We start from the raw sequence: 144,179 nt of genomic DNA on the forward strand, positions 1-144,179 counted from the left end.
AACTATTTTGTACATGAATTTTTGATAAAGAATAACAAAAAAAAATTACTTCAAAACTTTTAAGTGAAATATGCCACTGAAGAAAGAAGCCAAAACATGGGGAAAATCATTTAAAAAACAAGAAATAATGAAGAAAAAAGAAAGAAAAGAAAAACAAAATATCAATTAGCTAAACTATTCTACTAATCTTCGAATAATCAAGTAATCTAGGCTCTAGGATGTTCTTGTGGTTTGATTGAAAAAGCGAGTAACTTTAGCTGACAACATATATAAATATCTTAATAAATTTCAAATATAATTACCAAAAAACTTGTTAGAAGGATAATAACATCAAATTTTAGTTTTAATGTAGATAATGAATTTAACATTCATATTAAATAATAAGGCATTAGAATTAGGACAAATAAATTATTTGATGTGTTTCCTATATGGAGTGACTGCTTTAAGTCTATATGGAACGTAATAATAATTTGTAAAAATTGCACGGGGCGCCCTATTTGGACGTCCCGTTTTAACCTGTAGCCGCTTTGTCTTTCTCTTTGCACCCGTACCCGTTTTTTTGTTAAAAGCCATTTGAAAAGACTATTTTGCCCTTCTTTATTAAAAGATTACTTTCTCTCCAAGTATACGGTAGTCCTCTACTGTCTCTGTCTCTCACTCCTGTTATTCGCGTTTTTTGATTTGTTCTTCTCTGAAATCAAATGGTTTTCGTTGTTGTTTTGATTTTTCAACTGCTAGTCGTTGTTGTTCCCACATTACGATTTAATCACAGGTACATTGAATTAACTTCCTGGGTTTTATTTTACGATTTAATTTCTGGTGTTGGTTTTGATAGTCATGCATTAGTTTTACTTTTACGATTGTGTTTTTAGGTTTTTTGAACGAGTGTTTATGTTGTTGATGAAAATTCTATATTTATGTTTTTTGAACGAGTATTTAAAAATTTTGAGAGTTAAATATATGATACTATTTAAGAGCTGAAGTATTATTTGTTTTATAATAGTTCAATGATACCTTAGATAAATAGAATTTGTGTTTTGTTTTTTGTCAAAACTACAACATGTTTTTTTGCTGAATGTTTTGTGTTTGTAACTGGTGAAGTCTAGCTTAAGGAGCTGAAGTTTTTGTGTTTGTTACTGGTGAACTTCAGCTCTAGAGCTGAAGTTTTTGTTCTATAACTGTCGAACTTCAGCTCTAGAGCTGAAGTTTTTGTTTTATAATTGTCGAACTTCAGCCTTCTTAGGTATTGAAGTTTTAACTGATCTTTTTGATAATGTCCTGATGTTATTTTTTGTAACTTTTACTTTTTTTGAACAGATGGCTCCCAAAGCACCTAAAGATCCTAATGCAGCTAAAGTAGGCAAAGCACCTAAAGCACCTAGACAACCTATAATACCCCCAGGTCCTTATGTTCCTGCTCCTCCACCTACAAACCAGGGCAAAGATATTTTGAGTTTGGAGATTGGTTTAACTGTAAGGGTTACTGGAAGGGGAACCATGATTTGAAGAAATTAATTGCAACTTTCTTGACTCCTACACAACGGGATAAGCTTACTAATGGTACATTTAAATACATTATGGCTATGGAGAATTTCCAATGCAGCATGAAGTTGATTCATTGTCTGTGTCTTTCTCGAATATTCACCAATGATCGAGACTCCATTAGTTTCAAGATTTTTGGTCATGATGTTTCCTTCACCCTTGAAGACTTTCACATTATGTGTGGTTTGCGGATCACATCACATAATGTTGAAAAACCAATTAATCGAGAGAGCAATATTCTGAAGCGGTATTTTGGTAAGTCCAAGGGTGTGACTTTGAAGGATATTCGAAGTTTTATGACTCACAATGAAATTCCAAAGAATGCTATGAATCACGTACATGTATGCGAGAGTGATGATAATGCTGTTAAGCTTATGGAAATTCATGTTGTAGAGTCTATTTTGTTTGGGAAAAATACCGAGTCATGTGTGATGGAGGAGTATGCATCTATTGTTGAAGATGATAAGGTTTGTGCTGAATATCCTTGGGGTAATGTGGCTTATGAGAAGCTCATTTATTCACTGAAACATGCATTGGACAAGCAGAACAAATTACATACAACTGAGTATAAACTTGGTGGATTTCCATATCCATTATGTGCTTGGTTCTATGAGCGCTTCCCAGATGTTCGGGAGAGGTATATAAGAGAGGATGAGCACCTTGATACTCCTCAGGTTCCCAGGATGTTACGTTATGTATGTGTGGGAGAGCCTAAATTTGCCGAACTTTATTATATGTTCAGTACTCATGAAGTAAGTTACTTTTTTTTTTGTCTTTGTGTTAATATGTTGATGTATTAGTTTTTTTCTCCTCATAATATGCTTTTTTGTATTAAACAGAGATATCGCGACTTTAGGGTATTGGATATAATTCCTACAGAAGAGGAATTGAATTCAATGCCTTTAATTCGTTCAAAGGTAGTTAATGCAGTTCCTTCAAATGGTGAATTACCATGTACTTTGAGTCGATCAAAAGAAGCGAATCGAATTCCTGTCATTGGTGAATCACCACGTAGTCAGAGTCGATCAAAAGAACCAAATCGAATTCCTTTTATTGGCGAATCATCTCGTACGCAGAATCGTTCTACCCGTTCTACATCTGACTTTGATGACAATGAATTATTTGAGACAATATATTCTGTAAGTTTTGATCTTAAGTTTTTTTGGTTTTGTTTTTGTAAAAGTACAAAATGTTTTTGAGCTGAAGTTTTCTTCTATATATGAATTTTTGTTGTTTATATATTCTAGAGGTTAACGACAGAGGTTCAAAGGCATGCAGAAAAAGAAAGAAGCAAGATCGTGAACGAAGTTTTCGATAAGTTTAAAAAGGATGAGCGATCTGCTATTGTTGATGTTGTTTTTGTAAAAGTGAAGGTAAGCTAATTTATAGAGAAGTATTTTATTTCTGCTGATGTTATTCAGATTAATCATTGTTAGTAATTGTTTTTTCTAGGAATATTTCGATGAGAAGTTTGAACGGTTGTTTAAGATTGTCAACAAATCAAATGAAATGGACGATGGCAATTTTGATTTGAGTAACCATCGAGAATATGATAGGGTGATTGACTGTTACGAACCTCCATCGGATATTAATGCATCAGATAAAGTCGCAGATGTAAATACTACATGTGAGGAAGCGCTTTTTGAAGGAGATCAACATGTTCAGAAACAAGTTGAAGAGGAACGTTCCAGTGCTGATATATTGAGCAGAGATGTAAATGATGAAGAATAGTTAGCAACTGAGAATGTTGGAAGCAAGCAATGTGCAGATAATCAAGTTGAAGAACACGCTGCTCATGATCCATCGCATAAAGTCGCAGATGATAATGCTACACGTAAGGAAGCGGCTGGTGAATGCGATGAACATGTTCAACAACAAGGTGCAGATGATCAAGTTGTTGGTACTGAAAAACATGCATCTAGTTGTTCTTTGGAAAGCGATATTGGACAGGTCAATTTGTTTGATGGAGCACTAGCTATTTGCAAGGAAATTTTAGGTGGTGATACGCAGGAAATTGTTACTACAGGTATAAAGTGTGAAGTTTATAATAGTTCATAAAAATATATAACAAAAAAACACAAAACATGAAACAAAACTTCAGCTGAAGATTTTTTTTGTAGCTGTCGAACTTCAGCTCTAGAGCTGAAGTTTTTGTTTTTGTAACTGTCAAACTTCAGCCTTCTTAGAGATTGAAGTTTTAACTGATCTTTTTGATAATGTCCTGTAGTGAAATATTCAGTACAGGTATAAATTTTTACTATGTTATATATATAGAAAAACTAGTTGATCTATTCCCCCTCTTTATGAATATGCAGTGGAAGTTGAAACTAGTTGTGCTTCAATTTAACACAACTCAAAAAGTCTCTGATGCTGCTAAATTAAATGAAGGTAGAGTTGAGAAAAACCTTCCAGATAATACTCCAATGTTCCTCGACGTTGGTGCACAATTGAATGAAGCTGCAATTGCTGATATCGAGAAAGGCATGCAGCCTAGGGAAACCACAGCGCAAGACAAACATCAAGGTATTCTATAGATTATGAATTTATTACATTTGATCGAAGTATATTTTTTACAGTTTGAATCTTTACATATTTTATTTTCTTTGTTGTGTTTTTGAATGATTTTTCAGAAAGACTCGAGGCAGCTCAAAAAGAATTTGGTGAGCTTATGCAGCTATATCAAAAAGATAAATACATTTATTCACACCTGTTGGCTCACAGACAGGTGTGAAGTGTGTTGGTATTATTTTACAAAATTTAGTCAGTATTATTTATATTTTTTTTATTTTTTTCGCATGAAGATACAGGCATATCTGAAGGTAAAGGAAATGGATCTGTTGGAATGCAAACACCATCTGTGTCTCAACACTTAGACCAGGTAGTTATTTTCTGCAATTCGATTACAAGTTGTTTTTTTGCCTAATGTGTGTTTTGTATCAGTTTTATTTATGTTTTTATTTTCCTTGCTTTTGCAGATATCATCTGATGCATCGCAACTTCTTCCAAATCCTAAGAGAAGGAAGATTTCCAGTTCTCCTATGTATGACACCAGTGATATCCCCAACTTCAATTTATGTTCATTTTCACTTGGTAGTACACAAGGGACTGATTCAGAAGGTAATTCTGATGTTGTTGTTGTTCGTGAAGAGAGACAAGAACGTCGTGAACAGCAGGGAGTTGGTCAAGTATCTGCCACTATGGCTGTGGTTTCTCCCCCTACTGGTGAACAACAACAGTTAGTTGTGATGGAGCAGCAGGAAGAGCAAGCAAAAGGAAAACCAGAAAAAAGGGAAAAGGATTCGTATGGAGAGTATTTGGTTGAGATCTCCTTACGTAGTTCATAAACTAAAGGAAAGGGGGCAAGATTGGAAAGTAGGAAAGAATATACGAAGGTGTCCCTTCCATTATGTTAATCAAGACAGTGGATTGATGCAAAGATTTACAGAGTGGTTGGAGATGGATGCCAGTGAATATGATTCCAATCCATTCAGATTAGCTGGAATTGATATTCAAAAATCATTCTTTACCGAGCTTATGGATCCTAACTCTGATCTTGCGGATGAAGTAAGTTATTAAGTTTGTTTTTTGAATTGGTTTTCAAATGTATTTCCCAAAACTTTAGCTTATTTTTTATAGTGAAGTTTTTGTACTGTAATTTGGAAAACTTTAGCTTTATTGATACTAAAACGCTGAAGATTTTAGCTTATTTGCTAACACTTAAGCCTAATCGTGCTGACGTTTTTGACATGCATTCTCGAGTTTTTTTCAAAACTTTTAAATCAAACATGCTGAAGTTTTTTAGATTATTTTCTAACACTTCAAACTGAATATGCTTAAGTTTTTGTCAAGCTGTTTGTAATTTTTTGACATGTTATCATTTGTTGTTGTTCATTTGCAGCATATGGATGTGGGCATATATTACTTGCGCAAAAAATATTGCTATCACCTTCCAGCTTATCCAAAATCAATATTTGCAGTAACTGATTTAATTTTTGATCAGTATATGACTAAGCTGGCTGGTATTCATCCTTCAAAAGAACAGATGGATAAAATTAGAAAAAGGAAGCAAAAGAGAATGGAGGATCAAAAAGAGAGCAAATCAAAGAGAAAGAGGATATCCAAACAACAGGCTCAAGAAGAAGAAGAAGAAGAAGAAGAAGAAGAAGAAGAAGAAGAAGAAGAAGAAGCGGTTATTCGGCCACTTACGGACTTTAGTTGGTTTGAGAAAGAATCAACGAATGAAAAGGTGGCCAACTACGTAAAAGGCCTCGACCTTTCCTGTGGTATCTCATGGGCATCTGCCAGAAAAGTATTCTTTCCATTTCGACTTAAGCCAATGACGGGGCAGAGATCCACGCACTACTTTTTTGGAATTCTGGACTTTAAAGATAAATTTATATATGTGTATGATTCCATGGGCAGTGTAACATATGAGCGTGTTGTTGAACATGTCAGAAATTATAACCGATTGATCCCACACTGTCTCAAATGCTTGGAATTTGGGGCACACAATAAATTTTATGGGGATAGTCCTGTGAAAAAATTTCAAATTAAGTGGATGAGCTCACCACAGCAGACTAACAAGTACGTATTTTGCATATGTTTTACCATGCATCTTATGTTTATTATATTTTGCCCATGTGTTAAATATTTTTCATGTTCTTTTTATAGTGTTGATTGTGGTGTATTTGCTCTTAAGTTAATTGATATGCAGTTGAATAAAGAAAATGTCTTCAATTTCAATCAAAGTCAGTCATTGACCTTCAGGAGAGAATTGGCTGCCAATCTTTGGGCTCATGGAAAGTGAAAAAAAAAGCGGCTATGAAACTCCAGAAGAACAACAAGGACATGATTATGGAGATTTCGAAGAGACAGTGTGTGAATTTTTTGATTAGAGGATTGGTTGCACATAATTTGTATTTTGTGAATATACATTAAGTATTTTTTTTATTTCACTTTTGTTCATACAAATATGTTTCTCTCTTTTATTATGAATTTTAAGTACATTTTTGTTGAAAAAACTTAAGCATGAAGTAAATGACTTATGCTTTTTAAGCTGAAGTTTTTTTGAAAAAGCTGTACGAAAAAAATATAGGATCCAACAAAAAAACTTCAGCTTATCAAGAGCTGAAGTTTTTAGAAATACACTAAATAACTTCAGCAGAATGTGCTGAAGTGTTTTGAAAAAGCTGTACGACAAAAACTATTGAATCCAATACAAAAACTTCAGCTTTATCAAGGGCTGAAGTTTATAGAAATACACTAAAAACTTCCAACATTTTTTGCATTTTCTAGCTACTTTTTGTCATTTATCACCTACTTTTTGTGGCCTTATTTTTTACTATTTTTTTATTGCATTTACCTCTTACTTGTTTTGCCAACTACTTATCTTGTTACATTCAATTTCTCTGAACAAAAAACAGTTAACAATATCTTCAGCATTTATAGATATTAAATTGATTAGGTGCACTCTTTCGACTATATTAATGATCTCTTCACTTGAAAATTTTCATTCTCATCCATAGACTACTATCATATTTCTTTAAATTTATATTCAAAGAAAAACAAGAAATTTTTTGCAGAGACATGCTTATTGGGTGTAGCAGGGAGTTCACGGGAAGCAAAGATAATGAAGGAAAAGTCTAAATACTTCATATGTGAAGAAGAGTGGCCAGATCAAGCACTCGAGGTTCTGGACAATTTTCTCTTTTTACTAGTTGATAAATCTAACTTTTAGTAAAATTGTCCTGGGGCTCGAGTATTTGATGTGGCCACTCTCCGTCACATATGATATTTTTTGGACTTCTCCTTCATTATCTTTGCTTCCCACGAATTCCCAGCTGCACACCAGATTTAGAATGTTAGAATTCATCGTCAGTTAGAATGTTAGAATGTCAGCATCTGCATCATTGAATGTAATATTGTCTTCTTCTAGAACCTGTCGCACCCGTTTCCCTTGGGTAATAGTCACTTTGGAAACTTTGTTGGCTGTAGTATAGGATACACCATTGATGTCTTCTCCCCCACTTATAACGTTAACAGTTCTTTTGGGAGAAGGGGGTTTTGGAGGTTCCTATTTGTTCTTCATATAAGTTTGCTTGCCTTTCTCACTGAATAACTCGGTGAGATATCCTTGTTTTAATAAATAATCAACTTCACTTTGTAAAAATCTGCAGTCTGCAGTTTTATGCCCGTGGTCATTATGGAACTCGCACTAATGGTCGGAGTTGCGCCTGTTTGGATTCGATCTCATTTCCTTTGGACATTGAACCTTATCTCCCATACTTCTCAAAACGGCTACGAGCTCAGAAGTGCTGACGTTAAAGTTGTAACATCCAAATCTCGCTTTTAAACTTCTATCATCATCCCGTGACTCATAATGGTTTCGCTCGTTCCTAAATCTCGATGAAGAACCTGCTTCTCTGTTCCTTGGTCTGTGATCGTGCCTTTGGTGGTACTGTTTTGATCGTGAGTCTATTCCCGCAGGTCCCATATAAGGCTCGTACCTGTTTTTACCGGACCTTTTGTCGGTCTCGGCCCGTCTCGGACGTATATTTTCTTCTTTTTGAGATCGTGGCAGTATCTTCCTCAATCCTCAACTTCGTGATATACCTATTGTAAACATCATTCCACATTGTAGCTGGGAATTCACGAAGGCTTTCCTTGAGCCTCCTCGTAGCTTCCGAACTTTTTTCATTCAAATTGCTTATAAAGGCTATAACTGCCCAGTTGTCAGGTACACGCGGCAATGTCATTCTTTCACGTTGAAATCTGTCCACGAATTTTCTAAGCAATTCTGAATCTCCCTGCTTGATTTTGAAAATATCCTCCATTCTTTTGTCCACTTTTTGAGCTCCCGAGTGTGCTTTGATTAAGGAATCTGCAAGCTCAGCAAAAGAATATATAGAATTTTCAGGTAGAAGAGAATACCATGTTAGTGCTCCTTTGGTGAGTGTTTCACCAAATTTCTTGACTAGTACCGATTCAATCTCCTGCTTAGTCAAATCGTTGCCCTTTACACCCGTTGTGAAGGCAGTCACGTGGTCTCGTAGGTCTGTTGTTCCATCATACTTTGGAATATCAGGCATTTTGAACTTTTTTGGAATTGGGAGTGGAGCAGCACTTGGCTTCCAGGGTTGTTGTGAATATCTATCCATATCTACCGCCTTGATTATAGGTGGCACCCCAGGTATCTGCTTTATGCGTTCACTTTGCTCCTTGAGTTGTTTCTGCAAGGTTAGTACTAAAGTTTGCAAATCAGAATTAATTGTGTCACACCTCCTTTTTCCGCACCCGGGGGGCGCAAGGGAGTTTTTTTCCAATTAAAGGACAATCGAAACGGGATTCGTTTAATTATTTCAGAGTCGCCACTTGGGAGATTTAGGGTGTCCCAAGTCACCAATTTTAATCCCGAATCGAGGAAAATAATGACTCTATATTACAGTCTGCGTACCAGAAATCTAGATAAGGAATTCTGTTAACCCGGGAGAAGGTGTTAGGCATTCCCGAGTTCCGTGGTTCTAGCACGGTCGCTCAACTGTTATATTTGGCTTATTTATCTGATTTTTAATACAATATGAACTTATGTGCAAATTTATCTTTTAACCGCTTTACTATTATTGTTTTTAGGAGAATGTGAACATCGCTTAAAACACGTCTTTGGACTGCGTCACATGAAATGCACCCACAATCCGGAACGCATTTTATTTGATGTTTTGAGATTTGGATTTGGGTCGCATGAAATGCACACCCGAGCTTAAGAAAGTAAATTATTAAACACGCGCCTAAAGAGACTATCGCGTTATTATTTTGCGGAGGCCGTGAAATTCGCTAAACGACCCTCCTGAATTCTAAGTAATTTTAAACAAGTATTTACTGAGGGCCCCGCAATTTGTATTTTTATTCGGCGAGGCTCATCTCATTCTTATTTTTTAAAGAATTTGCAACGTCATGGAAATGCATCTCGGGCCACGCCACAATCAATGCGCCCGTGACTAGAGACATATTTCGACTCCGTTGAGATTTGGATTTGGGTCACATAAATGTGCACCCGAGTTTAGGGAGATAACATTATTAAAGACGCGCCTAAAGCAACTAGCGCATTATTATTTTTTGGGTAAGGCCGTGAAATTTGCTAAACGGCCCGTCCCAGAATCTAAGTATTTAATACATATATTTTGTGAGGGCTCCGCAATCTGTACATTTTTCCCGGCGAGGCTCGTCTCATTTTATTTATTTTATTATTATTTTTTATTCATTTTTTTTATAATTAATTATTTATTTTTAAAGGATGCCATTTCTACACCTTTAACAATACTAAAACTTACGGCCTCTGTACAACTAAAATCTCATAACTTGTCAAGATTTAATAAAAGCAGTTAGGCGAATGAGTGTTTCGGGCGCAGTAACAACAGGTACTAATATTAATTTTGTCCAAATAAACAAGTAAACAATAATAACATAACCCAAAAATGAACTAAAATGCATACGGTGAAACATGGGCAGAAAATTATCATATCAATCGATATATTGCAACTTCGAACATTGAACGCAAAATTTCTTTATCTAATACAGTGAAGCTTACTAACCTGAACAGACAGAAACGAATAGAACCAGGGACCAAACCTCTACATCGACCTCAACGGACGGAACTCGACGCGCCGGACCTCGACGAACAAAGACGACCTCAACGGACTGCACGACAACAGTGAAAGAATAACGATAACATCAGCTGAAGCAGTGGTGGTCGCGTCTGGACGGTGGGGTTGCGGGCAGTGGTTGACGGGCCTGTTTGGTGGTGGTTTTTGTTGGTTCCACAGGTGGTTTTTTTGGCGATGGGGGAGGTGATAGACTGGTGGTTTTCGGACGCGAGGCTGGTAAAGCTGGGACGGGCAGCGTTGGTGGTCGACGACCGGACTGGGACGACGAACAGCTGAGGTCGTCGGTATGCAGCGATGGGGGAGTTTAGTGGTCGTCCATGGTGGTTTTGAGGCAGCAGGTCGACGGGGATGGTACGTGGGGATGCCGGAAGGTGGTGACTGGTTGGTCGCGATGGCTGGAGCTTGGACGCGAGAGAGTGGAGGCTATGGCGTTGTGGGTGTTCGTGGTTTTGGGGAGTTTGACGTTGGTTTAGGGTGGTTTTCCTGCATTGATGGAGGTGGTGGTGCGACTGAGTTTTAGCTACGACGGGAGGGGTGCTGCTGGCGGGTGGTCGATGGGATGGAGATGGAGTTTGGGCAGGAGGTGAGGAGTTGGGGGGGTTCAGACGGTGGAAGCCTTGTCTCCGTTTTTGGACAGTAGGGTTTTTATTCAGTTTTTCAAAGGAGGAGGAAGGTGAACAGTAATCCTCCTCCAAAATTTTTAAATCCCTCCTTTTTTTTAAAATTCCCCCCGTCCTTTTATGCTTTTGTCCGTGTTTCAATGCCCATGAAAATGAGCCCCACGCGTGGTGGGGTTCGAGGCATATGTCCCCCATGCGTGGTGGGGTTCCCCACGTGTCCTGGACACGGTTTATTATGGGCTAGGTCCGAAAATTAGGCCTAAAACCGGGTAGTTTTAACCCGAATATTATTCTTTTGCCCGGACCCGAGAAATAGGAACACGTTGCTTAACTAGTCCTATGTAAGCAAAATAACTACCAAAAATAAGACTAGTATTTAAACAAAACTATATTTATTTTTTTTAATATTTTTCAAGATTTAAAATAGCTACAAAATATTAATGAAACTATTTTTTTGTAATTTTCGTTTTAAATATTAAGATAAAATATGAGGTAATATTTTTGTATTTTTTCAAAGTTAAAATGACTATAAAACCTTAATAGAACTATATTTTACTTATATTTTGTAATTTTCGAAATTATAAAGTACAAAAATAAAGTACAATTTTTTTGTATTTTTCAAGTTTATGAGATACATAAACTAAAATTTATATATATATATTTTTTTGAAATTTCTTTTTGCAACGAAATAAAGTAAAAATAGTTAAAATGGCTATACTAGTCCTAAATTAGATATTTACGCTAAAAATGTAAAAATTCCCGGGGAGGGTCAAAAATCACGTGCTTACAGCTGCCCCTCTTTGACTGGAAACACGAAGAGTTTTCCGACAAAGAACGACTAGCCGTGTTTTTGACCCGACCATTACTTGGACGGACTACACTTAAGGAAAGGAAGGGAATGTGACCGAGCCCTAGTATCTGAGCTGCCTACATATCCTTGGTTATACAGGAATCAGGCCACGTGTAGTTCGGGAATGAGAGAGATAGTGAAGTTGTACCGAGGTGAAGAGCCGATCGAGGTGCCGTTCGGTCGAGGTTCCGGTCCGCGGTCCTGTCGTTACAACAAAAATGAAAACTGGAAAAGACTAACTAAGCCTATCAACTACTAGTTACAAGGATTCCTATCTTCAAGTCTTCTGAAACTTGGTCTTGAGTCTTGAATGGTGCTTCATACAGACTTTGGATTTGAACCTTGATACTTGCTAGTTGTAGGCGCTAGTTCTTGAGCAGATCACATCCGTTCTCCACTTCCGTGCTTCGGATTCATTCATTTTTTCTTTTTCTTTTTCTTTTTCTCATTTTTTTTTGTGACTAGCTTTTGTTGACCCTCTCAGACTGTTGACTCGCATTCTTGGGGCGAGCTTCTTGTTGCTTCTATCTTGGATTGAGTGCTGGGGATTTTTGTTGTGGCTTTCTGCCTTCCAATGGGTTACGGCCTGACTTTGAATTATCCCGCTGTTCTACAGGCGGACCCCTAACTTCTTCAATCTTTGACATATAACAATCTTCTGCTCTACAGGCAGGCCCCTGACAATCAAAACAAACAAAACAAACAAAATTTCCTAACCCAGTTTGCACTGGGAAGGTTTGTGAGTCGTTAGCAAAATCGTAGCCCACTGATACTACTGATGCAGTGCTGAGAGTGAACTAAACACTAGATTAGGATGTATTCCCTTGTTATACAGGTGGGCGCCTAACTTCAATGCTTGAAATGTAAGGACTGAAATGTATTCCTCTGTTCTATGGGCGGGCTCCCAACTTCAACACTTGTAATGAAAAAGACTGAAATGTATTCCTCTCATTATACAGGTGGGCGCCTGGCTTTAGGAAAATGACTCCTTTTTTTTTCAAACGTTTTTCTTTTCTTTTTTTTTCTGTTCATCAGACTAGGTCATTTTTTTTTGGCATCTTAGGAGAAAGATTCATCAGACTAAGATTTTGATCCTAGGAGAAGGTTCGTCAGACTAGGTCTCTATCTTAGGAGAAAAATTCGTCAGACTAAGATTTTGATCCTAGGAGAAGGTTCATCAGACTAGGTCATTTTTTTGGTTATCTTAGGAGAAGGATTCGTCAGACTAAGATTTTGATCCTAGGAGAAGGTTCATCAGACTAGGTCATTTTTTGGTTATCTTAGGAGAAAGATTCATCAGACTAAGATTTTGATCCTAGGAGAAGGTTCGTCAGACTAGGTCTCTATCTTAGGAGAAAAATTCGTCAGACTAAGATTTTGATCCTAGGAGAAAGTTCATCGGACTAGGTCATTTTTTGTTTTTGGTATCTTAGGAGAAAGATTCATCAGACTAAGATTTTGATCCTAGGAGAAGGTTCGTCAGACTAGGTCTCTATCTTAGGAGAAAAATTCGTCAGACTAAGATTTTGATCTTAGGAGAAAGTTCATCGGACTAGGTCATTTTTTGTTTTTGGTATCTTAGGAGAAAGATTCATCAGACTAAGATTTTGATCCTAGGAGAAGGTTCGTCAGACTAGGTCTCTATCTTAGGAGAAAAATTCGTCAGACTAAGATTTTGATCCTAGGAGAAAGTTCATCGGACTAGGTCATTTTTTGTTTTTGGTATCTTAGGAGAAAGATTCATCAGACTAAGATTTTGATCCTAGGAGAAGGTTCGTCAGACTAGGTCTCTATCTTAGGAGAAAAATTCGTCAGACTAAGATTTTGATCCTAGGAGAAAGTTCATCGGACTAGGTCATTTTTTGTTTTTGGTATCTTAGGAGAAAGATTCATCAGACTAAGATTTTGATCCTAGGAGAAGGTTCGTCAGACTAGGTCTCTATCTTAGGAGAAAAATTCGTCAGACTAAGATTTTGATCCTAGGAGAAGGTTCGTCAGACTAGGTCTCTATCTTAGGAGAAAAATTCGTCAGACTAAGATTTTGATCCTAGGAGAAAGTTCATCAGACTAGGTCATTTTTTTTTAATTTTTAACAACCACTTAGGAAGAAATGCATCTCCTACGGGTGAAACTGAAACTAAAACTTAGAAGGAAATGCGTCTCCTAGGGGGTAAAACTTAAATTAGGAGGAAATGCGTCTCCTATGGGTAAAACATAAACTTAGGAGGAAATGCGTCTCCTATGGGTAACACTAACTTAGGAGGAAATTCATCTCCTATGGGTAAAAACTAAACTTAGGAGGAAATGCATCTCCTATGGGTAAGACTCAAACAAACTTAGGAGGAAATGCATCTCCTATGGGGTGAACCTAAAACAATCTTAGGAGGAAATGCATCTCCTATGGGTGAAACTAAAACAATCCTAGGAGGAAATGCATCTCCTATGGATGAAACTAAAACAAACTTAGGAGGAAATGCATCTCCTATGGATGAAACTAAAACAAACTTAGGAGGAAATGCATCTCCTATGGGTAAAGACGTGGAATGTATTCCCTTGTTATACAGGTGGGCGCCTAATGGTAAAGACACAAAATGTATTCCCTTGTTATACAGGTGGGTGCCTAGAATATGAAATGCACAGACAAAAGTATTCCTCCCGTTATTCAGGTGGGCGCCTGTTTAAACTAAGACATAAAAGTATTCCTCTCGTTATACAGGTGGGCGCCTGGTTTTAAAACTTGAAATAAAAAGATGCCCGCATTATACTGGTGGATGACCTTGAACAGAAATGAAAAGACAGAAAATGTATTCCTCTCGTTATTCAGGTGGGCGCCTGGTCAAGAAATGTAAAGACTGAAACCAACATATCCTATTTGAGGGCGGATGAACCCAACATATCCTGTTTGAGGGCGGATGAACCCAACATATCCTATTTGAGGGCGGATGAACCCGACAGATCCTATTTGAGGGCGGATGAACCCAACATATCCTATTTGAGGGCGGATGAACCCGACATATCCTATTTGAGGGCGGATGAACCCGACAGATCCTATTTGAGGGCGGATGAACCCAACAGATCCTATTTGAGGGCGGATGAACCCAACATATCCTATTTGAGGGCGGATGAACCCGACAGATCCTATTTAAGGGCGGATGAACCCAACAGATCCTATTTGAGGGCGGATGAACCCAAAATATCTTTAAGACTTGAAAATGTCTTACCTCGAATACTTGCTGGGGATTGGGATGAACTTTTCCTTTTCTACCTTTCCCATTTATTATTATTATTATTATTATTATTATTATTTATTCCTTTTTTTTTGTTTTTGTTTTGTTTTTGCATAGCTTCTTCCTTCAAAGACTACCTCCCTTGATTTACTTACCTGTTGGGGGGTAAAATGTTATCAGCTGGGGGTATCTGACTTCCAGAAAACTTTCTAAATGGAAGGAAAATTTTCTGCCCCGGTTTGATAATATCCCTTGTGGCATGCAGTTCTGGCATCAATGCCATTTCCTTTACCTGTTTCAAATCAAACAAAATTGTTAGTTTAAAACGCGGTGGTTGGTTGTGATACTCCTGCTGGGATGGTTTTCCCTTTCTCCATCCTTGCTCTGTGTTCCGCAACTTGTTGGGGATGATATTATTTGTTGGGGATAATCCCTTCCTACTGGGGATATCCTTCTTCTTTTGGGGCATAGCTCGGAAACCGGCATTTCCCTGACCTTTTAGTCTAGTATGAATTTCCCACACCATGCTCATTGCTCCCCTTGCTTTGTTCGCGGGCCTTGGCCTTGAGGTTTATAACCTTGGTTTTGGCAAGGATATCCCTCTTGACGCTTGTCAATCCTTTTGTTAATTCCCTTTGTTGGGGATATCTTTTGACACTGGCCTCGCGTTTGTTCCCTGCTGACTATACCACTTGGATGTACTAGTCAGATCTCATTTTGGAAAGCTAATGGCCTATTTTGAAGTCAATTCACACTTGTTCTGACTCTACTAGGGAATTTTCTATGAAAAGAGATAGATAAAAAGGGGACAAAATAAAAGACAAAGGAAACGAATGACTCTTTTACAAAAGAAACTATAAATAAAATCTATCAAACGCAGATACCGACTCTAATGGCCATGACATGCGTATGTGGCCTATCCTCTGCCGTCAATCATCTTTTAAGATCTTCAATTGGCGATTCCCCCTCTGATTCTCAATCCTATTCGACTTGTAGTGCCCAAAGGGTTTTCACTAGCAAGCCTCTCTCATTTCTGGTTTTTCTCTCAGCTTTCCTCGCCTTATGGTGCTTGTGAAGGTTTTCACCGATAAGACTCTCTCATTTGTATAACTTTCAAGCTGGGGGTTTGGAGTGTCGCCGGTATGACTCTTTCTGCTGGAGGTTAGAGTCATTTCTGCTGTGGAACAGAATGTTATGTTCGTCGGTAAGACTCTCATTTGTCTGACTTGGCATCTTTCGAAGACTGATCAGAAGGTCTTTCTTTGGACCGTAATGTGGGTTTTGGATAGGCTAGAAAGAAAGGGTATAAAATCTCAAAAGTGCATCGATTCTGGGTTATTAATTACAACTTTCGGAACCAGATTTATTTACAACGAACGCAACCTCTGCCCCAGTTTCTTGCTTGGGGATATCTTAATTGAATTTTTTTTATTTTTCAAAACTATGACCGAGCCGTGAAGCGCCTACGTATCCTCTTTGAGGAATCAGGTCAAACGTAGTTCCCAATTCCTCTTTTTCTTGTGACTTTCTTTTCACTCATCCATATCTTTGTTTTCTTTTTCTTTTGCCTTTTCTTTTCTCATTTCTCCTTTCTTTTGTCGTTTTTTTTTCTTTTTCTTTTTTCCTTTTATTCTTCTTTTTCCATTTTGTTGTTTTCTTTTCTTTCTTTTCTCTTACCTGCCATGCTTGCGTATTTTATTCGTTGCTACTAATTCCGAACGAGGGGTATGAAAGAAAATAAATAAGGCTCAAAGGGCTAACGAAGGATAAAGTGTTTGGGTAGCAGAACAAAATGCCTTCGTCATTCCAGTCTTCAACACATGCCAAGTGCAAACAACACAATTAAACAATAGATTTATAGTCTCTTCCGATGGTGCCGGACTTGACAATTATATTCAACATCTGTTTGTTCGTTTGTCACTTCTAAAACACCGTTGGGCGACACTCTCATTCTCATTATTATGAACGACCCTCATGCCAATTTAGGCGAATCTTTCTTTAACGGTTTTCTTTGTGTTTAACTTGCCCCAGTTCCACATGACTCGGGCTTCAAATAATCCCAAACCGTTCTTATTTCCTTTGAATGCTTTGATCACCTTCCTATGGTTTTATGATTAACTTTAAAGACTAAGCCCAAAGTGTGTGCGCATGTCATGTCACTAGAATCGGCACTGAACAAAATGAAAAAAAAAGTACTAAACAAAAAGATGACTGGATATAATATAAGACCGGATTTTGCATTAGACCGGTGAAATGGTTTGAAAAAAAATAAAAACAAACCGGAATAAAAATCCTAAACAACCTGGACAAAACTTAAACAAACTGATATGACAAAAGGAAAAGATGAGAAGGTTTGACACAGGACAAAATCCAAATTACAACCTTAATAATCCGGACAGTAGAAATGACAACAAAATAAGTCACCACAAGCTTCTCTCTTGCTAACCAAGGAACGGAGCGTCCTCCTATTTTTCAAACTCGGCATCGTAGCCACTGAGCTTTGCATTAGTATTGCAATGACCATTGCCAACTTCAATATCATTACCCTTAGTCAACAAGTTCCCAATAGGACTCGAATGCTTCTGTCATCAGGCCTGATCCCCGCAGAGTATGCATCATGAGGTGCAAGTAAAGGATTCCGGGTGTCATTGTCCGGCTTACCACAAACCAACCACCTTAACTTATTTGCAAAACAAACAGGTTAGAATGGACTCAGTCGGTCCTCGTTATTAACAACATCTTTTTTTCTTTTCCCTTTTCCGATGTTTTTCTTTTTTTTTTCTTTTTTCATTTCTTTTTCTTTTTTTCGATTTTTCTTTTTTTTTCATTGCTTTTTCATTTTGCTTTTTCTATTTTTTTCTTTTCATTCTCTTTTTTCCTTTTTTTTTGTTGTGGTCGAATCTTATGGAGATTGCCTACGTATCATGACCCCGCATGAATCAGACCTTGCGTAGTTCGGACCAATAAAAGATAAACAATACTAATAATTTTTTCAATTTACATATTAAAATAAACTGAAAAAATCAAACAAACCACATATTCTAATTAAAGATTTATCAACTCAAAAACAAAAGGCTAGCTCCCTTTCTCTGTTCGACAAATGCAACCAAATGGTTATTTTTTGCAAATGTGGCCCCTTCCAAATTCCACATGAATTTTGAGGCCGGGGAGGATTATTTTATGACACTTTACAAGTTTGTCCATTCTTTTACGAAAATAACCTTTCGACAACTGAAGATACTCTAAGGCTATTTCGGCAAGAACGGTTTAAGACACGGCCGAAGCTGGCTCGGCTTATTACGACAAAATTTGAACGGTATTCACCTGACCGTTGACTGGTTGTTTGTTTTTTCCAAATTATAATGAAAACTTAGTGTTGCAAACACGGCCCTTCAGCGCCTCGGGGACGAAGATTTTTGAGGCTGTGTGGGTCCATATCTCAAAATGACCCAAAGGTGGCTGTTTATGTCAAGTCAGCCTTCCGGCGTCCCTTTCGGGAACATTCGGCCCTTTTTATGACAAAACAGCATCACCTGACTTATTTATAACTCTTTTTTATCGTTTTTCAAATTAGAAAAGTCAATATTGCAAACACGGCCTTTCAACGTCTCGGGGACGAAGATTTTTAGGCCGTGGGGGTCAACTGGACCAAGTCTTAAAAATGACCCAAAAGTGGTTGTTTATGCAAAGTCAGCCTTCCGGCGTCCCTTTCGGGAACATTCGGCTATGTCTTGATAAAACAGCGGCACCCGACTTCTTTATGACAATTAAAATTTGACAGATTTGTTTTTGCTATATTTTTTGTAAAAGGGGGAAATTACATCACTAGACTTATTTACCACAAAATTAAAAATCTTTGACATGTTTTCTTTTGTTTTTCATTATTATTTGTTTTTGGCTTTTTAGCAAAAGGTGGGGTTGGACCCGATGAGGGTTGCCTACGTATCTCACATCCGGTGAGAATCAAACCCGCGTAGTTCGGTCAATTAAAAATTTTTTGAAGAAGACCCTTTTCCATTTTCTATATATTTTATTTTTTTATTTTTATTATTATTTTCACAACAAACAAATAGACTATTATTCTATTATTTTTTCATTTATAACAAACAAACGAATTAACGAAAAACATAAAACATTCCTTCTTTTTGAGAAGGTGGGGTTGGACCCGATGAGGGTTGCCTACGTATCTCACATCCGGTGAGAATCAAACCCGCGTAGTTCGGTCAAATAAGAATAAGTAGGCAAATAATAATAAGCAGATGAATTAACTTTTTTTTTTGAATTTGCGAAAGATCTACTTTAAAAGAAACAAGGAAGTATTTTTTTTTTTAAAGAAGAAGAAGAAAATATTTTTCGGAATTTTGCTTTTAATAAAAGGAATGCTTCTCAAAAATGTTTTTTTTTTGGATTTTGAATTTTCTTTTCAATTTTGAAAAAGAATCAAAATATTTTCGGATTTTTTTTTAATTATATATACATGTTTTTTTTTTAAACAATTAGAAAGAATTTCTAAAGAAATCAATAATGGAAAGTATTTTTGGATTATTGTAATTTCAGCATTTTCATAAACAAGTAAATAAACATATTTGTTTTAAAAAAAACATGACCCTTTTTTTTGTTTTTACTTTTATTTTTTTTATGGCAAGACAAACTATTTTTTTTGAAAAACAAAACCAAACAATGATGATTTTTTCTACTTTTCCTTTGTTGTTAATAAAACTAACTAATAAGACATATATTTTCCTTATTTTCTCAAAAATTCGGCAGAGTTCCGACACTACTTGGACATTTGTTTTTTTCCACATTTATAAACTGTTATTTTTTCCTCTTTTCTACTATTTCTAACTTGTGGATGATGATGAAAACATACACAATCTTTCTTTTTTTTGAATCTTCAATGTTTTTATTTTATTTTATATATATACATATATATTTTATTTTTTATATTTATTATATTTTCAAAATGTGGCATGGGGGACATAGGGCATTCCAAGACATCTTGGATTTCACAAATGTTCCCCATTTGCTCTTCCCAAAATATGAAGCGTGGGGGACATAGGGAATTCCAAGACTTCTTGGATTCCACAAATGTTCCCCATGTGCTTTTCCCCGTAATGAAGCATGGGGGACATGTGGAATAACAAGGCTTCTTGAATTCCACAATGCTCCCCATGTGCTTATTTAACATGCTTATCAAAAATAGTGCAACTTTCTTATTTAAAGTGATCAACATGATAAGGAGTGTCATTTGTCCGCAAATATCATTGGTCTGCCAAATGACTCATTCACCCTTGAATAAATACAACATGTAGCACATAGGATGCCAAAGATGGTCTATTATTTTTCAGGTTGCTTGTCCTAGACGGACTCAACCCCTGTGTTGAGTCCCCTAAGTCAAATGCACATGATGCAAATAAACGTTCCTACTAGGGATCCGGCATGAAGCTGAGTTATTCTAAGTTGATAACCTGGGTATTTGTTCTAGACCTGGCTTACCCGAGCGGACAACTCGAGCCAAGGATGGGAGCTGTGTACCGGTAACCAAAAGGCCATCCGATTTTGCAACTCCTCCGAATCCTCGTTCTATTTTGGCATATGACACTAACAGAAAGAAGCCACGACCAGCGTGCACTCCTCAAGAGAGAGAAGAGAGGGGTTTCGTCACAGTTTTATATTTACAGTTCAAATAATATCAAAGCGGTAAAAGCAGCATTTAGCACATTAGGCTCAAAACATGTAATAATCAGATAATAAATAAAGCCAAATAATAACAATTATTCTAAGCTCGAATTCTTAACCCTGAACCAGTGGTTCTGGGTCTAATCCCCAGCAGAGTCGCCAGAGCTGTCACACCTCCTTTTTCCGCACCCGGGGGGCGCAGGGGAGTTTTTTTCCAATTAAAGGACAATCGAAACGGGATTCGTTTAATTATTTCAGAGTCGCCACTTGGGAGATTTAGGGTGTCCCAAGTCACCAATTTTAATCCCGAATCGAGGAAAATAATGACTCTATATTACAGTCTGCGTACCAGAAATCTAGATAAGGAATTCTGTTAACCCGGGAGAAGGTGTTAGGCATTCCCGAGTTCCGTGGTTCTAGCACGGTCGCTCAACTGTTATATTTGGCTTATTTATCTGATTTTTAATACAATATGAACTTATGTGCAAATTTATCTTTTAACCGCTTTACTATTATTGTTTTTAGGAGAATGTGAACATCGCTTAAAACACGTCTTTGGACTGCGTCACATGAAATGCACCCACAATCCGGAACGCATTTTATTTGATGTTTTGAGATTTGGATTTGGGTCGCATGAAATGCACACCCGAGCTTAAGAAAGTAAATTATTAAACACGCGCCTAAAGAGACTATCGCGTTATTATTTTGCGGAGGCCGCGAAATTCGCTAAACGACCCTCCTGAATTCTAAGTAATTTTAAACACGTATTTACTGAGGGCCCCGCAATTTGTATTTTTATTCGGCGAGGCTCATCTCATTCTTATTTTTTAAAGAATTTGCAACGTCATGGAAATGCATCTCGGGCCACGCCACAATCAATGCGCCCGTGACTAGAGACATATTTCGACTCCGTTGAGATTTGGATTTGGGTCACATAAATGTGCACCCGAGTTTAGGGAGATAACATTATTAAAGGCGCGCCTAAAGCAACTAGCGCATTATTATTTTTTGGGTAAGGCCGTGAAATTTGCTAAACGGCCCGTCCCAGAATCTAAGTATTTAATACATATATTTTGTGAGGGCTCCGCAATCTGTACATTTTTCCCGGCGAGGCTCGTCTCATTTTATTTATTTTATTATTATTTTTTATTCATTTTTTTTTATAATTATTTATTTATTTTTAAAGGATGCCATTTCTACACCTTTAACAATACTAAAACTTACGGCCTCTGTACAACTAAAATCTCATAACTTGTCAAGATTTAATAAAAGAAGTTAGGCGAATGAGTGTTTCGGGCGTAGTAACAACAGGTACTAATATTAATTTTGTCCAAATAAACTAAGACAATGAAGGGACGAGCGAATCAACGTCAAGCTGTGTCTTAGGACTACTAATACAACTAAATCAAACGACATCAAGTAAACAATAATAACATAACCCAAAAATGAACTAAAATGCATACGGTGAAACATGGGCAGAAAATTATCATATCAATCGATATATTGCAACTTCGAACATTGAACGCAAAATTTCTTTATCTAATACAGTGAAGCTTACTAACCTGAACAGACAGAAACGAATAGAACCAGGGACCAAACCTCTACATCGACCTCAACGGACGGAACTCGACGCGCCGGACCTCGACGAACAAAGACGACCTCAACGGACTGCACGACAACAGTGAAAGAATAACGATAACATCAGCTGAAACAGTGGTGGTCGCGTCTGGACGGTGGGGTTGCGGGCAGTGGTTGACGGGCCTGTTTGGTGGTGGTTTTTGTTGGTTCCACAGGTGGTTTTTTTGGCGATGGGGGAGGTGATAGACTGGTGGTTTTCGGACGCGAGGCTGGTGAAGCTGGGATGGGCAGCGTTGGTGGTCGACGACCGGACTGGGACGACGAACAGCTGAGGTCGTCGGGATGCAGCGATGGGGGAGTTTAGTGGTCGTCCATGGTGGTTTTGAGGCAGCAGGTCGACGGGGATGGTACCTGGGGGTGCCGGAAGGTGGTGACTGGTTGGTCGCGATGGCTGGAGCTTGGACGCGAGAGAGTGGAGGCTATGGCGTTGTGGGTGTTCGTGGTTTTGGGGAGTTTGACATTGGTTTAGGGTGGTTTTCCGGCGTTGATGGAGGTGGTGGTGCGACTGAGTTTTAGCTACGACGGGAGGGGTGCTGCTGGCGGGTGGTCGATGGGATGGAGATGGAGTTTGGGCAGGAGGTGAGGAGCTGGGGGGGGTTCAGACGGTGGAAGCCTTGTCTCCGTTTTTGGACAGTAGGGTTTTTATTCGGTTTTTCAAAGGAGGAGGAAGGTGAACAGTAATCCTCCTCCAAAATTTTTAAATCCCTCCTTTTTTTTTAAATTCCCCCCGTCCTTTTATGCTTTTGTCCGTGTTTCAATGCCCATGAAAATGAGCCCCACGCGTGGTGGGGTTCGAGGCATATGTCCCCCACACGTGGTGGGGTTCCCCACGTGTCCTGGACACGGTTTATTATGGGCTAGGTCCGAAAATTAGGCCTAAAACCGGGTAGTTTAAACCCGAATATTATTCTTTTGCCCGGACCCGAGAAATAGGAACACGTTGCTTAACTAGTCCTATGTAAGCAAAATAACTACCAAAAATAAGACTAGTATTTAAACAAAACTATATCTTTTTAAATATTTTTCAAGGTTTAAAATAGCTACAAAATATTAATGAAACTATTTTTTTGTAATTTTCGTTTTAAATATTAAGATAAAATATGAGGTAATATTTTTGTATTTTTTCAAAGTTAAAATGACTATAAAACCTTAATAGAACTATATTTTACTTATATTTTGTAATTTTCGAAATTATAAAGTACAAAAATAAAGTACAATTTTTTTGTATTTTTCAAGTTTATGAGATACATAAACTAAAATTTATATATATATATTTTTGAAATTTCTTTTTGCAACGAAATAAAGTAAAAATAGTTAAAATGGCTATACTAGTCCTAAATTAGATATTTACGCTAAAAATGTAAAAATTCCCGGGGAGGGTCAAAAATCACGTGCTTACAAATTGCATTACCTGGTTCTCCCTCTTGTGAGTTATTGGGGGTTCCACCGCTGCCTGAGTTAACGAGCCCGGAACGAGGGTTTTCTATAGTGTGATTATTTGGAGTAGGCGCGGGTGTTGCAACAGGTAACTGGTTAATAAGTGCCGCAACAGCTCTGTTGACTTGAGCAGTAATTAATTTCTGCAAAGCTTCATCAGCGGCTTCCATGTTTTGAAATTGAGCATTCTCGTTCGTTTGAGATTCATCAGGAGAACCCTCGCGAGATTGCAGTGGAGAGTTTTGCGGAGTAGGAACTTGAATGTTGATATTTTGTGGATCTCCACTTTGTTGGTTCTCTTTGTTTCCTTGAGTATTGTCATCATTATTCGACATAGTTGATGCAACAAAGGAAGGTTAGGTGAAAAGAAAATAGATTATCAGATTCCCGGTAACGGAACCAATTTATTTAACCAAAATATAGAATTTTAGTCAAAGCTAGAATTTTAGAAGAACACGGGTTACTGATAATCAAAAGAATGTATAAAAGAAATTGACTTTCAATAATAACAAGATGAGCAGAAGAAAGCAAAGTAAATTAGTATATTCCAATAGTCTTTTTTTTTTTTTGTCTCCTTACAAATGTTCAGTATTCTCTCTTTTATAATGTTTTTTCTGGAGATATGTTTATTGCCTTTGTCTTAATAAGGCAATTATGAATAATAAATGACAATAAAAGAAACGTTACTCAATCATTTGTATTAAATACAAATTCTCTAACGTACTAGGTATTTAATATATGTTGAATATTGAATTTGGACTCTCATGCGTTGTCAAATTCATTTCCTTGATTCTTCTTGATCTTTGAGCTTTAAATGACTTAAATAGGTACGGGCCGCCAAACTATTTGAATAACTGCCCGTGCCTATTTTATCACCTTCTCTCGTATCTGTTGTTGCTCGTGCCTCTTGGCTAATTATAACTCTTTGACCATTTGACTAATCCACGTGTCATGACACGTCACGTTCAATATGCAAACTCAATTTTACCCAATACAATCTTGTCAAACTCAGCAAGATGTGGAACTCTGTAAAGAAGAAAGACAACATGGAAATAAAAAACAGAAGTGTAAATTAACCTAAATTCATTTGAAAAACGAAAACTAACATAACTCACTTACCTCTGTTGGAATAAAATAAGACAAGCAGCACATCATCCTAAGCAATTGGTATGAAATTAGACAGCTTTTGTTAAGCAACAGAATTTACCTTGTGAAAGAGCCACATGAATGTTTAATGAAGACCCAAAAAGATGCCAAATATTCATATGCAAACGAACTTTATTTGAAATCTTAAATATCACATACCTAGAAGCTAGTGCATTACTGGAATGATGAGAAAGCCACTGGCTTTTTAACTCAGCTCTTTTAGGTTGCAGTTGCAATAAAAATAATTGTATTATCTCCGACGATCTCCAATGACATTTGTGCATATCTAATACGACGTTTCATAATTTTATCAGCGAGTTACTGCTCCTCAGTATACTGTGATCTATGTAATCCACTGTCTTTGCTTGTTGACATTCCAGTTCCAAGCAATTTTTTTTTTAATTTTGTTAAAGTATTTTTTACAAATTGATTTAATTCTAAGAAACTTTACATTAGCTAAATACACATCTTTATTTGTAGAAACTACTGGAGTTGGAGAATTTCTTCATTACATCTACCTGGTGTTGATCCTGGCAATGGAATAATAAATGTATAGACAAGTATAACCAAAATGAGTAATCCAATTAGTATATCGGAATTTTGAAGTTTTTGTGGACTCGCCTACTTCAAAGATAAAAAAGAAATCATTTCTATTTATGCTGTAGAACCTATTAAATAAAAGTAAAAGTAACTTAAAGGCAGAATACATAACTGGGCCCTTAAACTTGGCCTTTTTTGTCGCCTGGACACCTAAATATAAAATTGTTCCTATTAGGCCCTTCAACTAAACCACATCTGTGTCAATTAGACACTTTGCAGTGACATGATTGAGTGCGTGAGGAAGGGCGCGTGAACATGAGAAAAAGGTTGTTGATTATTATTATATTATTATTATATTCTTATATATTATTCCAATTAAAGCTAATTTTTACCCTACATTCTATTACTCTTCTTCCTCCCATGAACCCATCATTTTTCTTCTTAATTTTGTTTTTTAAAAGAAAGTTTAATGTACATGGATTTGACTATTCTCATTTGGCATGCTTGTTCTCTTTACACGGCACTTGTAAGCTACACCAACTTAGACGAGGAATAGAGAGAATAACGTGATATTTCAGTGAAATCGAAACAAGAAGAAATGAGATGAAGTTGAACGGAGGAAATTTTCAGTGAGCTTTTTAGGGCACTATACCAGAGCCGATGGTCAGGTTTTTCATTTTCTGAAAATGAGTTTCAATTTGTTTTGGGGGTTAATTCTATAAGTTGGAATATTTTAAGGTGTTAGAGGCAACTGTAATACATGCGTTTAATTTTTATAATAGTTTTTCTCATATGGTCTACAAAGTGTCTAATTGGCGCAAATGTGGTTTAGTTGAAGGGCCTGATAGGAACAACTCTATGTTTAAGTGTTGAAGTGACAAAAAAGGTCAAGTTTAAGGGTCAAGTTATGTATTCCGCCTAACGTAAATGATAGTAGATCAATATATGCATCAAAGCACACCGATATATACACATACGACATAATGCGCATATGTATGTTTAACCAAAAATCTGAGTCTTTGGTCAAAGCTTAGAAATATAGAGAAATTCGGGTTACTGATAATCTGGAGACGAAAATAATAAAAGACTTTTGAGAATAATAAAGTAATAAGTAATTTTGTATTTCGGTGTAATCACAATAATATTTCTTGTCCTTACAGATGTTGTGCCTTTATCTTAATGAGGCAATTATGAGCAATAAATGACATTAAAAGAAACGTTACACAATCATTTCTATTTAATTCAAAATCTCTAACGTATTTGATATTTAATGATGTATTTAGACTCTTTTACGTCATCAGATTCGTATCTTCAACTTCTTCCGATCTTCGGTCTTTAAATGACTCGAATAGGTACGAGACTCGTACCTATTTGAGTAACGGTCCACACCTATGTTGTTTTCTTCTCCTCATATCTGTTGTCTCCCGTGCCTCTTGGCTATTTATTGCGTTTTGACCTTTTGATCAGTTCATGTGTCATGACACGTCATCTTCAATATTTAGATTCAGTTTTTTTTCCAATACAATGTAGTAGTAATGTCTTTGAGAAGGATGAAAAGATTATACTTTCCTAACCTTCCCCGGAAGCTAATGGAGGATTAGTAATTGTAAAGAGTTTGATGGTTAATTTGTGTTTGCTTTTTCTTCCTTATTGGATGGTGGGAGTGAAAAAGGTTGACTTTTTTCATATGGTGTTGGTTTTTGTTTTTTTTGTTTAAATTTCTATATTTCTCGTAAGCTTGCTTCATGTAGGATTTTGGTTTTGTATTTGTTTGATGGTTAATATTTGTTGGGAATAAACCCCGTAAAAATAATATTCACGGTATTAGTGATAAACGCAGAATACTAAGTTATGGTTAAATCAGCAAGAATAGAAATGCAACAATAATGACACCAAGATTTTACGTGGAAATCCTTCTGAATAAGGGAAAAAACACGGTCAAGAAGAGCAACTGATATCACTATAGCGACGAATTTTACACTATGTAGTAACGAGTAAAAATACTCCTAAGACCACTACACCCTCAAAAGAAATAAACACTCTTTTGCTTTTTCCACCTCACTACAATATCTCTCGCACTCTATTTTTCTTCACAAACTATTTTCTTATAGTTTATGGAATACCTTGCTCTCTATCTTTCACTCTTTGTTGGTGTGTTGAAATGAGAGTTAAAGCTCTCCTTTTATAGCCAAAACCTCACTCTCTAAAGCCTACAATATTTGATAATTTGCACACCCTTTTCACAATTTTAATAAGGTTGGCTACCAAACCAAACCAAGTCAACAAAATTGGCTACCAAATCATACCTAGTCAATAAGGTTGGCTACCAAACCAAATCAAGTCAACAAAATTGGCTACCAAATCATTTGAATGAGATGGACACCATATCAATATTGTGTTTGTGTTTTGAAGTTAATGAAAAAATGGTACTTTGCATTTCTGAATTATGATTATCTGAAGTACTCATGGGTTTGCATTTTAGTATATCTATTTTGTGTTGGTTTCTTTTAAGTCAGTGGAAAAAAAGGTTCTTTTCATCTTGTTATTTCCTTTCTGACGTAGGATTGCATGTTAGTATATCTATTGATGGGTAATTCTGATTTATGAGAATTTGAAGTATTGTTTGGGCTTTATACAGCCAAGGACTGAACTATATGTTAGTGAATTTATACAGTATTCTTATTTGCCCTGTCGTAGTTTTTGATAGTTAGAGAACATGAATGAAGAAAGTCAAACTTTTTTCTTCATACTTTTTAGGTTCCAATATTTCTTGAATTATCCAGCTTAACATGTGTGTACCCAAGAATTTATAAGGGGAGCATTTTCTTAATTGTTTCTTATTCTTTTTTTAGATTTTTACGGGGTCTTGAATTACTATCTAAGAAGGGTGAATTATCCTGTCTTTAAGAAAGTCTTAAACTAGTTGGGATCGTCTATATGAATCGTCTACATTGGAATCGTCTGTACCCATTTTTATTAGTACTAAAATATATTGCTTCTTCAAGGAAAATAGAAATTCTCAATAATTAGTTATTTGAACATCAAGTCTCTAACCAGTATTAAAGAATTCTGACAATTATCATCCTTGTTTCAGTTTCTGTCCAGTTCTCTGACTGAAATAATGCTCGGTTGCATTTAGTTTGTGTATATGAGTTCTAAATAAGAGTAGTAGCGTGACTGCTTCTTAGTTTCAAAAGTTTTTCATGTGTATAAAAAATTTATTGAAATTATTTGAGGGTAAAATTTAGTACATATTGTTTTGTGTTTTTGTAATATAGTGGTTGTACATTTCAGATCTTTGGCTCTATTCTGTATTCCATCTTGATATTTGTAGTCAATAGTTGCATTTTAGTTCTTAGGCAGAAAGCAAGATGTGAAGACAATAAACATTTCTGTTTTCTAAAAGGTGATGATCTTGTCTCAACACAAGAGAAATCTTAAGCTAAACTCAAACAACGGTAAAAAAAGACTTCAGTAAAGATGCAGAACTAAAACCAATGAAAGTTGTGTCCATATATAGATATATATAGGGTCAAATATTTGCAGATATCACTCTCTTATTAAAAAGAAACAAAGATGTACTTATATTTTTATACAAGATCTTGAGAATCACAAATTTTCCCTTGTTAGCATTGTTGCGGAAGCCAAATGTATATAGTGTGAATAAGTCACAACTACTATACCAAAAATTATGACAGCCACCAAATAATAAATAAGACAATAAAGCAACAATAAAGGGAATACCAGAATTTACGAGGTTCGGCTAATTTTGTCTACTCCTCGAACACAACCAATATTTTATTCCACTCCAAAAATGCAAGTGAAATAATACTAAAGAGAGAAGATACAAATGCATTAAGAAGATAAGAAGGCAAATGAGAGGTGTGTTTAAATCCTAAACATTAAGCCTTCTTTTATAGGGGGAAAAATCCCCCCAACTCTTCTCCCAACCGATGTGGGACTTTAGCATTTTGCCAAACTTCAACAAATCTCCACCTTGGCAAAATTCCACATCTTCAATTCTCTCTCAATAACAAATTTTGGTTGTGTCTTCATCTTCAATATTCAGTGTTCAACAATGTTGATCAAATCCAAACAATGTTGAAACTTGATCGTAGTCACCACTTTTGTCAGCATATCAGCAGGATTCTCTGTAGTATGAATTTTCTTTATCGTGACTCCACCTTCTTCTATGATTTCTCGTACAAAATGATACCGAACATCAATGTGTTTCGTCCTTGCATGATAAACTTGGTTCTTCGCTAATTGAATAGCACTTTGACTATCACAAAAAATTGTGATACCTTTTTGTTCAACACCAAGCTCCTTTAGCAATCCTTGAAGCCAAATTGCCTCTTTCACAGCCTCTGTAATAGTCATGTACTCTGCCTCTGTTGTAGACAAAGCAACTGTTGACTGCAAAGTAGACTTCCAACTAACTGGTGCCTTTGCAAAAGTAAACACATAACCAGTAGTTGATCGTCGTTTGTCCAGATCACCCGCAAAATCTGAGTCACAATATCCAACTACAGACTGATTGTCTTCCTGCTCAAAAACTAACCCGACATCTACAGTATTATGAATATACCGTAGAATCCACTTCACAGCTTGCCAATGCTCCTTCCCTGGATTGTGCATATATCTGCTAATAACTCCAACAGCTTGTGAAATGTCAGGCCTTGTGCAAACCATTGCATACATCAAGCTACCAACAACATTTGCGTATGGTACCTTTGACATATACTCTCGTTCAGCTTCATCCATTGGCGACATATTAGTACTTAGCTTAAAATGGGGAGCAAGTGGAGTACTAACTGGCTTAGTCTTGTCATCTATGCCAAAACGTTGTAGTACTCTTTTCAAATATTCTTTCTGAGATAAACAGAGTTTCTTTGAACGTCTATCTCTTATTATCTCCATGCCAAGAATTTTCTTTGCCTCACCCAAATCCTTCATCTCGAACTCCTTCTTCAGTTGAATTTTCAACTTATCAATTTCTTCCGAATTCTTGGAAGCTATTAACATATAGGAGAAGATATACAGAGGAACCATCTTTAAGCTTGTGCAAATACACACAATGATCGTATTTGCTTCTCTTGTACCCTTGTCGCAACATAAACTCATCAAATCGCTTGTACCATTGTCTAGAAGATTGTTTCAATTCCGTACAACGATTTTTCAAGTTTGCACACCATATTTTCTTTTCCAGCAACTTTGAATCCTTCTGGCTGAGTCATGTAGATTTCCTCCTCCAAGTTTCCATGTAAAAACGCAGTTTTTACATCCATCTGAACTAGTTCCAAATCCAATTGTGCTACCAAAGCCAACATAATTCTAATGGAGGAATGTTTTACAACTGGAGAAAACACTTCATTGTAATCAATTCCCTCCTTTTGAGCATATCCTTTGGCCACCAATCTTGCTTTGTAGCGAACATCTACTTGGTTAGGAAATCCTTCCTTCTTTGCAAATACCCATTTGCACCCAATTGCTTTCTTTCCCTTCGGGAGATTGGCCAATCTCCATGTATGATTCTGATGAAGGGACTGTATTTCATCATTCATGGCAATCCTCCACTTATCTTCTTCTGAACTTTGGACAGCATCTTTATAAGTGGTAGGAACATCATCAGCTACAATTGAGGTTGCACAAGCAACTGTCTCTATGAGACGAACAGGTTTCGTTATTGTTCTTTTTGGCCTGCTGGTTGCTATTGATTCAAGTTGTTGTTGAGGTTCCTGAGTTGGAATCTCCTCTACTAGCTCTCCTTCCAGAGGGTAATCTTCATTTGTTTCCTCCTCTGCTTCTTGTGTAGGAAAAATAAATTTTCCCTCAAACTCCACCTGCTTAGAAACACCTTCATTTTGTTTGGTATCTTCTGTTACCTTATTTACCATAGCAGATTCATCAAAGGTAACATCCCAGCTGAATATTACTTTCTTTGTCATAGGACACCATAAGAGATATCATTTGACTCCAGAAGTAATTCCCATAAAAATAGTCTTCTTTGCCCTTGGATCCAATTTTGACTATGTCACATGATAATATACAGTTGAGCCAAATACGTGCAAAGAGTCATAATCTACAGCAGACTTTCCATACCATTTTTCAAATGGTGTCTTGCCATCAATAGCAGCAGATGGTAGACGATTAATGAGGTGGCATGCATATGTAATTGCCTCAGCCCAAAATTCTTTGCCCAAGCCAGCATTGGACAACATACACCGTACCTTCTCCAGCAAGGTCCGGTTCATACGTTCTGCCACTCCATTCTGTTGTGGTGTATGTCTAACAGTGAAGTGTCGGACGATGCCATCATTTTCACAGACCTTATTGAAATGATCATTTTTGTATTCACCTCCATTGTCTGTGCGAATACACTTGATCCTCTTGCCTGTTTGATTCTCCACCATCGTCTTCCATTTGAGAAAAATTCCCAACACTTCATCTTTGCTCTTCATTGTATACACCCATACTCTTCGGGAAAAATCATCAACAAAGGTTACAAAATAGTGCTTCCCACCCAATGAAGGTGTTTTGGAAGGACCCCAAACATCAGAGTGTACATAATCCAAAATGCCTTTAGTATTATGGATCGCTGTACCAAATTTAACCCTTGTCTGTTTCCCTTTAACACAATGCTCACAAAACTCCAAGTTGCAAGCCTTTACTCCTTTTAACAATCCTTGATCTGATAGAGTTTTCAAGGATTTTCCTCCAGCATGTCCCAAGCGCATGTGCCATAGCTTGGTTGCTTCTGCCTTCTTTGTCATCACTGGATGTCACTGTCGTTGTCCCAATAACTGTACTGCCACGATAGCGGTACATATTATTATTCTTCCGATTAGCCTTCATTACCACTAGTGCACCGGAGCATACTCTCATCACTCCATTTTCTGCAATGATTTTGAACCCTTTTGATTCTAGGGCTCCTACAGAGATGAGATTCTTCTTCAAATCCGGTACAAATCGAACATCTGTTAATGTTCTGATCATTCCATCATGGTTCCTTAATCGTATTGAACCAATGCCATATGAGGTAAGAGGGCTGTTATCCGCTGTGTGGATGACTCCATATTCTCCTTCTTGAAATTCCACAAACCAGTCCCTGTTGGGACACATATGATAGCTACAAGCCGAGTCCATCAACCATATGTCTGATGATGTTGATGACTCTGTTGTAACTAATGAGAAGTCTGAATCATCACAATCAGCTACATTTGAATCCATAATGGCCTTTCCATTGTTATGTTTGGCCTTATTCTTCAACTTCGGACAGTCTTTCTTCCAGTGCCCTTTTTCTCGACAAAAGGCACATTCATCTTTGCTGGGTCTGGATCTTGACTTGGATCTTCCCTTCTTTGTCCTCGTTTGATTTTGAGGACGACCCCTCACAAACAGTGCTTCTCCTTCTCCGCCCTTCTGTTTTTCTCGCTTTCTTTGTTCATAGCTGTACAAAGCCGAACAAACTTCTCTGAGAGAAACCTCGTCATTTCCATGGAGTAGAGTAGTTTCAAGGTGCTCGTACTCATCAGGAAGTGACGCCAACAACATCAAGGCCAAGTCACCATCATCATAAGTTGTATCCATATTTTGCAAATCTGTGACCAACTTATTGAAACTGGTGATATGTTCATTCATCGTGGTACCAGGAACATAGGTGAAGTGAAACAGTCTCTTCTTCATGTACAATTTATTTTGACTGTTTTTCTTCAAAAATTTATCCTCCAGTGCTTTCCATAATTTACTTGCAGAAGTTTCCTTTGTGTATGGATATTTCTGCTCTCTAGCAAGGTAGGATCGAATGGTACCGCAAGCAACACGGTTGATAATTCTCCAATCTTCTTCTCCAATAACATCTGGTCTTTTTTCTTCAATGGCAAGATCTAGCCCTTGTTGAAAAAGGACATCTAGAACCTCGCCTTGCCACATCCCAAAATGTCCAGACCCGTCAAAAATTTCTACCGCAAATTTCGCATTTGACACAATTCTTGTCATAAGCGAAGATGCCAATGATGACGTATTGTTGACACTTGATGTAGATTCTTCTTGTTTATTGTCTCCCATATTTGACACAAATATTATTTAATAGCTGACGACACAAATCAAGATTATTTCCTTTCTGATGTAGAAGATCAGACTAAGCTGCAACCACAGAGCATACTCAGACAGAACCTTGACTCAGTTACCAAGATAAATCTTTTCTGATGTGGAAGATCAGACTATGCTGCAACCACAGAGCATACTTAGACAGTACCTTGGCTCTGATACCAATTGTTGCGGAAGCCAAATGTATATAGTGTGAATAAGTCACAACTACTATACCAAAAATTATGACAGCCACCAAATAATAAATAAGACAATAAAGCAACAATAAAGGGAACACCAGAATTTACAAGGTTCGGCTAATTTTGCCTACTCCTCGGACACAACTAATATTTTATTCCACTCCAAAAATACAAGTGAAATAATACTAAAGAGAGAAGATACAAATGCCTTAAGAAGATAAGAAGGCAAATGAGAGGTGTATTTAAATCCTAAACATTAAGCCTTCTTTTATAGGGGGGGAAATCTCCCCCAACTCTTCTCTCAACCGATGTGGGACTTTGGCATTTTGCCAAACTTCAACAAACATGACCAGTTATTAAAATAATGTATTCCTAAGGAGTTTATTATTTTCTTATTGTTTATTAATTATATTTGAAGTTCGTTGGAGCCCCTACATCAATTTTCAAATCTGTATAAACTATTTAAGATGCTAAAGTTGGAATCGAGCAGAAACTTGTATTTTTTTTCCAAATGAAGACTTAGGATATCACAAAAGATGCCTCTTTAATCTAGAAATTTAGTTTTTTATTTTGCAGATCTACCTTAACAAGCTTAAGAAATACTAGAAATACCTATATATCTTATTCCTCTTTTTCCTTTTTCTTTGGGAAAAAGGTATACAAGAATCATCTTTCACAAGTTACAACAATAGATCAATAAGAAGCAATAAAAGATTATCCTGTTTGTTAGAGTGATTTTCTGTTAATTGATAGAGGGCATTTTGGAATGCTATTTAGTCTAAATAGAGGTACATGTATTGTATTGTTGCATTCTGATTTTAGTTCACGCTTTAGTGTAACATGGATAAGGTAGTTAGTGTTAAGATTTTTTATGAAGCTAAATATTTGAAAATTAGTTCAGTTTTTTTTTAAAGTTTTGATCATCAAAAGTGTTCTGGAAATGTTTTTTTTTTTTCCAATCAAACACCAAGGAAAAATGTGTTCGAGATGGTTGAGACTCTTCTTTAAAATTATGAATCATTCAGCACCTTAAAGTTTCGTAACTACTGCATATTAATTGATTTTCTAATATAATCACCAAATACTTGTGTATAATGTACTTATTTGGTGAAGTAATGTGATCCCAAATATGTTAGCATTACGTCTTGTATTTTTTGCTGAACAATCAGTCTCTCGTTTTTCTTCTGAACTGATTGGGAAGTGGAGAAAGTGACATATGTCTCTCTCGATTTTCTTCTACTGGTTCTGTGACTTTTTACACAATGATTGACAGCATTATTGAAACTGTTTGGTATTAGATTAGCTTTTTAAAATCTCAAAATGTTCAGAGAAGACTATCTCTGTAGAAACCTCTGCTATATAGAGTTGGAGACCAAGATTTCAAGAAGATTCTGACCTTTTGAATCATTTAAAAGCTATAGCAAAGGAAAAAGGAATCAACTAATTACTTGTACTACCTCTGTTTTAGCGAGAGCTATCACGTAACAGTTTGAAGTTTTGTTTGTATATGCAGAAAGGATGGTGCTAAGGTAGGATAGAATGAATTAACTGATCTCTCTAATGGATTAGACTTTCATACGCAAACTGAAGTATACCTACCATATTGCTGTAGTCTGTGTCGTCTCGAGATGATCAATATAGAAAACTAAATGTACCATTTGGAATGATAGTACTGCTTTGGGACAAGTAGCTGATGAGTTCAGTTAAAGCTATTTGTGGCAATGCACCTATGCTTTATTTGTTAGAATCCATACTGTGGCATGTTGAGCCAAAAAAAATTTGCAAGGTTAAGGATGAGTAATTCAGAATAAGAGAGTTTATTTTATAAATAACTAATGTTTTAATTAACCAAAGTTTTGTTCAATATATATGCTAAATTTATAATACTGGTTCTTTTATTCTAATCCATATTTTGTAAGAAATTGGGAACCTTCCTCCATCTTTGCAAGTCTTTAAACTATTGAGTATGTTCTCAAAAATGATGAGCAGGTCAACATTATTTGTTTATGGGGGCAGGGGGGGAGGGTGTGAAGATACTGCAGAATGCTCCCACTATGGTATTTGAATCAAGATCATGTACTTGTTCAAATTGGCCTGGACAGTGCCTCCTAAACATGTGCTTCTCTGTAGAAATCCTTGTCTGGGCATGGCATTTTCTGGTTTAAGTTGCTCCATGAGTGGTGTTCTTTTTGGCAGAAAATCTATGTAGTTTAGATTAGGAATATGTATGGAACATTTAGGACAGGGCTGCTGAGTTTTTATGGCTATGCCATCAAGGAGGAATGTTTAGCTAACTAGAAACCAATGAGTTAAGTGAGACTTTTTCTGAAAAAATTAAGCTACTAGATACACTAAATTGGTAAGTTGAATTGATACTACTTTGTTTGAAGCGTCTAAATTTTCAATGCCTCCTAACTGAAATACCAACTTTGTTACATCTATCTGCAATTTGCAGGAAAAATATCTGTGATTTAGCCCATGGGATCAGTAAAAACAGAAGCAAATCTAGGGACTAGTTGGATTACTTGAATATATTTGAAATTTTAAGGTTTTATAAAAAGTTCATTAAGCGTGCCTCCTATGTGCACAAAGCTCCTGGATATATTAGCTAAATCCAAGTAATGCACGTCATAACTATATTCTGAATTGAGAGTAGAAATAGAAGATACAAAACACTACATATTGAATATTTGATTGAAAAAGGAGGGATGAGCCCTCATAAGCTCCATCTTTCATCCTTGAGTGAATATGACTGATATCAAAATTTTTGTCAACCTTTATTAGTCATATTTTTCAGATAGCACATATGATCGGAACATCCATTAGACACAGCTTTTGTTCCATTTTGAGATACAAATTATGATGGCAGAGAACAGTTGTTCCCATTTTCACAACACTTTCTATATTCCTAAAGAAACAAGCAACTAGCTATCAAAATAATTTTTCTTCAATTGCTTTTAGTGGTTCTGGCTGAATGCGACCATTTAGAAGTTTGGTTTATTTGATTTTGATTTTCTATTTACTTTGGCTTCTTCATCTGCTCCTTATAATGGTGTCAATGCTAACTTAACAAGCGCTTAAAAGGTAATGATTTTCTTAATCTTTTTTTTTTTTGTAGGTGGAAAAAATGAAGAAAAGGAAGATGAAAGCAGTGAAGAATTAGACCTCACTTGAAAAGATTTTCAGATTTATACTGAAACTCTTGATTTAGTAGGAATCTTTTGGTATTAGACATTTTGAAATTTATGCCAACTATTGAATTGTAATATCTATGCACTTGAGCAAAAACACCTTTTGTTTTTATGGATATTAATTACTAGCTTTCTGGATGATTTGGATTATTAATGTTATGAATAGTTTTATTTTGTGATTTATATAAATTGTAATGTATTGCTATTTATTATATACCTAAATATTAATTTACAATCAGGGCTATACAATTGTTTTAATAGCATACCGTTGCAATAGCTGTCGCAAACCGGCGCGATAGATTATGTATACTGTCACAATAGGTATTGTAAACCGTTGCAATGGTTATCACTACTCCATAAGAAGCTGTAGCAATAGTAATAAAACCGTTACAATAGCGTTAAAAAACCGTTGTATAAAAAATCGTTGCAATAGCTTATATAACCGTTGCATAATATCATATGGTAACAGTTTTGAACCGTTGCAGTTGATTGAAATACTCGTTGCTTCAGAAAGGGGAATAACCGTTGCCATATCTAAATGTGTAGCAATGGTTTTGGAAACCGTTGCTATAGAGCTACTGCCACGCGACCAAATGTGACGGAGCTAGTTTCGTTGCCATACATCAAGGGCAACAGTTTATATGTCTATGGCAACGGTTATACAAGCGTTGCCATAAGCCCATTTTCCAGTAGTGTTTGTGACTATTATTGGTTCCCTCTAAGCAATTTCTTTGAGCGTACAGAGAGGTGTGTTCTTTATATTTCCTTGATCTCATGAAGTTTAATCTCTATTTCATAAATTAATCTTTAAAAAGTAAAAAATTAGAGCTGTTCGTATTTTCATTTTAGTTTTATCAGGTTCTTGTTTTTTTGGAATAAATAAACTTGGAGTCCTACCCCATTATATATATGTTTTGATTATGTCCAGTCGTGTTGAGTCTCTTCCATAGTTGTTTGTGTGGGCCTTTACATACTGTGTATTTGCTCTATACGTAGGCTCAATCAATAGTAGAGACTTTGGATATATTACCATTTTGCATTTTACATACTGTGTGTTTGCATAACTGCACTCTGCACATCCTTACCCCTACTGCTGGTCTCTGTTTTTGGTCTCTTAAAGGAGATTCAACTGATTGAATAGCTGCATAATATAAAAGCTGAAAGTTGAAAGTTTAGGAGAACTTGGAGTTGGATCTGCAGTGTTTTAGCTTCTAGCTCTTTGTACCTTCATTTTTGGTGTAAGCTTGCATTTGGTCATATATATGACCTTCAATGAATCTTATACATGTCGGTTAACCTTCAACAAAGTTCTCATGTCCTTGAGTTGCTAATCTTAGCCTCACATATGTGGCCAAGTAGATTGTACATATATAAATTCAAGGCCCTTCTTTGATTCAAATATCGACCACCACCTCGAATATGCTCTGCTCATCTAGTGTAGAACTATAGTTCAGAATTAAAGTTTTCAAAGATGCTATTTGATTAAAAATATTGCTGCTCATGTGATTTTCTCAAAGCTTAAATATTAAGTTTTTGCATGATTTTTTGTCTAATGTTAGCTCGTGCACTTAAGCACTTTTATAGGTTCTTGTATTTCTTTTCTATCCTTTTTTAACTGTCGGGTACTGATTTTTTTTCATGGATTTTATTTTATACTTGTTTGATAGATGACAGAGCCAGAGGCAGAGAAGGGAAATGAGCTTTGTTTTAGTATGGCAGGGATATGGAAGTTGGAGCTCGTTTTAGTATTATTTTTTTGCCTTCTTGAGTTCATCCTTGAAGTAGTGGAAGACCTATCTATTTTGTTGATATGTTGCTTTGTTAGTGCTGCGGTTAATTCAGTTCTGTTGCTATAATTATCCGCTACTATTATTCAATTTAACCTTTTGGATTTATTTAGTTCTGTTGCTACAATTATTCAATTTGTTGCGGAAGCCAAATGTATATAGTGTGAATAAGTCATAACTACTATACCAAAAATTATGACAGCCACCAAATAATAAATAAGACAATAAAACAACAATAAAGGGAACACCAGAATTTACGAGGTTCGGCTAATTTTGCCTTCTCCTCGGACACAACCAATATTTTATTTCACTCCAAAAATACAAGTGAAATAATACTAAAGAGAGAAGATACAAATGCCTTAAACAGATGAGAAGGCAAATGAGAGGTGTATTTAAATCCTAAACATTAAGCCTTCTTTTATAGGGGGAAAATCCCCCCAACTTTTGTTTTCCCACCGATGTGGGACAAACATTTTGCCAATTTCAACAAATCTCCACCTTGGCAAAATTCCACATCTTCAATTTTCTCTCAATAACAAATTTTGGTTGTGTCTTCATCTTCAATCTTCAGTGTTCAACAATGTTGATCAAATCCAAACAATGTTGAAACTTGATCGCAGTCACCACCTTTGTCAGCATATCAGCAGGATTCTCCGTAGTATGAATTTTCTTCACTGTGACTCCACCTTCTTCTATGATTTCTCGTACGAAATGATACCGAACATCAATGTGCTTCGTCCTTGCATGATACACTTGGTTTTTCGCTAATTGAATAGCACTTTGACTATCACAAAAAATTGTGATACCTTTTTGTTCAACACCAAGCTCCTTTAGCAATCCTTGAAGCCAAATTGCCTCTTTCACAGCCTCTGTAATAGTCATGTACTCTGCCTCTGTTGTAGACAAAGCAACTGTTGACTGCAAAGTAGACTTCCAACTAACTGGTGCCTTTGCAAAAGTAAACACATAACCAGTAGTTGATCGTCGTTTGTCCAGATCACCCGCAAAATCTGAGTCACAATATCCAACTACAGACTGATTGTCTTCCTGCTCAAAAACTAACCCGACATCTACAGTATTATGAATATACCGTAGAATCCACTTCACAGCTTGCCAATGCTCCTTCCCTGGATTGTGCATATATCTGCTAATAACTCCAACAGCTTGTGAAATGTCAGGCCTTGTGCAAACCATTGCATACATCAAGCTACCAACAACATTTGCGTATGGTACCTTTGACATATACTCTCGTTCAGCTTCATCCATTGGCGACATATTAGTACTTAGCTTAAAATGGGGAGCAAGTGGAGTACTAACTGGCTTAGTCTTGTCATCTATGCCAAAACGTTGTAGTACTCTTTTCAAATATTCTTTCTGAGATAAACAGAGTTTCTTTGAACGTCTATCTCTTATTATCTCCATGCCAAGAATTTTCTTTGCCTCACCCAAATCCTTCATCTCGAACTCCTTCTTCAGTTGAATTTTCAACTTATCAATTTCTTCCGAATTCTTGGAAGCTATCAACATATAGGAGAAGATATACAAAGGAACCATCTTTAAGCTTGTGCAAATACACACAATGATCGTATTTGCTTCTCTTGTACCCTTGCCGCAACATAAACTCGTCAAATCGCTTGTACCATTGTCTAGAAGATTGTTTCAATCCGTACAACGATTTTTCAAGTTTGCACACCATATTTTCTTTTCCAGCAACTTTGAATCCTTCTGGCTGAGTCATGTAGATTTCCTCCTCCAAGTTTCCATGTAAAAACGCAGTTTTTACATCCATCTGAACTAGTTCCAAATCCAATTGTGCTACCAAAGCCAACATAATTCTAATGGAGGAATGTTTTACAACTGGAGAAAATACTTCATTGTAATCAATTCCCTCCTTTTGAGCATATCCTTTGGCCACCAATCTTGCTTTGTAGCGAACATCTACTTGGTTAGGAAATCCTTCCTTCTTTGCAAATACCCATTTGCACCCAATTGCTTTCTTTCCCTTCGGGAGATTGGCCAATCTCCATGTATGATTCTGATGAAGGGACTGTATTTCATCATTCATGGCAATCCTCCACTTATCTTCTTCTGAACTTTGGACTGCGTCTTTATAAGTGGTAGGAACATCATCAGCTACAATTGAGGTTGCACAAGCAACTGTCTCTATGAGACGAACAGGTTTCGTTATTGTTCTTTTTGGCCTGCTGGTTGCTATTGATTCAAGTTGTTGTTGAGGTTCCTGAGTTGGAATCTCCTCTACTGGCTCTCCTTCCAGAGGGTAATCTTCATTTGTTTCCTCCTCTGCTTCTTGTGTAGGAAAAATAAATTTTCCCTCAAACTCCACCTGCTTAGAAGCACCTTTATTTTGTTTGGTATCTTCTGTTACCTTATTTACCATAGCAGATTCATCAAAGGTAACATCCCTGCTGAATATTACTTTCTTTGTCATAGGACACCATAAGCGATATCCTTTGACTCCAGAAGTAATTCCCATAAAAATAGCCTTCTTTGCCCTTGGATCCAATTTTGACTCCGTCACATGATAATATGCAGTTGAGCCAAACACGTGCAAAGAGTTATAATCTACAGCAGGTTTTCCATACCATTTTTCAAATGGTGTCTTGCCATCAATAGCAGCAGATGGTAGACGATTAATGAGGTGGCATGCATATGTAATTGCCTCAGCCCAAAATTCTTTGCCCAAGCCAGCATTGGACAACATACACCGTACCTTCTCCAGCAAGGTCCGGTTCATACGTTCTGCCACTCCATTCTGTTGTGGTGTATGTCTAACAGTGAAGTGTCGGACGATGCCATCATTTTCACAGACCTTATTGAAATGATCATTTTTGTATTCACCTCCATTGTCTGTGCGAATACACTTGATCCTCCTGCCTGTTTGATTTTCCACCATCGTCTTCCATTTGAGAAAAATTCCTAGCACTTCATCTTTGTTTTTCATTGTATACACCCACACTCTTCGAGAAAAATCATCAACAAAGGTTACAAAATAGTGCTTCCCACCCAATGAAGGTGTTTTGGAAGGACCCCAAACATCAGAGTGTACATAATCCAAAATGCCTTTAGTATTATGGATCGCTGTACCAAATTTAACCCTTGTCTGTTTCCCTTTGACACAATGCTCACAAAACTCCAAGTTGCAAGCCTTGACTCCTTTTAACAATCCTTGATCTGATAGAGTTTTCAAGGATTTTCCTCCAGCATGTCCCAAGCGCATGTGCCATAGCTTGGTTGCTTCTGCCTCTTTGTCGTCACTGGATGTCACTGTCACTGTCCCAATAACTGTACTGTCACGATAGCGGTACATATTATTATTCTTCCGATTAACCTTTATTACCACTAGTGTACCGGAGCATACTCTCATCACTCCATTTTCTGCAATGATTTTGAACCCATTTGATTTTAGGGCTCCCACAGAGATGAGATTCTTCTTCAAATCCGGTACATATCGAACATCTGTTAATGTTTTGATCATTCCATCATGGTTCCTTAATCGTATTGAACCAATGCCATATGAGGTAAGAGGGCTGTTATCCGCTGTGTGGACGACTCCATATTCTCCTTCTTGAAATTCCACGAACCAGTCCCTGTTGGGACACATATGATAGCTACAAGCCGAGTCCATCAACCATATGTCTGATGATGTTGATGACTCTGTTGTAACTAATGAGAAGTCTGAATCATCACAATCAGCTACATTTGAATCCATAATGGCCTTTCCATTGTTATGTTTGGCCTTATTCTTCAACTTCGGACAGTCTTTCTTCCAGTGCCCTTTTTCTCGACAAAAAGCACATTCATCTTTGCTGGGTCTGGATCTTGACTTGGATCTTCCCTTCTTTGTCCTCATTTGATTTTGAGGACGACCCCTCACAAATAGTGCTTCTCCTTCTCTGCCCTTCTGTTTTTCTCGCTTTCTTTGTTCATAGCTGTACAAAGCCGAACAAACTTCTCTGAGAGAAACTTCGTCATTTCCATGGAGTAGAGTAGTTTCAAGGTGCTCGTATTCATCAGGAAGTGACGCCAACAACATTAAGGCCAAGTCACCATCATCATAAGTTGTATCCATATTTTGCAAATCTGTGACCAACTTATTGAAACTGGTGATATGTTCATTCATCGTGGTACCAGGAACATAGGTGAAGTGAAACAGTCTCTTCTTCATGTACAATTTATTTTGACTGTTTTTCTTCAAAAATTTATCCTCCAGTGCTTTCCATAATTTACTTGCAGAAGTTTCCTTTGTGTATGGATATTTCTGCTCTCTAGCAAGGTAGGATCGAATGGTACCGCAAGCAACACGGTTGATAATTCTCCAATCTTCTTCTCCAATAACATCTGGTCTTTTTTCTTCAATGGCAAGATCTAGCCCTTGTTGAAACCAATATAAATCTTTTCTGATGTGGAAGATCAGACTATGCTGCAACCAAATAATAAATAAGACAATAAAACAACAATAAAGGAAACACCAGAATTTACGAGGTTCGGCTAATTTTGCCTACTCCTCGGACACAACCAATATTTTATTTCACTCCAAAAATACAAGTGAAATAATACTAAAGAGAGAAGATACAAATGCCTTAAACAGATGAGAAGACAAATGAGAGGTGTATTTAAATCATAAACATTAAGCCTTCTTTTATAGGGGGAAAATCCTCCCAACTTTTGTTTTCCCACCAATGTGGGACAAACATTTTGCCAATTTCAACACAATTTAACCTTTTGGGTTTGTTTAGTTCTGTTGCTACAATTATCAAATATTCAGTTTAACCTTTTGATTTCATATTGATTGTTGATGTTGTATAGACTATAGAGTATGTATTTCCTTTTCGTTCTAGCTGGGTAAATGTTTATGGTTATAATACACCGATCAGTAAGAGATGAACTCATGGAATAAACATCTTAATATATAAGGCTTATCATTTGAACTGTAATCCGAAATATTTATCCTATCCAAATATCAAAATCCAATCCGAACTGAATTTAATCTGTTTCGGATTCGGATTACAATGTGCCAAATCCAAAATTTGAAATTATAATCCAAAATGTGTCAAATCCGATTCAATCCGATCCATGAACAAGCCTACCCCCGATGTCTACCTTGTGGGGAACTCCCTTGTGGGGAACTAAGCTGGAAAACGTAAATTAGAGAAGAGAAACTAGGTGGATCTAGCCTTTTTCTCAAAATACATGATCTTTTATTTTTTATTTTCATTCAAATTATTAGCATTATTATTTCAAGAGCTCTCTACTTGCCCATTCCTTTTTTATTTATTTATTAGAATCTCACGAAAAATACTCCAAAATTCTTTGGAGTATTAACCACCTACTGTCTGTCTAGACATAAATAATTTAGAGTATTTTGTATATAATATTATATTTCTTTCTTTGAGGTATTTTGCGTGAGATTATGACAAAAAAAAACAATGTAGATAATCAAAGAGCTCTTGAAATTATAATGTTCTCAATTTGAATGAAAATCTTAAAAAGAAAAATAAAAGATATAAATATCATATAGTTTAGGGGAATGATTCACTTTTACTACTCCTGTGTGTGTAAGTTGATAGGATCGGGTCGGATCATTTATTGTAAAAATTGCACGGGGCGTTCTATTTGGTCGCACCCATTTAACCTATACCCATTTTTTTTTAAAGTTTTAACTTGTACCCACTTTTTAAACAACTTCAGCCCCATTTCTCCTCTTTCTCCTCCTCAAAGTTATATCCGCCCTCAATCTGACAGACACTCCTTTCTGAAGTTGTTGATTGTGAAAATATTCCAATAATTGACATGGACTGTGGAGATAGAAACCTTTTAGGGCATTTCATCCACTTAGATGTTTACAACCATCAGCCTTGACTATTGAAATTATGCACATAAGCACGAACCCAAAATCTCAAAAATCGAAATACAAAGATAATCCTTGGTTATTCACAGAAGCTAGAACATAAGAACTATACCTAGATGCCAGAAATCAATATCTTGGAAAATATACCAATAATTGTTGGCTTATTTTAGTTCTTCGGGTAAAGAATTGGAGTATAAAGGTTTTTTTTTTGAATGGTAGTATGACAGCCTATTGTCCATGCAAGTTTGATAAAAAAAGGTTATATGTTTATAACCATCAGCTTTCTGCACAACGTGTTTACAACATGTTTATACTTAGATTTCTTAGCAAGTTCCTCAACTTCAGCTCTTCGCCAGTTACAAACAAAAATTTCAGCTCTTTGTCAGTTACAAAACAAAAACTTTACTTCTAGAGCTGAAGTTCGCCAGTTACAAAATAAAAACTTCAGCTCTAGAGCTAAAGTTCGCCAGTTACAATTTCGCCAGTTACAAACAAAAACTTCAGCTCTAGAGCTGAAGTTCGCCAGTTACAAAAATAAAAACTTTTCGCCAGTTACAAACAAAAACTCGCCAGTTACAAAATAAATACTTCAGCTCTAGAGCTGTAGTTCGCCAGTTACAAAAACAAAAACTTGCTACTTCAGTCTCGTCTACTAGAATGTTGAAGTTTTGCGTGATTGCATTTGCTACTTCAGCCCCGTATGCTGAAGTTATGCGAAAAAATGGGTACGTTTGCAATTTTTTTTTGCAAAGCGGACACAAGTTAAAACGTGGCTCAAAAAGCGGGTATAGATGCAAATGCCCCTAATTTATAGTTTGATTGGGTTATTATTTGTTAAGCTGAAAATAAATAATAAAAAAGCGTGAAATAAGAAATACTATCGAAAAGTTGTATTTTTTTGTTATTATAATTTTTGTATGAGTTAGTGAAAGTTTTATGATTTTTGTGAGAAAACATAGTTATATGACTTTGATGAGAAAAAGTAATAGTTACATGACCATTTGTGAAATTTACTCTAATAATAATTCCTTCATTATTAATTAATACATAATAATTTTATAATTATTAATTATCACATAATAGCCCTATATTTTTAATATAAATTACTAGAAGCATGATTTTTAAGTCAAAATAGTTTTTATGTCATAAGTTAGGAATTCTAGCTTTTGACTTTTGGTTTATTTTTGTCATTTTAGCTTAAAACACAAGTGCTTAAAAATCATTTTGGCTTAAAAGCACTTAAAATAAGTCAATCCAACAACAACAACAACAACAACAACAACCCAGTAAAATCCCACTAGTGGGGCCTAGGGAGGGTAGTGTGTACGCAGACCTTACCCCTACCCCGAAGGAGTAAAGAGGCTGTTCCCGAAAGACCCTCGGCTCAAAAAGAGAAAAGGACAAAAGAAAACAACATTGCTAATCCAAATGGATACCAATTCCTATATTGCTAATCCTTGAGTTTCTTATTTTGCCAACCAAAAAATCCTTTATGTTGGCCTGTCTTATCCTTTTGCTAATTGTGTGAAAAATAAAAATAAAAATCCTTTACGTAGCGGTAGGTTGAAAAATGTGATTGCATGCTAATTCATGCATGAAAACACACACTTCTCCAATGGATAACAGAATTAACGAACTGATCATCAATATTATTCCGATAGCCAAAACTACCCATCGATCCGTTTTATCTTTCTATTTCCTCACCATTTCCAACAATTTCCCTCTTTTAATTTCTCCTCAATTTCTTCCAAATCCCTAAGATTTTCATTTGCCAGCTTCGATATTTGAGACATCACTGTTGAATTTCAACAGAAAATTCCGATTTTTGGTACGCTTTTTGTGCAATCGAGTGATTTAACATATGAGTAGTTCGGTTGATTTTGATTTTAGTGGAGTATTTATTTTTGGGACAAAAAAATTAGGGCTTCATGAAGGGTTCTGTTGAAATTTGCTTAAATCAGCAATGAAATGCTCAAACGGTATTGGAATTTTGGGAAAAGTTGAGATTTTGATTTGAGCTAGTAGTATTTGTTTTGGTATTTTTATTTTGGATGGGGAATAATTGTGTAGGACCCAAATTGGCTAACAATGGGTTCTTAAAATCTGTTACTGCAGCCGTGTGGAAACCTAATCAATCAGAAAATTTACCACTCCCAAATGAAGGGGAAAAAAGCAAAGAGAATTCAGTTGATTCATCAAATACAAATGATGCAAAAAGTTCTGATGATAACAAATCTTGTATTCAAAGTAATCCACCCCCACACCTTATGATAAATGGAGATACTACACAAATAAGTGTTAAAGAGGAGGTTAGGAATAACAACAAGAATACAGATGCTAATGATACTGTCAATAAGCAGGTGGAGGGCGTGAAACAGAACAAGCCTTGTCATGTTAAGAGAGTGTCGAGTCTGGGGCTTCAGATTGAATCTGTTTTAGGACGAAAAACGGGTAATTGAAGGAAATTTATAGTTTAGGGAGGAAGTTAGGACAAGGGCAATTTGGGACGACGTTTTTATGTGTAGAGAAGTCGAGTGGGAAGGAATTTGCATGTAAGTCTATTGCTAAAAGAAGGTTGAACACTGAGGAAGATGTGGAGGATGTAAGGAGGGAGATTCGGATAATGCATCACTTGGCAGGACAACCTAGTGTTGTTCAAATTGTGGGGGCATACGAGGATGCTGTTGCGGTTCATGTTGTAATGGAGCTTTGTGTAGGTGGAGAGCTTTTCGATAGGATTATACAGAGGGGGCATTATTCAGAGAAGAAAGCAGCTGAACTTGCAAGGGTGATAGTAGGTGTTGTAGAAGCATGCCATTCCTTGGGTGTTATGCATAGGGACCTCAAACCTGAAAACTTTCTTTTTGTCGATCAGCAAGAGGAGTCGCCGCTGAAGACGATTGACTTCGGGTTATCAGTATTCCTCAGGCCAGGTATTCTCTTGAAAACACAATTTCCTTAAAACTGGCATTAATATCGCCCCCCAAGTCAGTCAATTATCTGTAACTCACTGGACAGTCTATAATCTAATTAAATGCTTAAAGATACTCTGCAAGGCAAAAGTGTTTTCTTATTAAATTCTTGCTTTCAGTGAACTTTCTGCCGCCAGTACTGCTTATGCCTTGGCTCTTTCTCCAATGTATGAACCTATGATTGCTTTGTAATACCAGAAGGCGATTGAATTGTTACGCAAGAGTGGGTTACATTTATGTTTAAGGCTTTCTAATATTAAACTCTTATTACAACACCTGATAGGTGATCCATCCATGGTGTCCCTAATAGCTGCAGGAGTTGTTTTTGAAAGAATTTACAAATCAATCTTAGAAACCTCTATACTTTGTTCATTGAGGGAAAGTAACTCCCCCATGGATCTTGTGAAAAGGAAAAGAATTCTGAAAAGACTTTTATTGAAATTGGTTATTAACAACGTACAAGAGAGGTTTTTATTGGAGCTTTGAGTCACAATAAGTGTTGCCGAAAATCTTTCTTGCCAGAAAGCCACTTGTAATTGCACAGCAGAAAAAGTGATTCTCACTGCACACAGGAAAAAATCTATCCTCAATCAATGGAAAGAGAAATTGTGACTCGAATCTCCAGGATATAGTTCGAATTGGTGGCTGAAAAGTTTCACTGGAAAAGTTGTTTGATGATGCCAAGACGCTGGCTAAAGACACGATACCACCGAAAAGAGGCACGGTTCGGTTATCCAGAACAGTTAGTGTTGAGAGGATGACTAGATTGTGGGTGGAATGCTGGTCAAAATAGGAGTTGTGTCGCCAGAGTATTAGCGAAAATAGGCATGGTGTTGTTGGAATAATTGCTAGAAAGTGGTACGTGCTACAGGAAGGATTATCGGAAAAAGGTATAGTGGTGCAAGAAGGATTATCAGAAAGAGAAGTAGTACCACTAGAGCCGTCATCACAAAAAGATAATAATAGTATAACTATGACAAGAAAATAAAACCTTATGGCATAATTCTGGTCATTAGTAGGAAGGCAATCCGCAATATGAGTTTTGAGATGGAGGTGTAGTTGTTGTAGGCAGACACTACTTAAGTCTCTACAAAAATTGTAAAGACTCTAATACCATGCGACAAAAGAAAAGAAGAGAGCAAAAAACTCTTTTTGAAGCCTATCTCAGGAGTTTTGAGCTCCACAATATGAGGAAAATTCTCAAATTCTTGGGATTAGTAATTATTATGAGATACTCATTAGAAATATTCTAAAAAGAATCATTATACTTAAACAATATTGTTAATGATTTTCTAGACTTTCCACCATAACATAAACATTAAACATGTTCTATACACTGTTCTTAATGATTATTTTAAGTTTCAACTAGTCTAATCCTGATTTAATAGTAGCAAAGAGCATGAATGTACTTATAAAGACATCTTTGAAAGTAGTGAAAATGTCTAAAATGGAAAAAATGGTATTGCTCTTTGTTAGAATTTACTTGCTTGATTTTCGGTATGTTAGTATGGGATGTTCTATCTTGTTTCGTAACTTAAGAATCGTAGGGTGTCTGTTGACATTGCCTTTTCTTAGAGCAGAAGTCACACAATAATATGACCTGCTATTTTCATACCTATTTTCACATTAAGCTTATTAAGGCAGAGTGTTTACTGCTCATATAATAGGCGACTACTATTACTTTCATTTTAATCTTTATCTTTTTAGTTTTACTTTAGTTATTTCAGATAAAATGAAATTATAAGAATCAGTTGCTGTTCTTCTGGTTTCCTCTAGCTGTTTTATGAGCTGTATTCCTTCACCTAATCAAGAATACAAATATGGTGCACTCAGGTGAAACCTTTGGTGATGTCGTTGGAAGTCCTTACTATGTGGAGCCAGAAGTGTTGCGGAAGCATTATGGTCAAGAGTGTGATATTTGGAGTGCAGGAGTCATTATTTATATACTACTTAGTGGTGTTCCTCCATTTTGGGATGGTAAGTTTTTTTTGACTTTTTTCCTTTGCAATTTGATTTTATAATCCTTGAAGCAACATGAAGTCCATGTGGCTTATGAATTTTGATGTTTTGCACCAGAGACGGAGCAAGGAATATTTGAACAGGTTTTAAAAGGGGAACTCGACTTTGTATCAGAACCTTGGCCTACTATATCAGAATGTGCAAAAGATCTATGTAACAGCCCAGCCCGCTAGTGATATTGTCCGCTCTGGGCCTAGGCCCGCACAGCTCAGACTTTAGACAGAATCCCACATCAGCACAACACAAGGGAGATGCTGGGTATATAAGTTAACAAGCCTTAGATCCCAGTGACGCGTTTTAAAGCCGTGCGGGCCTAGGCCTAGAGGGGACAATATCACTAGTGGGTTGGGCTGTTACAGATGGTATCAGAGCCACTCTTGTGTCAGCCATGCCAATGGTGGGTAAGAGTTCAACTGAGTTTAGGCAAATCCCGGTTAGGCGGGGCAAACCTCAGTGCTGAGTCTAGGCAAATCCCATGCGGTGGGGCAAACCTCAGCGAGGACGCTGAGTCCATAAGAAGGGGTACATGTAATACCTCAGACTTTAGACAGAATCCCACATCGGCAAAACACAAGAAGGATGCTGGGTATATAAGTTAACAAGTCTTAAACCCTAGTGACGCGTTTTAAAGCCGTGCGGGCCTAGGCCCAGAGTGAATAATATTACTAGCGGGTGGGGCTGTTACAACCAAAATATATAGGAAGTAAATGGAAGAATTTGGAGAAAGTGGAAAAATACCTAGCTTGAAAAACTTTGATATCCCGAAATCTATAATCTTTAGAGGTGAATCCTCTTCCTCGTTGACAAAGAGAAAATTCTCAGGCTTAAGGTCCAAGTGCAACACTCCTAGAGAATGGCAGGCTTCTATTACACTAACTATTGTCCTTGCAAGCTCAGCCACTTTTCTCTCCGAGTAATGTCCCTGCTTAACAATTCTATCGAAGAGCTCACCCCCTGTACATAATTCCATCACAACATGAACTGCAACAGCATCCTCATACGCTGCTTTTATTGAAATGACGTTAGGATGTCCAGATAAGTGATGCAATATCTGAATTTCTCTCCTTACATCTTCCACATCTTCAGGTGTCAATAATTTCCTCTTCGCAATAGACTTACAAGCATACTTTTCCCCTGTTGCTTTTTCAACACAGAGGAATGTGGTCCCGAATTGTCCATGTCCAAGTTTCTCCCCCAAATCATAATGCTCCTTCAGAAGATCGGTTTTTGTTTTCAACACCGACTCAACCTGGAGTCCTGCACTAAGCATTCTCTTGACGTGATGTAGCTTCTTCGGTTTTGCCGGCTCTTTTGGTTTTGCCTTTTCATGGACTGTGTTGCCAAAATTTTCAGGTCCCGTTGCTTCTGCAGGTTTCGAATGATCTGATATCTTCTCAGGCTTAACTACCTGAGAGTCTGTCTTCTGTTCCTTCACTATAATAGCCTGCTTGGACCCTTTTGTATCTGATAGCTTACTCTCTTCTCTGTCTATCTTCACCAATTCTGGGGGTTTATTCTGAAAAGAATTAGGATGTTCGGGCTGTTTGTCAGTAGAAGGTTCTTCAATAGCCTTTTCTTTTTTCTTATTTGTGATCATATTCGGTGATCGAGACCGCCAAAAGAATAAGTTGAAGAACCCATCCTTTGAAAACTTTGCATGAACACAGTTATTTCCCATCTATCACTATGCTCCTCTCCACCAATATCTGTTACTACTATACACATCTGAATTCAAATATCAAGCCAAAATTTAACCCCTCAAAATGGATTGAAATTTGAAGCATTTGAAGCAGTAAACTATTCTGAAACCCTCTTCCGAAGTTGTTATTGTAAAAATCAGCATATTCTTCAAACTAATCTAAAGACAAAACCTTTGACCAGTAAATTTCCAACTCATACAAGTAAACTAATCAATGTACACCTCTAAACAATTTCTAAAAGAAAGAAAAAGAAAAAAGGACCCCGTTTAAATAGACATGACTCTCCAACAGTTTTACCGCTTCCCACATAATCAAAAATCAGCAGAGACAGTTAAGCAAAAAATCATATAAAAACAACAACTACTACGCCTCAATCAAAAACTAGTTAAACAAAAATTGGTACTCCTTCCATTTCAGTTTATGTGAACCTTTTCGGAGTACGATGGTCAAGCTGACTAATTTTCGGTATGAATTCGAACATAGAATAAAATGTACATATTTAGAAACTACATAAAAGTACACAATATTTAACGATTCAAAATATTTAAGAAGAATGAGCAAAATGTGGTAAAAGAAAACCTTGTTTGACTCCCCAAATAGTAATAGGCTCGCATGAATAGAAATCGAGTAAATGAAAAGCACCCAAGGCTGTCATCTAGTGGTCAAAGGAGAAACATAAGGTTCAAGTTCAAATCCCATTAGAGGCAAAATACACCTCTGCTTAGCCTTGGTAGACAGAGTTACCGGTACCTGTGCTGGTGGGACCTCTGCTGGAGTTCTCCAAAGAAGATATGTATAAGGTTTGTTTTTTCATTTTGCCTTTTTGGAGGATTTTCATAGTAGTCTTTGAACTCTGAATGGCTTTTTCTGAATCTGTAAGTAGAGTTTTTCAGGTTAATGTTTCATGAGGATCTTAAAATGATTAAACTGCATCTGCTGCATTTTGCTGAAAAGATTGAGGGGAATATTCCTTTTCCTAGTTCATTGGAAGCTTCTAAAGTTGCATTACCTTGTATTGCAGATATGTCTAGGTGCCAATCAAGAATGGATTGAAGATCCCACAAACAGAAGCGCATTATTTACTCGTGATAGAATTCGTATGACATTGACTGACCTGGCATCACGTGAGTTGTTTTTCGTGCATTTGACTTGATTTATGCACCCGGTATCTTAGAGAATCCTTGTTAACTGACCTATATTTACTGTATTTTGATCTTCTTATTTTTTTCCTGCAGCTATCTTCAGGTCCGAATTGCAAGCACTTATTTCTGCTTGTCGGAGAACAAGGTCGCATGTTGACAAAATGTGTTCCAACCTGTTGCATCAAGCTGTGACTATCATGCCTGTGAGTTTTAGAGTTTAGTTGGGAATGCATTATAACCAATATGCCATTGTCCCTCTATTGGTACTTGATAGCCTTCGGAGGTGTACTACCTGTTTGAGAAATGACATCTATCTGCATTTGCTCTCACTTCGTGCCCTTTTCCTGGGTATATTGGTTGTCAGTTTGCAGTTCAGCACCATTTTCCTTACATACACATTTCACAGTCTCCAAAACAGAATCACTAACATTTTATTCAACCTTATTTTCTTATTTTCAATGCAAAATGAATATTGTGGTTAGTGTGTCAAATGCTCTCTTGTAGGTAGTCAAGAGGGAAGCAGTAAAGAATTACAGTTTTCTACTTGGACTGGGGGAGGTTGGTAATTTCCTGTTTTCTTTCTTTGGACTTAGTTCGTCATATTGGCCAAGTAAAATGTTACTACTTTTTCCCTGGGGTTATTGAAAGCAAGTCCCAGAGCATTTTAGAAGTCATAGTTCTAGGCATGCTCCTTTCATTCTGTTATTAACTGTGTGCACTTCTTATTTTCAGAATGTGAATTATTAAAATCCATTAATTAAATAATAGACATTCAATGAAGTATTATGGAAAAGATTGATGGATCAATAGATAAACTAATCATTTAGAAGAGAAACTTGGAATGAAATCCTTCAATGGTTACTGGTACTGTAGGGAAAGGTATTTTGACTAGGACTTGTCTATAACCTGATGTTCCTCTCTCTTTCTCTCTCATTCTCTGCCTCTACTCCCCTAATTTTTATTTTCTGGAAAGCAGGAAGGGTATGCAGTGATTGCTTTAGGAATCCTCAGGCCTTCAGATTTAAAGGACATAGTTCTCTCCAAGTTTATTGCTTTGTTGTTGCAGGTATAGCCACTTTTAGCTTTTAATTTCTTTAATCATTTATTTTCAGACAAAATATTGTGTTGGAGAAAGATTTTCTCGCCCTGTATCTAATGATACATACCTACTTATGCCTCTTGTTTCTGGTATGATAGTTTGTTTCACAAAGGCAAAGACCTGTCAGAGGCAGTGCATCAAAATTATTGTTGAACTACATTCGGACTTCCCCATGCAAGGTGAATAAAATCCAATCTGACTCGGTTTTTGCGCACGCAAATGAGATATAACAATTGTGGACAAGAATTTCCTTTATCTTGAAGTTAGACTGATGATTTTCAATACCATATTGTTGAATATTATTACTTATGGCACCTTGCAGACTGCTGTTACTGCATCTGGTTGTTACCTTGCCCTGCTCCTGGCTCCAGAGGCACTAAAGTATTGGTTTGCCGCTCTACTGATGCTGATTTGACTCTAGAGTTCCTAAATCCGTACTTTACTGAATGAAAAAACTGCTCTATTTCAAATGAGGTAGAGCAAATGGTAGCAAATGGAAGGTCATACTCGGATCAGTTCCCTCAAAGTACACTAGCAATGCAATTTTTGGACCTAACATCTTCTGATTCCATTCTAGCTGAAGCCAAAAGGGAAGGCATTCTTAGTGAATCTACCTACAAGAGCATTATTTCTCTACAGAGAGAGGAAAGCAATAATTTCGTGTCTAAAACTAATATTGTGCTTGAAAATAAGGTGGAGCACAAAGTAGAATATACAGCTTCTGCTCCAAGCAAAGCACTCCGTCCTGAAAAAGTTGGTTACTTCATGAACAGATTTATAGTGAAGTGGAATCTGATCAAGCAAAATGCTTGCACTTCATTTTCCATGAATAACTCCAATCAATTCCAAGATTTTGGAGAAGAAAGATGGAACTTTGCAATTCTTGTCTCGTTGGCCATGATCAGGTGGCCAGGGTCCGTTACATGGTTGATGCTAATTGGTTGTACCTTGCGACATTATCAAAGAGAGAGGATAGCAGCAGTGTTCATGAAGAAGAACTTTCCCTTTCAGTGGAGTCACAACAAGTAATGAGCAACATAAACTTGTGTTCTGCTTGTACAAAGAAATCAGCTGAAAGAGCTCTCCTCTTATTGAAGTCCATTCCAGTCGCAGCCAGAAGAGCTTTACCTGTCTTAGTCAATGTGGATGGGCTGTTGCTAAGCATACCAGTAAGTCGATGCCTGTTTTTATGTCTGCATTTGTGATACTAATCTGATAGTATTCTTCCTACAGCTAACAAGCCTTCCTGATAAGCTTTTCTTTATCATTTGTTCTGTTTAGCCTAAAGCTTGAGGCTTCAATTGCCATCATTATGTGAACCTGATACGAACCTGATAAACGAACAGGCTGGTTCAACCACAAACAAGTTACTCATTTGGTTTAGTTTATTACAGAGACTGGTGGAAAACAGTTTAGACCAAGATTTATGGTTGATCCAAAGGGAATAGATTAAAGTGGAGATATTCTTCTTTAAACCCTACAGAAATGTCTACGCTGTTCAGTTCTCGCAGCCTTGCCTCTCAGGCACTGATCCTCTGCTCTGTGCTTCTTCTACATACGACCCAACCATGTTCTATCGCTGTTTCATTTTGTTTTGTTTTGCTTTGTTTTATCCTTTAACTGCATCACGGAACAAGGAAAAAGAGCATGATAGCACAGAACTTTTTGATCCTTCTCCTCTTACGAGTCTGTGGCCCTTTGTCTTCCTTCCCTTTCCTTTTTCTGGATCTTTTCAAGATTGAGCGCACTTGATCAATTACCATGCTGTATTGTCAGACAAAGTCTCACCGAAATAGCGCCACATTCACTAATACAAATGTTTCAGATGAATGTGTGTATATGCATCGATATTTCACTAGTGGTTCACTAGACTGGTTAACATGCATTGCAACTGGTGCTGGAACGTGTGTGCTTACTACTGTTCTTGCTCATCAACCATATCTCTTGGATTACCTTGTATTGTGAATGTTATGCTTGCTACCGTTCTTGTGGTTCACTGCCAATCCAAAGTTATGCTGTAGGTAACTAGTTGTGAGGGCATTAATAGTGTAAATTACAATCACAACCATCCCTGGAAAACTTGGTCTTCTTTTCCCACACTTTCCATGCTGTTTTTGAGATGTCAATTTCTTATTTCTCACGCAGTTTTTTATCTTCTCTACCAACTGATATTGAGGACTAATTATTTTCTTTTGCTTCAGAGTGTGGGTTTCCAGCACTGTCCTTGCTTGGTGGCATCAGCAACGTTTAAGCAAAAAATACCGCTGGGTGGAGGTTACAATTCATTCCTCTAGGAACAGCATCATTACAACATCCTTAATTCTTATCTCTCTAAAATCCTCCTCCTTCTCTCTAGGAAGAAGGTGAATAGTAATTCCATCACTATTCACCGGGCCATAACTCCGGCATCCGGCAAGGTAATATCACAAGATTGGTCTTAAAAGAACCCCCTTCTCTTAGAGAACAATCCCCAACTGGTTTCATCCTCAAATTCATAACCTATTTTTCTAGATCTTAAATTCTATTTCGCGATTTACTGTAGCAAGCAGAATTTTCCAGATTTTGTTGTTATTTTCAGTTCTTCACGTCAATGATATTGTGACGTTTTGAGTAGCCATGGATGCCGTCGTCTCTCCCCAGCCTTTGGCTGTGGGAGAGCCACCAATAAAACCCACATATGCTCAGCAAATCGCAACAAAAATAGACCCCATACCTCGCACAACTCCAAAACTCAAACCAGTCCAGTTCATCCATGGAGAGCCAACTGTAATGTTTTCCTTAGAAGAACGACAACAGTTTGCTGTGGAGGAAGGCTTGCATCAATCAGTAGTGATGAAAGTATCTCCAGGAGCACCAGAACTCAATGAGCAACGAGATTTACTGCCCAAACACTTAGGTGTTAAAGGTCGATGTATCATCGGTTTACTCGCACCAAGACAATTACTGCTAAGGTTTGATCGTTATGATGATTATGTAAGTGCTTTAGCTCGCTCTGTTAATTATCTGCTGTATAAGGGTGTTCAGCTTCAATATCGTGTATTTCCATGGACGATTGGTTATAACCCAAAGGAGGAAACAACAAAAGCAGTGGTTTGGATATCGTTGCCGAATCTGTCACCAGATTTGTTTGTGATGCCTTCATTGTTGTCTATAGCATCTGTTGTAGGAAAACCAATTGCCATTGATAAGGCAACACAAACTAAGTCCAGACCTAGCACTGCTAGGGTGAAGGTGATCTTAGACTTGCTTAACAAACATCCTAATCGCGTAAGGTTGCAAAGTGTGGATGCAATTTCTGGAAAAGTACTGGAGGTTTTTCAAGAAATCGTTTACGATAATTTACCACTGTATTGTAATTGTTGTAAGCATCAAGGCCATGATGAAACTACGTGTCGAAGACTTCAGAAAAAAAATCGTGATGAGGATGCTCAGATTGATGAAGAGCAACCTCGTCAAGAACAAATTGGTGGTGCGAAATACAAGGGAAATTTGCGTCAGTTTTTGAATGAGAGGAGGGCCTTAAATGATGGTGATCGAACTGCTGGAGATCACATTAACCATACAGATGCTACAAAGGTGTTAAGAGCTCCTCAAAGGGCTCATGAACACGCTGAAAATTTGATCAAGACAGCACATGTAACAGCTGTATCTACAAGGCATATGGGGCGTAATCCTGTTTCTAGTGCAATTGTCCCAGTTGCTGAAGCCCTTGCTAGAGTTGCTCAGGACTTGAAGGCTGCAAAAAATACTGTGGTTGATCAAGCTTTACCTGGAACTTCTAAAGGTTCAGCGTTTGTACCTGGGATGATGAATGACAGTGCTTTAGCTGCAGCTGTTCGAACAATGTTTGCCAAGAATAATGCAGCAATAACATTGATAGGACAAGTTGACAAAGTTGAAAGACGATCAGCTACTGTAGGTTCACAATTGGAGGCTAATGTTGCATTGAATGCAACTGGTAATCGTCCTACTGCTGGGGTTATTAAAGCTACTGTTGCACATGTTAATCTAACTAAAAAAACAGCTCAGTTAATAGATACTGCAGTGCAAGATGAGGAGCAGGAACTTGAAGATGTTGATGTTGTGAGAAGTGCAGATGCTACAAGTTTGAAGGCAGGTGTTGGGCTCTTTAGTGAAGGGGTTATGACTTCTGTTGCTGGGGTTATTGACAATTCAAATACAACACATGCTTCAGCTCCTATCGTGCCACTAGATGAGGTGTTAAAATTGGACAAGGGGCTGCCTAAACAATCCAAACATGTTCACGCCTCCACTATCTCTACAAGAATGCACCTAGTCACTGCTGGTGCAATGCATGCCGATGTTGATCGAGGAAAAAATGTTTTGGCACATGGTCATCAAATTTCTGCGGGGCAAGATAAAATAGGTGTAGGGGCAGTAGGTACTACAAAGAGTAACAACTGGAAAGTGGTGAACAAATCACCTAGCAAGAAGCAAACTCCAATGCTTCAAAATCAGATTGTACCATCAAAGGCTATTGGAGTTTCGAACTCTTTCGATGCTTTGGTGAATGAGGGTGAGCATGTTAATGAGGAACAACATATGGGGTACGAGATACGACCAGATGCTGAAAAAACTAATTTTACAGGTAGTGAAAAGGAGCAGAAAAATGAAGCGGACAGTGTTCGCCTTGAGATCGCATCTGGTGGTAATCACAATGGTGAGACAAGTCAAATTCATGCTGCAGATACGCCAACGCTACATATTTCCAATTCGGAGCTTGATAAAATGGTAAACGATGTCGTGGCAGCTATGATGATGAACACAACCCCAAAAATTTGCCAACTACAATATTCAGGTAGTAGCAAACAACAACTTGCCAAGAACACAGGTGGTCGACTTATTGTGTCGAAGGACATTGTTCCTGTTGATGCGCAAAAGGCGATGGCAATTAAATCCAAGCTCTGGGATGACCAGCGTGAGTATGATGATGAAGAAGATTGTGGTGTTGATTTTGCTGGATACTCATCTGAAGAGGCAGATCATGAGGTTGATTAGGAGAGTGCAGGTGAAGAACTTGATTCAATAACACTACCTAAACCAGATGGTATACCAAACGCGAGCCATAAAAGCATGTTGAATCTCAACGCTCCAGCTTTCATTCCCAAGTACTCTCCAGTTGCTGCTCTAAAAGTCAAGGATGCAGTAGCTGGAAACATAGTTCAAAATGCAGCCACACCTAGTAACCAGATTGATCCAGCTGGTCGAAAGTATGGGCAGCAGCAGCTGAATGCAAACACCTCAGGAGCTATAGTCACACTTCCAACTGGTGGACAGCAGCAGCAGGATACAACGCCACCAGCTATCACTTTGCAGGATGGAAAGTTGCTTGATGCATTGCAGCAGCAGAATGAAAACAATGCAGGAGCAGCAGTAACTTCTTCAACTGCTGGACAACAACAGTTATCTATAAGGGCACCTGTTATCACGATGGAGGACAGAAAGCTACTTGATGCGATGGTAAGTTCTAAGCCCCTAAATTCTCTAAATACAAATCAAGTTGGTAGCACTGGGCGTGGGGATTGGACCAGCAACCAGGTGAAAGGCACAAAACAAAGTCAAAACAAGGCAACTATGGTTAACAGACAAGATGGAAATGGTTTGATGGCACAAGAATTTTTACAAGACATGCCAGATCCAGTATTTGTGGGTAGAGATATGTATGAGGAAGGAGAAGAAGATGCAGTTTTGAAAGAATGTCGCGCACATGCAGCAAGAAAAGATGATTTATCACCTATGCATAGCGGAAAAAATAGGAAATCTCATACAAGGAAAAATAGTTGGGACGACAAGGTTAGTGATTTTTTAAATGTTAGGCGACCTCCAATGAGAGTTGCCAAACAAAAGCAGGCTGCCCCAACTACATCAACGAGGTCCAACCGTTCAAAAAAGAAAGGATGATTTTTGAATACATTTTGAACACGGTTGAGGAAAACAACAAAGAATTACAAATTGAAGATTTTACAAGTTTGCAAAAGAAGGGACATGAACCAAATTGGTACTTCATTCTATTATACCACTTTATTAGTATTCTCATTTGTAATATCATCACAGAGTATGTTATAAACTCTGTGATGATCATTCAATATTTGGTACTCTCCAGTTCTTATTTTTTACATGCGTGCTAGTAGGTGAGGCCTTTTCTCTGCCTCAATAGGATTAGTAGGGTAAGGTTTAACCCGGTTTGAGTTGCCTTGGTACTATGCCTTTGGAAAAATATCCACACGGCTATGAGATTATATGCCCTCGTGAGACTTTGCCGGCAGCTACACCATGAATCCTCTACATGAGGCTGCCATCATAAGGCAATGTGAGGCGCAGAGGAGTGATTATATAGCCAAGGCATATGGGTAACAATATTGGTGCTATTGTCCCCCTTATTTGTACTGTTCCTAATTGTTGTATATTTCTTTTCTTTCATTAATAAAAAATTAGCCCTAGACGCTTGCCTAGCGGATTGCCAAAAAAAAAAATTCATTCCTCTAGTTGTTTTCCAATGTGATCTTGTTCGGGAGTCATGATTAGTGTAGCTGGTCCTCTGCAGTACCAGAGGGGAAACATCTCTACTAGAGAGAGGTAATCTGAATTGTGGACATTGTTCGATTAGGGTGCATGGTACATGTCTAATATGGATAGATTCTCTTGCATTGGTAGGATCTGAATATTGACATAAGATTTAGGGTTTAGGGCTTAGGGTTTAGTTTCAATAGAGCACATTATATCCAAGAGGCAGCTGACAATTATTTTCTTGTATAACCACTGCTCAACAGAAATATGAAAAGCTGCAGATCCTTTTAGGTGGCAATTGTGTCAACGAGAAAGCTACATTTGGATGTAAAGTGATTAACATCTTTGGAATTCTCCCTCTTTTTTTTTCTTTTGGGTAATTGTAAGAACAAATATGAAAAAATCAGGGTTCGGGTAAAGCTACCACTAGGCACCAATGGCAACGTGGATTATTTCAAAGTCCCTACGTTAGGTGTCGCTTGAAATCTATAGCATTGCAATAACGTAACTGCGAATAAACCAACTTTGAATTTTGTGCAAAGTCGAGCCTAATAAGACAATAGATTTCCATTCATAACTTCAAATCTTTGGATCATGAATCCTCTAATAAGCGGTAGACTGAAATAAAGATATGATTAAACTGTAGGCAGCAAATCACTTCTCATGTCTAATCAGACTGCGAAATACGTATCCTGAAACAAACTATAATGCTTTAAGTAGCTAATAAAAGTACTGCATATTCACAACTTACCATGCCCATAACACCGTTTACTTGTTCAAGACAGCCTCTAAAATGGAGATAAAAGCATATACCTCCATTGACAATCTAAACCCAATAAAGACTATAGCTGCAACGATACAATTAAAATCCTATCACATCCAGTATATTTTACGTGAGGGGGAATTTAAATGCAGGAACAACATGAGGCAATAAACTAGAGTTCTGTATTGCCTTTTCTATAATAGACAAAAGAATGGACACATAGACGAACCTAACTACATCATACTCTAGTATTTAAGCATCATCCATGTGGTTATCATTGTCATGGTCGCCTTCATAATATTCATCGTCACGCTGGATATGCTTATCTTGGGTGTGCTCTGTGAATACAAGGCAGGGTCAAGTGTTAGATCATTATAGTTCCGAATTTGAGCATGTAATGTGCTTAAAGTCACATTTCTACTTACGATCCACACGCTCGTCTGGATTTTGGTCATCTTCATCAAAATCAGGAATATAGAAGTCGGGTGGTACCTATAAAAAAAATATGAAAGTTTTCAGACTCATGCAAGTCACTATCTTTCCCCAGATGCCTTCAGGCATCCATTACAATCATGGTTAGATCCATTCCACGCGCTTTTGATGAGAGTTACAGCACATAGCAAATGCAGGTTGCTCTTTTTTTATGCATTGGAGAAGCATTCTCACAATGATTGTATGAATGATTGTAGAACCACAGTAGAAGCTGAAACTTCCCTTTTACATGATTGTGTATTTTCAAAGGAAGGATGATCAACATAAGTCGTCAAGAGGCAATCACTTTCAAGGGCGAAATGTATCTCAAATGCAATGCCACGGCAATTCGAACAAAAACCGACAATAAACAACCTTTTAACTATGCAAGGCAAATTAAAATTTCAAGTTGCTCAAGTCATATAAACACAAAATCTAGCATGCAACTATGTAAAACCAACACATGTAATTATGCGTTCTTGATTAGTTGGCAACCCAGAAATTATAAAAGATGCACTTGACTTACTTCTTTCATTTGTACATCAGGAGCATGCTGGATGCAACGAAGATCTTCCATTACTTGCATTTTTATGGTGCCAATGTATGATTTGCTATTCAAGTTCTCCTGTTCAATCAATGAAACAAGAAGTTGAGCAAGATTACGATGCTAATTTGTTATCCTTTTCTACTATTTTCTTTTTATGACTGAGAAGTCCATCCGGAGATGATGGGCCAACCACAGCCCTCAAAACTCGAGATGATGGGCCCGCCCCTCTACCCTTCTCCACTTAAATACTGGACTTGGTTTGCCTAAAAGACACAAGGCCCTGAACCTTTGCCAGTTGAGCTAACCCTAAGGGCTTATCCTTTTTACTACTTGAAAACGCTCAATGAGACATGGCACAACGGATCAAGCGATCTGGTCATCTTATGGTTAATACAACTATGGTGTGCCAAATGAATCTAACTGGAAAAAAGACTGCAAGCCTTGAGTAAGATGAGGACGTGTTGTGTAAGGGAAAAAACAACAAAAATATTTCAACTTACTATGTGCCCGCCAGGAAGCTTCAATGAATAATCAGGGCCAAAATATTTGATGTAATCATTATCTCTCTATCGTGAAGAAGTCTTGTAGCAAGGCGATGCATTATCACATGCCAATTCTGCTTCAGATCTTTGGTCAAGAGAATTTTCTTCTTTTGTGCATGCTATTTTGTTCTAAGGACATGCTGTAAAACTACTGCATCAAAATTGAAAGAGCAAATGTATCAGCTTGACTGTAGCAGAGTAAACAAGCTAAATACCAAAATCATGTGCTTTTTTATCAAGTCCCAACTTCCATGAAGTGCTGGTGTTAATTCAGTGCGTACATTTCACTTCCAATATGAAACTTTTTATCTGGTCCAGAGAGATAACTTTGTCAAGTTGGCAACTTTGACACAATGCTTCCTTTTCTTTAATGATCACAATTCCTTGACCATGGATTTTTATGGTAAAGGCGTTCTTAATGACACTTGTTTAGGTTGAACTTGAGCTCCCTAGCATTCTTGCTAGTTGTGAGGTCCTTATTTCACTTGAAATACTCTCCGAACAAGTTTTTCAATTTCAAATCCTTTATTTCAAGTTAAAGTTGGAAAAATGGACAGAATTGTAGAACATACATTGACTTGCAAATAATATTTCAATATCAGATAATACATGTGCAAGTGCCTACTTAACAATCCCTGTAATCTGCCATTGATAAACGTTACCGACTACTGTCGTGGAAAAAAAACAGGTTCCTGGTTGCTATTGTGGAGATAACTGCTCCAGCAGGAACAGGGAAGTGAAAAATGGAAAAGAAAATCAGATACAATGTACTGGGATTATGATGAATTTACAGAGGGAAAGTTGATACAGGACAGCACCTTCATATGCCATGTTCCCACAAATTTTCCATCACCGGTATATCGTGCAGATATAGTAACTATACAAACGCTTTAAGTAACAACTACAACTATGTCTCAGTCCCAAGCTGAGTTGGGATCGGATATATATATATATATATATATATATATATATATATATATATATATATATATATATATGAATCTTCACTAACCATATCGTTACATTTAAGCACATCTCAGACCAATATTACACAAAAGCTTCAGTAACAAAAAGAAAATTTTCATATGATGAAAGACTGTTTGACTCCTTTTCGTGAACGTTTCCGCCTTGGGTTTGAATTCAGTATGCTTGAAAAGGCACTTAGAAGTTCTGTATCCTCCACCTTGATTAAAATTTTTGCAGCTTCTGGATTGGCAATAAGTTGCTTTGCTACTAGATATCCTGCAGTAGTCCAAGTCTGAAAGAGACGTGCCTGTTTCCCGAAGAACCCTCCTCGCCTTGTATCATAGTATTCAGGCGACTTGTCCCTCGCTAAGCGTCTCTCTGCAATCTTAATTGCCTTTTCAGCTATTTCTGGCCTCTTCATTTTTATGCATGCCACAGTCAACTGAAATGGTTTACATTTAAAATCATTACGCACAGACTAAATGAACAAGATATTATTCTAGCTTCAGTTAGATACTTCTGAATGCCTTAGTTCTTATATTACATCTAACACACGTATAACTCATCTATTGCACAAGGTGCCAAAAATACATTACAACAGTAATAAGGGAGTTTGAATTCTGAATCTTTCTACAATTCTCTTAATATTTGATGTTTATTCAATTTTGCCAATAATAGATAAACTACAATGACCAAATCATGAACATTTTACCTTCCAACCTACAGTTTGATTGCTTACAAGCATGAGATGGAATAAATCAGCACCTAGTGTTGTCCAGTGTCCTTTATTTCCCATGTATTAAGGTAAAGGCATCCTATAAGTCATAATAGTAGTAGATGCAGAACACATATGGAGACTCAGTTTCAATTTTAATATCTATGGATGTCTCTTCTTATGCATTTAAGGTAAAGGCATCTTTAAAGTTAAAATTGTAACGACCCGGCCGGTCGTTTTGAGAGTTAGAGCCCCGATCCCCTATTAACTGCTTCCCCCCTATCTTTTTCCGCTATTGTGACTTGCCGGACGGGTTCGTTTTGAGTTTTGGAGTGTTTTGGGACACTTAGTTCCTAAATGGGAGCTTAGACCGTTGTCGGAACTGTGTGAAGACGGTTCCGGAATGGAATTCCGTCGGTTTCGTTAGCTCTGTTGGGTATTTTGGGCTTAGGAGCGTGTCCGGATTGTGTTTTGGAGGTTTGTAGCTCATTTAGGCTTGAAATAGCAACAACAACAACAACGACCCAGTATAATCCCACAAGTGGGGTCTGGGGAGGGTAATATGTACGCAGACCTTACCCCTACCCCGAAGGGTAGAGAGGCTGTTTCCAGGAGACCCTCGGCTCAAAAAAGCAACAGGAGCCGATATATTAGTACCATAAAAATGCATAATAAAATAACAGCAATATAAGAGATATGAAATACAGAATACGAAATACGAAATAGATGGCTGGTATAGTAAAACTAGCAGGTAAAGCCCTGCATCAATAGACGACCAATGACATTCTTAGTCTAACTCCTAACTGGCTAGTCTCACTCTATTGTGCTGTAGAAATATTCACAAGTTTCCCCTAACCTACAACCTTAATGCTCGACCTCCATAATTCCCTGTCAAGGGCCATGTCCTCAGTAATCCTAAGTCGCGCCATGTCCTGTCTGATCACCTCTCCCCAATACTTCTTAGGTCGCCCTCTACCTCTCCGCGTGCCCACTACAGCCAGTCGCTCACACCTCCTCACCGGTGCATCAGTGCTCCTCCTCTGAATGTGCCCGAACCATCTGAGTCTTACTTCCCGCATCTTGTCCTCCATGGGGGCCACGCCCACCTTCTCTCGAATATCTTCATTCCTAATCTTATCCATCCTTGTATGCCCGCACATCCACCTCAACATCCTCATCTCTGCTACTTTCATCTTCTGGATGTGTGAGTTCTTTACCGGCCAACATTCAGTTCCATATAACATGGCAGGCCTAACCACTGCTCTATAAAACTTACCTTTTAGTAACGGTGGCACTTTCTTGTCACACAAGACTCCCGACGCTAACCTCCACTTCATCCACCCCACCCCTATACGGTGTGTGACATCCTCGTCAATCTCCCCGATCCCCTGAATAACCGATCCAAGGTACTTGAAACTACCCCTCTTGGGAATGACTTGAGAGTCAAGCCTCACTTCAACTCCCGCTTCCGTCGGCTCAACTCCAAATTTGCACTCGAGGTATTCCGTCTTCGTCCTGCTCAACTTGAAACCTTTAGACTCAAGAGCATGTCTCCAAATCTCTAGCCTCTCGTTGACGCCGCCTCGTGTCTCGTCAATTAGAATAATGTCATCAGCAAATAGCATGCACCATGGCACCTCCCCTTGAATATGATGAGTCAGTGCATCCATCACCAGGGCAAATAGGAATGGGCTGAGCGCAGACCCTTGGTGCAACCCCGTAATAACTGGAAAGTGTTCAGAGTCGCCTCCTACTGTCCTAACCCGAGTCTTAGCTCCATCATACATGTCTTTAATCACCCTAATATAGTTACTCGGGACCCCTTTATCCTCTAAGCAGCTCCATAAGACCTTCCTAGGAACCTTATCGTACGCTTTCTCCAGATCAATAAACACCATGTGGAGATCCTTCTTCTTATCTCTGTACTGTTCCACCATCCTCCTAATAAGGTGGATAGCTTCTGTGGTAGATCGTCCCGGCATGAACCCGAACTGGTTGTCTGAAATAGACACCGTCCTTCGCACTCTCATTTCTACCACTCTCTCCCAAACTTTCATGGTATGACTTAGTAATTTGATGCCCCTATAGTTGTTACAGCTCTGGACATCACCTTTGTTCTTATACAACGGGACCATTGTACTCCACCTCCACTCTTCAGGCATTCTATTAGTCTTGAATATAACACTAAACAATGCAGTAAGCCATTCCAAGCCTGCTTGACCCACACACCTCCACAGTTCAACCGGAATCTCGTCTGGCCCGGTAGCTCTGCCCCTTCTCATCTTACGCATTGCCTCCATGACTTCATCGATCTCAATGTCCCAGGAATTTTCTCTTCGCGTTCGCGAAGGTCCTAGCAGCTCAAACTACGCGTTCGCGAGAGGGAACTCGCGTTCGCGGAAGAGGAAAAAATTAAGTTGTGGACTTTTGTTCTACGAGAACGCGAGGTGGTGGTCGCGTTCGCGAAGAAGGGCGTACCTGGGCAGATTTAAAGTTCAAAAAAAAAACAAGGGTTTGAACACAAAATTTGATTGAGAGCTCGGTAGAAGGCGAAATTTGGAGAGATTTTTGGAGGAAATTATTGGGTAATCATTCCTAACTCCTTTATGATTATATCTCATTAATCTATGCTTGATTTCATCATTTAATTTCGGATTTGGGGTGAAAAATTGGGAAAATTTGAGAAAAGTTCTTAGGCCGAATTTTGGGGTTTTGATCGAGATTTTGGTATCGGATTGGAGTGAAATTGGTATGGTTAGACTCGTGAGTGAATCGATGTTCATAATTTGTGTCTTTTACCCTATTCCGAGACGTGGGCCCGGGGAGGCTTCTTGGGCATTTTCTATTTTTTTGCCTTAGCTTTGATTTCATTAGCTAGATTAGTTGCTTGTAGTTATATTTACGTTATGTAATTGATTTGGCTAGATTTGGGTCATCCGGAGCCGGATATTCCGGGAAAGAGCATCGATTCGGATTGATTTGAGTTTGATTCGAGGTAAGTGGCTTGCCTAACCTTGTGGGGGGGAATTCCCCTTAGGATTTTGGTACTGTTTGATATATGAGCGCCGTGTACGTGAGGTGACGAGTACGTACACGGGCTATTTATTGTAAAACTCCGTTTATCACTAAGTCTTGACCTGCTTTTCCTTGTTTGAACTACACTAGCATATGTAATTACCTTGTTTAGATTAGAAAAGCATGCCTACGTGTTTTAACTGTCTATTTGAACTTTGTGCAGCATGTTTAGTGAAATTACCTGTTTTACTTTGATGTGAACTCAGTCTAAACTGCAGATTTACTTGCTATAACTATTGTTTGTATTGGTTGAGCTGCATACTTACTCTGGGACTACGGAACGGTATTCTAGGAGATCCCCTGTACTGCATATTTACTTTAGGGCTACAAAACGTTATTTCGGGAGATCCCCCAGCAGCGCATATTTACTTTGGGACTACGGAATGATATTTCGGGAGATCCCCCTGCACATTTAAGTTTGGGACTACGGGACGGTATCCCGGGAGATCCCCAATTTCTATTACTGTGTTTTGACCTGTTTGTTTTCATTGAGTTCTATTCCTGTTAGATTTCCGTATCTATTTTATTGTAAAAATATTTCTTTCTGCCTTATTTCATTATAATTATACTAGTAGGTCCCTGGCCTGATCTCGTCATTACTCGACCGAGGTTAGGCTTGACACTTACTGGGTACCGTTGTGGTGTACTCATGCCCTTTCCTGCACATATTTTTCGTGTGCAGATCCAGGCTCATCGTACCAGCCTCATCACTAGTTGGAGTCGTCGCTGCTTATTGGAGACTTCAAGGTACATCTGCCCGCACACGCAGATCCTCGCAGTCCCACTGTATCCCCCTATGTTCATTTTTCCTTCTGTAGAAATGATGTATAGAACAATTAAGACTTCTTAGTAGCTTGTGACTTGCGGGATTCCGGGCTTTGGGAATTGTTTTCATACATTTCAGAAGTGATTATTGTATATGTCGTGTGGCATTCAGTTGCTTATTAGATAATTGTTACGGTTAGTAGTTAATGTTCATGTTTTGTTCATTTCCGCAAAGTTTTAGGCTTACCTAGTCGTAGAGACTAGGTGCCGTTACGACGGTTCACGGAGGGAGAAAATGGGTCGTGACAAAAATAGTAAACAAATAAAACAGATACTTTTTCTTAACAACTGCATTATATCTCACACCAACTTTTAAGATTCAACTAATGCAGTACATCAAGCTTGTGAACATCACTCTCATGCACATATTGGTGAAACCCATAGTGGTCGATCTGAAACTTGGAATAAATTGATGAAACACACACTAAATAGGTGTTTGGATGTGAACGAGAAGTGCTGCTATTGCTCCTCTTTATAGTAGAGATCATCTCCAATATTTTAAAAGGTGAAGCTAAGACTCATCTCCAGACTCACCATAGCATGAACCATGCTCCAAATGCCACTAGGCAATCATGGGGCAAAAACTCTGCTGTTAATGCCCCAACAGGGGGGGGGGAGGGGGGGTGTTTGGCCATTTAAACGTTTTATGCATTGAGGCATCTGCCCCTTTTCCAGGATAAAGTTTCCATCTTAAATCTTTTCCTATTAACCATAACTTTTATACGTATGTATGTCATTAAATTCAGATATTTAACTTCAACTTTTTCTTTTTTTTTGAATTTTGTACAATATTTAATGTACGTTTAGAATAATCATATTTGTTCTTAATTACTTTTGATTTGATATTAAAAAAAAAAATCGGAATCAAGCCCCGTGTCTTAGGACTAGCACTGCACCATGATACATAAGGTACTCCCCACGTAATCCTTTAAAACAATGATTACCTCTGCTATGACACTACAAACATCTGCATTTGGTCAATCACAACCATTTTTGAAGGGAACTTCTCAAGATTTAGTCCCCTTCTTGGTCTTCAAAACAGATAGGACAAGATGGCAGCTAAAGTGATGAAAGCATGAAATCAGATGTGTGCATACTGAAGAATGGTAAACTTACCTGCCAGAGCAAAGTTGGCCAGGATCCTCCGTTATGGTAAGACCAAGGCCTGCACCAAGAAGGAAAAAATAAAAGTATACACATTAGAGAAAATAGAAAATAAGGCATTGCGTGTTTTTCGGATCACTGCCAGTAATAATGCGCCATTCCTGGCCCTCAAGAGCAGGATAACATATCTTCAGTGGCATATCAGCTACTAAGTCTTCCCATTTGGCTTCAATAAGATCTAAAATAGCATGTGCTGATATATGGTAGCAAGACTGCTTACAATGGACCATAAGTTCCCAAGTGCAAAGAACCGGAAGTCCATGTGAGCTGGCTGCAAGTTTCCAATAAGATAGCCCCCTTTACTAGGCATCCATTCCACCAGCCAAGGAGGAATTTGATCTGGATATATATTAAACTTATTGATTGCATCATATGAATATTCCTCTGTTTTGTATCTATAAATCTCGTTCAATTATTTCACATCGATCCAGTAGTATTCCCTGATATGAATTGACAATGCTAGCAGCCGATTGTTAAGTGCTCTAACAAGGTCTGTTGATGCCTCCTCTGGAGCAAGCATCTCTCGTGCACAAAGTAAGGCTGAATAATATAATGCCTGCAAACCATGAAACATCACGCATATAATTATGCAGAACCTTCTTGGAATAGAAGAATAGACACAAACACGTAGCCGGAAGAAGTGATGAAATTTGAAAATAGAGTTTGTAAGATGTACCCAGCATATGTACAACCAATAGTCATATCCGTAGTTGCATCAAGAAAAAAACTGTCACGGAATATTGACCATGTAATATAATTAGCTTAGAACCTGTAATGAGTATATAAACATGAATAATTTGACATTTCCTTACATCTCCTTCTGCCTTATTTGTCAATAAAGGTAATTGTGTCTGGATATTAATTCTGGTGATAAATTTCCACTTTTCACTGAGATCATTCAAATGATGGTGCTACTAATTGAGAATAAAGGGACCTCAATGGCTTATGTAATAATGGGAACATACACCTTTCCTTTTTGAAACTAAGAGTTCTCCAAAATTCAATCAACATGCAGTCAATTTGATACATTAGTTTCATAACTATTACCTACAGCCACAGGTTGTCGGGGTGACTATCACCCTCATGTCATAATAAAAAATTAGCTGCTAGGTCTTTGACATGATAAATCAGAGAGGTTAGTCAGGAGTCAGGACGAAGAGGTAAAATATCAATGACAATGTTTCCAGTCCCAAAAAGAAAGAGGAAAACAGATAAAACGAGATAGCAGCATACAGCTGATGGAGGAAGAAAGGAGGTGCATAGCACTTTAGAGTCCAATACATCAAATAGAACTGATGGCTTCTGTGTGAGCTAGAAGAAAATCATGATAGGAGATTCCTACATCTACTAATTTGAGCTCAAAAGAATGGCATCAGATAAGTATGGAAAGCAATTTCAGATGACAAAAGTAAGATTTACCCGGACAAAGAGAGGATAAGGAGAAGAAAACAGGCTTCCTCAACGAGATAAGAGAAGAAAGTAAAACTCAAGCATCCTTCCATGGGAAAGTATAAAGTTTTTCTTTTTGAGAAAAAAAAAGGATGAAGAAAGAACGCATCTGAGGTAAAAATTTCACAAATGACAAACTTGCTTGAAGACAGGAGAAAAAGAAAAGACCTGAATTTCTAGAGGGTGGCCATGGATTCCCAAGCGGCGATCTATCATGCAAGAACCATCAGTCACCAACAAAGTCGGAAACATATCAAAACCATCTGCAAGACATAACCTAAGGATCATCTTCATTCCAGTTTGGACATCAACTCTCTCCTGAAGAGAAAGATCTCCAGAGCATTTCCCATATGCTCGTAGCAGTATAATCCACCATAATCCTGGAGTAAACTAATAGAGTCAAAATCTTCATGTAACCCTAAATTTTCTATACAAAAGACATGCATCAAAAGTTACAAAAGATCACCTGAATCAACAGGCGCAACTCGACCAATTGCTGCCTCACCAAAGTCTGGATCCAATACATCTTCTGTTGCAGATTCGTCATTATCAAGTGGAACAGTACGCACTTTGAAGCTAGCAGGCATCAGCCCTTGACCTGGACTATAGCAATCCATTGTTTTCTCCCAACTCAACGAAGAGATGCTTAGGGCAAAAAAACTAATGAAAGCTAAACTTTTTCAACATCACCAAGTTAAGAAAAGTGAATCTCCTTAATGAGTCTCACACATGTCAAATTGCATTTTTCTTATACATCATACGGGACTTCTCACCTCTCACAGGAATCACCAAATTTCATTGCAGCTAATCATACAACATGCAATGCCAAATGAAGTTATAGATTATGCATGCTAAAGAAGTAAGTGGTGTATACGAGAACAAGAAAAATTGCAAAAACTCAGTAAGTAGGGAAAGCATAAGTAATGATTTCACAAAGTTAAGTTGGGCATAAAATGGCCAGCAGACCGGCAGATATTAAATATAATTGCTTAAATCGAATGAAATTTGCCTCTCTACCTTCTTGAAGGTAGGGGTAAGGTCTGCGTACATACTACCATCCCCAGACCCCACTTGTGGGATTACACTGTTGTTGTTGTTGTTGTTGTTGTAATTCGAATGAAATTTGCCAGCAGAACTGACAACATAGAGACACTATCTTTTATAGTAAGGGGACTAGTTTGGATCAAAACGAGCCAAAATTGTTTTAATGTAACAGGCAACACATAATGCTAATGAAAGGAGTCAAATTACATCCTGAATCATCAAAAACAAGTAAATATGACAAAAGCCACATGTTCCAATATGAAAGCAGGTAAAGCTGAACCTCAAAACAACACTTTACCTGCAACTGAAGCGTGTGAAGTATGAAATTCCTCATGATATCATATTCTCCTTTTAGTAGGAAAGCTATCCCAGATGGAATAAAATCACGTATAAAATACTTGATCGTAGTTTAGCATAGTTGCTTCACTTGGATCATTAGCAGCTATAGTTCCAACTGGATAGCCATAGTAATAAATCATGGCAGCTCGCAAGAAATGCCATGCTTCATCTTCAAAAGAGTCCGTGTTGGTCCTAGGCAAAGCACTATTAACCGTGGCAGCGGTTTTCAAACCTTTACTGAAAGTCTGAGCTCCATTTTCCTGCTTAATCATCTGTTCATCTTGAGCATGATTTGGAATTTTTGAACTGACTGTGTGATTTGACCTCCCATTTCCATCCTTAATGATTGTCTCATTGAATCTTTCAGGTTGTTGGCAATTGCAGATCAATGATTTAGAGCAACTATGAAGCTTTTCTCCGCGAAAAACACTATGTATGCCGCGAAAAGCATTTAACCTTGAGCAATATTTCCACTTACTTAAACCCTTGATCTGCTGATACCTCGTGTCCCCAATATTTCTACTTTTTAAACAATGCTCATAGCAAAGTAAAGAGCTCGACTTCGTCAAGATTGAACTTGTTCGGAATTGACATGAAAACTCCCCGGATAAAAAGTGTAGGGCTGCTTCTGAAGCCCCCATTTTTAGTAAGAATCTGAAATTTGTGATGCCTTCAGCTTTGCAACTATAGTAACAACTTCTGGATTTAATCAATGCATTTGCATAAAATAACATAGTTTAATTCAGAAAAAGGACAACTTTAACATGAACCAGTAAATTGCCTAAAATTGGTGACAGAGTTACCCGGTACCTATGTTGGTGAGAGGTAGCTAATAGTAGGCGATATAGTTGATGTTTACACCTTAATATGACCATACTTTGTTGTTGTTTTATAGATAAATTGCCAACAAAATGCTCTCTAAATAGTGTTCTTTTGTTTATCAGGGAATATTATATGAGAGGAAGCAACATGGAGTGTTTTGGGAGGCGATAATGTGAAGAAAAACACCCACTCGAGAAATACCCGAACACAAAGAAGCATAAATGGCCTGGGCAAGAAGGCCACCGCGACCGTGGTGACACCGCGGTGAACCGCGGCAGGTTACTAAAGTGAGGCAGAAAGGTCAGCTTTCACCGCGGTCGACCGCGGTGCACTGTTCACGCAGCTGGAAGCTTGAGGACCAAAGTGTAATTTCAGGGAAACTTTTGTAAAACCCTTATAAGCTTTAGAAACACGCCCAACTGAGGGGGGAAGCTAATTTTAGACTACTTTTGGAGGAAGAACAAGTGTGAGAAGATCAACCAAACATTAGAGTTTTTCTATCCCCTTTTAATTCTTGCAATTTTACATTATGAACAATTTAGTAGTTTTCTCTTATTTTGTTATGAGTAGCTAAACACTTATCTGGGGTTGATGGAACCAATTGTTGGTTGAAGTTTTGACTCAAGTTGTTATAATCGAGCCGGAAGTATGATATGATTGTTCAACTACGTTGTGTATGGTGATTAATTGAATGGGTCCTTGATTAGTCGTGTCTAATTACCTTATATTGCTTGAGAAAGAATATTAGGTTAGATAGCTGTTGAACAACACCACTTTTGGGTAATTGAAGAGATTCATTACTTGAACTTAAAAGTGGGTTTAGAGATAACAAAACTTTGGTGGGATAATTTAGAATTGCATAATTATTGTCAGCTAGAGTAGTTCGAGAGAATGCTCTAGTAACTTATCGTAGTTGATCGAGAGATAATTACGATAACCCATAACTCTTAATCTTCATAGAGTATTACGGCGAGATTATAGCGGAAGAGTCAAGATGTAAACTAGCAATTGGGGAAATCGCTGCCCTAGACCCTTTTTACCATTGAATTACCTTGGTTTAGCTTACTGTTGTTTTTAATAGTAGTTGAAGTAGTTAAACAAAAACCCAATCTTTATTGATCAAAAATCTTGCATCTAGAGATTGATTGAGTTGATAATAACATTGCCGAAGAGGGTAATAGATAGGTTAGTTCCCTGAGGATTCGATTCCGGACTTAAAACCCGGAACTTTGTCCTTTAAAAGGCATAGTTGGGCGTTATCAGTAGCCGATAGTCGGTGGAATAGTCGAGGTACACGCAAGCTGTCCGGACACCACTTAAAAAAGACATGAACCTATGTATTCAAATTGGCAAGTTCAAGAATTAAACAAGCTAAACAGACATAAACCAATTCTTGCAGTCACAGTTGTTGCTTTTTCTAAATAAAATCAGAGTGACAACTGCAAAGGGTCAATACCCCTAAACACAAAGACCCCTTTTAATGGACATTTCAGCAAAATGATGGATAAAAGTGGAACCGTCATATCAGTTTAAAGGCCAAGAAAACTTCATCAATAAGCATAAGAAAAGATCTCATTTTTCTCAAAGATCTAAACTTTAGGAAACTAAAGAGATATTATGGAACATGCTCAATGAAGTAATCAGATAAACGGTGTGATTTTTCAGAAGGGAAAGGTGGAGGAGAAAAGAAGAGAGCAGTAATACAAAGATATATATGTGGTGACAAGAAAAAGGGGTTGAATTTGCTTACCAAGTTTACAAGATTGGAATATGATTATAAAGATGTTTGCTTTATTGGTTAAAGGTAAAATATATCTTGGGGTTTTATGAATTTTCTGTGGAAATCTTGAGGCTTTGTTCTGCTTTTCAGTGAAACAAGTAGCTGGGGAGTTTATAGTTTACTATTTGTTTGTTTAACCGTGAAGCCCACGCCAAGCAAGAGGACACGTATAACCATTTATTACTTTCCATATACTACTTCTGTAGATAAAAATAGAAATTGGAAGTATGAATTAAGGAGATTTTTGCCAATTGGCAAATTCTTTTTATGGACCATACAATTGTTTCCATTATTTTCTTGACAAGCTATAATTTTTTTCGCTTACATGGTTTCATCAAGTTAGAAGGGAAACAAAAAAGGAGAATTATGAAAAGAAGAATACAATTCTTGTTATAACTTAAATTTTGATATGCAATTGGCCATTTTATTATGTCTTGGCAAGTGGTAGGGTATTGCAATTGGTCATTTGAAGGAGGGAGGGGGAGGTGCTAGCTAGTAGGATCTGTTTATTTTATTATTTGTATCCTTCAATCCAATTTATACGATACTTCTTGCATTTAAGAACTTCATGAATTTTATATTTCATTAATAGTACAACTAATCAGTAGTTTCCCACAAGTGCGAAAATTTCATTAGTAGTATGAAACAAATTTAATAATTTCAAAGATTTTACCTAAATTTTGTTTAGTAAGACTAACCCTTTTTTATGCACTTATCTCTATTATTTTAATTATTCTTGTAAGAATTATTCTAACTTATTTATTATTAATATAAAAAGATTGTAATTTAACTAACTACCCTTAATAATGTAACAATTCTTGGTTAGTTTTTTTTTTGCCACAATTTCTATTAAATCTAACCATCAGATTTTGTTAAGTAGTATTTGACAGTGATCAAAAGTAATCACTTTTGGCAAAATTAAAGTACCAAAATTATTTAGTAGTATATTTCAGGGGCTATTTTAAACTATACTCAATAAGGACTATTTTTATCATTTTACTCCTTAATTCCATTTTTATCAAATGTGCCTCTCGGTCTCGGGCTCTCTAGTCTCAACCTCAAAGCATAGCTCATGCCAATGGCGCGAGGCTTCTTGGTTTCTCCACAGACCATAACCTCTTCACAATTACTCTTAACTTTCATTTCTGAAGCAAAATTCCTAAATTACCCTTCTTCATCTTCCACCACTCACTTCCGTTTCTTTCTTTCCACTCCCTCTTCTTCTCGCTTTCTGTGTAGTTGTTGCAGTCGCCACCAAGAAAATGTACCAATCGACATGTCAGCATATTCAGAGACATTTTCAAAGCGTATGGCTATGGCTGGTCTTAGACCCCATCATCGTATTGGTCAGTTTTCCCCCCTCCATTCCTTCCCTTTTTACTTTGTAGGTATAAAGAAAGAAGAGGCTAAAGTTGGAAAAGATTGCAGCTTTATACATTTTTCTTTTTAGTCTGTAATGTCATCTTTCTACATCTAGAAATAATTTAACTTTAAAATTTTCATTTTATCCTTAATCATATAGCCCGCAGGAGCGGCATGCTGAAGCTATAATTGAGAAAATAAATATGTATCCTCCCTAACAGCTTAAACTTTTAAATAAGATGGTAAAGATGTTCAACATGGAATTAGAGCAGGCTACAATCATGGGTTCAAGTCTTAGCACTATCCATTATCAAAAAGAATTTTCATGTGCATGGCTAATGAAAAAGAACCAGGGCCTCCTAATTAATTCAGTAAATGTTCGCTTTGACTAACTATTTAAGATTTTATATGAGACAGTGGCATAATTCAACAATGGTATAGTTTGTTGTTTCCTTATATGCTTGGACAATCCTCACCTCTTCATTTTCTTTACATGGTCCTGACTTATCCCTATTCTTGGTTTATTAAACGTTGGACCCTCATGTATGTTATCTAAGCTCCAAAATATCCAGCATTGGGTGTGCAGGAGTTTCACATTGATTGAGGGTATAGTTTGTTGTTTCCTTATATGCTTGGACAATCCTTACCGCATGAGCTAGCTTCTTTTTTTTTGATGAAGGAGAATTCATTAAAAGCATCCAGCGGATGCAGGCAAAAGATTACAATTAAGAGAGATGGTGTCTGCTCATATACACAAAAAAACTATTCTATCACTAAGGAGCAGACACAATCAAAAGATTGAACAGAACTAGTTACAGGTGCCTTATTTAGCCAACTAAACAAATTCAATAAGCATTTTGCTTTGACTACATGGATCGGAGTTGAGATCCCATCAAAACATCTACGGTTCCTTTCCTTCCAGATGCACCAAAAGATAGCAGCAGGTACCATTACCCAAATATTTTTGATGGATTTACCAACTCTCCATGAACACCAACATTCATATGCTTCCTTGATGTTGTTAGGCTTGACCCAGGCTAGTCCAAAAATAGAGAGGAACATGTTCCAAATATCACATGCTAAAGGACAATGCAAAAAGAGATGTCTAACACTTTCAGAATCCAAATTGCACATGTAGCACCTATTCACCTTGGTATACTCCTTCTGCTGAGGTTGTCTTGAGTGAGACATGCTTCATTTAAGGCAACCCAATTGAAACAAATCACTTTAGAAGGTAGTTTTGTTCTCCAAATTAGTTTCCATGGCCAATTGTTTATCAGATCATTGTTGGAGCATAGGTGTGCATATGCTTTCTTCACTGTAAATTTCCCGTCCCCCCATTCCAGTTTGTCCTTCAGCTGGGGTTTGACAGCAATCTGTGCTAGTTTGGCCAGCAATTCCATTAGGTCATTTATCTCCCAATCTTGTTAATGTCTCCTGAATTGAGGGTCCCAAGAGCTGTTCTGCCAACATTGTTCTACAGTGGATTCTTGATCTACTGCCAGTAGGTACAAATTTGGAAATTCATCTTTTAGTGCCATTGTCCCAACCACTTGTCTTTCCAAAACTTGATGAGTGTTCCACTTCCTAACTTGAGTTTTGAGTTAAGTTGGAACTCATCCCATAAACTGGATATGTGTTTCCATAGGCCTGTACCGCATGAGCTAGCTTTTGGAATTGAGTTAGGCCCAAAGTTCATTTTCTTAACACTCCTTGAAGAGGACTTTGAATACATGCCCCTCAACAATTTCCAACTAACTAAGAATAATCTATTATTTCTTGGATGGTCTTTATCATGACCATGTAGCTGAGTTTTCTTCTCAATCTTTTCTGTAGTTTTGGGAGTTTCTGGTGGCCCTGATAGCATGGCCCTCTGTGTGTTAACTGCTGCATGGAAAACCAATAGCCTTGGTATTGCTGCTCAAAAGAATGAGTTCATTGACGGGCTTTTGGCAGTGGTAGTTGATCATGGACTGCGTGCTGAGAGTAAAGATGAGGCCAACCTTGTTCATCATCGAGTCACTAGCATGGGTATATATTCCTTCAACTTCTTTTTCTTGTCTTGAATTTAATAGCATAGCTTAACACCTTTTAATAGAGATATAATATAGGCCTTGTATAGGGATCAAATGTGAGATTGCTTCCTGTGAATGGTCAGAAGGCAAGCCGAAGCAGGGTCACTTGCAAGAAGCAGCTCGCGAGAAGAGGTGATTTCCTCAGTTTCAATTTCTCTTCAGCTAAATGCTATTTCTGAGCCTTGTAATATCTCTGTGTGCTGGTCTTTTATTGACTATGTGTTATCTATATTCATCCTGATGTTAACAATTTTGTCATTATTGTGAGTAAATAATTTTGTCATTATTGTGAGTAAATAATTTTGTCATTATTGTGAGTAAGTAATTTGTCCCTTGTCATTTGTTCAGGTATGAAATTCTCCAAAGTGCTAGTATCCGGCATCAGATTGGTGTGTTGATGACTGCACACCATGCAGATGACCAGGTATTGTCGTTACAGCTTCTACTCTGGATTATTGCATGTTTATGTTTCTAAGTTAACACTTTATCAGATGCATTCTGTTTAAGTCAATACATCGAAAAAGAGTTACACTAATATTATTTGGATAATTTGATGTTGCCTCATCCAAATGTGAGTTGAACGTTATAGGCTTTAATACAATAGACTTGGCAATCGCTAATAGGAGTACTTTACAGGCGGAACTATTCATTCTCAGGTTATCTCGTAATAGTGGTGTGCTTGGACTTGCCGGAATGGCATTTGTTTCACAGCTGTTCTGTACATGTCCAGATTTAAGTGCTGAAGCAAGTGGCAATGGAATTTTATTGGTGAGACCTCTGCTGGAGTTCTTTAAAGAAGATATGTATAAGGTTGGTTTTTCCAGTTTGCCTTTTTGGAGGATTTTCATAGTAGTCTTTGAACTCTGAATGACTTGTTCTAAATCTGTAAGTAGAGTTTTTCAGGTTAATGTTTCATCAGGATCTTCCCCACTTGTGGGATTATGCTGGGCTCTTGTTGTTGTTGTTGTTGTTTTATCAGGATCTTAAAATGATTGAACTACATCTGCTGCATTTCGCTTAAAAGATTGAGGGGTTTATTCCTTTTGCTAGTTCATTGGAAGCTTCTAAAGTTGCATTACCTTGTATTGCAGATATGTCTTGGTGCCAATCAAGAATGGGTTGAAGATCCCACGAACAGAAGCACATTATTTACTCGTAATAGAATTCGTATGACATTGACTGACCTGTCATCACGTGGGTTGTTTTTCATGCATTTGACTTGATTTATGCACCCAGTGTCTTGGAGAATCCTTGTTAAGAGACCTATATTTACTGTATCTGATCCTTTTTCCCCTGCAGCTATCTTCAGATCTGAGTTGCAAGCACTTATTGCTGCTTGTCGGAGAACAAGGTTGCATGTAGACAGAATGTGTTCCAACCTGATGCATCAAGCTGTGACTATCATGCCTGTGAGTTTTAGAGTTTAGTTGGGAATGCATTATAACCAACGTGCCATTGTCCCTCTATTGATACTTGATAGCCTTCGGAACAGGTGTACTACCTTTTTGAGAAATGACATCTATCTGCATTTGCTATCACTTCGTGCCCTTTTTTTGGGGTATATTGGTTGTCAGTTGGCGGTTTAGCGCCATTTTCCTTGCACATTTCACAGTCCATTACCTGTCCAAAATAGAAGCACTAGCATTTTATTCAACCTTATTTTCTTGTCTATAACCTGATGGTCCCCTCTCTTTCTTTCTCATTCTCTGCCTCTACTCCCCTAATTTTTATTTTCTGGGAAGCAGGAAGGTTATGTGGTGATTGACTTAGGAATCCTCAGGCCTTCAGAATTAAAGGACATAGTTCTCTCGAAGTTTATTGCTTTGTTGTTGCAGGTACTGCTACCTTTATCTTTTTTTACTTTCTTTAATCAATTTTTCTCGGACAAGATATTTTGTTGTAGACAGTTTTTCTCACCTATATCTAATGATAGATACCTACTCATGCCTCTTGTTTCTGGTATCACAGTTTGTTTCACAAAGGCAAAGACCTGTCAGAGGCAGTGCATCAAAATTGTTGTTAGACTACATTCGGACTTCCCCATGCAAGGTGAATATAATCCAATCTAACTCCGTCTTTGCACACAAATGAGATATAACATTTGTGGGCAAGAAATTCCTTTGTTGCGAAGTTAAGACTGACAATTTTCAATAACACATTGTCAAATGTATATCACTTATGGCACCTTACAGACTGCTGTTACTGCATCTGGTTGTTATCTTTGTCCTGCTCCTGGCTCCAAAGGCACTAAAGTACTGGTTTGCTGCTCTACTGATGCTGATTTAGCTCTAGAGTTGCTAAATCCATACTTGACTGAAGGAAAAAACTGCTCTATTTCAAATGAGGTAGAGCAAATTGTAGCAAATGGGAGGTCATACTCAGATCAGTTCCCTCAAAGTACACTAGGAATGCAACTTTTGGACCTGACATCTTCTGATTCCATACTAGTTGAAGCCAAAAGGGAAGGGATTATTGGTCAATCTACCTACAAGAGCATTATTTCTCTACAGAGAGAGGAAAGCAATAATTTCGTGTCTAAAACTAACATTATGCTTGAAAACAAGGTGGAGCACAAAGTAGAATATGCAGCTTCTGCTCCAAGCAAAGTACTCCATCCTGAAAAATTTGGCTACTTCATGAACAGATTTATAGTGAAGTGGAATCTGAGAAAGCAAAATGCCTGCACTTCGTTTTCCATGAATAACTCCAATCAATTCCAAGATTTTGGAGAAGAAAGATGGAACTTTTGCAATTCTTGTCTCGTTGGCCATGATCAGGTGGCCAGGGTCCGTTGCATGGTTGATGCTGATTGGTTGTACCTTGCGACATTATCAAAGAGAGAGGATAGCAGCAGTGTTCATGAAGAAGAACTTTCCCTTTCAGTGGAGTCACGAGCAATGAGCAACATAAACTTGTGTTCTGATCGTACAAAGAAATCAGCTGAAAGAGCTCTCCTCTTGTTGAAGTCCATTCCAGTCGCAGCAAGAAGAGCTTTACCTGTCTTAGTCAATGTGGATGGGGTGTTGCTAAGCATACCAGTAAGTTGATGCCTGTTTTTACGTCTGCCTTTGTGATACTAATCTGATAGTATTCTTCCTACAGCTAACAAGCCTTCCTGATAAGCTTTACTTTATCATTTATTCTGTTCAGCCTAAAGCTTGAGGCTTCAAACAACCACAAACAAGTTACTCATTTGATTTAGTTTCCTACAGAGACTGGTGAAAAACAGTTTAGACCAATATTTATGGTTGATCCAAGTGGAGTAGATTAAAGTGGAGATATTCTCTCTTTGAACCCTACTGAAATATCTAGGCTGTTCAGTTTTCGCAGCTTGCCTTGCCTCTTAGGCAATGATCCTCTACTTTGTGCTTCTTCTAATAACCACTTACGACCCAACCCATGTTCTATCGCGGTTTCATTTTGTTTATTTTTCTTAGTTTTTTCCCTTTGCTGGATCACTGAACAAGGACACAGATCATGATAATAGCGCAGAACTTTTTGGTTATATAATAACTAGCCACCACTGACCAGATCCTTCTCCTCTTACACTCTGTGGCCCTTTGTCTTCCCTCCCTTTCCTTTTTCTGGATCTTTTCAAGATTTGAGTGCACTCGATCAACCACCATGCTGTGTAGACAAAAGGTCACCCAAAATAGCCCCGCATTCGCTAATACAAATGTCTCGGGCGTGTGTATATATTGATAGTTAACTTCATGGTTGACTAGATTGGCTGACATGCAACTGGAGCTGGAACGTGTGTGCTTGATAACAGTAAATTTTTCCTTCTACATTTCCTGTCATTTTGCTCATCAACCATATCTCACAGATTACCTTATATCAGTGAATATTATGCTTACTACATAGCCAATCCGAAGTCAGGCTGTAGGTAACTAGTTGTGAGGGCATTAATAGTGTAAAATACAATCACAACCATCCCTGAAAAGCTTGGGTTATTTTTCCGCACCTTCCATGTTGTTTTGATGTCATTTCTTATTTCTCTCGCAGTTCTTCATCTTCTCTATCAACAGATAATAAGGAGTAATTATGTTCTTTTGCTTCTATTTTATCAGAGTGTGGGCTTCCAGCACTGTCCTTGCGTGGTGGCATCAGCAACGTTTAAGCCAAAAATACCGTTGGGTGGAGGTTACAATTCATTCCTCTAGTTGTTTTATAATGGAACCAATGCGATCTTGTTCGTCATGATTAGTGTAGCTGGTCCTCTGCAGTACCAGAGAGAAAACGTCTCTACTAGCGAGAGGTAATCTGAATTTTGGATATTGTTCGATTAGGATGCATGGTACATGTCTAAGATACACAGATTCTCTTGCATTGGTAGGATCTGAATATTGACATAGGACTTAGGGTTTAGGGCCTAGGATTTAGTCCCTATAGAGCACATTATATCCAAGAGGCAGCAGGCAACTATTTTCTTGTATAACAACCGCTTAACAGAAATATGAAAAGCTGCAGATCCTTTTAGGTGGCAATTGTGTCAATGACAGAGCTACATTTGGATGTAAAGTGATTAACATCTGTTGCAAATCTCGTTGCTGACATCTTATGTTATCTCTTTTTTCCTTTCTTTTCGGTAAATATTAAGAACAAATATAAAAAGTTGGGGTTCGGGTAAAGCTACCACTAGGCACCAATGACAACATAGATTATATCAAAGTCGCTATGTTGTGTGTCATATGAAATCTATAGCACTGCAATAACGTAACTGAGAATAAGCCGATTTTGAATCTTGTGCAAAGCCAAGCTTAATAAGACATTAGATTTCCATTCATAGCTTCAAATCTTTGGATCATGAATCCTCTAATAAGTGGTAGACTGAAATAAAGATATTATTAAACTGTAAGCAGCAAATCACTGGTGTATCATTTTTAATCAGATTGTGAAAACCATAATCCTTTAAGGAGCTAATAAAAGTACTGCATATTCACAACTTACCATGCCATAACACCGTTTACTTATTCAAGACAGCCTCTCAAACGGAGTTAAGAGCATATACCTCCATTGACAATCTAAACCCAACAAAGACTATAGCTGCAACGATACAATTAAAATCCTATCACATCCAGTATATTTTACGTGAGGGGGAACTTAAATGCAGAATCAACATGAGGCAATAAACTAAAGTTCTGTATTGCCTTTTCTATAATAGACAAAAGAATGGACACATAGGGGAAACTAACTACATCATACTCTAGTATTTAAGCATCATCCATGTGGTTATCATTGTCATGGTCGCCCTCATAATATTCATCGTCACGCTGAATATGCTTATCTTGGGTGTGCTCTGTGAATACAAGGCAGGGTAAAGTGTTAGATCACAATAGTTCCGAATTTGAGCATGTTATGTGCTTAAAGTCACATTTCTACTTACGATCCACACGCTCGTCTGGATTTTGCTCATCTTCATCAAAATCAGGAATATAGAAGTCGGGTGGTACCTACAAAAATATGAAGGTTTTCAGACTCCATGCAAGTCACTATTTTTTCCCCAGATTCCTTCAGGCATCCATCACAATCATGGTTAGATCTATTCCACGCGCTTTTGATGAGAGTTACAGCACATAGCAAATGCAGGTTGCTCTTTTTTTATGCATTGGAGAAGCATTCTCACAATGATTGTATGAATGATTGTAGAACCACAGTAGAAGCTGAAACTTCCCTTTTACATGATTGTGTATTTTCAAAGGAAGGATGATCAACATAAGTCGTCAAGAGGCAATCACTTTCAAGGGCAAAATGTATCTCAAGTGCAATGCCACGGCAATCCAAACAAAAACCGACAATAAACAACCCTTTAACTGTGCAAATTGCTCAAGTCATATAAACACAAAATATAGCATGCAACTACGTAAAAACAAACACATGTAATTATGCGTTCTTGATTAGTGGCAACCGAAATTATAAAAGATGCACTTGACTTACTTCTTGCATTTGTACACCAGGAGCATGCTGGATGCAACGAAGATTTTCCATAACTTGCATCTTTATGGTGCCAATGTATGATTTGCTATTCAAGTTCTCCTGTTCAATCAATGAAACAACAAGTTGAGCAAGATTACGATGCTAATTTGTTATCCTTTTTTACCATTTTCTTTTTATGACCGAGAAGTCCATCCGGAGATGATGGGCCAACCACATCTCCAACCACAGCCTTCAAAACTCGGGGATGATGGGTCCGCCCCTCTATTCTTCTCCACTTAAATACTGGACGTAGTTCGCTTGGCACAAGACTCAAACTTGCAACCTAAGACACAAATCCCTAAACCTTTGCCAGTTGAGTTAACCCCTAAGGGCTTATCCCTTTTTACTACTTGAAAAAGCTCAATGAGACATGGCCCAAAGGATCAAGCGATCTGGTCATCTTATGGTTAATACAACTATGGTGTGCCAATCTAACTGGAAAAAATACTGCAAACCTTGAGTAAGATGAGGACGTGTTGTTTAAGGAAAAAAACAACAAAATACTTCAACTTACTATGTGCCCGCCAGGAAGCTTCAATGAATAATCAGGGCCAAAATATTTGATGTAATCATTATCTGGAATTTCTGCAAGATGAAGTATACAATTAATTAGTCAAACAAGCCTCTCTATAATAAAGAATATAAAACATTCAGCTCATCCCCAATAACATCGTATAAGCTGATATTTTACCAATCTCATTCAAAGTTGAATTCAATGTTAAACATCACAAACCCAAAGCAAGGAGTCAAATTTCAGAAACTCCAGAGTCCACATAAACCTCGCGGGACTTTTCTTTTTTTTTTTTAAGATGGTACCATTTGTGTGTATTAATATATAATATATGTACTGAAACCATATTTACAAGTGAACAAAAGGAAAGAATTACTGATCTACGATCCTAGCAGTATTCTAAAACTTCTAGGATTGACATAGCATCTTCTGGGCACTTCTGTTTACACCAAAAATAAAAAAGAACACAATTCAATTTGATCTTCTACACTAAATTGCTACTGTCTTCAAAGATTGTCCATCATATACATGGAGGCACAGTCCTCCATCTATCTCTGTTTCCAGCTTCATCCCAACTGGTAAGCACTTCAGTAATCTTAGAGGGCATTGTCCATGAGATACCTCTGAAATTAATAAATATCTTCCATAGTTGATTTGTAATCCTAGAGTGTAAAAATAGATGGCTAACTGATCTCAACTGTTTCCCCACATAGAAAGCACCTAGAGCACAGTGGGATCCCTCTTTTTATGAATCCTGGGTCAGAACTGCCTCTTTTGCTAGTAACCAAGTGAAACAAGATACCTTGTAGGGTATCTTGACTTTCCAAATATGCTACCTTGGCCAATTAGTAATCTGTAGATTAGTGTGATTAAGAAACTTGTATGCAACATTCACCTTATAGATGCCTTTGATGTGGCCCTTCCACCAGAGTGAATCCATTCCATTCTGAAGGCCTTTGAAGACTTCTAGTTGCTAGTACAACTCAGTCAATCTAGTCAGTTCCCAATCATTCAGCATTCTTCTAAGTATCAGATCCCAACCTTGAGGAGCCCACATTTCAGCTATTGTCTTTTGTTGGTGTTGAGCTAAGCCATACATATAAGGAAGAGTTCCATCAAACTTCCAGATCCCAACCAGTTAGTTCCCAACCAGTTATCCTTCCAGAAGGAGGTTTTGGTACCATTTTCCTAAGTTGCTCGGACACGGCAATTTGGGCGCCGTACCCGTGTCGACATTACACTGATACGGGCAAGGGTGTGGGATTTGTGTCGGATCCGGTCAGACAAGATCGGGTGCGTTGACCAAAATTTTGGGGAAAATTTTGAGAATGATTTCCCCAAGTAAAGATTTGAAGAGATGGGAAATGAGGTACCATCAATTTCGCTGCTATATAGTAATTTATACCAATCCTTTTGTCTCCTTTGAAGCTTTTTGTCTTGGTCAATCTTCTTGTTCATGCTGCAGGTTTCTGAAATCAAGAGCTCAAGCATTTTTTTAGTGCAGAGAAGCTGAAGATGGGTGGTGGACTACTGGACTGAGGCTTATTGGGAAGGGCTCAAATGGGTCGTCTTGTACTAGGAAAAAATAGAGACATGGAAAAGGTTTTGTTGGGGAAGAAGATTCAGGGAAGGAAAGAAGAAGAGGCGACTGCAGAGAGAACGGATGAAGAAGACTTAGAGACTAATTAGGAATTGACCACTTTGTTAATGTCAATCTTTGCTAATATTCTGCCACGTTAGTTTATGAGATAAGCATTACATATACTATGTTCAAGAGTTTTAAGTTTTAAAAAAATAGAGTTTTAATTATGCCAAAAACAATTAGAGTTTTAATCAAAATAATAAACAATTATTTAATTGTAAACTAAACTTTCTTTTTTTATGCTTTAAAGGCACACATTTTTAATTTGAGTAAACTTCATAGATATTACAAATAAGTATATACTCTAAATAAACAAATTTGATTAATTAACCTAATTATACTACTTATAAATGTTTTTTCCTCATAGAAAAGAGGGAAAATATCTAAATTAATTATTAGCATATTAATTTTTGACAAATTATGATCGCGCGAAGCCCAGGCAAATTTATAAATTGTACATAATAAAATTGACCCTTTTGTTCTCCATTATATGCTATGTTGTGACACATATTTTAAGGCTAGTTATAAATCACATGATTTGACAATGAACTAAAATAATTTAGAAAAATGACAAAGAAGAATAATCGCGAATTTAGAAACTAAATCAAGAATTAGAGCATTTAAGAACACTTAATTTATATTAGTTAAAGTAAATTAGAATTATTTGTATTGTTATAGTATATTTGATTAGGACCACCAATTAATATTGAGCTATCGAAATACTTGAAATATAATTAATTATTAATGGTTAAGCTTATATAGCTTTCCAACAAATTAATCGACTAGAGTAGGAAACTCTTCTTGTTAGATTGTTTGATTCTAATTATTAGCATATTAATTTTTGACAAATTATGATCGCGTGAAGCCCAGGCAAATTTATAAATTGTACATAATAAAATTGACCCTTTTGTTCTCCATTATATGCTATGTTGTGACACATATTTTAAGGCTAGTTATAAATCACATGATTTGACAATGAACTAAAATAATTTAGAAAAATGACAAAGAAGAATAATCGCGAATTTAGAAACTAAATCAAGAATTAGAGCATTTAAGAACACTTAATTTATATTAGTTAAAGTAAATTAGAATTATTTGTATTGTTATAGTATATTTGATTAGGACCACCAATTAATATTGAGCTATCGAAATACTTGAAATATAATTAATTATTAATGGTTAAGCTTATATAGCTTTCCAACAAATTAATCGACTAGAGTAGGAAACTTTTCTTGTTAGATTGTTTGATTCTAATTATTAGCATATTAATTTTTGACAAATTATGATCGCGCGAAGCCCAGGCAAATTTATAAATTGTACATAATAAAATTGACCCTTTTGTTCTCCATTATATGCTATGTTGTGACACATATTTTAAGGCTAGTTATAAATCACATGATTTGACAATGAACTAAAATAATTTAGAAAAATGACAAAGAAGAATAATCGCGGATTTAGAAACTAAATCAAGAATTAGAGTTATCGAAATACTTGAAATCTAATTATATGTTTGATTGGAAATATCAATTGACTTTATCTGACTAATTTGACCGATAACAAGATATATACACTATTATATTAGGGATTTTTGTCAGATCATTTGATTCTACCTATGAATACAAGTGTTGAACTTTTGATATCCTTGAAATGTAACTATATATTTAATCGAAAATAACAGGTGACATTATCTGACTAATTTAACCGATAATAAGATATATCCACTATCATATTAGGGATCTCATCTTGTTAGATCATTTAATTCTTTCTATCAATACAAGTTCTAAACTATCGAAATACTTGCAATGTAATTATATATTTAACTAAAACTAACGATTGACTTTATCTGACTAGTTTACCCGATAATAAAATATAAACACTATCATATGTAATTAAAACAATGTATAAGGTTATATGATTTTGGGGTTTGAGGTTTTAGTTTAGGGGTTTGAGTTTTGAGGTTTAAGGTTTGGAGTTTGATTAATAATTATATTTCTATTAAAACTAAAAAATATTTTCAAATTAAAATGATAAAAGCAAGTGGGTAAAAATCTCATTTAATAGTATAAGTTTTGATATAACGAATTGCACAAAGTATAATCACATATTTCTTTAGGGCTACAACTTAACTTTATCTAGTTAACCATTAATAAGACATTACGATATATTTAGTTCTCAAACAAATCACATTAATCAATCAAACGTGTTAGACATTTATTTCGTATATATATATATACACGATGAAGATGCAGCACAATGGCAGACGGCAGTAGCGTTTGGAGGGAGTTTGTTTGGTGAGGAAAAGACTTTTGAAAGGAAATTAAGTAGCATTATGGCTATAATGTTGCTTTTGTACTTTTTAGGGAAATCCAACCGAGGGGATGAACTTCAAGTCAGAAGCATTTAATGCTAAATATGTTACCAGTTCATTTTAATTCTTATTTATAATAGACTAATAGATATGTTAGTTGTTAGTACCTATTTAAACATTATTGTATATGTTAGACTACTAAAGCATCTATTAGTCTATTATAAATAAGAATTAAAATGAACTGGTAACATATTTAGCATGAAATGCTTCTGACTAGAAGTTCATCCCATTGTTGGATTTCCCTCAAAAAGTACAAAAGCAGCATTATAGCCACAAGAAAACTTAATTTCCTTTCAAGAGTCTTTTCCTCACCAAACAAACTCCCTCCAAACGCTACTGCCGTCTGCCATTGTGTTGCATCTTCATCTTCTTCTTTACCATTTTCTTTACCTCTCAAAAATGTCTTCTTCTACCTCCTCAACAGCAAATCAAAAGGGGAAAGGTTTGTTAAAGCCAATAAAAAGTGTAGGCTCCGCCTTTAATGATAAAATACTTTAGAACCATGTCAAAGTTCTTTCACTTAAATGGTGGTGGAAATAGAATATGGTCATATAACTATTGTAACAAAAGAGTTCCGGGATCATATTCTAAAGTCAAAGCTCATTTGTTAAAAATCCATGGTCAAGGTGTTCAAATATGTAAAGCGATAAGTAGAGAAGTTTGTGAAGCTTTGAAGCAAAAACACGAAGAAGCTGAAAATAAAAAAGCATTTGTACAACTTGATGCGAGGAAAAAATCATATTACATATCTCTTCCTGAAGGGTCAGATTTATCGCATTTTAAAAAGAGAAAAGGTTCAAATGTTGGAGCTCTAGAGAAATCGTTTAACATTGAGAATAGAAACATTGCCGAGAAAATGGCAGCTCGTACGTTCTACGCTTCAGGTTTATCTTTTAACTTTGCGAAGTCTCCTTATTTTAGAAAGTATTCAGAGTTTTTTGGCAAAGACTTCTATGCCCGATTATGTTCCGCCAACGTACAATAGGTTAAGAACTACTCTTTTAGCTCAAGAAAAAGCTCATATTGATAGAAAATTGCAACCTATTAAGGATGCATGGAAAAGAAAAGGGTTGTCTATTTGTTCTGATGGATGGTCCAATATTAAGAGGCGACCATTGATAAACATAATGGCGGCTTCTAGTGGTGGTCCAATATTTTTAAAATCAATCAATTCAAGTGGCATTGTGAAGGGGGGCGAATATATAGCTAATTTGTTCATTAAATCAATTGAAGAGGTTGGTGCAAGTAATGTTGTTCAAGTTATCACCAATAATGCAAGTAATATGAAGCTTGCCGGTTCTACGATTGAGCAAACTTTGCCACATATATTTTGGACACCATGTGTTGTTCATTGTTTGAACCTTGCACTAAAAAGTATGTGCCAACCTTCCAGAAAATCAACTCAATTTATAAATTGCAAATGGATTTTAGATTTGATTGGTGAAGTTAGTAACTTGAAAATTTTTGTATTGAATCATGATATGGCTCATGCTCTTTTTCAAAAGCATTTGGCATGGTATTTGTTGAAAGTTGCCGAAACGAGATTTGATTCTCATGTTGTAATGACTAGTCGTGTTCATCAAGCGAAAGCATCTTTGGAAAGAATGGTAGTGGATGATGATTGGAGAAATTATAAGGGAGATGAAGTGATTGAAGCTAAAACGCGTGAAATTAAATCCCTTGTAATGAATGACGAATGGTGGGATAAGATTGAGTACTTTTTAAAGTTTACAAAACCAATTGTGTCTATGCTTAGAAGTGCTGATCTTGATGCTTCAAAGTTGCATCTTGTTTATAATATGTGGGATACAATGATCGAAAAGGTGAAAGATCTTTGAACAAGAGGGAAAGGATCTTATTATCGGGCAATCGAACTTTTTTGATACAATTCAAGAAATTTTTGTTGCTAGGTGGAATAAGAGTAACACCCCTTTACATTGTATGGCACATTCTTTGGTACCAAAATACTACCATGAATCATGGCTTAAAGGGGAAGGCAATGGGGTTCGAAAGCTTGCTCCCAATGAGGATAGAGATATTTCCTTAAATAGAGTTAAATACTTTCAAAGATACTTTAAAGATTCAAATGATCTAAAACAAGCGTCTTTGGAGTATGGAGCATTTGCAAGTGGGAATGGTTTCTTGAGTGAGCCTCATGTGGTTGAGGCTATGATCTATGAGGAGCCTCTAACTTGGTGGGCTAACCATGGTGTAAAGGCTCCATTTTTGCAAAGATTGGCTTACAAATTGCTTTCACAACCGGCTTCTTCTTGTTACGAAAGGAATTAGAGCACCTATTCGTTGATATATAGCATCAAAAGAAACAAGTTAGAGGCTTCAAGAGCCTAAGATCTAGTTTTTGTGCACTACAATCTTCGCTTGCTCTCTCGTTAAAAAAAAACGAGATATACAAGTGGCTCAAGCAAGTATTGGGATGTGAGAATGTCTATAATCTATGTTTTCTTGAATTTATATTTCCTTTAGTATTTTTTTTAATTTTTAAATCATCTTTATTTAATTTTGCTTTAGGTGGAGATTGTTTTGATGTTGATGATGCCACCAATGATCTACTTGACTTATCAATAGATGAACCTCAACTAGGAGTCATCTTTGAAGAAAAGATTGAAGATGTGCAAGAACTTGATCTTGAATATATTGAGGAAGAATGCTAAATGTTATTGTTCAAATACTAAAACTTAATAGTTATCTTCTCCTACTTTTTATTAGTTTATATAGTTCAATGTTAGTGTAATTTTGTATGGGAAATGCTCGGATAGTGATTGCAATTGTAGTTTATTTTTGCCTTTTTAGTGTTCATGCTTATTTTGATTGACTTTAACTCTTCATAATTTGTGACTTGTGAGAGAAAAGCTAATTGTTAAATGATACTTACATCTTTTATCCTCTATGTTCATGTCAAGGTCAAGTTCTTTGACAAAAGCAGTAAAAGCCTAAAAGGTATATTTTATTTATCTTTATATATCTAACTCTTTTACTTATGTATTTATATGATATCTATTATGTTTTAATATACTTTATGTAACTTGTAGGAGAATCTGAGAATGGAAGAAAATCAAAAAATCGCGCCTACAACTTGAGAATAAAAAAGAAATCCACACTTTACAAGCTATAGGTAAGTATTCCACATAAATTCTCATAATTTAGAGATATTTTTATTTTTATTTTTGAATTATTTTTAGCCGAATCCCCGCCCCCGTGTCGGTTCTAGGATCCATATCCCCAAATCTTAATATTTACATCTCAAAGGATCCGACCTCTAGATCCGCACCCATTTCGGACACCCGCACTCGTGTCAGAACAACTTAGCCATTTTTCACTTTGATGTGGGATTGGCTCTTCATTGTAGGCCAAAGTGTTCTAATAGATCTCTATAAACTGACCCAACATGTTGTGCCGACTTCGTTTGATACCCAATTGTTTTCTTCTCCATATTTAGCTTTAATGACATTACTCCATAAAGTTTGAGGTTCTTGAGAGAATCTTCATAACCACTTCATCTTAAGGGCCTTGCTTTGATTCTTCAAATTTTTGATGCCTAACCCACCTTTATCTTTGCCAATAATGAGAGATTTCCATTTCACTAAATGAAACACCCTTTTTTCTTTGTTTCCTTGACAAAAAAAAAATCTTGTTTATCCAGTCTCTGAATGACACTTTCAGGTATAGGAAAAAGTGATATCATATACGTAGGACGTTAGTCAAGTGCTGAATTGATCAAAATCAGCCTTCCTCCCATACATAGATATTGTAATTCCATCTGGATAACTTATTCTCACATTTTTCAATGATTGTGTTCCATATCTCCTTGGACTTAGACTTGGCACCTAGAGGCATGCCAAGATAGATAGCAGGAAGGGATCATACCTCCCAATAACAGTGGCAGTTGCTCCATCTTAGGTACTACATTAATTGGAAAAAGGTGGCTCTTTTTCCAATTGATGTGCAATCCTGAGATACCTTCGAACAAAACCAAGATAATTCTAAAATATCTCAACTGCTCCTCTTTTGCATCACAAAAATTAAGGTGTCATCAGCATATTGAAGATGTGTAATCTCCAAGTTGTTGTTTCCAATTCTTGCTACCTCAAAGCCTTTAATCCATCCATTGATTTTTACAGTTTTGACCATATTGATCAAACCTTCCATGACTATTATGAAAAGAAAAGGAGATAAAGGGATCTCCTTGTCTTAAACCTCTGTGTGCAACACAGGGAAGAAGCCTTCAGGGGACCCATTAATGAGAATAGAGAATTTTACTGAAGAAATACAAAAACTCACTCAGTTGATCTATTTCTTCCCAAAACCCATTAGTTCCAACATTTTCAGCAAGAATCTCCAATTGACATGATCGTATGCCTTACATAATTCCTGGCTTTTCTTGTTTAGTTCTTGAATCTACTGCTTCATTAGCTATTAGAAGTTTAGAACAACATCCATTATTTGTCTTCCTTTGATAAAAACCATCTGTTGTGCATCCACCAGTTTATCTATCACCCTTTTGAGTCTCTCTGTTAGAACCTTTGAAAGCTGCTTATAAAAGCTGCCTATCAAACTTGTAGGCCTAAAATCCCTTAATTCCTTAGCTCCAGTCTTCTTAAGGCAATGTAACCTCGCGAGATTTTATCTAGTCATAATGTGACAACTTTGACCAAACAGTAACGTGAATGGTTGAAAGTAATAAAAGGTTTTATAATTCGCACACACAAGATCGATTCAGTGTTAGAAGACCAATCCACCCTTTCTTTCTGTTTTCGATGAACAATTGCCAAAGACAAAGCTACCAAGTGGCTGATGAATCCATCCGGAAGTGCTAAATGATTGGTGTCAAAGCAGTTTACTTAATATTCGTGTCCATGATAGTTAACCAGTTAAATTTTCTTAATAACTCAAAAAAAAGGAAAAAAAAAAGGATTTGTTACGTACTACGGAAAGGAAGAGTAAGCCTACAAAACAGTTCAGCACTTTGGGAAACTGGGTAAGTTAAACCAATAACTCAAATACATCAGGCAACAGATCTGTTCTTAGAACCATGTTCAATCAATTAATATATCAATCAACTACCCCTCACATCCAAAAAAAGTTGGGGTTGGCTATATGACTTGCATCTACAATTGGGATGGAATTCACGGTACGACAGATTTACCTTCACGGTCAGATAGTGCTATAGTGAACATCAGTCAACTATCTAGCTCAAACCTGGACTAAAAATTTCCTCTCTTCTGTCTGCTCGGTAAAGCGATTCCAATGCTCACAGCCAGTTAGAGCTATAAACATTCTGCTCCATTCAAGTCCAAATCATTCCAGTACTACTTTGCTTATAGATAATTGGTCTTTTAATTATGAGTTCTCAGTTTTCTAAAACCAGAGGTACTAAATCTCATACTTATTCCTATACCTGCATACAAGTCTCTAGCCTGGTTAGAAGAATTTTCGGATAATTGACATAATGCAAGTGGAACAATAATAACTAAAACTTAATGCCAAGGAGACCTGTAAACCAGTATTCCCTGTTGCATAAGCACAAAAAGGAGTAAAACATTTTTGCATTTTGCATCCTAACTAAGCTGTTGACAGTCACGAGAAATTACTGAAACAAGAATAAGAAGCAGTGTGAATGCATCACACAAAATAGAAGTCTGCTCAACATACCATTAGGAAGTTCTGTGTCTAAAAGAACTCCAGTTTCCAGTGCCCAACATCGGGCAACATTCTCTTTTGTGTATCCCCCACCTCCAGTTACCTGCAAAAGGTCCCGTGCAGTTAAACAGAGACCAGTAACATGTTATGAACCAGAAATGAAATTTTGATTTTAGAAACACCCACCAGCAATGGCAAATTAAATTTCTTCACAAACCTTACGCATTCAGCATGCCCTGTAAGAAGCATCCATTGACCAATATAGATTTAAAATCAACAGAGCAAATCCCACCAAGAGCTGAATAGTGAGATTGAACTACAATGCTGAAAAGTGTTTAAAATAAGATTTTCCAATTACAAGTAGAATAGCACCATCAATGGAGAGGTTGAAGCAGCCCAGACGGTCACCAGCTAGTGAATCTGCCCCACATTGCAGAACTATCGCACCAGGTGAATATGTTTCCACAACCTTTGCAATAATCTATCAAATGGCATGTTCCAAAAGCTTTAATAAATCAACAGAACACAGTAAAACTAATATTGCAGAAAACTTTCTTCACGACTTACTGTTTTGAAGAGTCGAGTGAAGATGCCATCATCTATTCCATCCTTGAGAGGCACATTTATGGAATAGAATCTTCCATCTCTTTCCCCTGTATCCTTCAGAATGAAACCACAATTAGCATAGCTAATGGTGTTCATAAGAGGGGTCTTCTCTGAATGCAAGGGGTAGAAGTTTCATCCTGAATGATGAATTTACATCATCAAGAGCAAACATAAACTTTAGACGCACATGTAATACAAAAATGATTCCATATTATCAAACTCTTCCCATTACTGAAAGGCAGCACATGTGCTTTCTCAAGAAAAAGTCATGTTAGTTATTGGTTTAAGAATTTGACATTTGCAGACAAACTCTGCTGGTCAAACCTAAGTAAAACAAATGTTCCATTTTTCTAATCTTCCCTTCTTTAGCACTTTATGATAGCACAAAGGGGTGGAACTTCACTCAAACAGCAGTACACAACAAGGCATAACCGAGCAACTTATAATAATGGGAAGTTTGGCATGAACGATGACATAAAAGCTACATAACTTCAGAATTTTTGAATGAACTGATAGTTTTATTAATGCGGAGGCAAAATAATCCTGCATACAAGGTGTACACAGAGCTACACACCTTGACAGGATTCAACCTTTTCTCTGCTTTCAAACCTTAGATTAGCTCTAAGCTTCTAATGATATCAACGATTGATTTTTCATTCCAAGAGGTCAACCATAATGTACACCACCTCCCCTTCCTCCTTTTTATTTGATCTAATTTCCTTATCAATTATTCTCATTTTCTTTACTCATTTCTCTAAATGGCTGAGTTTCCCAAAAATCGGAATAGCTACTTTGAAACTTTTTACCTTTAACACTCTAATGACAAGCTACCTAATGTTTTTTAGCAACTCTTCCTTCACCATAAAACATTTGACCTACTTTACTTCTCTTGCCCACCACAAATAATGTCACCTTTTTTTCTGGAAGGAAAACCCAAGCTATCAAACTAATACATGCTAACTACGATATTTCTTGAATTTGAAACGACATCCTTTTTAATAATGTAGTTGTCTGAACCAGTTTTCACACACCTCGACATCCACAGGGTACAAGATACCTCCAATCAGTACAACCATCAAGGCTAAGGCACACATAGATAATTCGTCTTGTCTCATCTTTAGTGTCCCCTTTTATTAGGATCCAAACCTGCATCCCCGAGGTTGTTACTCAAGTTCTTTTGACTGTGCTAGGCACACCTTTGAGATATAAATCCCCCTTTTTCTCTATAAGTATTGAGATATAAATCCGTTTAACTATTTCACTTTTTGACAGTTCAAAGATTCTTCTCCTAAGTTATCCTAAGTACTGATATCTAAACTAGGTAATCTCTTTGAAATGGAGGAAGTAATTTTTTTATAAATAGTGGTGTTTGGATCATTTTTCTCTTGCCTCTACTTATCACAGGGCCTGCTTGCTCCCACCAAGACAAGTACTTGGAGTAACGGAAGTAACAAAATAGCACGAAAAAGTCAACAAAATTCAAATGAACCCGCATAATATTAGCTCACGTTCGACTGTCAAAGTTCAAAGAAAATCTAGACAACAAAAAGAAGAATAAACTGTGAAGATAAGAGTACCTTCATATCACCAGTTCCAGGAAAGAACTTATCTCCATACTTGTGGAAACTAACTGTCATAACCCTGCAAAGAGCCCTAACATTAGAAACTTAAAGATTCCCGCAGATGTGTAACATCTTAGATTGCAGTAAACTTTGCAAATATTTATCTCTAGTAGAAACACCTCATGAGAAAGAGTGCACTTTCTACACCAAAAAGATTATATAAGGCTGTCCTTTAATGAGCACCTACCAAAGCATTAATGCACTTACAAATATATGAATCTAGAAAGTTTAACACTAACATTTTGAGTAAAAATGTCAAAGCAAAAGAACATATTAGCAAGCAGAAATCATTTCAAACAAAAATGTTCAAACTGTGCATTAACAATCAAAAAGAAATGTTCAAACTGTGCATTAAGTGAACAAATCAAACAGTTGGAAACCACAATCTGTCAATACTCAAAGTATTCAACTGATGCCTAGGTGGAAAGCGCATATTCCCAGCTACTGAATAAACAAGCAATTCAACAATCAAGTGAAATATTGCAACGACAATCTTTCAATGCTAAAGTATTTAACTGGTGTCTAGGTGGAAGTTGCATACTCACAGCTACTGAGTAAATAAGCAATTTAATAATCAAGTGAAATGTGAAGTTGAAGTTCTAATTTATTTGTAGGTGTGACACAAGATAAGTAATATGAAGGTAAGTTTAAAATACTTCTGAGGCCCCATCTACGGTATAGTAATATAGTTAAGAAAAAAAAACTTCTCTACAGATTTCACTCCGGAGAAGTTCGTCGACATTTGGCTACTTGGAGTCACAGGTAGATTCATAGCTACTACTTTACAGTTTCATCTGGGTTTATCATTTATCCTCAAGTTTGACACTAGCTCCAAACGACAAAGAAAGCGACCGCAGAAGTTGAAAACAAAAATGTTTCGACAAAAACTACAGAAAGTAATGTCACCTGACAGTACTTATATAAAAAAGTAATCCCACCTGTCAGTGAAATAAAAGGCCTCTTCTACACCATCACCGTGATGCACATCAATATCAATATATAGCACCCTCGCATGATACTTCAGTAGCTCCAATATTCCCAGAACTAGGTCATTTATATAGCAAAATCCTGAAGCAGCACATTTCTTAGCATGATGCAATCCACCAGCCCAATTTATAGCAATGTCACAAAGCTGATTATTCAACCTGCGTGCAGCATCTGCCAGCAAATGTTTGTTAGAGAGTGAATATGAGACTTCAAGGGAAATACCACGCTATCAATGTCAAGTTTACCTATTGTTCCACCAGCATAAATTTGGCAAAACTCGAATAAGTTGTCAAATACAGGGCAATCTTCTCCAAGATTATCTGATAAGTAACAAACATTAGGAATAGTTCAACATCACATTACTCAAAATAAATTGGCTAAAATGGCATATGCTAAAAAGCATAGTAGTTCTTAGAAAAGATAAAGAAATGTTTCTAGTTTGAAATCTGATCTTATAGTGAGTTGCTAGGGGAATCTTAATAGTCCAGTTGGTTTTGGCTATCTGCACTTTCACCTTATTAGTGAGAGTCCGATTCCGCACCTTGTAACCCACTAATCCCCTACCCCCCCCCCCAATTTCCCCTTACCTTATGTATAATAATATTTAAAAAAAATAGTTAGCTGGTAACTGCACCTGTATAAAAGTTAGAAAACAACTTTGTTAGAGAACCTAAGTTTTTTAATGTTCAGACCAGACAGGTCTAAGTGGAGTGACATGGACGCTGGATTGGGTTTTTGAGGCCTATTTGCTGTTGTTGAGTTGGGTTTGTTTCATGGAAAATGACTAGTAATGTAGTACTACAGCAGCAAAACAAATAGGCATGCAGCTCAAAGATAATATTTTAACGGAGAAGAGATGAAATAAGTCAAAGTTCAAAACTTACATCTAGCCATTTCACTAGGGAACAAGTGCTGGGTATCAGGGGTAATTCGGTTCAAGAACTCAACATAATCAGCTGAATGAAACTGCGCTAGCTCCACTGGATATGCTTTATGAGGCCTCTACACATTGCCATCAAAAAAAAGGTAAACCAAAAAAGATATATACGAAAAACTTCAACAAACACAAAAGAAATGAAAAGTCAAAAGAGTTACGAACATAAACTTCCATCTTGTTGTGAAGACCATAAGCTAGAACCAGATGATGAGTCATACACAATCTGTGCGGCTTCATTGGATGATTCGGACCGAAGTACACGCTTCCGACATCGCCTGTAACAAAATTTCAGCTTACGTAAATGATCATCGACGCTTGCATATAAAATGAGCAAAGGACCTAGGGTTTGGGAAGAAGAGAAAACTGTACCGTCGTAGAAGTAGGAGATTTTGTCCTTGGACCGCATTTTGTAGAGGAATGATTTCTATGTAGAGAGGAGAGTGAGACTTACGGGAACTTTCAACTTTGCCGGCGGGAAAGGTCTGCCGGCTTGCCGTCGGCGATTGCTGTGAAATGAACAACGGGCGATTCGTGGGCGTTTTTATAAGAGCAGTTTTTAGCTTGACCAATAATTTTACTATTATATCCCTAAATAACCATTTTTAAATGTCCTAACCCACTCCATTTCCACCCTTTTCTTTCCAAGACTAGCTTTTCTTCGTAATGTTTTGGATGGGAAATCTCTCCGTTAGCTTATATTGTTGTGTAATAAAAGACCTTATATGCATTTAATTCTTTAACTATTAAAACAAATATTGTTGGCGGTGATTGTCCTTAATAAAATGACGAATTATTCTAACCTAGTGGAGAAAGGCTACATGTTAGTGTATTTTGCTTATTGTTCTTAAACCTTTAATCTTCTTTTTTTTTCTTCTTCTCGATGGAATTTTTTATTATTATTGTTTTTGCTTCTTCTTAAATTTTCTAGAAAAAAAAAAGAACACAAACTTGTTAAATCATCGTAATTATTGGGTTCTAACTTTAGGACCTCAAACTTATCGTAATTAAATGTCTATTTTTCATTAAGAAAGAAAAAAAATTTGATATATGTATTTCTTATTCAAATATTACTTGCACTATTTAAGTATGTATTTACCAAAAACCTACAAATTATTAAAAATGTATATTAGGTTATTATAAAATAATTTATATTTAACTTAAAACAATGTTATTGATAAATTTAGAACTAAAAAGTAAACTAAAACATAAAATAATTCTCATTTGAAATAACTTAAAATTGAAATTCTTGCAATAATCATCTCTCTATTAATGGGAATAGTCATAAGGGTATTTGAGTTAATTTAACATAAAAAGTTGATTATCCGTTCTTTTTTGCCAAACACATTAACTGTTTATTATCAGTTTCACCTCTTCTATCCAAACATGTAAATGTTTATTTATAAAATCAGTTTCAACACTTAAAAGTGATTTTCAGCACCTATTGCTTATCAGCTATTTTAAATCAGCTAAGCCAAACGAGCTCTATATTTCTTTAAATGCAAAACTAAAAGAGACTCCGCCTACTAGTTATATTGTTAATTCAGAATTAAGAGGTTTTTAGCTCATTATTACTTCAACGAATTAATTTTTTGTTTAATCAACAATTGACTAATCAAACACTACATGATTTTTTATTTTTATTTTTTCCATTTGCATAGTCATTAGTGAGTACTTGTACTTAGCAAGTGCGACCTCAATACTATTTTTGCTGCTGTACTATTAAAGAAAGGTAGAAACTCAAAAGTAATTTTTACATTCCTATGTCATATAAGGAAACTTTATTACCATCAATATTTAAGGTTTGATATAATTATATTTAGTATACCTAATTACCAATTCTATATTATAATGTGTTTTAACGGTACATTAATTGTACTGTATATCAATCCTAAATTAATGGTACCGTATATTCCTCTAAATCATCCCCACGATTTCCTCTTCAATCACTCACGATTTCCTCTTCTAAAACCAGCGAAAATCTGTAACCCCTCCACCATTGACAACCATTAAAAAGCTTTGATGCTTTGAATTCGAATTTGGGTTTTCAAACGACATTATTTGTGAGGATTGGATGTTATTGCAAAGAATTGAGAATTCTCTCTACGTCTCTCTCTATCTCTGAATCCCAAATTTCAGTAATATAAGATGAAAGGAAAATAGAGCAGCAATTCCACCATTGACAGCCATTAAAAAGCTTTGAAGCTTTGAATTCGAATTTGGGTTTTCAAAAATCATTATTTGTTTGGATTGGGTGTTGTTGCAAATAATTGGGAATATGGTTTGGAGTTTATATCTCAATTTTGAGGGTTTTGGTGAAGATTAGACTTGGTTTTGGCTGAATTTCAGATTGAAACTCGAAGAAAAAGACATGACATACATTATATTGCCAAAATTGTAGAAAAATTGTAGAAAAAATGTATTCTATTGTTTATTTATTTTTGAGCTTTGTGCTTTTGCCTTAAAAGTTTTGATGGGAGCTTGTCATTCCACTTCGTCTGTCTTGGAGCTAACTTGTGCAACGGAGAAGACTTTTTAAGTTATATATATTGTTATACCTTTAAATTCAAGAAAGTATGGTTTTATTGTATTTAAAGAGGCGTGAATTTGTAGAATAGGTTGAATGTGAGGAATGAGTCAAATAAGACTCACAATGGCTTATTTTCTACATTTATTCTACAATAAAACTACATAGCATTTGAAAAATTAATATGAAAATACAGAATTTCAATATTTCTACAAATTATCTACAAAATTTCTACAAACTGTTCATAACAGAATTTATCTTTATTTTCATGCATGTTCGTCTGGAACACTAAAGTTACTTGATACCAACATCTCCCGTTATAGAGGAATACAACTTATCTACAATTTTCTACAACTTTCACATATTATTTCCACCAAGTTAAATACAACTACAATAACATGAAACTTACATACAAATTTTATATAAAATTTATACAATATGTCTTTTGTATATTTTGTATCTGATTTATACATAGTAAAAATAATTTTCATACAACTAATTATATATTATACAACTTATCTACAATTTTCGTACATTATTTCTACTAAGTTATATATAACTACAATATAATACCACTTAAATATAATTTTTATACAATGTTGTTCAACTTTCATACAATAGGTAAATGAATAAAAGAAAAATAAATAAACAACAGTCTATAATTTTTCTACAATTTCTGCAATATAATGTATGTCATGTCTTCTTCTTCTTCGAGTTTCAATCTAAAATTCAGTCAAAACCAAGTCTAATCTTCACCAAAACCCCTCAAAATTGAGATATAAACTCTAAACCATATTCCCAACTATTTGCAACAACACCCAACCCAAATAAATAATAATTTTTGAAAACCCAAATTCGAATTTAAAGCTTCAAAGCTTTTTAATAGTTGTCAATGGTAGAATTGCTGCTCTCTTTTCCTTTCGTCTTATATTATTGAAATTTGGGATTCAGAGATAGAGAGAGACGTAGAGAGAATTCTGGAAACAGAGTGTATCGCAAAAACAGAGTATGAAAAATTTGAAACGAAGCCGATGATAATTATGAATGTGCTTTAGTTGCGTTGTGGAAGATCTAGAAGAATATTTAACTCCCCAATTTTAGCGCGCCTAAATAAAGAATCCTACAGCTACAATGATTCTTTATTTAATGCATCGTCTGTATTTTGTAGAAATACTATTTGCATGAAGGGTAATATGCAAACTATGAACATATTTGGTAATATAGTTTCCTATATGGTATAGGAACGAAAATTATAGCTAGATTTACAAGTGCTCATTCAAAAATAGTCACCGTTTCAAAAGTAAGCCACCTTTTATGTAAAGATAAAACTGAACGAAAACACTGTTCAAAATTCGGAAAATTACTCCAGTATAATATACTGGAGTTCGAGTAAATTATACTGGAATTGGAGTTCCAGTATAATATACCTGTTGTAAGCACGTGATTTTTGCCCTATATGAGAATTACTCCCAAAAAATTCAAAAATAAAATGATTTTTCTTTGGTGTACAATTTTGTGATATTTTGAAGAATTATTTGTATTTGTCTGTGCGTGTTTATTCGCTAAATTAATAAAAAATACAAAAATATGTCGCATTTTGCATGTAGGATTTAATTCTACAATTGTTAGTAATTAAAATTGTTTTACAAAAATTAAAAATTACAAAAATAGGCATCGTTTGCATTTTTAGCATTTAATGTCCAAATATACAATTTTATGCTTAATTAATACTTAATTGTGCGTTAATTGTTATTGGGAGTTAATTTGCGCCTTTATAACTTAATTTAGTTCTTAATAATAGTTTAAGTATTTTTATAATTTAGTTTTAGAAAAATAAAAGAAGAAAAGAGAGCGAAAATATAAAGAAAGTCGGAATTGGGCCTCTTCTTCAATTTCAAGCTATAGGCCCAAAAAATGGCCCAATCTTCCCTACGACCCAGTCCATTTCGAACTGGGTCGACCCAGTCCATTAACCCAACACCCCTTCTTCATTTTTGTCCAACACAAAACAAAACCAAAAAAATAAATAAAAAAGTGAATTATCACTATTAATAGTTTTATTTTTTGTTTTTTTTATATATAAAAAAATCCGAAAATATTTTATTTTATTTATTATTTTTATTTTAAAATATATATATATATATATATATATATATATATATAGTAATTTCGGAAATGATTTTAAAAAAATAAAAAAATAAAAAAATGTAAAAGAATGTAGAAAATTTTAAAAAAAAAGTAAAAAGTTTTAAAAAATTTAAAAGTAAAAGAAGGTTGGAATTAAAAAATAAATATAAAGATATCTGAAAATTTAAAAAATTTAAAGTAATTGAAAGTAGCATTTTTAAAAGAAAAAGAAAAGATAGTGGTTTATTTTTTAAAGAAAAGTTAAATAAAGTGAGATTCTCTTTTAAAAAAATAAAAAGTGGGATTTTAAATAAGATAAAGTAATTAAAGTTGGAATTTTAAAAATAAAAGTAAATAAAGGTGGGATTTCTTTTTCTAAAAAAATAAAAGCAATTTGTAAGTGGGATTTCTTTTAATTAAAAAAATAATAAAATAATAAAAAACAAATCTGAAAATTTCGAAAATTTTGCTATAAATAGAAGAGAAAATTTAGGAAGAAGGGTGGAAAAAAAGAGAGGAAAAACTAGATAGAGAGAAGAAAAAAAGAGGGGGCGGAGTGAGAAGTATACACCCGATATACATTCTGTATACACTGAATATACAGGGGCAGAATTCATTTTGGAGAGTTTTGAAGTTGAAAAAAAATAGTTACTGCTTCATTGCCTCGCTTAAGATCTGAAATAGTCAGAACCTTCCTGCCTTTTACTTCTTCACTATACTTGGAGTCGTTTATAGTCTCCTGGGTTTTCTGCTATTCCTACTGTACTGGTTTGCGATGTTGCTGAATCTGTTGTTGCTGTGTTATTACTGCTGCTGACTTCTCCTTCTTTTGTTCTTGTACTGCTGTTTCCAGGTACACATTTGTACAATCTCGGCTTGAAGCAAAAAATGAAATATTAATCAGGCTTTGTTCCTGTTGAATTCCTCCTGTTTAGATTTGTGGTTGAATATAATTTTTCTTTCTTCGTATAAAGATGTAGTTGAATGATTAATGAATAATGAGGTTGCATATGTATACTTTCTTCATCTAATAATGTTAGTTTAAATTACGGAGAATAATTAATCTGTTTTGATATTATGGTCAATCTCATGTTCTAGTATTATTGAATAACAGAATATAAAATGAAAGCAGTTTTTCTTTGTACAAACTCGATCGCAATTTTCCATTCGCATTAGCCGTAAACTAATAACTAATAAGTTACGTTTTTCAGCATGTAAATAATTAAGAGATTTTCTTTTAGTTTAGAGACGAACTTAATAGAAAATATAGTCATTGTAGGTTTATCCTTTAAAAATAAAAATGAGACGAGCCTCGCCAAATAAAACGTATAGATTGCGGGGCCCTCACAAAATGTATGGTTTAATTAGAATTCGGAAGGACCGTTTAGCGAATTTCACGGTCTTCCCCAAAATAATAACGCGATAGTCTCTTTAGGCGCGTGTTTAATATTTTACTTTCTTAAGCCTGGGTGTGCATTTCATGCGACCCGAATCCAAATCCCAAAACATCAAATAAAACGTGTTCCGGATTGTGGGTGCATTTCATGTAACGCAGTCCAAAGACGTGTTTTAAGCGATGTTCATATTTCTTTTAAAAACAATAATAATAAAGCGGTTAAAAGATAAAATTTGCACATAAGTTCATATTTGTATAAAATCAGACAATCAAGCCGAATATAACAGTTGAGCGACCGTGCTAGAACCACGGAACTCGGGAATGCCTAACACCTTCTCCCGGGTTAACAGAATTCCTTATCCGGATTTCTGGTACGCAGACTGTAATATGGAGTCATTCTTTTCCTCGATTCGGGATTAAAATTGGTGACTTGGGACACCCTAAATCTCCCAAGTGGCGACTCTGAAATAAATAAACCAATCCCGTCTCGATTGTCCTTTAATTGGAAAAACTCCCTTGCACCCTCGCGGGTGCGGAAAAAGGAGGTGTGACAGCTCTGGCGACTCTGCTGGGGAAGTAACCCAGAACCACTGGTTCAGGGTTCAAGAATTCGAGCTTAAAATAATTGTTATAGTTGGCTTTATTTATTATCTGATTTTTTTACATGATATATGCCCAATGTGCTAAATGACACTTTTACCGCTTTAATATTATTTGAATTATGAATATATACAACTGCTACGAAACCCCCTTCTTTCTGAGTCTTCTAAATTTATGGTGCACACGTGCGCGTGGCCCACCTTTCTGTTAAAGTCATACCAAATAAGACGAAGTTGGGACAAGTAACTAGGCCGGGTAGACTTTCGTGCTCCCGGTACGTTGCCCCCGCTTCGGCTCAAACTGTCCGTTTGGGTAAGCCAGGGCTAGATCAATATGCCTCAGGTTTTTTCACTTAGAATAACTCAGCTTCATGCCGGATCCCTAGTAGGAGCGATTGTTTGCATCACGTGCATTTGACTTTGGAGACTCAACACAGGGGTTGGGTCTGTCTAGGACAGGTGTACCAAAAAAAAATGACCATCCTGATGCATCTTACTTGCTGCTACTTGAGGATGAGAATTAAAGAAGTCAGGCGTCCACCTGGAGAATGAGGATGAAGAATTAAAGAAATCAGGCGTCCACCTGGAGAATGAGGATGAGAATTAAAGAAATCAGGCGTCCACCTGGAGAATGAGGATGAGAAAAAAAGAAGTCAGGCGTCCACCTGGAGAATGAGGATGAGAAAAGAAGAAATCAGGCGTCCACCTGGAGAATGAGGATGAGAATTAAAGAAGTCAGGCGTCCACCTGGAGAATGAGGATGAGAATTAAAAGAAGTCAGGCGTCCACCTGGAGAATGAGGATGAAGAATTAAAGAAATCAGGCGTCCACCTGGAGAATGAGGATGAGAATTAAAGAAATCAGGCGTCCACCTGGAGAATGAGGATGAGAAAAAAAAGAAGTCAGGCGTCCACCTGGAGAATGAGGATGAGAAAAAGAAGAAGTCAGGCGTCCACCTGGAGAATGAGGATGAAAAATTGAAGAAGAAATCAGGCGTCCACCTGGAGAACAAGGAAGAGAAATGGAAGTATTAGTAGTCAGGCGTCCACCTGGAGAACAAGGAAGAACAGTTGAAGTATCAGCAATCAGGCATCCACCTAGAGAACAAGGAAGAACAGTTGAAATATCAGAAGTCAGGCGTCCACCTGGAGAACAAGGAAAAGCACCAAAACTGGGGCAGAAGATTTTCTGCCATTGTCGAAAAATTTCTCGGAAGAACGAGGAAATCAATTCAAGTTTTAAGAGATAGCAAGACAACACGATTCGAAGAAAAACAGTCGGAGGTAAGACAATTCCAAGATTTTGAAAATGGGATCATCCGCCCTCGAATAGGATATTTTGGGTTCATCCGCCCTCGAATAGGATATTTTGGGTTCATCCGCCCTCGAATAGGATATTTTGGGTTCATCCGCCCTCGAATAGGATATTTTGGGTTCATCCGCCCTCGAATAGGATATTTTGGGTTCATCCGCCCTCGAATAAGATATTTTGGGTTCATCCGCCCTCGAATAGGATATTTTGGGTTCATCCGCCCTCGAATAGGATATTTTGGGTTCATCCGCCCTCGAATAGGATATTTTGGGTTCATCCGCCCTCGAATAGGATATTTGGGTTCATCCGCCCTCGAATAGGATATTTGGGTTCATCCGCCCTCGAACAGGATATTTTGGGTTCATCCGCCCTCGAACAGGATATTTTGGGTTCATCCGCCCTCGAACAGGGATATTTGGGTTCATCCGCCCTCGAATAGGATATTTTGGGTTCATCCGCCCTCGAATAGGATATTTTGGGTTCATCCGCCCTCGAATAGGATATTTGGGTTCATCCGCCCTCGAATAGGATATTTTGGGTTCATCCGCCCTCGAATAGGATATTTTGGGTTCATCCGCCCTCGAATAGGATATTTTGGGTTCATCCGCCCTCGAATAGGATATTTGGGTTCATCCGCCCTCGAATAGGATATTTTGGGTTCATCCGCCCTCGAATAGGATATTTTGGGTTCATCCGCCCTCGAATAGGATATTTGGGTTCATCCGCCCTCGAATAGGATATTTGGGTTCATCCGCCCTCGAACAGGATATTTTGGGTTCATCCGCCCTCGAACAGGATATTTTGGGTTCATCCGCCCTCGAATAGGATATTTTGGGTTCATCCGCCCTCGAATAGGATATATGGGTTCATCCACCCTCGAATAGGATATTTTGGGTTCATCCGCCCTCGAATAGGATATTTTGGGTTCATCCGCCCTCGAATAGGATATTTTGGGTTCATCCGCCCTCGAATAGGATATTTTGGGTTCATCCGCCCTCGAATAGGATATTTGGGTTCATCCGCCCTCGAATAGGATATTTGGGTTCATCCGCCCTCGAATAGGATATTTTGGGTTCATCCGCCCTCGAATAGGATATTTTGGGTTCATCCGCCCTCGAATAGGATATTTTGGGTTCATCCGCCCTCGAATAGGATATTTTGGGTTCATCCGCCCTCGAATAGGATATTTTGGGTTCATCCGCCCTCGAATAGGATATATGGGTTCATCCGCCCTCGAATAGGATATTTTGGGTTCATCCGCCCTCGAATAGGATATTTTGGGTTCATCCGCCCTCGAATAGGATATTTGGGTTCATCCGCCCTCGAATAGGATATTTTGGGTTCATCCGCCCTCGAATAGGATATTTTGGGTTCATCCGCCCTCGAATAGGATATTTGGGTTCATCCGCCCTCGAATAGGATATTTGGGTTCATCCGCCCTCGAATAGGATATTTGGGTTCATCCGCCCTCGAATAGGATATTTTGGGTTCATCCACCCTCGAATAGGATATTTTGGGTTCATCCGCCCTCGAATAGGATATTTGGGTTCATCCGCCCTCGAATAGGATATTTTGGGTTCATCCGCCCTCGAATAGGATATTTCGGGTTCATCCGCCCTCGAATAGGATTTTATTTTTTAAAGTTGTTGAAATCAGGAGCCCCCTCTGAAGAACAGAATGGCGATGTATTGGTTGAAGAGAGGAATGACATTCATTTTTAAAGTTGTTGTTGAAGTTGGGAGCCCGCCCATAGAACAGAGGCATACATTTCAGTCTTTAATTTTCAAGCATTGAACTTGGGAGCCCGCCCAGATAACAGAGGCATACATTTCAAGTCTTTAATTTTCAAGTATTAAAATTGGGAGCCCGCCCAGATAACAGAGGCATACATTTCAAAATCAAGTCAGAGGACAATAAAACAGAGGGTTACAATAGGAATCCCCAGCAGGAAACAATAAAATTCCCCGGCACCGGGAAACAGAAGGTTGCAACAAGAGGTCACAGTACAAACTCAAGTACATGTGTCAAAAGAAGTAAAGCACCGAAAGAAATGCAAGCAGACAAGGAAGCAAGGCAACAAAAACAAATTGTACTCTAGCCTAGCTTCTTGTTTTTTTTAAGCACGGTGTAACAAGGAGATCGGTAAGCAGTAGTAATAGCATGCAACAACAGTAACATTGCAGTCCAACGGTAGTCCCAGCTACCAAAATTTCTCGAACTACATTGACCTGATTCCTGTTTAGCCCAGGATATGTAGGAAACCTTTGAAGCAAAGGTTCGGTCAAATCTTTTTCAAAAAATGCTTCAACGGAGTACTCGGATGGGCAAAAATCGCTCGCTTTATCTTTGCACGAAAACCCTTCGTGTCTCCGGGCAAAGAGGGGCAGCTGTAAGCACGTGATTTTTGCCCTATATGAGAATTACTCCCAAAAAATTCAAAAATAAAATGATTTTTCTTTGGTGTACAATTTTGTGATATTTTGAAGAATTATTTGTATTTGTCTGTGCGTGTTTATTCGCTAAATTAATAAAAAATACAAAAATATGTCGCATTTTGCATGTAGGATTTAATTCTACAATTGTTAGTAATTAAAATTGTTTTACAAAAATTAAAAATTACAAAAATAGGCATCGTTTGCATTTTTAGCATTTAATGTCCAAATATACAATTTTATGCTTAATTAATACTTAATTGTGCGTTAATTGTTATTGGGAGTTAATTTGCGCCTTTATAACTTAATTTAGTTCTTAATAATAGTTTAAGTATTTTTATAATTTAGTTTTAGAAAAATAAAAGAAGAAAAGAGAGCGAAAATATAAAGAAAGTCGGAATTGGGCCTCTTCTTCAATTTCAAGCTATAGGCCCAAAAAATGGCCCAATCTTCCCTACGACCCAGTCCATTTCGAACTGGGTCGACCCAGTCCATTAACCCAACACCCCTTCTTCATTTTTGTCCAACACAAAACAAAACCAAAAAAATAAATAAAAAAGTGAATTATCACTATTAATAGTTTTATTTTTTGTTTTTTTTATATATAAAAAAATCCGAAAATATTTTATTTTATTTATTATTTTTATTTTAAAATATATATATATATATATATATATATATATATATATATATATATAGTAATTTCGGAAATGATTTTAAAAAAATAAAAAATAAAAAAATAAAAAAATGTAAAAGAATGTAGAAAATTTAAAAAAAAAAGTAAAAAGTTTTAAAAAATTTAAAAGTAAAAGAAGGTTGGAATTAAAAAATAAATATAAAGATATCTGAAAATTTAAAAAATTTAAAGTAATTGAAAGTAGCATTTTTAAAAGAAAAAGAAAAGATAGTGGTTTATTTTTTAAAGAAAAGTTAAATAAAGTGAGATTCTCTTTTAAAAAAATAAAAAGTGGGATTTTAAATAAGATAAAGTAATTAAAGTTGGAATTTTAAAAATAAAAGTAAATAAAGGTGGGATTTCTTTTTCTAAAAAAATAAAAGCAATTTGTAAGTGGGATTTCTTTTAATTAAAAAAATAATAAAATAATAAAAAACAAATCTGAAAATTTCGAAAATTTTGCTATAAATAGAAGAGAAAATTTAGGAAGAAGGGTGGAAAAAAAGAGAGGAAAAACTAGATAGAGAGAAGAAAAAAAGAGGGGGCGGAGTGAGAAGTATACACCCGATATACATTCTGTATACACTGAATATACAGGGGCAGAATTCATTTTGGAGAGTTTTGAAGTTGAAAAAAAATAGTTACTGCTTCATTGCCTCGCTTAAGATCTGAAATAGTCAGAACCTTCCTGCCTTTTACTTCTTCACTATACTTGGAGTCGTTTATAGTCTCCTGGGTTTTCTGCTATTCCTACTGTACTGGTTTGCGATGTTGCTGAATCTGTTGTTGCTGTGTTATTACTGCTGCTGACTTCTCCTTCTTTTGTTCTTGTACTGCTGTTTCCAGGTACACATTTGTACAATCTCGGCTTGAAGCAAAAAATGAAATATTAATCAGGCTTTGTTCCTGTTGAATTCCTCCTGTTTAGATTTGTGGTTGAATATAATTTTTCTTTCTTCGTATAAAGATGTAGTTGAATGATTAATGAATAATGAGGTTGCATATGTATACTTTCTTCATCTAATAATGTTAGTTTAAATTACGGAGAATAATTAATCTGTTTTGATATTATGGTCAATCTCATGTTCTAGTATTATTGAATAACAGAATATAAAATGAAAGCAGTTTTTCTTTGTACAAACTCGATCGCAATTTTCCATTCGCATTAGCCGTAAACTAATAACTAATAAGTTACGTTTTTCAGCATGTAAATAATTAAGAGATTTTCTTTTAGTTTAGAGACGAACTTAATAGAAAATATAGTCATTGTAGGTTTATCCTTTAAAAATAAAAATGAGACGAGCCTCGCCAAATAAAACGTATAGATTGCGGGGCCCTCACAAAATGTATGGTTTAATTAGAATTCGGAAGGACCGTTTAGCGAATTTCACGGTCTTCCCCAAAATAATAACGCGATAGTCTCTTTAGGCGCGTGTTTAATATTTTACTTTCTTAAGCCTGGGTGTGCATTTCATGCGACCCGAATCCAAATCCCAAAACATCAAATAAAACGTGTTCCGGATTGTGGGTGCATTTCATGTAACGCAGTCCAAAGACGTGTTTTAAGCGATGTTCATATTTCTTTTAAAAACAATAATAATAAAGCGGTTAAAAGATAAAATTTGCACATAAGTTCATATTTGTATAAAATCAGACAATCAAGCCGAATATAACAGTTGAGCGACCGTGCTAGAACCACGGAACTCGGGAATGCCTAACACCTTCTCCCGGGTTAACAGAATTCCTTATCCGGATTTCTGGTACGCAGACTGTAATATGGAGTCATTCTTTTCCTCGATTCGGGATTAAAATTGGTGACTTGGGACACCCTAAATCTCCCAAGTGGCGACTCTGAAATAAATAAACCAATCCCGTCTCGATTGTCCTTTAATTGGAAAAACTCCCTTGCACCCTCGCGGGTGCGGAAAAAGGAGGTGTGACACCTGTCCAACATAATATATTGGAGATTAGACTCCAATCTCCAATATATTATACTGGAACTTTCTGCGTGTTGGAGTTCCAGCATAATATGCTGGAAGTTCATACACAGGTGCACCAATCTCTAGTATATTATGCTGGAACTTTTCGTGTTGCAGCAAAATAGTGACTATTTTTTAATAACTTTGCAAACGCTGGCTATTTTTGAATGGCCAGTCCGAAAATTGGCTAGCCGATGCTATTTTTACATAAAGTCGACCCAAACAAGCAATATTTTGAAATCCTCATTTTGTATTATTTCCTCACCACCTTTTCTTACTCTTTATGCTGCTATTTTTTAAAAAAAAAACATTTCAGTAACAATAACAAAATATATTTGTGTAGTATTCAGAAATAACTACTTTTCAACCTCTAGAATTCAAAATAGTTATTGTCATGAAATTTCAAGAAATATTATTATATAATTTAAAATTCTAATGGCTATTTTTAAGAACTTGACCGAAAAGTCACGTTTTAGTGAAACGTTTGTATTCCCTTTTTAGGTGAAATCTAAGAAATGAGGTATTGCATGGAACCTTCCCTATGAGTTTGTATTTTTGTACGTTTGATGTTAGATAGGTAGGTCATCAATTCATATAACAATAACACAATTCGTTAAGAGGGAAATTCAGTATCATAGGCTTTGATGATAGGCTATAATAGTGTATTTTAATCGCTCATTACACTCTAATTTACTGCACTTTAATTGAATTTGAGCTTTATTGCTAGCGTTTTGCACTAAATATGTGTTTTATGCTTTGTAGGAGTGATTCCGATCTATGTAGGCGTTACAGAATGAATTCAAGTGATTTGAAGCTTTGAAGTCTGAGTAAAAGCCCAAGGAATTAAGTCGGGATCGTGTTCGAGGATCAACGGATGATAGTTAAAAACGAAACGAAGAATCGAGCGGGCATATGACGCATTGTTTAGTAGAATACACATAACTTTTTGCTCAGAACTCCATTTGAGCTCCACAATATACCCTTGGAAAGCTATTTGAAAGGGCTACAACTTTTATGTTTTGCATTTTCGCAAATTCTCACTACCGCGCCGCAGGGTGTGGCGCAGCAATGTAAAAGCCGGGCTGACAAGAAAATGCAAGGCTGCTGATAATCTCCACTAGCGCGCCGCAAGGTGCGGCGCACCTGTACAAATTTTATAGATCCAGAGTCCTATTTCGCGCAAGAAAGGGTGTTTCGTCTAGGCCCGACCCTACTTGGTATAAATACATATCAAAACGATATTTTTGGAACTTTTGACACATCTTAGGCCTAGTGAGACCTGAGATTAGATCAAGGGAAAGCACAGAGCCACCGTGGAGGCAGAAATTCATCAGATTCCATATTTCTTCCATCAAACTTAGTAATCTTTACTTTGTCTTGATGATTTGTTGTTTTGCTACCATGTTTATGTGGAACTAAACTTCAAGTTCTAGGGTTGTGGTTGACATAATTATTAACGTTTATTAATTACATCTTCGTTATTTCGGATTATCATCTTGTGGTTGTTTTTCTAATTCTGTGCATAATTATTTAATTGTCTGGCCAGCAGTTGAGTTCTATTTACTATCTATGCTATGCTTAGGAAAGTCGTGTTTAGATTAGAGTAGAATTAGAGAGAGCTTGTTTCTGAACCCGTGGCTCGTGGGAAGATTTCGCGGTTAGGATAGGAATATACCTAACAGTCTTGCTTAATTAAATACCGTATTATATTCGTTCACAATAGACTCAATACCATAGGAATATATGGTTGATATATTGTGGGCATGCGAGTAGTATTGTGGGAACATGCTATTCATATAAAGGATCTGGTTAATTAGCAACCATAGATAATCTGGATTAACGAATGTAATTATTGAACTTAATAGGATTGATAAACCAACCACAACCCTGGAACTTTCATCTCCTCTAAAGTAAAATTTCGTCATACAAAATCGCATTCTTGATAATTTAGTTGTTACTTGCTTATTTTCCGCAATAGTACATTAATAGAAAAATATTACTCTTAAATAATTGATTTTAGTTTGCTTAGTTAACGATCAATCTAAGTCTCTGTGAGTTCGACATCCGACTTTCGAGTCACTTTATTACTTGACAACCATGTATACTTGCGTGTGTGTTTGGTCCCAACATGCTTCTCGTGTAGTTTATCTATAACCTTGGATAATATTACCTTTAATTTCCACCATGCTCTTTTTGACTTGTCCGTTAGATTGGACTTGCAATCTTATATAATCTCTGATTTTATCAAGTAGAAAGTAAGCAACACGATTCAAAAATTACTTTTCTCCTCTTTGTAGGAACTATATCAGATCTTATTTCAAAATACTATCAATTTTTGCACGTAGACTTTGAAGAGGAAGAGGCCCTGATTTTTCTATAAGTTTTATCATGTCTTTTTCTTCGAGTTTCAATCTGAAATTCAGTCAAAACCAAGTCTAATCTTCACCAAAACCCTCAAAATTGAGATATAAACTCCAAACCATATTCCCAACTATTTGCAACAACACCCAACCCAAATAAATAATAATTTTTGAAAACCCAAATTCGAATTTAAAGCTTCAAAGCTTTTTAATAGTTGTCAATGGTAGAATTGCTGCTCTCTTTTCCTTTCGTCTTATATTATTGAAATTTGGGATTCAGAGATAGAGAGAGACGTAGAGAGAATTCTGGAAACAGAGTGTATCGCAAAAACAGAGTATGAAAAATTTGAAACGAAGCCGATGATAATTATGAATGTGCTTTAGTTGCGTTGTGGAAGATCTAGAAGAATATTTAACTCCCCAATTTTAGCGCGCCTAAATAAAGAATCCTACAGCTACAATGATTCTTTATTTAATGCATCGTCTGTATTTTGTAGAAATACTATTTGCATGAAGGGTAATATGCAAACTATGAACATATTTGGTAATATAGTTTCCTATATGGTATAGGAACGAAAATTATAGCTAGATTTACAAGTGCTCATTCAAAAATAGTCACCGTTTCAAAAGTAAGCCACCTTTTATGTAAAGATAAAACTGAACGAAAACACTGTTCAAAATTCGGAAAATTACTCCAGTATAATATACTGGAGTTCGAGTAAATTATACTGGAACTCCAATATATTATATTGGAGTTCCAGTATAATATACCTGTCCAGCATAATATATTGGAGATTAGACTCCAATCTCCAATATATTATACTGGAACTTTCTGCGTGTTGGAGTTCCAGCATAATATGCTGGAAGTTCATACACAGGTGCACCAATCTCTAGTATATTATGCTGGAACTTTTCGTGTTGCAGCAAAATAGTGGCTATTTTTTAATAACTTTGCAAACGCTGGCTATTTTTGAATGGCCAGTCCGAAAATTGGCTAGCCGATGCTATTTTTACATAAAGTCGACCCAAACAAGCAATATTTTGAAATCCTCATTTTGTATTATTTCCTCACCACCTTTTCTTACTCTTTATGCTGCTATTTTTTTAAAAAAAAACATTTCAGTAACAATAACAAAATATATTTGTGTAGTATTCAGAAATAACTACTTTTCAACCTCTAGAATTCAAAATAGTTATTGTCATGAAATTTCAAGAAATATTATTATATAATTTAAAATTCTAATGGCTATTTTTAAGAACTTGACCGAAAAGTCACGTTTTAGTGAAACGTTTGTATTCCCTTTTTAGGTGAAATCTAAGAAATGAGGTATTGCATGGAACCTTCCCTATGAGTTTGTATTTTTGTACGTTTGATGTTAGATAGGTAGGTCATCAATTCATATAACAATAACACAATTCGTTAAGAGGGAAATTCAGTATCATAGGCTTTGATGATAGGCTATAATAGTGTATTTTAATCGCTTATTACACTCTAATTTACTGCACTTTAATTGAATTTGAGCTTTATTGCTAGCGTTTTGCACTAAATATGTGTTTTATGCTTTGTAGGAGTGATTCCGATCTATGTAGGCGTTACAGAATGAATTCAAGTGATTTGAAGCTTTGAAGTCTGAGTAAAAGCCCAAGGAATTAAGTCGGGATCGTGTTCGAGGATCAACGGATGATAGTTAAAAACGAAACGAAGAATCGAGCGGGCATATGACGCATTGTTTAGTAGAATACACATAACTTTTTGCTCAGAACTCCATTTGAGCTCCACAATATACCCTTGGAAAGCTATTTGAAAGGGCTACAACTTTTATGTTTTGCATTTTCGCAAATTCTCACTACCGCGCCGCAGGGTGTGGCGCAACAATGTAAAAGCCGGGCTGACAAGAAAATGCAAGGCTGCTGATAATCTCCACTAGCGCGCCGCAAGGTGCGGCGCGCCTGTACAAATTTTATAGATCCAGAGTCCTATTTCGCGCAAGAAAGGGTGTTTCGTCTAGGCCCGACCCTACTTGGTATAAATACATATCAAAACGATATTTTTGGAACTTTTGACACATCTTAGGCCTAGTGAGACCTGAGATTAGATCAAGGGAAAGCACAGAGCCACCGTGGAGGCAGAAATTCATCAGATTCCATATTTCTTCCATCAAACTTAGTAATCTTTACTTTGTCTTGATGATTTGTTGTTTTGCTACCATGTTTATGTGGAACTAAACTTCAAGTTCTAGGGTTGTGGTTGACATAATTATTAACGTTTATTAATTACATCTTCGTTATTTCGGATTATCATCTTGTGGTTGTTTTTCTAATTCTGTGCATAATTATTTAATTGTCTGGCCAGCAGTTGAGTTCTATTTACTATCTATGCTATGCTTAGGAAAGTCGTGTTTAGATTAGAGTAGAATTAGAGAGAGCTTGTTTCTGAACCCGTGGCTCGTGGGAAGATTTCGCGGTTAGGATAGGAATATACCTAACAGTCTTGCTTAATTAAATACCGTATTATATTCGTTCACAATAGACTCAATACCATAGGAATATATGGTTGATATATTGTGGGCATGCGAGTAGTATTGTGGGAACATGCTATTCATATAAAGGATCTGGTTAATTAGCAACCATAGATAATCTGGATTAACGAATGTAATTATTGAACTTAATAGGATTGATAAACCAACCACAACCCTGGAACTTTCATCTCCTCTAAAGTAAAATTTCGTCATACAAAATCGCATTCTTGATAATTTAGTTGTTACTTGCTTATTTTCCGCAATAGTACATTAATAGAAAAATATTACTCTTAAATAATTGATTTTAGTTTGCTTAGTTAACGATCAATCTAAGTCTCTGTGAGTTCGACATCCGACTTTCGAGTCACTTTATTACTTGACAACCATGTATACTTGCGTGTGTGTTTGGTCCCAACATGCTTCTCGTGTAGTTTATCTATAACCTTGGATAATATTACCTTTAATTTCCACCATGCTCTTTTTGACTTGTCCGTTAGATTGGACTTGCAATCTTATATAATCTCTGATTTTATCAAGTAGAAAGTAAGCAACACGATTCAAAAATTACTTTTCTCCTCTTTGTAGGAACTATATCAGATCTTATTTCAAAATACTATCAATTTTTGCACGTAGACTTTGAAGAGGAAGAGGCCCTGATTTTTCTATAAGTTTATTTTGTTGTCTCAAGTTTTAGCTAGTGTTTGGACATAGATTTGATTGAAACTTGAAAAAGTGTTTTTGAAGTTGTGCTGAAAAATAATTTTGGAATTAAAGTTGTGTGGGGCCATGCATTTTATTTAAAGAAAGTTAAAACTTTTGCGAGGGAATAATATTTTTACCCAAAAACCTTCCCAAACCAACTTTTGGGAACTTGAAGAAAAATTCATTTTTTTTCAAAAACTGATCATATTCCACAAACAAAGAATGTTCTCAATTTTTTTTTTTAACAAAAGGTAGCCAAAATCTAAGACCAACGGAACTTAGTACTGGAGGTCAGTTCAAATTGTCCTATGAGCTTGATCTTTGATGTTGGTTCCTTGTCTCTATGATTGAAGTGAAAATAGCTCAGAGCAACTGCAACTTTCAAATACTTAAACATGACCAATATTGCTAATAAATTTCTTCATCAACTGTTGACACTAATACATCATAGACCTATAATTATTTATAATTATTTGAGATGCATATCTTATAATATTAGGATTTGGAAATTGCACTTTCCTCATCGACTGTCATCTCAAGTTGAACATACTAGTGCAATGTTTCGACTGGTGGCAGTTAATTGATGAAAAAGAAGTCATTTCTTATAACAATAAAGAAAATTCCCCAAACAGAAAAATCAATGTGTTAAGCAAGTGATCGGATAGGCCATATGTCTGCAGGCTGTGTTTTCTGCATCTAACCAATTATTAGCTTCAGAACATAAGAAATTTCAAAGTGAAAAAACACAAAATGTTCCAAAAAATCTCTTTTATGCTTCAGCTTCCACAGGAATGGCACAGCAGCCACCATTTATTCCTTCTTGCCAATGCCATGGGACATATTGTAGATTCCCCTGCCCTGAAACGTCATCCAAAAACTAATTACAGTTGATTCTTGAAAACAAAGAGAAGACTCTACCATTTAACCTGACAGAAACTCACGATCATGAAGGATGCTGTAGCTGCTAAAGCAAGTGGAATGACAACTGAGGTAATCTTGTCTACTGGACCTTTCAGGTGTGTATACTTGTGAACACTCTGGAAATACTTTTGCTTCTCAAGAAGCTTTTCCCGGGGATAGAAGGGTGTTTCTGACATCCTGCGTCATTCAGTAATTTTAAATGTAAAATCGCATGACAAATAAAATACCATGGGTCTTTAATTAGGGTGGTTATAAGCATAGAAGACGTTTTTCAGCATGCGGCCTTTCTCTTTGTAACAGGCACAACTTGTCACTTCTTGTTCTTATTTTACCATTCAAAGACAATTGTTTGACCTTTCATCATGTTTTATGGCACATAAAGAGAGAGGGGAGTGAAAAAGATAGGTTTCCTCTAATGCAAGAAAGATATCAATCAGACAAATAGTTCTGAAAGAAAGTCAAGACTCAAGACTATGACAAATCAATCAGAAAGTAGAAAATGAACCATCCAATTGTTTAGAAAGTACTAGTAAAGGACCTTTCATTTTAAATGTGCTAATAGGCATATCAACCAAATAAATTTAAACAGTATAACTGAGAAGCAATGATAATCTGACTCTTCCTTATTCCCCCTTTTTCTTTTATGGGTAAAAGATCTTGTATTAACAAACATCAGAAAGGGGATGTTTGACGTGTACAACATGTCACATAAAGAGACCATGCAAAAGACAGAAGAGAAAAAAAAAGCATACACAGAAGAGAGGATATCCATGAGTTCATACAAAGATACACTGACTTGAGTGCAATATGCACATATATTTAGGCTCTATATACTTCCACAACTACGAGCTCAAGATTTTTACATCCTTTCATCAAATAGGTTCATGCACCCACAAAGCAAGCAAGATATAATAGCAAAAATGCATACATCCTACATTTTGAAACATGTCTCAAGATCCAGTATACCAACATTATTTACGAAGCTTGCTGATCACAATCAGTCCTACAATTAGTTTAAGCCGACTAAATATCTGACAGGAATAGACCAATCGAAAAGAAGTCTGACAGGCACGGAACTACAAGCATTGTGAGCACACTACCTGCCAAACTATCATCTCTAGTTGCAAGTCTCACACTACCATCATATTTGTATTAATTCAACAGAGAAGTTCAACTTATGACCATTTAAAGGAAAAATTTCTTGAGTAAATAACACCCAAAGCTATGTCTTCGGAATCTCTAATCACAAGCTAGCTTACACCTTCTCAAACAATGGACTCCAATTGACTCAGTCATTATTAACGAAAAGTATTGCAGCAATGACATCCCCCAACATGTATCGATTGCATGGAATAGTTGAACCAGAAAAACAAATCCAAAGGTCATGGGGAGCTGCTATCGACAGCCAAGCATATATCAGAATCATACTTAATAGCGGTGAGATTTGAACTCAGGACCTCTTATTTGATCTAATACCATGTTGAATTCTGGACATTTTATTAATAGCTTAAGTCGTTGGAAAAAAAATATTAAGTCATTAGAGCGAGCAAAACATTTTAATTCCTTAACTATATACATCTTCAACACAAAGCACTTGACTAACTGAAAAAGACAATTCCCATTTATTGGTCTAATTAATCAGTTAGGATTCCCTTGTTTGAGTAGCTCAGCTAGCCAATGTGACATTCCAATATGATCGATTCCCCCCAAAAAATAATCATGGAATCTTTTTTTCTCATCCTCGTTTTTTTGGGATATGCATTTTTCTTATCCTCATTGTTTAACAAAGAAATCAAGACAGTCCGCAGCATGCCAGCATATCACACCAATTATAACTAAACTCCCAATCTGAAAGTAGCAAACTCTGTAAGCATCAAAACTCAAATAGCTTCAAATCCCATCAGAGACGAAAAAACACTAGATGATTTATTTCCATCTGCCTAAGCTCTGGCAACCAGAGTTATCTGGTACTTGTATTGGTGGACGGTAGTAGGTACCGGTGGAATAGTGGAGGTGATAAAAAAAATAAACATCAAATGGTCCGGACACTACCATTATCAAATAAATAAATAAACATAAAAATCGAAATAGAAAACCATAGATCAAAATCATACACATACATCAATCAAAACAGCTACACAGATAAATCAATTCAAATAGATCAAATCATGCACGCACATAAATCAAAACAGCTACACACAGATCTAGTCAATTAACCACAAATTCAAACATCGGAAAATAATATAGTTACTCATAAATCAAAGAACAATAAACGATCAAATGTATATCAGAAGAAAAATTAGTCAAATAGGTGAAAGGAGATTCAGAAACCCTAGGATATTACGACATGAACTTACTTGGGAAGCGAGAGCGAAAGCGATGAAAGGCAACGAGCAGGGAAGAGGGAAGGCGTACTTTGAAAAAATAACCAAAAGCGAGATCAATTTGTTGCGTCGAGGATTACGGTGAAAATGTTAGGGTACGCTGCGGTTACTTCCTATTTTACTGCCACTCATTTCGACTTTGTTTGACGGTAACTTTTTGTTGTGATTTATTTATCTCTTGGGATTGAGAAATAACTTCTTCTTTTTTTACAAGAATAAAAGGTCGAATATTTGCATTAAACCTTATCTACTTACCATGGTTAAATGATTTGATGAAGTGAGAAAACATATGAATTAACCATGATTAAGTGGAAGAAGTTTATGTGCACACACATATTATGCTTTTATTGTTTGGTATAAATACTCAAAGTGTTCTTTTACTGATAAAAATGAGTTGGGTCATTATATGTACTTTTAAATGTCATAAATGACCTCAATTAGTATAAATTACGTTTTTTCCTTTACTTTTTTCTTTTGATTATCATAAATACATAACAGAGGTGTAAGCCTCGAGGTGTAGGGCGTAAAGCCGCATGAATATTTAGTTTTAAATATTTTATAAATTAATAAAAATAAAGCATATGAATAATAAAAACAAAAATCATATTAAAATTGTAGAAGTTCAATCACTTATAAAATTAGTAGAAAAATGTATCTATCTATATTATATTATTATATTAAAAGCACTAAGGCCCTTAGCGAAATGTCATTCGCTTTTTTTACCTTTTAAAACTAAATTTTATATTGGACAAAATTGTAATTGTAATTTAATTATGATAAAATTTCACATAAGAACAACTGGTATCTCTACTTTTTACTTTTATAGCCCATATTTTAATTTACAACCAACTAGCCCCAAAATAATAGGCTAAGATTCAACATCCAACTCCAATAGGTTCTCAAACTTACTATTTAATTTTTAAAAAAGATTTCTCATGCTTTTAAGTTAATTTTCGAATCAGTAACTGTAACCCAAATATTAGTTCAACAAACCAAATCCATTTGGATGGTAAAAATTAAATTTTTTACAAGCTTAAATATATGGTGTTTACCGTGAAAATGGTAACGACCATTAAATTTGTAAAATGGGATTCTAAAAATACGTGATTTATTTTTATGCTAGTTATTTAGAGCAGTTGATGCTAAGAGTATGAAATTTAACGAAGTAATACGGCTAAAGCGGAGCAGTAATCAAACCGAGGGGCTTGCTGCCCTGGTTTCGGACCGGTGGATGGAGGACCTCGAGGTCGATATCTTGGCTCGATCTCGAGCTATCGAGGGTGGTTGAAAATGGGATAACAGTTAGGATATGATCGAACAAGGCTTTTTATGACCAATACCAAGCAAGAAACAAAGAACAAGTAAGAAACTAATAAATACTGCGAGTGGCCTCGAGCTAGCAAGAACGAGCAAGTTAGAGAGAATAAAGAGAGAGAGAGAGATATATTATTGATCTTGTGGAGATAGTTGGAGCTCTGCTCTACAGGGTGTTTAACGACTTCCCTTTTATAAGAGGGGGAGCCCAAACTTAGTACAAGATACATTGTGTGATAAAGGAAATGGGATGAGACAACCAACTTGTTTTATGACGTATGCGTGGCCCGATGTTAAGCTGCTCAAATAGACTTAATCGACCCCGAATGCATTCTTTCGGGAGCTTCCTGCGTTTGTCGAGGTTTCGGCCGATGTTATCCTTGGCTGGATGTTGACAGATCTTGAGGGAAGTGACTGACTCGAGGCCCCGGGCCTCCGGGGTGACCTTCTCAAGCATTTTGTCAATGAGAAATCGGTCTTCTAATTTCACCATGCACAGATAGTCTCCGCGTTTCTTAGAGGGAAGCGATAAGAAATGATTTTGACACCCTACTTCTCGGGTTTCCGTAGTGACGTCGCGCTAATGGTGCAGCCTCTTTTAAAAGTGCTGAGGCGTTTCACCCTTTTGCTTTTCCAGGATCATCCAAAATGTCGCGACTCCTCGTTTTTCGGGGTCGTATTATTGCTATTGATTCAGCTTCCATGAACGCATTGATTGCGCCTGTTGTTACGCTTTTCGAGGATGGTAATGGCGACGTCGGTTACTTTGCCCTTCCCCTACAAATAGGGCTTCTTGTGATCAGTTTTTCATTCAAACTTCTTTTGATAGCCATCCTTTCCTCCTTCCTTGCCATTTTTAGTTTTTGCTGTCTCGTTATGTTTGAGGCCAAGACCTCAGGATCTTATGTCATATATATCATGGCGCAACTCTTGATCCTTCTTCAGTTGGACGAAGTTGTGATGTTGTTGTTGTTGTTGTTGTTGTTGTTGTTGTTATTGTTGCTGTTGTTGTTGTTTCTGTTGGCTCGGGGTGATGAAGTAGGGGCGGATTTCCTCCGACCCAGGGAAATACTCGGATTATGCACCGTTGCTCAAGAGGGGGCTCGGATCATACACCGTTGCTCACCCTCTTCCTCGGCTTGGCGTGTTACACCCCTTTTGGATTCTAGGGGGTATGTCGACAGTCTCTACTGGCTGTTGCCCCCGGGCCGAGGCAACGTCTCAGGAAGTGGCTTTATAATGGTAGTACTGGCGGAGTTCGTACTAGCCAACATTTTCAGTCAGCCATTTGTTGTCTTCTTCCAGCCTCTCCTTCGTCATTTTGCTTTTCTCCCTCGCCCTCCTCTTCTATACCTTTCCTTTTGAAGATGCCATTCCGAGAGGATTGGGGTGAGGTCTCCGAGGGGATTAGACTTGGAAGATATTGTCTTTGAGGTCATACACCCGGGGAGATACAAAGATATTTCCTTAATTTTTGCCTTTGATACTTGTTGTATTTCTTTATGTTTGTGGTAGCTCTAATGCACGATCCTGTTTTGTCTTCTGTAATACTAACCTCGGATGCGAATATTTCTTTCGGCCTCCGGTAGATGGAAACAGCTTCACGCGGGGCCTTTCGTGGTTCCTCGGGCCGAACCCGAATAAGGCCAATAACCTTTGTCCGCCAGAACCTGGACTTCGTGTGGAAGCGTGGATAATATTTTTGGGCCTCATAATATCCCTCGAGAAGAAATTTTCTCGGGGACCCGCGGATAGGGGACACCGGTAATTTCTTGAAGGCAGCCTTTGGACGGAGGCTCACTCATGCTCGGACCATCTTGGACAACACCCGGAGCCTGTTTTGTACGAGCGTTGTTCAAAAACGCGTATTCCTTCACATACTGGTTTTCGTTGGCGGAGACCTTCGAAGTTGCATGCCAGTCTTGTGATGGTGAAGGCGTTATTGGCCCTCTGGAGCGTCGTCTTACTATGACGGAGTTCTTCGGGGTTGAGTATTGCCTCGAGGCTGGAGGTGGTGCTATTAGTTGGCGTCTTCGGTCAGTTTTGAATCGTTGCAGTTCTTCCAATGTATGTCATAAGGATTTTTCCACCCTCTTAGGGGTTACTCTGTCTTATGTAGTTGCCATTTTGTATCTACTGTTCGCAAAGCATGTTTGTGGATGAGGCCGCACTTTTTGTGCTTGCAAAAAGGAAAGAAACTTGAAGCTTTATCTTCTTTGTATCTTTTTCTGCATTACTTTCGACCAGGCGGGCTGGTTTTGGTGGCCGGCGGGAGCCTGGTGGATCCGGAGCTCACTTAGATAGGCACAGAAGCTTTTAAGTGCAATTTTTTATGTGAGTAGGCGTCAGGGCCTTTGTGCTTTGCCCAACTATTTAGGCCTAGTCTCCGATTTGGGCCCTGATCCGAGCTTACCTGACCTCCGATCTCTCGCGCCTGCATGGGCGGACGACGATTGTCCTTATTCCTCACCCTTGGGCATTTGTGTTTCAACTATCTCGGGTCTAGTCTCCGAGTCGCGTTGTGACTCGAGCTTTAATTGAGCCTCAAGTTTTTTCATGCCTGTATGGGCAGGTGACGATGGCCCTTGTGCTTCAGGTTGAAGCGACCTTTTAAGTGCGTGGCCCGGAGGCTTGTTCGGCTGGCGACAATGGCTCTTACGCTTTTGCCCGTGGGCATTTTGAAGTTAACTACTTTGGATCTGGTCTCCGAATCGGGTTACGACTCGAGCTCATATTAATCCTCAAGTTTTCAATTTTCAAGCTGGCGACAGTGGCTCTTACGTTATTAGTCGTTGAGACATTTTAGTGTGCGGTCTAGAGGCTCGTTTGGCTGGCGATAATGACTCTTACGCTTTTGCCTGTGGGCATTTTGTAGGCTTTGTTTTCCTCTAGTTAAGGTCTTTTTGAAATGATTTTGCTTGACCCGCCGTCGGTTTTGGAAGAACCTCGATTTCAAGTCGTTAGCGGCGATGTTCGAGCACCTCGGAAGGTTCTTAGCTTGTAGGCTGAGTAGCTCGAAGCCTTGTGTTTTTGGAGCTGACATGGTCGAAGCTCGTTTGCCTATTGAGGGAAGCCTATTTTAACCAGTTCTTTTCGAAGTATATTCGAAGTAATGGCCTGCGATTTTGTTAGCGACAGTCGGGCATCCCCGAGTCGCGTTAATTTTGTTGGAGCAGCCGTTTTGACCGTAGTCATATGTGTTTGGCCGGATCCATTTTTGATCCCGAGTGATAGTTTAGGCGTCTACACCTAAGGTATGCCCTTTTGGGATTCTTACAAATGCGACGTTTAGCCTAAACTTCGGGATTGAGTTTTACGCTTGTAGTAAGGTCTTACAAAATTTTCATGCCTGTTGAGGTCTTACAGTTTGTCATGCTTGTTGAGGTCTTATAGTTTGTCATGCATGTTGAGGTCTTACAGTATGTCATACCTGTCGAGGTCTTACAGTTTTTGTTGCTATATAGAATATATCTGGTTATACTAAGTCTTCCCGCTCGGGGTCTTACGGCCTCGAGTTTCCCAGCGTATGGCGAGTGATGACAGTCTCCGAGTCATCGAGTTTACTTAGGCTTGAAGGCCGTTATTCGTGATTTCGGAGTTGCCTTGTTGAATATATCTTTGATAGACCGAGTTTGCTCGCTTGGGGTCTTATGGCCTCGGATTTTCAAGTACGTGGCAATTGGCGACAATCTCCGAATACTCAAGGTACCCCCGATGTTCGTGACGCTAGGCGATTTCTGTGTTGCCTTAGGTTTTGTGATTTTGAAATTTTGACCCGGAGGCCGTCTGAGCGGCAAATTGCTTTCGTCAGTCCTGAGTGTTTGGGACATTTTTGGCAAAATAATTGTTATCTTACTTTGTGAAGGTGTATTTGACAAAAGGTATTCTTTGATTGCTTGGTACAATAACACACGTATTTGCCGACGGGAGCCTGACTATATGGACACGTTATTTTTTGATCGTTTGGCCCCGTACATTGCTTCCCTACAGGAACCTCGTTTGGTGTTTCAAAAGAAACCATTTCGAGCGGGTAGCTTTTTGGAGAATGCCCCTCGTTGTTCAAAAGTTATCTGCTAGAAACGTCTTGAGTATTTGCGGGATTTTCCTTAGGCAGCTCGCAGACATTGCCACGTTAAAAACCTTGCCGGTAAAACCCTTCTTTTGGGAGAAAAACTCGGTCGAAGGAAAAGAGTGCAACGGGTGCATTTTTAGAGCCTTGAGGTCTTCAGGTAGTGCCAGCACTATGACAACTCCGGTCGGGTGCCTGCACAACAGTTAGTCCTGAATTTGAAACAAAAAAGGGAGACGGTCGTACCTTGAAGTGAGATGCGCTGGTGATGCCTCGGGATTAACTTGTTATAGCCTTAGGCGAAGGCGCAGTATGGACTTCTGCTTTGTTTTGTTAAGTTCGATCGAGGTGAGACCCGATTTGCCCTTTGGCTTGTTAGGGGGTGGAGGTATGAACGTTGGTGCCACATCGTGTATTGCGAACATTTCCCTTGACACATGTTGTTCCCCGTAGACGGTTTTGATCCCGTCCTTTATTAGGAATTTTATCATCTGGTGAAGGGTGGATAGCACTACTCTCATGTAGTGTATCCATGGCTACCCGAATAAGGCGTTATACCTCATGTCTCCCTCGATGACATGGAATTTGGTGTCTTGAGTCATGCCGGCCACGGTGATCGAGAGGATGATTTCTCCTTTCATTGTTTTGCTTGCCATGTTGAATTCGTTGAGGACCCGAGTGGCTGACACGATTTGGTCGAGCAGTCTGAGCTGCTCTATTACCCTCGACCTGATAATATTGGCCGAGCTACCTGGATCCACGAGTATACGTTTTATTTGAAAAGAATTTACAAAGAAGGATATTTCCAGGGCGTCATTGTGGGGTTGAGACAGGGTTTCGGTGTCTTCTTCGCTGAATGTGAGGGCGTCTTCGGGGATATATCCCCGAGTCCTCTTTTCTCTGGTGATGGATATTTTTGTTCTTCTCATTACGGGTTCTTGTGGGGCATCGACGCCCCCATGATAATGTGGATAACGTGTTGCGGCTCGTTCTTCTTAGTTGCCCCCCTTTCTCGGAATTGATTTTTGGCTCGATCGCTAAGAAATTCTCGGAGATGTCCTTTGTTAAGCAGCCGAGCTACCTCATCTCGTAGTTGATGACAATCCTCGGTCTTGTGGTCGTGCGTGTTGTGAAACTCACATACTAAGTTGTAGTTCCTTTGCAAAGGATTTGACTGTATCGGTTTGGGCCATTTGGTGTCCCTATTCTTACTGATAGCGAACACGATGTCTGACACATCGACGTTGAAGTTGTATTCTGACAGGTGGGGTGCACCTATTAGTACTATGTTTCGACCGATCCTGGTTCTGTTGATGAGCCCTCGAGGGTCCTGTCCTCAACCTACCTTCCGATCATTGCGGGGTAGGTTGCGCCTCGGGGCGTTCCTCTTATCCTCGAGGTATGGTTGATACTTTTCTTTGTTTGGCTTTGGTTCCTTTGCCAGGAGCCTGTTTGGGTATACTGAGCCCGAAGGGGCTCCCAACTGGTCATCCTAGGATCTGATCTTTGACTGATATCGGTTGTGGACGTCCGACTAGGTCACGGTTGAATACTCGATCAGGTTCTGTTTTAGCTGTTTTGAAGCCACCGAGCTTCGTTCGTTCAGGCCTTGGGTGAAGTCCTGTACTGCCCAATCGTCGGAGACTGGCAGTAGCTCTATCCGTTCCATCTAAAAGCGGGACACGAATTCCTACAACATCTCGTTCTCTCTTTGCTTGATTTTGAAAACGTCAGACTTCCTTGTTGCTATCTTGATGGCTCCAGCGTGTGCCTTTACGAAGGAATCTGCTAGCATGGCGAATGAACCTATGGAATTAGGAGCCAATTTGTGATACCACATCCTGGCCCTCTTCGAGAGTGTTTCCCCAAATTTTTTTAGCAATACGAACTCGATCTCATCATTCTTTATATCGTTGCCTTTTACTGCGCAAGTGTAGACAGTAACGTGTTCATTAGGGTCAGTGGTACTGTTGTACTTAGGGAGTTCCTGTATTCTGAACTTCTTTGGAATGGGCTTCGGGGCCTCTTCCTCGGGGAGTGGCCTTTGTATGAACTTCTTCGAATCCATGCCCTTGAGGACCGGAGGTGCACCCGGGATCTGATCGACCCTAGAGTTGTAGATCTCGACCTTTTTATCGTTGGTTGTTATCATTTTCTCGCCTGACTCGATCCTTTTGGTGAGGTCCTCAAGCATCTTTATTTTGACAGGGTCGGCTACCGATCTATTATTGCTTGATCTATCGGGTACTTGTTCGGCGGGGGGAGCTGTTTCCGGCACTGCTGTGCTGGGAGTCTTCGAATGACTTTGTAACTGAGCGATGGCCAACTATTGTGCCTGCAACATTTCAAAAATAACATGAAGGCTAACTTCTTATTCTTCCTGGGCTAGGGTTTTTTGGCTTCCTGTCGGTCGTTATACCGTATGCTTCTATCGGTGTGCGAGGTTTCATCGACCTGTTGTGCGTCCTGTGAGTCTGCGTCTGCTAGAATCGGCCCAGGCACGTTATCGGGGTTCTGTGGTTGCGTTCCGGCAGTCGGAACAACCACGCCGTTTTCCCCGTGGTTTTCGAAGTTGTCGTTCTCGATTCTGTTTATCGATCCGGACATTTTGACCTGAAATCAAGATATCTTGGACAAGAAAAAGTATGAAAGATGACTTGCGCTTTTGTAATGAAACCATCAAGAAAATAATCACTATTATTTTTAGCCCCACGGTGGGCGCCAAACTGTTTACCGTGAAAATGGTAACAACAATTAAATTTGTAAAATGGGATTCTAAAAATATGTCATCTATTTTTATGCTAGTTGCTTGGAGCAGTTGATGCTAAAGTATGAAATGTAACGAAGTAATACGAGCTAAAGCGGGGCAGTAATCAAACCGAGGGGCTTGCTGCCCTGGCTTCGGATCGGTAGATAGAGGACCTCGAGGTCGATATCTTGGCTCGATCTTGAGCTATCGGGGATAGTGGGGAATGAGATAACAATTAAGATATGATCGAACAAGGCTCTTTATGACCAATACCAAGCAAGAAATGAAGAACAAGTAAGAAACTAATAAATACTGAGAGTGGCCTCGAGCTAGCAAGAACGAGCAAGTTAGAGAGAATAAAGAGAGAGAGAGATATATTATTGATCTTGTGGAGATAGTTGGAGCTCTGCTCCACATGGTGTTTAACGACTCCCCTTTTATGGGGGGGGGGGGGGGGAGCCCAAACTTAGTACACAATACGTTGTGTGATAAAGGAAATGGGATGGGACATCCATCTAGCTTTATGACATATGCGTGAGCCGATGTTGAGCTGCTCAAATAGACTTAATCGACCCCAGATGCATTCTTCGGGAGCTTCCTGCGTTCGTCGAGGTTTCGGCCGATGTTATCCTTGGATGGATGTCGACACATCTTGAGGGAAGTGACCGGCTCGAGGTCCCGGCCCTCCGGGGTGACCTTCTGAAGCATTTGTCAATGAGAAATCGGCCCTCCGATTTCACCGTGCACATATGGGTTTAGATTCCGAATTTAATTTTATGAGAAATTTGAAGTGGGTATTATCTAGAATTGTTAGAAATAATAGAAGGAGGTTGTATATAAAATTTGAAGTCATTTAATGGAGATTTGGACTGATTTTGAACAAGAATTGCAACTGAAAATCGTGAAAGAAGTTCGTCCACAGACGCTTGTAGAAAGCTGTATAAAAGTGTATAATAGTGTATAAGATGTGTTTATACACTCATATACACTATTATACAAGATTATACATAATTATACAAAAAACTGACTTCGTCTTCTTCCTTGCGTTTTTTCTGAAATTTAACTCAAATCACTTCAAATTTAAATTTTGAACTCCTTTGATATTTTCAATCAATTGGAACAACACCCAATCCAAACAACTGACCAACTCAAAAAATCTTATTTTTGAAAGCCAAACTTTGAATGGCCTTCAATGATGGAATGTTGAATCTTCAATTTTCTTACGTTACAACCAGGTGACACTTGGGAGAAGCAGTAATGGCAGACTACACGTGAACCATATGTAGAAGATGTGAGAAGAAAATAGAGTGAAAACAATGTTTGTGAGAACATATATTTAACTCCATAGTTTATAGAAGCAATGGTTGTAAGAAAACATATTTTAAATTTTCTAGTGCTTTCAAAATATGTACAATATGTGCTAGATCGGGTAAAACTTAAAAATATGGATCACTTTTTGTTATGGTGTGAAGCCAAGTGTATTTTTTGTAATTCTTTCTTTAATTATTTACCTAATATTTAGGATTTTTTTTTAAAAAATTGTTTATTAAATATTTCTTAATTTTAGCTATCTAGAAAAGCCTAATATTTAGGAATCTAAATTGAGTCAAATTTTACTTATAAATATTTTTCCTTATTTAAATCTTGCGGCTACCGTCCTCAAATTCGATCCTTTCATGTATACATGTTTTAAACACGTTTGGAATTGTAACGAATTTTGTAAATTTTTGTCTTCATTTTGATTTTGTAGGATCGAACACGTACGAATCATTAATATATTTTCAAAATCTTTTTTTATTATTTTTGGATCATGTGAGTACTGTTAATCCAATTTTTTTATATGTGCACAAAGAATTTAATCTGACTTATAAATTTGCTATTTTTTAATATAAATCATTTAATCATTCATGATGGATAACACGCAAATTATATTTTACGTTAGATGATAGTTATTATCATTTAATTCTATTTCTAATATTACTTCAAAATTAACTAAAATTTTGCTATTAATCTTTAATTATTTGAATTATTAACATAAAATATAATTTTGCTAGCTCCCTGAGGAATTCGATCCCGACCTTCATATCGGGTAAAAGTTATTGTGACCCGCTCTACCTATTTTAGTGTAGCGCCGAGTTGACAGTGATCACCTTTTTGGCGCCATTGTCGGGGAGCTTACGGTGTTGACTATCTGTTTATTTAGTTTTGTGTTTTGCTTCTCTTTCCTTCTTGTTTACTAATTTTGTTTGTGTCGATCAATCAGGTACAAATGGCTCTTAATGCAAATGACCCTCTCGGCAACGTGATAACGGGGGAGGAGGTAGAGGATCTAGAACAAGATGAGGTCTTACCTCAAGTTCCACGGAGGGGCCGAAATGCCAATATAAATGCAAATGAGAACAACAATATTCCAGACCCTCCTCCGCAACCGCTGAGAGTGGCTCCCAGAGTTTTACCAAATCAAGGATACGCCACTGCTATTGTGCCTCCCCGAATCCGGGCGGAGAACTTTCAAATCACAAATGTTATGTTGACCTTGCTCGAGCAAAGAGGGTATTTCACGGGCGCCTCCGATCAAAATGCCTACAAGCACTTGAAGGGGTTTGTGGATACATGCTGGGGTAGTAAGCAGACAAACGTGTCCGAGGATGCATTGAGATTGAGGCTTTTCCCGTTCTCTCTTCGGGGTAAAGCATTGGATTGGATAGAAAAGCTCCCTAATCATTCTATTACAACATGGGATGAATTGGTGGACAAATTTATTGCCAAGTTCTTTTCTCCAAGTCATATGGCGACTCTCCAGGATGAAATTCTAGCCTTCAAGCAAGAGCCAACGGAACCTTTGCACGAGATATGGGAAAGATATAGAACAATGGTGAAAGAGTGCCCTAATAACGACATGACCGAGGCTATGATTCAACAAACCTTTTATCGGGACATCAACACCACGAATCAATGCATTGTGAACCAGCTGGCCGGAGGGAACTTTATGAAACTTTCTTACCAAGAGGCATGTGATGTACTTGATAAAATGACCGACACCTCTTCGGCATGGCAAAGCCGAGCAAATGTGCCCCAAGGTGACCCTACGGTCATCCATTTGCACAAGGAATTGCACAATCATGGCCAAGCTATTGTCGAGCTTACAACAACTATGAATCAATTGGCAAAGGTGCAATTGCAACAAGTCCAAAACCCGCGCCAAGTCAATGCAATGGAAAGTGTTTCTATGTTGAAAAGGAGGCAAAGAGGGCAACATCCTCAAGGTAATTGTGAACAATATGACAACAACAATGAAAGTGGTGGTTATTCAAATGAGTGATATGATGACCAAAGCGAAGAGGTCCAATATGGCAATAACTACCAAGGGAATAGAGGCAAGTCTTCGAATCAACAATGGCGTCCTCAAGGAAATTGCGGCAATCAACAACAAGGCGGAGGTAATTGGAATAACAGCAATCAACAACAAGGTGGTGGCAATTGGAATAATAACAACCAAAACAACAATTGTGATAATCAAAGCAACCAAGGGAATTAGAATGGTAATAACAATAATTAAGGCAACAACAACAATCAAGGAGGGTGGAACAATAGCGGGAACCAAGGCAACCGGGGGCAAGACTTTCAAAGGCCCCCCATATACCAACAACCGAACAATCCACCCCCTTTCCTTCTCAAGGTCCTAGTTCTTCCGGGAGTGATATAGGGAGAATTGAAAGCATGTTCGAGCAAATGATGAATAAAAACCAAGATTCTGATGCCCAATTAGCTTCTCATAATACATCTATCCAGAACTTGGAGGTGCAATTAGGATAAATCTCTCAAGTGTTGAATGCTTGTCCCAAGGGTGCGCTACCGAGTGATACGGTAGTGAACCCGAAGGGTGGGAATAATAATCATGTGATGGCAGTTACAACAAGAAGTGGGAGAGGCGGTGATATGAATGCCTCAAAGCAAAAGCAAATTATGGAAGAAGATGTTGAATTACGGGATGATGATGTACCTTTGATTGTTGATGATGTGGTTAATCAAAATGTGAACAATGATATGCGGATTGATATTGATGATGAAGCCAAGGTAGAGACTCAAGATGTCATGAACCCGTCTAGGGAACACGTGATTGGCATGCCCGAGCCGACTGTACAAAAGGCCAAGGCACCTTTTCCTAGGCCACCTCCACCTTATCCTCAACGGTTAGCAAAGCAAAAGAGTGACAATCAATTCAAAAAGTTCATTGACATGATGAAGAGCCTCACAATCAATGTGCCTTTGGTGAAGGCGCTTGAGCAAATGTCGGGGTATGCTAAGTTCATGAAAGATTTGGTAAAAAAGAAGAGGTCGATGGAGTGTGAAACAGTTAAAATGACTCATCAAGTGAGTGCCATAGTGAATTCAATGGCACCCAAGCTTGAGGACCCCGGAGCTTTTACTATCCCTTGTACTATCGAAAATGCGGATTTTGCCAAGGCCCTTTGTGACTTGGGGGTTAGCATAAATTTGATGCCATACTCGATCTTCAAGACTTTGGGAATTGGACAACCTCGACCCACCTCAATGAGACTTCAAATGGCGGATCGATCAATGAAGCGACCTTTGGGCATAATCGATGATGTACTTGTCCGGGTGATAAGTTTATACTGCCGGTTGTCATATTGGATTGTGAGGTGGACTTTGAAGTGCCGATTATTCTTGGTAGGCCTTTCCTTGCTACAGGGAAGACATTGGTTGATGTTGAAGCGGGTGAGTTGACTTTCCGAGTAGGGGATGAGAAGGTGGTATTCCATATTTACAAATCAATGAGACAACCCAATAGCACGGAGGTGTGTTCATTTGTGGACATCGTCACAGCTGTGATAGTGGATGACACAATTTCCATGATCCATGTTGAAGATCCCTTTGAGGTCGTGCTTCTTAATATGGATGTCAATGATGATGCTAGTAGAGTGGAGTGCGTGAATGCATTGCATGGTATGGGTTCATATTCATATGAGCCTAGGAGGCTATCCTTGGATCTTGAAAACCGCAAAACTCCACCAACAAAGCCATCGATTGAGGAGCCACCGGTGTTGGAGTTGAAGTCACTTCCTCCACACCTCAGGTATGAATTTTTGGGTTCAAATTCTACTTTACCTGTTATTCTTTCTTCTTGCCTTACTAACATGCAGGTTGAGGCCACCTTGGCGGTTCTTCAAAAGCGGAAAAGGGCAATCGGATGGACTCTAGCTAATATTCGGGGAATAAGCCCCGCATTTTGCATGCACAAAATCATCTTGGAGGAGGATGCAAAGCCTTCCTTAGAGTATCAAAGAAGACTAAATGAGGTGATGCAAGAGGTGGTGAATAAAGAGGTTATCAAGTGGTTAGATGCTGGGGTGGTTTATCCTATTTCTGACAGTTCGTGGACTTCTCTGGTGCAATGTGTGCCGAAAAAGGGTGGTATGACCGTGGTGACCAATGACAACAATGAGCTCATTCCCACTAGAACGGTCACCGGGTGGAGAGTTTGTATGGATTACCGGAAACTGAACAAGGTGACTAGAAAAGATTATTTCCCATTGCCATTCCTTGACCAAATGCTTGATCGTCTTGCGGGCCGGGCTTTCTATTATTTTTTGGATGGTTACTCGGGGTACAATCAAATTCTAATTGTCTGGAGGACCAAGAGAAGACCACCTTTACATGTCCTTATGGCACATTCGCTTTCTCTAGAATGTCATTTGGATTGTGTAATGCTCCGGCGACCTTCAAACGTTACATGATGGCTATTTTCACCGACATGGTGGAGGATATCTTGGAGGTCTTCATGGATGATTTCAGGGTGGTTGGGGATTCTTTTGAGGAGTGCTTGGTAAAATTGGATAGAGTGTTGGCCCGATGTGAAGACACCAACCTTGTTCTCAATTGGGAAAAGTGTCATTTTATGGTAGAAGAAGGTATAGTGTTGGGTCACAAAATCTCGAAGCGAGGAATTGACGTTGATAAGGCCAAAATTGAGGTTATTTTGAGTCTCCCTCCCCTTACTTCTATCAAAGGGGTGAGGAGTTTCCTTGGGCACGCGGGTTTCTACCGGAGGTTCATAAAAGATTTTTCTAAAGTGGTACATCCGTTGTGCAAGTTGCTAGAGAAAGATGCAAAGTTCTTGTTCGATGAGAGTTGTATGCACGCATTTGAGCTTCTTAAGCTCAAGTTGACTTCTACCCCCATCATTACCACACCAAATTGGAGCTTGCCTTTTGAGCTCATGTGTGATGCTAGTGACGTTGCAGTTGGGGATGTTTTGGGCCAAAGAATCAACAAGGTGTTTCATCCGGTGTACTATGCAAGCAAGACCATGAATGAGGATCAAAGAAACTATACAGTCACCGAGAAAGAATTGTTGGCTATTGTGTTTGCTATGGAAAAATTTCGACCTTACCTTATGGGGGCCAAAGTTATAGTGCACACCGATCATGCCGCCCTTAGGTATTTGATGACCAAGAAGGACTCCAAGGCAAGATTGATGAGATGGGTGCTACTTCTTCAAGAGTTTGATCTAGAAATTATTGACCGGAAGGGTAGTGAGAATCAAGTAGCGGACCACTTGTCTCGTTTGAAAGAGGAGGGGAGGCCTTCGGCCTTGAGATCAATGATTCATTTCCCGACGAACAACTCCTTGCAGTGTCAATGAAGGATATGCCATGGTTTGCCGATGTCGCCAATTACCTTGTGACCGGAATAATCCCGTGTGAGCTCTCTTCTAACTAAAGGAAGAAGCTCAAGCGGGATAGTTTGGATTTCTATTGGGATGAGCCATACTTGTTCAAGATTTGCATGGATGGTGTGATTCGACGATGTATCCCGGAGGAGGAACAATTGGGTATTTTGGAGGCTTGTCATTCCTCTCCCTATGGTGGCCATCATGGCGGGGCGAGAACGAGTTCTAAAGTGCTTAGTTGCGGATTTTACTGGCCTACCCTATTTAAAGATGCAGGCGATTTGGTGAAGAGATGTGATGAGTGACAAAGAGCCGGCGGAATTTCTAAAAGGGATGAGATGCCCCTCAATACAATTCTCGAAGTAGATATTTTTGATGTTTGGGGCATCAATTTCATGGGTCCTTTTGTGAGCTCTTGTGGGAACACTTACATTCTCGTAGTGGTGGTATATGTCTCAAAATGGGTTGAAGTCGTGGCTTTTCCCAACAATGAAGCCTGGAGTGTTATGGCATTTTTGAAAAAGAGTATCTTCACAAGGTTTGGCACTCCTCGTGCTATCATTAGTGATGGGGGGTCTCACTTTTGCAACAAGGCTTTCGACACATTACTTTCTAAGTATGGTGTCAATCATAAGGTTTCGACCCCCTATCATCCTTAAGCTAGTGGCCAAGTGGAAGTCTCCAACAGAGAGATTAAGAGTATCTTGTCTAAAACTGTCAATGCTAATAGGACTGATTGGTCGAAAAAGTTGGATGATGCTCTTTGGGCTTATCGTACAGCCTACAAAACTCTGATTGGTATGTCATTGTACCGGTTAGTGTTTAGGAAAGCTTGTCATCTTCCGGTGGAATTAGAGCACAAGGCCATGTGGGCTTTGAGGAAGTTGAACTTAGAATGGGATGTTGCGGCAAATCTGCGAGTTGAACAACTTAATGAGCTTGATGAGTTTAGATTCCATGCCTACTCCAACTCGTCCTTGTACAAGGACAAAATGAAGTACCTTCACGACAAATATGCTCGGGGCAAGGAGTTCAAGGTTGGAGATATGGTTCTCTTATTCAATTCCCGGTTACGTCTGTTTCTGGGTAAGCTCAAGTCAAATTGGAGTGGGCCATTCGAAGTTGTGTTCGTGACCCCATTTGGTGCTCTTGATCTAAGGAACAAGAATGGTGAAGTATTCAGATTCAATGGACATCGGGTCAAGCATTATCTTGGGAAATTTGATGATAGCCACATGGTGGGACTTCTCCATCTAAAGTGATGTGCTGGTAACATTCGTCGTGCCGCGACGTTAAATCAGGTGCTGCTTGGGAGGTAACCCATGTCTTTTTTCCTTTTTGTTGTTTTCTGTGTTTTCTTGGTAGTGTAGGTTTGATTTCTGAGCTAACTGATTGTGAGATGTTGCAGGGATTGAGTTGATACAGTGCAAAATAGTTTGAAAAAAGAGTTGAACAGTCTCTGAAGATTGCCAGTGCGACCGCGGTTGCTTTTGTGCGGTCCGCACTGGTGATGGTCAAAAGTGGTGCTCTCTGAAGTTTTCCACCGCGGCCGCATTCCATTTAGTGCGGTCCGCGGTAGACCTCCGCGGCCGCGGTCTGTTTTGTGCGGACCGCGGATGTTGCCTACTCAAGCTTCATTTTGAACAAACCCAGCGCGGTCGGTTTTGTGCGGTCGCGCTGGTAGGTAAGGTTGGGTCCCACTACTTTCTATAAATAGAACTCATGGGTCACTATTTACCTTTTTCGAACTTTTTACACTCAGAGAAATAAAAGTACTGTTCATAACCTCTCTTGACCATGATTCTTGCTTAAGATTGACTAATTACATTTCATTTTCTCATCTGGTAATGTTTCACTCAGTCCTTGTATATTTACTTGATTAATTTTGTTTTATTTTATTATCATTAGCTCATAACTTCTTTTTCTTCTCGTTAGTTTCTTCTTCTTTATTTTAGTTGTTAGCTTAGGGTAGTTTTAAATGCTGGATTTGTGTGCTAAATATGCATATTGGTTGGGCAAGTGAGTAGGAATAAAGTAGGTGAATAAATTTGAACAATTGTGCAAAAAAATGAAACCCTAACTTAGTGCCTGTGCATATTACTCTCCACAACCCACGGTCGCCTTTGTGCGGTCAGCGGTGCCCTGACGCGGTCCGCATTACCATTTTGCGCGGACCGCAGTGCCCAAGTGACTGAAATCGAACCTATGCCTAGTGTGACCACATTGCACTTTATGCGGTCCGCGCTGGCCCACCGCGGCCGCAGTGCTTCTTTGTGCGAGCCGCGGTGGCTGGATTCAGAGAGGCAGTGTTACAGACCTCACCTTAGTGCGGACCGCAGTTGCTTTTATGCGGTCCGCAGTGCCCCCAATGCGGCCGTAGTACTTTTTATGTGGACTGCGGTGGGGAGATTCAGAGAGATGTTTTCCAGGGCCTTGTCCCAATGTGGACCGCAGTTGCCTTTGCGCGGTCCGCGGTGCCCCTAGTGCGGCCGCACTTCTGTTTGTGTGGGCCGTAGTGTTCTGTTCTGTACTGTTTCTTCAACCTGTAATCTGCTATCTGCAATTCATTTTTAACCCTTGTTTCATTGCCTATGCTGATACTAACCGTGTTAGATGTGTATGCTTGCAGATAATGGTCAAACAACGAGGTGGAGGTGCCAAACAACCCGGGCGAGGTAGTTCCTCCCGGAGAGGGAAGCAAAGGATGGTAAAACTCACTCCCCAGGCTAGAAAAAACATAAAAGAAATGAGGAAAGAAATCAAAGCGGCTGATAGAGCCACTGACAACTCGGGGAGTGAGTACGAGCCCTCCCGGGAGATCTCTTCAGATTCAGTCCTTCTTTACATCCCGTATCCGGAGAACGCCATACATAGAGACACTCCTCCATCTTCCCCCGATGCTCGAGCTTCAATCAACATTTCTTCTGGGCGGTCTGAGGGCTCAGCGGCAGGTAATGGGGATAAATACTCTTCCTCTCCCACAACATCTCCATCAGGAGAGGATGTTAGCGGTAATGAGGGAGATAGGGAGTTACCTAGGGGTGGTGTGCCTCAGAATGGGGGTGTTGACCGGACTAGGAATCCCTCTGTATGGGAAGATAGATTCGTCAGCCAGGTGGAATTCCACAAGTTTAGGAAATGGTGGCTGGCACGAAAGTTGATTCTTGAGAGGAGCTTCATTGACAAAGACCTCATACCCTTACACCCCAATGTACAGAGACAGTTTCAGGCTCGGGTGGGTTGGGAGTTCTTTAAAGATAATTGTGTGAAGGCGAATAAGCATATGGTCAAGTAGTTCTATAGCAATGTGGCCCACATCTTGAAGGGCACTAAGGTGACCAAAGTGAGAAACAAAAATGTGGTATTTACCGGAAAGGCACTAAATGAATACCTGGGGTTCAATGATGAACATGAGTCCCTTTACAATGAAAAGTTGGCAATGGGCAAGGAGGTTTGTCCATGGTTAGCTTCATACCTGGCAATCCCGGGTACGGTTCCAGAGTGATTGCAAGCAGGGGCCAAAATACTTCGGAGAACTTTCAACTTTGAGGCTAGAGGGTGGTTGACTTTTGTGTGCAGTCGGCTCGACCCCACTACCCATGATCAGACTATTCCACTTCCCCGGGTTATTTTTGTTGCTTCTATTATGGCAGGATATCCTATCAACGTGGGCAATGTGATGTCCCGCGTCATTTCTGCAGTGGGGGTTGAGCATGATCGGAACTACCCTTTTCCCAGCACCCTCACTATGTATTTCTGGGACCTGGAGGTGGATAAGAGACCTTTTGACATAAAGGTCAAACCTGTGGCTCCGCTTTCATGGTACAGTTTGAAGGGGTCAGACAACCCCAAGGACAAAAATTGCAAGCCGCCTGCTTCTGCCCCAACCGGCCAGTCTAAAGAGCCGGTTGCGCTAGATCCCTCCACTGAGCCTACTTCCACAGTTGTTGACATGCCTCCCGGACCTTCCACTTCTGTTGGTCCCTCGACTTCAGTTGGCCCGGGGATTCCATCTTCTCGGGCCCATCCTATTACCGCCCACCAGCTGAGCCAGACACTTCATAGCTTGAACAACTGGATGACGACTGCTTCATCCAAGTTGTCCACCTTGACTTCTACCATTGCGACTCAGTTGGCACCACAGCCAGTGCAGGTGCCCCAGTCTATCGAGGATTCACTTAAGAAGATTCTTGCCAACCAGCAAAAGATCCTCGATTCTCAGGCTGCCTTGGCTAAGGCAGTGGATTCAGTTGGCAAGGCCCTGAAGGAGCTTGCCAGGGAGCACAAGAAGCTGCGCAAAACACGGGCTTCCAAGGAGTCTGTGAAGGCGCTAAGGGAGGATGTTGACAAACTGAAGGCAGACCAGCTGCCTTTAGACTTGCTATTTGAGGATCCAGCCCCAACAACAGCACCAGTAGCAGAGCCACAGCAGGAGTAGACACAGAGGCTTCCAAAAAATAAGAGGAAGCTCCCTAGTGCAGATGAGTCGATCATCCAGTTGGCGGACCCACCGGAGGCTTCCTCCACTCAACCACAGGATGTTCCTAATATTCAGCCCGTACAGGTCCAGGCCCCAGTTCCAGCAGCTGAGCAGCAGGAGACCGGGAACCAGTCTGAGGTTCCCGTACATACAAAGGACCAGGGGACCACTCATGTTCCCATACAGACAGACGAGGCTTAGGGAGCTCCTATATCCTTTCCTTTTGATTTCTTAATGCTTATTTGTTTAGTTGGAATTGGGGACAATGCCAACTTTTATTTGTGGGGGTGCGCCCTACTTTTTATCTGGATGATTGTATATATTAGTTGACTTAGTTTATGTTTCTGTTGATTTTTTTTATTTGGTCTGTATATAACTTTACATTTAGTTACTTTTATCACACTTTTTATCTTCTCTTTGGTCTGTATATAAAATTACATTTTTGTATATGTATTCATCCCCCGTTGTATATTCTAATCCCCTATTGTAAATATTCATTCTATTTTCTATTTTCGTACAAATTTTTCATTCTTAGCTTAGTAGATAGGCTCGCAGCCTTTTTGTTTCGGTTTTGGTGCTTTCAATAAACCCTTAGTTTTCTTAATGTCACGGTTCTTTCCAAGGGTGGAGTATTGTGCGAACCGGGTGGCTCTTCCCGATGATGGATGGCGTGACAACCTTCTTAAGGGTTTGAGTCCGCTTTTGATTTTTCTCTTGTTTTTAGTAGTTTATAGCTAAGGGTACCTCAAGCAAAGCTTCACTTGGGTCTAACACATTTGTCTTTAATCTCATGGTCAAAGACAAGGGGTTGTATTTAGGATGGTAAAAGTAGTGACCTTGAGACTCTTGTTTTGACCAAACAAACATCATGCGGTCTTTCAGGACTATTGTGTACTCAATCGTGTCTAAGGTTGTTGTGGGCCCCCGATTCTATGTCTTTAGCAATCCTTGAGTGTGTGGTGAGAAATCGAATTGTGAGTCCAAGTCCCAAGCCAATGGTCTAGAACTTGCCCTGAATGTTTGTTGAGGTAAAATTTTGAGTGAAATTTGATTTGAGAAGTGATTATAGGCTCTCCTTGATCCAAACAATAGTCGAACAATTCCATAGCCTACCAATGATATAATCCTTAACTAACCCTTTTGAGCCTTAACCCTTTTTCTTTCAAGAACCAATGCTACAAGTCTATACCCGTTCTAAATTATACCCTCTCTTAGCACCCAAATCGTCCCTTAAGTAGTGGAAAAAGTCTAAGTTTGGGAGGGAGAGACAAGAAAGGAAACAAAGTGATAAAAGGAACAAAAGCAAAAGGAAAGGAAGGCAATGAAAAAGAAAGAAAAGAAAAAGACAAAAAGAAAGCCCAATGTGCAAAGAATAAAACGGGATTCAAGAAAAACAAAAGTGAAAAAGGTGTGGAAAAAACTAGAAAAAAGGAGAAATGTTTTGAATTGCATAAGAAAGAGTGATAATGTGTCTCTCTAACCCCTTGAAAAGAAGTGAAATACTCAAAGAGTCAAAGATAATTGTGCCAGAATAAATCAAAAGAAGTGCTTAAGGGAAGATGGAAACAACTTTTCCTACCCTGAACCAAAAGCCTTCATATTGACTCCACAAAAGCCCTATATGATCTTGAGTTGGATGACGCTTGCATTAGTGGATACTTACATGAGGATCAAGCATATGGTACTTAGAGCCGGACTTGTGACCTTTCCATGAGAGAGAGACGAGTGACTTCCCATTAACCTTGGTTTGCGTGCTTATACTCTAAAAGGTGAGGTTTGCTTAAGGAGATTTGAGGATGTCTGAGTTTGGGGTCCACAACGACCAAAGTAATTGAGAGAGTTCTTTGATGTAATGAGTCAATTCTTGATGCTCTTGTGTCACACTTGATCCATAGTTTTTCAAAGTTTAAATTTTTGTAAATGATCCATTTATATTGAGGGAAATTGTTAGTCGCAATTGATGTTTGTTGAGGTTACTTTAGGACAGCTGGAATTACTTGGATTTTCCTTTAAGGGGTGGGTCTTATTTTGTTTGCTTGAGGACAAGCAAAGGTTTAAGTTTGGGGGAGTTGATAAGTTAGAATTTTAACATTTTTTATGCCCCTACTTGCCTATGCTTTAATCATATATTGTTACAAAATAGTCCTAAAAGGATCACAAGTTGTGCTTGATCACAGGTTTGATCGATAAAGTGACGAAATGTCAAAGATCGGCTCAAAAAGGAGTGAAACCTGCTCAAGTATCAAAGACCAAGAAATTTAAGAAAAGAAGGCCTAGTGCGGACCGCGCAAAGTGGAATGCGGCCGCACTAAGTGGTTCAGAGAGTTGGTGAATCAGGCTAGAAGAAGCGCGGGCACGATACACATCTCGCGGTCCGCGGTGAAGGCTCCGCGACCGCACTAATCTTTTGTGTGGTCCGCGGTCATGAGGTTCAGAGAGATGAAGTTTGCAAATCCAGTGCCATGCGGTCCGCGGTCGTGGTTGCGCGGACCGCGCCAACTCCCTCCGCAGCCGCGGTCCGTTCCATACGGTCCGCGGAGTCCAAGTTCAGAGAAGCAGAAGTGAGCCCAGTGCGGCCGCGGTCCATTTAATGCGGCCCGCACTGACCCAGCAGGGGTATTTTTGTCCAGTTTTTCCAGCCTAGTATAAATAGAATATTTTACCATTTTTTAGGTCATCAGATACATCAGTGGAGAGCTGCGCTCGTGAGAACATATTTTGTAGCCATTTTTTGGCACTTTTGCTTTACATTTATGATAGATTCTTATAATTTAATTTTAACAATTAATTAATAGGTTTAGTTCTTCATCTATTTCTTCAATTTCTTTATCTAGCATAAGTAGCTAAACTCATTAGCTAGGGCTGTGGCTCAACCCTAGTGTGGGTAATTAATGGGTGTTGCCATCTAGCGTTAGATTGACTATGGGTGTTTGCTATTTGGGTTGATTTTATGTTTTAATCTAGAATTGGTGGTTGCAAACACTGATTCAAGCTTTGTGGGTTTAACTCTTCTTGAGAAAGAGAGCCTATGACCCCAAAAATTGACCCAACAAGGAATTGGGATGGACTCATGAGAAATGATAGTCTCAATTAACGGGTTAAACCTCGAGAGAGTAATTACCCTACTTGAACCCTAGTTGCTTGGTTTAATTTGCCTACCCATTTGGTCTCAAGAGAGTCAATTGGGCAAAATCACTCTCTCTATCAAGAGGTGTGAGAGTGGGTAAAATTGTGCAATGGTTGTAGCATAAGCCCCAATTATGTCAGTCGAACCTTAGTAACATCTACCCATCAATTAGCCACCTAGGTAGTGTCACGACCCTAGTGCCCTTCTTCCCATTAGATACAACTTAGCAATATTCTCGTAGCATAATTTAGTGTTAATCAATAGTTTTATAAAAATAGTTATAATTCGAAAACCCAAAAATGTTTGAAGTGACATTAGGAGTACAAACACATCTCTAGGCTAGACAGACAATCCAACTCCACTACTAGCTCCCTGAGGAAATCAATCCCGACCTTCATATCGGGTAAAAGCTATTGCGACCCGCTCTTCCTACCTTAGTGTAGCGTCGAGTTGGCAGCGATCAGCGTGCAACCCGTTCCAAATATACAGTCAACAATAGTCATAATAACCGTCCCGACAAGGGATCAACAATAAGCTATACTATCCCGGCAAGGGAACTCAACGGTATAAGTACATACGTCCCGGCAAGGGAGAATCAGCTATAACCAATCTCAGCTCAACTCCTAATTACTTCAGTTATCACCATTACTCAGTCACAAGTAGATTCCACGAAAATAAACTAAGTCATTGCTCAATATCAAGGATTTTACCTACTATTGCAACCAGAGTATCATTCAAGAATACAACAAGTATCAATTAAAGACTCACGGTCATGTTCGACGCGAACATATAGATACTCGTCACCATGCCTATACGTCGTACTCAACAAGAAACAAATAGCAAATATGACTCAACTCCTAATCCCTCAAGCTAAGGTTAGACCGAACACTTACCTCAAACTTCCACGGCCAACTCAATCATCAATTATCGCCTTTCCTCTGGGATTTGGCTTCCAATCAATTGTATCTATACATAATCGACTTCATAACATCAATAAATGCTAAACAATTCAAATCCAATACCTAATTATAGTTTTCCAAATATTCTTCCCCAAAATTCAAAAATCGACCCCGGGCCCGCTTGGTCAAAACATGAGGTTCGGACCAAAATTCGATCACTCATTTACCTATGAGCCCGAATATATAATTTATTTTCAAATCTGACCCCAAAACGAGGTCTAAATCATAAATAATCAAAAAGCCTTAATTCTACCCAAATCCCTAATTTTCTACCATTAATCTCATGTTTTAGGCCTAGAAATCTAGTGGGTGTTGATAAAAATGGAAGAAAACAAGTTAAAGATTACTTACCCAAGAGATTATGGTGAAGAATTACTTCAAGAATCGCCTAAGAGCTTTGGAGAAGAAGGGGTTTATGAACTTTTATGAAAATCCCGTAATGCTACTGTTTTGGGTCTTTTAAAATAACTGGGCAAAAATACTCATCGCGTTCGTGACAGGCCCATCGCGTTCGCGATGAGTCAGGCCTGTTAGACCTTCGCGTTCGCAGAATAGGGCTCGCGTTCGCGGAGCTTTGGCTCCTCAAGCCTACGCGTTCGCGGGCCAGTGGCCGCGTTCATGATGAACAAAAAGGTAACCCCTCCCCAAAACCTTACGCGTTCGCGAGTGGAGGGACG

General features: G+C 37.7%; 5 protein-coding genes and 3 pseudogenes across 6 annotated transcripts; 3 read left to right on the forward strand and 5 right to left on the reverse strand.

Moving 5' to 3' along the window:
* The first annotated feature begins 45,992 nt into the window (after nt 1-45,992).
* LOC104236549 (calcium-dependent protein kinase 20-like) lies at nt 45,993-51,959 on the forward strand (annotated as a pseudogene).
* On the reverse strand, nt 50,091-51,143 carry LOC104236550 (calcium-dependent protein kinase 1-like). Its single transcript, XM_009790492.2, has one exon. The coding sequence runs from the start codon at nt 51,141-51,143 to the stop codon at nt 50,091-50,093; it is 1,053 nt and encodes a 350-aa protein (XP_009788794.1).
* Nucleotides 51,442-55,700, forward strand: LOC104236557 (uncharacterized; annotated as a pseudogene).
* A 5,248-nt stretch (nt 55,701-60,948) lies between these two features.
* Nucleotides 60,949-63,088, reverse strand: LOC138881601 (putative histone deacetylase 10). Its single transcript, XM_070161838.1, has 5 exons — nt 63,029-63,088; nt 62,216-62,281; nt 61,695-61,793; nt 61,123-61,189; nt 60,949-61,035 (listed from the first exon to the last, which is right to left on the reverse strand). The coding sequence occupies exons 1-5, from the start codon at nt 63,086-63,088 to the stop codon at nt 60,950-60,952; spliced, it is 378 nt and encodes a 125-aa protein (XP_070017939.1). The 3' UTR covers nt 60,949.
* A 176-nt stretch (nt 63,089-63,264) lies between these two features.
* LOC104236556 (neutral/alkaline invertase 3, chloroplastic-like) lies at nt 63,265-72,475 on the reverse strand (annotated as a pseudogene).
* Nucleotides 72,476-75,483: 3,008 nt separating this feature from the next.
* LOC104236552 (uncharacterized) lies at nt 75,484-82,036 on the forward strand. Its single transcript, XM_070160836.1, has 11 exons — nt 75,484-75,782; nt 77,635-77,829; nt 77,921-78,005; nt 78,222-78,297; nt 78,510-78,683; nt 78,965-79,067; nt 79,173-79,282; nt 79,619-79,708; nt 79,842-79,922; nt 80,066-80,911; nt 81,944-82,036. The coding sequence occupies exons 1-11, from the start codon at nt 75,509-75,511 to the stop codon at nt 82,034-82,036; spliced, it is 2,127 nt and encodes a 708-aa protein (XP_070016937.1). The 5' UTR covers nt 75,484-75,508.
* Nucleotides 82,037-82,783: 747 nt separating this feature from the next.
* LOC104236554 (histone deacetylase 9) lies at nt 82,784-98,813 on the reverse strand. 2 transcript variants are annotated; one of them, XM_009790496.2, is made up of 14 exons: nt 98,550-98,813; nt 98,343-98,455; nt 98,128-98,245; nt 97,489-97,563; nt 97,195-97,414; nt 96,212-96,275; nt 94,596-94,688; nt 94,401-94,509; nt 94,215-94,264; nt 94,041-94,131; nt 84,364-84,434; nt 83,811-83,909; nt 83,260-83,326; nt 82,784-83,172 (listed from the first exon to the last, which is right to left on the reverse strand). In XM_009790496.2, exons 1-14 carry the CDS (start codon nt 98,584-98,586, stop codon nt 83,087-83,089), a joined length of 1,293 nt encoding a protein of 430 aa, XP_009788798.1. In that variant the 5' UTR covers nt 98,587-98,813; the 3' UTR covers nt 82,784-83,086. The 2 variants fall into 2 exon arrangements, with proteins under 2 accessions (XP_009788798.1, XP_070016938.1); XM_070160837.1 differs by lacking the exons at nt 97,195-97,414; nt 97,489-97,563; nt 98,128-98,245; nt 98,343-98,455; nt 98,550-98,813 and having other exon boundaries at nt 94,596-94,771; nt 96,212-96,279.
* An 18,572-nt stretch (nt 98,814-117,385) lies between these two features.
* Nucleotides 117,386-120,255, reverse strand: LOC104242841 (uncharacterized). The gene is made up of 3 exons (XM_009797950.2): nt 120,084-120,255; nt 117,747-117,903; nt 117,386-117,663 (listed from the first exon to the last, which is right to left on the reverse strand). The coding sequence occupies exons 2-3, from the start codon at nt 117,900-117,902 to the stop codon at nt 117,616-117,618; spliced, it is 204 nt and encodes a 67-aa protein (XP_009796252.1). The 5' UTR covers nt 117,903; nt 120,084-120,255; the 3' UTR covers nt 117,386-117,615.
* Nucleotides 120,256-144,179: the final 23,924 nt, after the last annotated feature.

Source organism: Nicotiana sylvestris, chromosome 11 (assembly GCF_000393655.2).
Source record: "Nicotiana sylvestris chromosome 11, ASM39365v2, whole genome shotgun sequence".
Taxonomy (NCBI): domain Eukaryota; kingdom Viridiplantae; phylum Streptophyta; class Magnoliopsida; order Solanales; family Solanaceae; genus Nicotiana; species Nicotiana sylvestris.

What these genes read in the sequence shown, in the direction of transcription:
- LOC104236550 (XM_009790492.2), bottom strand. Translation starts at nt 51,143, where the DNA reads ATGGGAAATAACTGTGTTCATGCAAAGTTTTCAAAGGATGGGTTCTTC.
- LOC138881601 (XM_070161838.1), bottom strand. Translation starts at nt 63,088, where the DNA reads ATGGCATATGAAGGTGCTGTCCTGTATCAACTTTCCCTCTGTAAATTC. An exon ending in AGCTTCCTGGCGGGCACATA is followed by an intron (nt 61,794 to 62,215) that starts GTAAGTTGAAAT and finishes TTGATTGAACAG; the next exon opens with GAGAACTTGAATAGCAAATC. An exon ending in TCCAGACGAGCGTGTGGATC is followed by an intron (nt 61,036 to 61,122) that starts GTAAGTAGAAAT and finishes TTGTATTCACAG; the next exon opens with AGCACACCCAAGATAAGCAT.
- LOC104236552 (XM_070160836.1), top strand. Translation starts at nt 75,509, where the DNA reads ATGCCAATGGCGCGAGGCTTCTTGGTTTCTCCACAGACCATAACCTCT. An exon ending in TCATCGAGTCACTAGCATGG is followed by an intron (nt 77,830 to 77,920) that starts GTATATATTCCT and finishes GGCCTTGTATAG; the next exon opens with GGATCAAATGTGAGATTGCT. An exon ending in TTAAAGAAGATATGTATAAG is followed by an intron (nt 78,684 to 78,964) that starts GTTGGTTTTTCC and finishes CTTGTATTGCAG; the next exon opens with ATATGTCTTGGTGCCAATCA.
- LOC104236554 (XM_009790496.2), bottom strand. Translation starts at nt 98,586, where the DNA reads ATGCGGTCCAAGGACAAAATCTCCTACTTCTACGACG. An exon ending in GCCTTTTATTTCACTGACAG is followed by an intron (nt 96,276 to 97,194) that starts GTGGGATTACTT and finishes GGCTCTTTGCAG; the next exon opens with GGTTATGACAGTTAGTTTCC. An exon ending in CTGGAACTGGTGATATGAAG is followed by an intron (nt 94,689 to 96,211) that starts GTACTCTTATCT and finishes TTCATTCTGAAG; the next exon opens with GATACAGGGGAAAGAGATGG.
- LOC104242841 (XM_009797950.2), bottom strand. Translation starts at nt 117,902, where the DNA reads ATGTCAGAAACACCCTTCTATCCCCGGGAAAAGCTTCTTGAGAAGCAA. An exon ending in CTACAGCATCCTTCATGATC is followed by an intron (nt 117,664 to 117,746) that starts GTGAGTTTCTGT and finishes ATGACGTTTCAG; the next exon opens with GGCAGGGGAATCTACAATAT.